The following is a 144179-nucleotide window of genomic DNA, read 5'->3' on the forward strand; positions in this document are numbered from 1 at the left end:
AATGATGGTTATCTATACTGGAGTAATTGTTTTTCAGATGACTTTTGACTTCTATTTCATACATTTTCACACAATTATATGTACTTTCTACTCCTTATATTTTAAAAATAGCTTCGCTACTCCTATTTAATTTCAGATTGTTTTCATTTCGGCTTCTCATCTTTCAAAAAAACCCTATCCAGATCAATTGCTCCATCCAGATAGCGTACATTTAATTGTTGTTGGATAAGAAGTATAAATATACATTACGACAGCCTGTTGGTTTATATGCGCCATATCTTTTGCACCTGCACACGACACGCCCACACTCCAGCAAGACCATACCAGATGTATGTAGCCTAGTATAAAGATGTCAGAGGCAGAGACTCCAGAGAACTCAAAATGTTTCAACTAAGCTTTTTTAATATATTTGCATTGTACTAAAATACCGGAAACCGAAAAAATAAGATACCACCATTTCCAGGAACCTATAGAGTGACCCACTTACTTTTGCACGTTTGCACACCTCACAAAAACAGATGTTAGAGGTTAGAGGTTGTTTCACATGACCTTTTAATTTGAAAAAAAGATTAAATGTTTTTTCAAATGTTTTTCAATTAAATGTACGTACATATCTTTTGCACCTGCACATGACACGCCCACACTCCAGCAAGACCATACCAGATGTATGTAGCCTAGTATAAAGATGTCAGAGGCAGAGACTCCAGAGAACTCAAAATGTTTCAACTAAGCTTTTTTAATATATTTGCATTGTACTAAAATACCGGAAACCGAAAAAATAAGAGACCACTTCAGTTTCTGAATTAGTTTATATGATTTTGCTATTTATAGGAATCTGTTTGAGTAAAATTAACATTGTTATTTTATTCTATAAACTAAGGACAACATTTCTCCCAAATTCCAAATAAAAATATTGTAATTTAGAGCATTTATTTGCAGAAAATGAAAAATGACTGATATAACAAAAAAGATGCAGTTCTTTCAGACTTTAAATAATGCAAAGAAAACATATTCATATTTATAAAGTTTTAAAAGTTCAGAAATCCATATGTAAGCAGTACAGTCTGTTTCTTAAATGCACTGAACTAAAATATTACATCACAATTTTATACAACAGTTAGTTTCGACCTCACAATCTGATTGGTTAAGAAGGTTGGTTAAGAACGGCCTTCTCGCACTAAATCTGTACAGCAGATTTTGTATTGCCGAGTAATGGCATATACACACAGGACAGTTTTAAATAATTGCCTCCACCAGCAGCAGCAGCATTAGCTTAGCACAGGCTAGTGCTCAGCCAAAGCACGCTCGCCTGTAGCCGACTGTGCTGGCTTGTTTTTTGTGGAAAAAAGAGAAAGAAAATACATCAGTTACCTCGGCCGCAGTCTGATAGCCGGAACGGTAACCAGCCAGGCTAGGTAAGCTAATGCTAAGCTAAAGCATGCTATGCCAATCTAACCACAGTCCAGCCGGCTAGCTAACCAACACCACCCAGCAAAACAGGCAGAAATGCTCACAAACTCGCAGCTTTCACATGAAAAACGACTCCATGGAACAGGAGATTAGAGTTTCAGCCTTATTTCACAGCTCTAACTTTTACCAACCCCCTTAATCCCCAATTTTGATTTTAAGCTAACGTATAAACCATACACTGTTTTGTATTTACAGTTCTTTTACAGTTAACTTGCTGTGGAACTACTTTTTGGCACAGTCCGTATTAAAGCATATTCATTATACGGTTGTATAAAACCAATAGAACACTCGAGGTTGCGTGTTATCATGAATAACATACTCCCTCTTGTGTTCTATTGCTCAATTAAATGCTTCCAAAAGACTCCAAATTCTTAGAATTCTGAAAAGTTGCTGTTTTGGAAAAACAGTAAGGGTAAATGTTGTGGTAAATTAATTTAAATCAGTACAGTAGAATTATTTACCAGGGCCATTTCCTTTACAGTAACTTATGTCACACTGAAGTGTATTTTCGACCACAGTCATGTGGTTAGAATATTTTCCTTATAATCTCACCCACAACCACAGAAATTAAGAAGTGAGACCCATGAACCGTGATTACAAGCGGAAGGATGTTCGGTTTGGGATATTTATAACTTATTTAAAATAATGATAATGATGATAATAATAAAATTAAATAATAAAGTTGAGGTGCATCAATAGGGTATGAGCTTTTATAATATGTATACTATGTGTGAAATTAATGCAGTGATGGATAAAATTCCTCTGTTAAAATAAGCAGACAGGTAAGTCAATAGGAAGCCCAGTCTCAAATCAGATCTTACACAGGGTGAGGGGAGGAGACTGAGGTCCATGTGTGATTTCAAAGAAACGGAACGTCTTTGTTGTAACTGAAAGTAAGGGTGGAGCGCTGGTGTAGAAGTGATGGGGCCCACTTATGTTCAATCACTGACATTTTAAAAAATATGAATCCTGTCATTAGTCATGTTTACTTAGAATGCAGCTGCTATCAGTCAGAGCCTAACTGATATAAATTACACTTTATACTACATTCAGAAAACATATAATTAAATTAAATAACTGCTCAGGTAAAGGAGAACAATATAATAACGCTTTGCAATGTTTTAAAGTTTAGAGTTTAGAGTTTAGCAAAAAACAGTAAGTAATTCAGCCTATAATTTTCTCAGAGGACGTCTAAGAAAAACACGTACATGGTCATTCTAGACAGAAATAAAATCACAGAGGACCCCCCTATAAAAGAGAAAATTACCCCAGGACCCCCTGAGAAAATAATACCGTTGGGATAGGGCTGTGTGGTAAAAATAAAATGAAGAGATATGTAATATGCTATAACTCATAGGTTATACATGATCACAGCAGTTATTGAGGTAGAGAATATACAGTACTTAGTGGAATATAAATAAATCCTACATAATTTTATACCCTATAAGTCCTCATTGGCCCTCACTGGTACAGTGTGTTTGCTGGGACATTATTACATTTAAATGCTGTATGTGTTATTTTTAGAAGTGTAATACTACTTCTTTCTATTTTCTTGAAGATAAAAGATACAATCTCTAAGTAAACATCAAGAGCTGCTGGTGTTTTTAAATAGTGGCAAAATAGAAAATAGAAACCGAAATGTTTTTCAGTTTTCCCTTAACAGTGATGATAAGCTAGTTTCACTCTGTTGTGTCTTAATGCTAGTTTTACTGGTTTTACTTTATAATCTTTATTGTTTAAATGTCAATGTCATGAAAACTTTTATCAGAAAACTATTCTTGGAGAAAAGCTTCTGTAGCTTGTTTCTTTAAAATACTAGAGTGCTAACTTTGAGGGGGAGTCAATTCTACTCTTGTTAATAAGTATTCTTCTGCATGGTCTGGGAAAAATAGATTTTATTGCCTGTAACTTCACAACTATATACTGAATATGCACAATTTCGACAGAGCTAACACTGATTTAGAACCTGCACTGGGTCTTGGCCTTTTGGGGAAATGGGAGAGGATTCAGAATAGAATGAGGATGTAAAAACAGAGGTTTCAGAAGCCGAATCCCAATTTTTTTACCAGCACCTGCCCTTGGCCTTTAGATCATGTGCAAAAAGTAATGCAGAGAATTTGCTGGATTCAAATGAGTTCGGTCACAAAACGAAAGGGGACTACATAGTCCTCGGTTTCGACAGGTCTTGGGGAAGCTTTTACCCTTTTACTGGTATTTAACCACTGATTGACGTAAAGCTTTTTAAAAACTGTGGATCAAACTTCCCATTTCATTTTTAAAAAGTACAGTAAAAATATGTGTAATAATTATTGAAGGATAAAACATTAAAACACACACCAACAGTTTTTTTTTATTTTGCTTTTACATGTTGTTTTAAAATGACTAAATTGCTTATGTAGTGTCATTTTACAAATACCATCTCCAATTCATCAAACGGTACTGCATCAAGAATAGTCATTCAACAATCGCTGATAGAACCAAATAGACAAGGGATTACTTTGGCAAACCTTTTGAAATGCATTCTTATGTATCCAAAAATTTGAAAAAATATTTTTTTGTGTATTTATCTTGAGATTTATTTGCTCTATTCTATTTTTATTGTGTTACTTTTATTTTTATTTTTTTTATTCTATCTATGTTTATCTATTATAACAATTGCTCTACATTCACATCTCACACAGCTCTGGAACAAAATAAGAGACCCCTTAAAATGATTAGTTTCTTTGATTTTACCAAATTTAAACCTCTGGAATATAATCAAGAGGAAGATGGATGATCACAAGCCATCAAACAAAACTGAACTGCTTCAATTTCTTCACCAGGAGTTGCATAACGTTATCCAAAAGCAGTGTGTGAGTCTGGTGGAGGAGAACATGCCAAGATGCATGAAAACTGTGATTAAAAATGAGGGTCATTCCACCAAATATCTCCTAAAACTTTATGAACATTAACTTGTTTTATTTTCATTATTTGAGGTCTGAAAGCTCTGCATCTTTTTTGTTATTTCAGCCATTTTTCATTTTCTGCAATTAAATGCTCTAAATGACAATATTTTTATTTGGAGTTTAGGAGAAATGTTGTCTGTAGTTTATAGAATAAAACAACAATGTTCATTTTACTCAAACATATACCTATAAATAGCAAAATCAGAGATCATTTTTTTTACAGAGCTGTATATATGTACAAATGTATATATATAAAAATATATTACTTTTTAAAATCAATTTATTAATGTGACCAAGTTTTACAGAGCCTGACGCGTTCCCTACCCCTCTCTCACTTCCAATATTCATAAAAATAAATAAATGCATATAGTATGCAGTCAGTAATTATAATTATAGCTAATAACTACAAAGTGCTCCTATCTGCTTAGTGGAGCTACAAAAAAAAGGGTAATGGGTATTGAAACAAACAAGGAGGTGGTCATAATGTTATGCTTGATCTGTGTATGTTTTCATATGTCAATAATGTGCACATATTTGCAGTAAATTCAAGTCAATTCAGTAGTGAAAGATAACAAGTTATGGAATCTGTCAGTTCTCACTTTCCAAGCTGTAGTCTGTAGCTTCTTTCTTCTGATAATAATGACTTGTGAGCAGCTAGACTTTACTATTTTGAAACTGCAGTCAGTTCATCTCGGAGTTATCATGAAAGTCCCCTCCCCTGCATGTTTTGTGGTCTGTGGTCATGTAGCCTAGCTGTCTGTACGCAAAAGAAAACTACAACATGCTGACGCGAGTCCCTCTGGGTTTCAGTTTGAGACAAAAGGACAGCTAGATGCCACCTTTCTCTAAAGCCTCCTCCTTCTGCTCGCAATGGCAGGTAGAGGCTTCGGGCCCACTGTCAGTAGAGCTTGAGGTGTGTCTCGTCAGAACCTGTCTGAGTGCCGGAGGCCATGGAGGCTGTAGGGATTTTACTGCTCGTTGCTGCTGTTGTGTTCAGTGCTGAAGGTATGTCTGTCTGTCTGTCTGTCTGCCAGTTACTACTTACACTGACTGTAGACACCAATACTAATCATTATCATGACCACAAAAGGGAGATGTTGCTGATAGGTTGCGACGGAAGTAGAGATAAGGAGTCGCTTCATTTTCACTTGTACAGATGTTATCTGTGATCTGAGACACCACAGAGGTGTACTACAGTAGTTTTACTATACTACTGGTTTTGACATGAATGTGTGAATGATATTTGTCCATTTAAAAAAATTGACATGTAAAAAAAATCATCTTTGCTGGTCAGTAGGTAAACCTGTGTCATTTTTGTACAACACTATTTGTTATGGCCTCTCTGCACTGGAAATAATTCTCTATGCGCTAGGAATTGACAGAGGTAATCTGAAAGAAGACAACTGTGTAAAACGTGTTGTTGTAACAAGTTTTAATCAAATAAATCACATAGATTTATTATCACATCATTTAAGTACATGTTTACAGATGAGTAAAAAATATGGGTGCATATTATTTTGCACTTAGTATAAAGAAAACACAATATATAAAACATAAAATAAAAATAGAAATTATACGCTTAACTTAAACTACACACATTAACTTACACTGTCAATACAATAGTTCATCAGAGTTTTTTTTCTGACTTTGCTATTTATAGGTATATGTTTAAGTAAAATGAACAATGTTGTTTTATTCAATAAACTACAGACAACATTTTCACCCTAATTTGCAAATAAAAAATATTGTCGTTTAGAGCATTTATTTGCAGAAAATGAGAAATGGCTGAAATAACAAAAAAGATGCAGAGCTTTCAGACCTCAAATAATGCAAAGAAAACAAGTTCATATTCATAAATATGCATTCAGAAATAAATATTTTAATCACAATTTTCATGCATCTTGGCATGTTCTCCTCCACCTGTCTTACACTAGGCTTTTGGATAACTTTAAGTCACTCCTGATGCAAAAACAAAATTCAAGCAGTTCAGCTTGGTTTAATGGCTTGTTGTGATCATCCATCTTCTCCTTGATTATATTCCAGAGGTTTTCAATTCGGTAAAAACAAAGAAACTTATTTTTCATTTTAAGTGGTCCCATATTTTTTCCAGAGCTGTGTATAACTGTTCAGGTATAATATAAAGATGTTATATTGATGTTTGCAGGTGCTTATAGGACAGTTCAGTAGGTGCAGTATAGCTATGAATAAAGTGCAGGGTGCAGAATGGGTGCAGTGTGACTGTGGTTAAAGTGCAAGCTAATTATGTTCAATTGTGTGTTCAACTGACACATTTGAATCAAGTCAATATAGTTTTTTTTTTAAGTGTTATAAATGAGGAAGAAGCATAAATAAGTATACACCTACCTTGTTTGGTCCAAACCAAAACAGCAGATGTGAAATGCACAAATCATAGTCTGAAACAAAGGACCAATATTCAACCTATATAAGAATATTGCATTACTGCTTTTCTGTGCCATTAAAACAAGCTGGCGGGAATCCCAGTCCATAGTTTCTACAGCCAGTCCAGACAGAAACATGGGCCAGGTCAAAATTCTTATCAAATTGTATGTTTGAAACTAGTTTAGAAATTTTGCTTTTGCAAATAGCAAGGAGAATATTTGAAAAAACAATTTTCTGTACAAAGAAAAAGGTTAGTTTTCTTTAAAAATGCACACCAAGCAAACGTCCGAGCTGGTCTCTGTTATCTGTGTAAAAATTGAACCAAATGCATTAGGGCTGCAGCTATCGATTATTTTAGTAACCGAGTACTCTACTGAAAATTCGATTAATCGAGAAATCGGATAAAACATAAAATTTCATAAAATAAGAAGTTTTACTTAATAATAATTGACCAATTGGTTTAATTTTTAAACTCACAACATACATTTCCACATTGCAAACACAAATAGAAATAAATAAAACACAAAATAGACATACCACAAGTAATAAATACATTTAATTATTTCAACTTAGGATTTCTTGTAAGTATTAAATATAGGGCATTTATCAATAATAAAGGCATAAACATTGGCATAAATGTTGTGAATCTTAGCTAAATGACAATACATTAAGTTCATGGCCCGCTAACTTTAACATGTATTTATTTATAAACTCCACAGCACTGTGTTTACTGATTACATAAAGACTGTATTAAGTGGAGAACTTAACACACATATTAGACAATATTTCTAATAATAAGCACTCCACAGCTCTGTCTTTATGTTATTAAGGTCAGGGATGTGCACAGGAATCTTGAAGGGCAGTTGCTCTAACCTGACGAAAGGGAGAGTCTCTCTCTCTCCTGTATTCGTCTCTTTTCCGTGGGCATTTCGAATTTTCTGCATTAACAAAAAGTGCATGTGAATAATTAGAATAGTGCTTTATGTCCGTCATTCATCTTGCTTGATAAAATGAAATGTTATCAGCTGCATGTAACTTAGTTTGGTTAGCCTCTCACAAAACAACCTGAGCCATGTAAAACGTTGACTGCAAGCTATACCTCCCTTTCTCCCCATCTCTCGAGGTGTCTGAATCTGAATGATTGACTCTGAAAACTTTGTTTTACGAAACTTCAATCAAAATTACGAATTATAAAGAAAATCTTGTTGAAATATGAAATCATATTTGCCTATATTATTTTTTCCCCTCCCCTCGGAAGGGCAATATCAGCCAAGGACGGCAAAAGGGCAGTTGCCCAAGCGCATTGGGCCATAGCGTCTGCACGTCACTGATTAAGGTACATTAATGTTAATCTCATTGATTTTTTATAAATTAAATGTATCTGCTCACCGCTTCGAAAACCTCTCTCTGTCTTCTCCACCGCGTGGGTGACGTAACACTAAGCGCGCTATTTCACATTAAAAGTTCGCACTAATTTCCGTGCTCTGCGTTTTAAGATTAATTAAACGATTACTCGAGGCACAGAAAATTAATCGATCAATTTTTAAAATCGATTAACGAATCGAATTACTTGAGCAATCGTTTCACCCCTAAAATGCATACAATGTAACAAATACAGGTAGGTACCTTGGTTCAGACTCTAATATGGACTGTTGGGTGTGAAAACACCCTAAAAGATAGAAAATAGATTATAATCTACACTTCTAATATGTAAAACCTCAAAACATTTCCCTAATTCCTGAGTTGCAGGCAAATGTATTACTTCTGTAAATTACTAATCTATAGTTGTAAATGCAGAAGGGGATACAGTCACTGATCTTTAAACTCCAACAGGTGCAGCATGTCCAGTCTCAATTCCATACTGTTACAGGAAAAGCACTTTAAAGGAAGAAGATTTCACTTGTGAACTGGAGGATAGAGAATCTACTCATGGCGTCAAATATATTCTTTTTATAGAGTAAGTACAATTCTATAATTTTGTCTTTGTCTATAATGATAATGAAACCACATCACACTTGGATCTATTAGAGAATAAAGAGTTCATATCTATATGCTTAAGATAAATGACAGTAAATATACAGTACAATATGATGAAAACATTTGCTGAGTATAATTTTCACGGCAACAAAACAACATGCAGATAACTGTAAATATCAATCTATGGATCTAACTAATATTTAAATATTTGCTAATAAACAAAATTTTTACAGTATTTTTTACAATATTGTACCCTATTAAGTGTCATCCGTGCAGACACCAAACCATCTCACTAACAAAGAAGACAGACAACACATGCTTTTTTAAACCACACATAGATAGCAACCTGTGTAGCAGACCTGATATTACATTAAGGTGATTTTTTATGTGGTTTGCACTGGAAAAGATGATGTCTTGAAGGCAGCATATGTTGGTCTAAGTTCAAACTTTTTTTGTGCATAATTTTAAATATTAAATATAGTGAAATTTAGGATAAATTGTCCAGCCAGCGTAAAATGGGGAAAAATACCCCTAAAATATTATCAACACATTGCAAAATTAACAGTTTACAATATACTAAAAAAAGATGTCATATACCTAGTAACTGTCAATCACATGGCTGTGTGTTATAATGATATTATTTGCTTTGTTTGTACCCTTTTTTCAATTTCAATCTGTCTTAAATCAAATATTATTTAGAAGGTGTATAAATAGGTGTAAAACTAGATACTGGGCTAATATCTTTAGTATAAATATTAGCCCAGTCTCTTGAGTTCCATCTCCAGTTCTAACTGTACACTCTAAAGTGGGCCATGGTTTGATTTAGGGCTGCAACTAATGACTATTTAGACATTTGATTAATCGATTATTAATCTTTTTAATAAAATGAAAATGTAATTAATATATTATTTGACCAGGAACACACAACCTACCATTATTTAAAATATTAGTGTGTACATGAAGAAGTTACATTCATTTTATTATCATTATTTAACACAGTAACAGTGTATGTAATGTTAATATACACTTGGCTGTGACACTTACACACAATGTCAGAATCAGAAAAGACCTTGAAAAAGGCTTTACATTTATTATTTAAAATGTTTTGATTTTCTTTTACTCTGAATGTATATGTCACTGCATTTAAGGTGGAATGGAAATCTGGCTGAATGTGAGTGAGATATAAATGTACAAAAAATCAGGCATCTTGTTTAATCTACTCTAGCAGGCTCTAGTAACACTGAGTGAGAGAAAAAATAGTTGCTAACATTAGCTTCACTAAAACTATGGTTTGTTTTTAAAATGCTGGTCAAGCTGCCATTAAATTAAGGTGGAATTTAAGGTGGAAATGGTAAGGCTAACTTCTTCCCTAAATGTGAGAGCGATGTAAATTTACTAGGAATGAGAAATCTTGTTCAACTATTCTAGCAGTAACAAGAGTGAAAAGAGAATTACTTACTATGAACTCCATGCCACAGGTACCTCCAGCTACTTGTGTATAATTACATAGAAACAACTTAATAATCGATTAGTTGTTGTGGCCCTAGTTTGCTTACATTAAGTATGCAGGATAAGGGGAATTACTAAGAGGTTTTAGTAAACTTATTAAAAAATGGCGTTCAGACCTTAATAATTATCTTTTCTCTAAATAATTCTTTTTTTTCTCTTCAGGTCCAGATCATTTGCTAATGCTCCTCCTGAACGTGTTAAATTCGAAAGCAGAGAGCTGATTGTACACGTACCTTTGGAATACGTACTTACTGGAACTCAGTCAGATATATGGGTAGAAAGGCAAAAAGACAATATAAATTGTTCCTCCAACAAGACCACTGTCATCCTTAAACATTTAGGTAAGACACATTCAATCTAACCAATAGAAATGATCCTTCTTGAGTTACTTTGATAGAATGCAGCAAATGTTGGGTACAAATATGGAAAAGTATCTGGATTTTTTACGTTTATATACTGCTACTGATGCATTTTGTCTACATGTAAAAAGATTGCAATAAATATGTATGTATTAACCTTAGAGAGTCAGAGAGAGAGAGAGAGAGAGAGAGAGAGAGTCAGAGAGAGAGAGAGTCAGAGAGAGAGAGAGAGAGTCAGAGAGAGAGTCAGAGAGAGAGAGAGAGAGTCAGAGAGAGAGAGAGAGAGAGAGAGAGAGTCAGAGAGAGAGAAAGAAAGAGAGAGAGAGATGGATAGAAACTGTTTAAATTTATAACGGGTTTGGGCTTTGTTCATTGTTTTGACTATAGGTGGCTTAACCGCATGCATTTTAGTCTGTCTAGCACTTCCTATGAGTTATTTAGATTCTATGTGAGTTCTTTTTATGCTACTAAAGATACCAATGCACATGTGAATAAAATAATACAGATGTAAATGGTGTCCCAGCAATGTCAACATATCAAAACTAATACTTTTAAGGTAAAAAACTGGGGGTACAGGGTCAATTTTATTGTATATTTCACAAATACCATTGGTATGGGAAAGAAACTTTGCAAATACATTAAAAGTCACTGATAGATTTTTACTTAGTAGTGTCTACCTCACTTCTACTGCCTCCAGTGCACTAAGGTACCATTTATCAGGATTATTTTTATACCTTTATAAACTATACTTTACTGTAATACTATAATGTAATAATTACAGCCTTATTTGGTGAAATAAATAAAACAAGGTCACAACATTCTGAAGCTTTTAAAGCTCGTAATATGATTACAGCTTATTATTTTACATTTCAGTCAAATATAGTTCCCCTGACATACAGAAAAAGGTAAGGTCAGCTGGAAATCTGATGCTAAGCTGGCCCAAAACAGAAGATAACAAAGGTGCGATTCATGAGATCAGATGGAAGACGATTAATGCTTCATGGCAGAATGTAAGTGCTTCTCTTTCTATTTTACACCATAAAATATTAGCTCTCTAAGGAGTGAGGATATTTATTAATTTGATTTATTATCAAATCACAGGACACTTTTGAGACTGAGGACAATAAAACAGGTTTGTTTCTCTTCTTACTCTCATTGCAACAAAATAATGTGTATAATATGCAAGCCAGTTTAATATCTGTTCACAGGTGGAACATGCTCTCCAAAGGTTCTGGAAATGAATGGTTTAGTATTGGTATTGTAAAATGTTAATCACTGATTCACCATCACTAATGGACTGGGCCAGTCTTGATCATTTTTTCCAATGAGAACTACAGCCAGAGGAGCAATTTGTCAATTTTTTGCGAATTTGGAGGGCACTTTAGCAAATGTTTTTAAAAATGGGAACACTGGGAAGGGACGGTTGCCCTCCCCTCTACTCCCCTGACTTCACCAGAGTTCACCATTAATATTTTGGTGTTCTTTGTAAGGTCTTTAAACTTTTTCACACGTTACAGACCCATGGGACTCCTACCGTCTGCCGTTGCAGATCCACTCAGTGTACCAGGTCCAGATTAGACGCAAGACCAAGCAATACCACATCTGGAGTGAGTGGAGCAACACTGTTGAAGTTCCTGTCGGTGAGTGCAGGGCTGGAAAATTTTACTAATTTTTCAACATATATTTAAATATATTAAATTTATAACCATAGCATCCTAGTCAGTCTTAGCCTTCTAAAAGCCACAACTAAAGGTGCAACCAACCAATTAAATCACTGAAATGTAAAATTTGCCCACGTTTATTTTAAAACAGTGCTGACTATGAAAACTGGAGGCCTTTTTTACATCATGCAAAAGTAAAGCATTGGGAAAGAAAGAACAGGCTAATGCTGTAAATACAAAGAAAAGGGAACATGCTAAATAAAGTTCACGGGTGCAATGATAAGACTATACATACTGAACAAGACTGATATGGATCAAATTTAGGTTAGTCTTAATGCCGTCTCACACTGAACGCGCCATACCGCATGAGCTTTCAAAGGCTCCGAACACTGTTCAACTCCTCAATATCTCAGCCTGCCACACAGTAAATAAAAGTACATAAAAATAACACTACAAAATCAATAATATATGACTTATAATATATATATATATATGTTTTAAAGTTATCGTTATTTCAGTTGGAGTCAGGTGGCTCTGAACAAGTTACTGACGTCAGGTCTCGCTCTCAAGAAACTCCCTTGTGGGTGATGGATGAGGAGAAACTGATCAACGAAGCAGGGAAATACCCAGAACTGTGCGCCACAAATCGAACATTTTTGAAGATAAAGAGAACCACAAACTGACTTTTATCACAGTACACTTAATACTTGAGGTTAACACATGAGATTCTCTTCTATGAGTCAGCAACAGCTGTCTGTGATCAGAGAAGGATGCTTACAGCATGAACTGGTGAGACCCAGTGACTCTGCCATAGTACCCAATGATAATTACTTTAAAATAACATGATATAATTTTTTTATATAAAATAATGGGTAATTATAAATAAAGTTTTCCTAATATTTATTTAAAAGCCAATAGGAAACTTGCCACACTCTTAATGACATAATAGACTGTGAGCAAGAATTATTGGGGCACATGTTACCCCCCTCCAAACCAACAATTCATAAAGTTATTACTAGTAACAGGATTTAATAAATGGATGTGTCTGTTTTTCAGAAATTAAAGCACCCGTTGTCCACTGGAGACAAGAAAAGAAAAATGGCAGGAGGAAAGTTACTCTCAAATGGGATGTAAGTTACTGATCAAGTGTATAAAAACCTGTATCAAATTCACTCATTGTTTACAAATGAATATAAAACAAATTGTATTCATGTACATAAATATACATTTTTGTAAGCATGTGTTTATTTAGTTACAATAACTATGTTATTTGAGTATACAGTCATGTAAAAAAGTTAGAACACCCAGTGATGCATATTTGCACAAACAGACATTGGATATTTGTTTAAACAATATTGAGATATGGAGGTAATATGACTCTATCTAAAAAACCCTATCTTGGGTTGGGTTTTCCCCGTTTGCATGAAATCAACTCAATTAGATGTTTCCTATAAATGCCTACCAGTCTTGATGGGGAGAATTTGGGGAGAATCTTGAGAGATTTTTCTACTCCTCCATGCAGATTTCTTTCAACTGTTTAATTCTTATGTTTAAATGCACAAAACGCTGTGTCATCCTGACCTGGCCATGATGACAGTGAATTAACTATTTTGTGGGTGAACCGCTAAGTCTGTCAAGATTGCTATTTTTTTGCTTGGACAGTTTATTATCCCAGAAAAAAATTGAGATACATGCTATTATTTTCTTTTTAAAAGTATTTTATGTCACTGAAATGGTAATAATGTACCAGAATATGAATTCTTTAATAATTAAGAGATAAAAAAAATAATCAAATAAGAGATAAAAATATGTTGTATTTTATTACAAAAATACCTAATTGCCTCATATATCATTGTTATGTAAACATTCAAATAAATATAACAGGCAATATCGAGATCAGCAAAAAGATTTAGGTCATGTCTATGTATTGTACGATAAGCTGATACTGTAATTATTGTGTACTTTTTTATTTACTGTTGTAATTAGTCCCAAATTTATTCACGTCTACAACCTTCTTTCTAGAGACCTTAATATCTTTTTGAAGCTCACCAGTGTGATCCGTTTACTTCAACAATCAAGAGAAAACCAAGTCAATGTCTGATTGGTTCAAATATGACAGGCTCCTCCAAAAACCTCTCTAACTGTGTTCTGCAACTGATTCTTATTTTAGATCATGGGTTAATTTCAATTCTTTACATGACTGTAAATGAATATGTTCTTCTTACATGGAAGTGATGTTGCATCTGTTTCCCTGAAAAAGAACTGTCTGAATTTTACACTTCTAATATTATTGTATTTTTTTTCTTAAATTTAGGTTCCACCTCCTGAAGCCAGTTCCAGTGGTGTCACATATAACCTGACTTTAAATTTTCCTTGTAAAACTAAAAATAAAACCACAAAAGAGACGTCTTACAGCTTGACAGCAGCTGATTCTGAACTTAGGGTGTCTATCATTGCTATCAACGACGTATCCACATCACAGTTTCAAGAGATTATCATACCACCTGTCCAGCATTTAAAACGTAAGTATTGTTGGAAATGTGTGTATGCGTGTGTGTGTGTGTGTGTGTGTTTGTGTGTGTGTGCAACTGACAGTCGAGTAAAACTCTGATTCACAACAATAGCTGCCAGCATATGTTACTATCACACAAAATGTACATGAGTAAAATTCCTGTTAGTAAAATTCCTGTAATTTCGTGAAATGGATTTGTTTAATAAACATGTTTTCAAGCATGTTTGGTCACACAGGCAAAGCATGGTGCACATCCTCTATGTCCATTTAGCTGTTTAACCAATATATATTTATATATATATATACAGTGCCTTGCAAAAGTATTCACCCCCTTGGATTATTTCCCTATTTTACTACATTACAACCTGTATGTATTTTTTTTTATCTGAATTGAATGAGATGCATCTGCACAAAATAGTCTACGTTTTAGAAGTGAAATGAGAAAAAATATATATGTATATAAAGAAAATATGAAAATAAAAAACTGAAAATTGGCATGTGCATATGTATTCACCTCCTTTGTTATGAAGCCCCTAAAAAGTTCTGGTGCAACCAATTACCTTCAGAAGTCACATGCTTAGTGAAATGAAGGCCACCTGTGTGCAATCTAAGTGTCACATGATGTGTCAGTATATACAAACCTTTTCTGAAAGGCCCCAGAGGCTGCAACACCATTAAGCTAACCAAACAACACCATGAAGACCAAGGAGCTCTCCAAGCAAGTCAGGGATAAAGTTGTAGAGAAGTATAAGTCAGGGTTGGGTTATAAAAAATATCCAAATCTCTGATGATCCCCAGGAGCACCATCAAATCCATCATCATCAAATGGAAAGAACATGGTACCACAACAAACCTGCCAAGAGAGGGCCGCCCACCAAAACTCTCAGCCCGGTCAAGGAGGGCATTAATCAGAGAGGCAGCACAGAGACCAAAGGTAACCCTGAAGGAGCTGCAGAGTTCCCAAGCAGAGACTGGAGTATCTGTTCATATGACCACAATAAGCCGTACACTCCATAGATTTGGGCTTTATGGAAGAGTGGCCAGAAAAAAAACTTTACTTACAGGCAAAAATAGGAAGGCTCGTTTCGAGTTTGCAAAAAGGCATGTGGGAGACTCCCAAACTGTATGGAGGAAGGTACTGTGGTCAGATGAGACCAAAATTGAACTTTTTGGCCACCAAGGAAAACACTATGTCTGGCGCAAACCCAACACATCTTATCACCCCAAGAACACCAAACATGGTGGTGGAAGCATCATGCTGTGGGGATGTTTTTCAGCAGCAGGGACTGGAAAACTGGTCTGAGTCGAGGGGAAGATGGATGGTGCTAAAAACAGGGATATTCTTGAGCAAAACCTGTTTACGTCTGTCAGTGATTTGAGACTAGGGCGGAGATTTACCTTCCAACAGGACAATGACCCAAAGCATACTGCTAAAGCAACACTTGAGTGGTTCAAGAGGAAATGTGTAAACATATTGGAATGGCCTAGTCAAAGCCCAGACCTTAATCCAATTGAGAATCTGTGGTCAGACTTGAAGATTGCTGTTCACCAACGGAAACCATCTAACTTGAAGGAGCTGGAGCAGTTTTGCCATGAGGAATGGGCAAAAATTCCAGTGGCAAGATGTGGCAAGCTCATAGAGACTTATCCAAAGCGACTTGCAGCTGTAATTGTTGCAAAAGGTGGCTCTACAAAGTACTGACTTACGGGGGTGAATAGTTATGCCCACTGATGTTTTCAGTTATTTTGTCCTATTTGTTGTTTGCTTCACAATAAAAAAAAATGTTAAATGTTGAAAGTTGTATGCTATGCATGGTCTGTAAATTAAATGATGCAGACCCTCAAATATTCCCTTTGAATTCCAGGTTGTGAGGTAACAAAATGTGAAAAATGTAAAGGGGGTGAATACTTTCTCAAGGCACTGTATATATATATATATATATATATATATATATATATATAATTTAATTATATTTAATTCTTATATTCTGGCCAATTTACATGGCCAATTACCCAACGCACTCATTAGGACTCATCACTATCACTAGTGATGCCCCAACACCAGGTGGGTGAAGACTTGCACATGCCTCCTCCAACACATGTGAAGTCAGCCACCTTCTCTAGTCTTTTCAAACTGCTGCTGATGCAGCATTGCTAAGTAGCATCACAGTGCAATCGGAGGAAAGCACACTCGGTTCGGATACATCAGCTCACAGATGCCACAGACATCACCACTTGGAGTGATGTGGGGACAGTGCGCCATCTACCCACCCAGAGAGAGCAAAGCCAATGGTGCTCTCTCAGGGCTCCGGTAGCCGATGGCAAGATACATGAACAGGATATGAACCGGCGATCTCCTGATTATGCTGGACCACACAGAACCCGATTAACCAGCGTATTCAATGGGCTACTTTAAGTATGCTTTGCTTAAGCATCATAGCAAAAACTATAAAACAGACTACACATGAATCTGACCTGTTTGAGAAGTATTTTCGACCAGTGTCAACTATCAAAAATAGTTTCGTTATTGTTTGTACACATTAATATGCATGAGCTTACATTAGTTTAGTTTTGGGTCTCTGTTACTAAGATCATGTATAGCAAACATAGTGATGGTAAGACAAAAAGCAATGATCCAAGAAATGCTACGGTCACTTTATGAATCGGATCTCATATTTCAGCTGTGCTTTCTGTTTGTGTATCTTTAAGATTGCCACACAAGTTTACAAAAAATGCCAAAAAAGCACTGCTTGGAGTGGTACAAGCTCGTAGATGGAGAAACCCGAACATCACACGTGAACACTTCCACCCGTGCTACAGTTAAAAGCATTAAGAATGGTAAGAATTTGTTAGCTATTGTATTAATAATTTATATTTAGTTCTAGACATTACTTAAAGGAGAAATGCAGTGGGAAATAAATGCAGTGTAAAATGGACTTTGGGAGTGGTGAAACCCAATAACAAGTATGAACTGTTGTCAGTTCATGAACAGTGCTAGTGATAAGGGCATGTTACCCAATGCAAGAAGTCACTATTATTACACCAGTAACAAGCTCAAAGTAGCTCCACACTTCATTGGTAGAATTATGAGGGCCCTCGCAATTTTAAAGAAGGCACTGAGAACTTTGAAAGTGCACAAATAGTTTATTAAAAAAGACTGTTTATACACACAGTATCTTTTGGTAGTTCTCAGGGCATGGCCATCTAAAAATGAAGGCATATATATTATAGAGATATTTTCAGCAACAGATGGAACAGTTGGGGGCATCGACTTAAAGCTTCACTAGGTAGGATTGAGATTTTGTGCTCGCGGGCTCCCCCCTACAGTTGTAGAGTGTAATAAATGTTTTAGGCGGATTAGTAGTATTCTCTTTGTCATTTTTTGGCTTTCACAGACATATTCGGTCTCTTTCCAGCTTCTGCCAGAGTGTCTGTATGTTAGTTTGTAAAGAATGAACCAGTAGTCCTTGTAGATCTGTTAGAACTAAAGGTCGGAAAGCAGGTCGCAGTTCTTGCGAGCGTTGGTCGCGGCCGCCTCTGAAAACTTACAGAGTCTGGTTTGAGCTCAGAGGAGCCCGGCACAGACACGAGAGCACCGCTATTCCTCCTATTACACCTCAATGCAGCGCTGCAGTAAGTTTCAAGCTGTAATTTTACTTCTTTAAAAAGATCAAAAATCAAGAAAATCCTACCTAGGACTGCTTTAAAGCACTGTACTTTGGACTGCGAAGGGGGAATGGAGGTGGATTATTCAACAAAGTTTGTACTCAGTATAGTGTTTCACTACATCCAAAGTCCAATTTACACCTTCACACCAAATCACCTTTAACCATTTAACAATGTTTTAAACTATCCTGTTGTACTGTTATTTGTGACCCTTATTGTAATACCTTACAACAATTTTGCATCTGTGTCACACGTGTACTGAAAATACATGTCATAGAAAGCATTTCCACACACAGTGGACAGTACAGTAGGTGGAAATGATTGTGACCAGCAACGAATGGCTAGAATCCAAGCAAACAAACAGATAATCACATCCACATCGGGCATGATTCCAGTCCCTCTCCCATGAATTCTGCAATGTCAGTGCAAAGAGCAGCTGATGTTTTAAAAAGTAAAAACTCTGAGATCCAGAAGAAAGATTGAACTTTTATCTGAATACAACAAAGTTGATGTATAGTACAATTTTCTTTACTTTATCTAGCTTTTAATCTATCACTGTGATTTCAGGTATGGAGAAATTTGTGCGTTATTACTACTTTATTCACACCGGACAGAACAGACATCGAACAACCATAAGCATGTGCCCTATTTATTCTGAGGAAGGAGGTGAGATCAGAAAATATAAACAGATATTTATTAATTGTTTTGCAACTGATTAACTGAATTATTTCAAAGTGATTTCAATATTTTAATAATAGGTACATAATAGAAATTCATTCTCTAATCATTGTTTATTATTTTTGGCAGCACCTGTTGCAGAGCCTCATGTCACAGTTGTAAATGTGACTGAGAATTCGGCTGTGTTGACGTGGGTTCCGATTCCAGTCCAGGACCAGCATGGGTTCCTGCTGCATTATGCTATCTGGATCTCGAAAGGCAGCTCTCACATGGGTAAAGCATTGCACTATGGACATTATGCTGGACAAGTCAAGTCAAGAGGCTTTTATTGTCATTACATCTGAGTACAGGTACACAGTGTAACGAAATTACGTTCTTCCAGAACGATGGTGCAACATGGAACAACAATACAATAGACAAACATAAAGTGCAAAAGTGTGACGAAAGTGCAACATAAAACTGTAACACTACAATAAATACAATAAATATAGCAGATGAGACCATTTAACAGATAGCACAGTGCAGTACCGATACGTTCTAGTGAGGATAAGGTGCAGAGATATGGGTAACGCTTTATAATACAGCCCAGGTTTTAGAGGGTAAATACTGTGTATATATTAAGTAAGAACAGTGAAACACCGTACACTACATAATACAGCCCACTCCCTGTTTTTTTCTGAGTATGTACTAAGTAAGTACTTTGTGCTTATAGAGTAATAACAATAAAAATCAGGCGAGGTGTGGGTTTATTAACCATTAATGTAAAACCTTGTGGTTTCGGTGTATTAATGAATACATTTTCTTTAAAATCTCAGCATTCCTGATTGTGCTATTGAAGATATATCAATATTATTGTATTTTAGTCTTGACATTACCAACTATTTTCTTCCTACTCGCGTGCGCTCTCTCTCTCTCGCGCTCTTCCTCTCTTTCTCTCTCACCCTCTCTCTCTCTCTCCCTCACTCTCACGTGCGCCCTCTCTCTCGTGCTCGCTGCGCCCTCTTCCCCTCGCGTGCTTGCCCTCTCTCTCTCTCTGTCTAGCGCCCGCTGCTATACAGAATGCCCAGCCTCTTTATTTTTGGTTTGAGGTGTGAACCGAACCTTGAATTTTCTGTACCGTTACACCACTATATTCTAATAATTCTACAGTAAAGAATATTCTAACTCTTTAATATAACTTTTTTTATGTTTCTTACAGCTTATTTTGAAGTGGCGGAAAATCAAACCAGGTTCCTTCTTAGTAACCTCAGTAAAGATTCCTCGTACACTGTCTACATTGCTGGCCGGACAAAAGCTGGAGCTGGGCCTAACGCCACTGAATACTTCTCAACACTCACAGGCCCATTCTTCATTCCCAACAGTGGTACACGTCTCTTACTCCTCCATCTGTTACTAATGTTCTTCTATTGGTTTGATTAGTAAATCAATCTGTGCAGATGTCATGACGTAACAGAGTGTCTTCTCTTTCATCAGGCTTTTCAAAGATAATCCTGACTGTCTTTGTTTCTGGAGTTCTGCTTCTGTTCTCCATTTGCTTCTCTTTTGCTCTCAAAAGGTAAAGAGCTGTTGTTACAGTAAATGTGCAGTATTTGCCTCTGTTATTGTAAATACTAGCTTTTTTTTCTTTTGGTGTAATGCATTTCTAGGTTAAGGAGGAAGCTCCTACCAGTGATCCCGAGACCTGTGATTCCTGACACGGACCCCCATCTAGATCACCAGGTTAGAACCACCAGGTTGAACTTGAATTAACTAAAACAATGAAGGTCTTAATGTGGGTCCACATTTCAACTAGCAGCACATACACCTCTGAAAAAAATTATGAGACCACTTCAGTTTCTGAATCAGTTTCTCTGATTTTGCTATTTATAGGTATATGTTTGAGTGAAATGAACATTCTGATTTTATTCTATAAACTACAGACAACATTTCTCCCAAATTCCAAGTAAAAATACTGTCATTTAGAGCATTTATTTGCAGAAAATGTGAAATGGCTGAAATAAAAAAAAAGATGCAGAGCTTTCAGACCTCAAATAATGCAAAGAAAAGAAGTTCATATTCATAAAGTTTTAAGAGATAAGAAATCAATATTTGGTGGAAAAACCCTGTTTTATCACAGTTTTCATGCATCTTGGCTTGTTCTTCTCCACCAGTCTTACACACTGCTTTTGGATAACTTTATGCCACTCCTTGTGCAAAAAATTCAAGCAGTTCAGCTTGGTTTGATGGCTTGTGATCATCCATATTCCTCTTGATTATATTCCAGAGGTTTTCAATTCGGTAAAATGAAAGAAACACATCATTTTTAAGTGGTCTTTTATTGTTTCCAAAGCTGTATAAGAGTCTAATAGGTTACTGAATAAGTCATAGTAGACAGAGAATGATAGTTAACAGGTTCATTAGTAAAGCCAATGGTTTTATAAATAACTGTGGTAACTCAAAAAAACTTTAAATATATTTCGAATTCTTTCCCTGGTGAAATCTTTTTTTAATATACCAAACAAAACCAAAAATATATATATAAAATACTCACAGTGGTCCAGTCGACTATGGTGCTGCAATTATGATCCGAGGATCTTACTGTCAACAAAGGCATCAGAGCTGGGTTGCTGTGCCTCCCTTCCAAGCCTTTCAAATTGGGGAGAAAATGGGATAAAATTTGAAATAAATTTATAAAAAAGCCTTCTATGTAATGTCAGTCTTTCATTAGTGAAACCACTTAAAGAACTAGAGTGTAGTTAATGGATAATTTAAAATAGTTTAAAAATGATTTAATAGTAGCTTGGAGATTACTCAATAGTGGTTATTTACAGCAGTTACCGAAAAAATGAAACATTTTAATTTTTAATTATTTATATTATTGGATAATTATTTACAATAGTTACTAATGAATATCTTATAATTGTTATGTAATTCATAATAGATACTGAACAATTAAAAGGAGTTACAGAGTAAATCATATGTTTTTTTTATTCAAAGAAGATATTCAAGTCATTATCAACCGCTTTATCCATTAAGGGTCGCGGGGGGGTGCTGGAGCCTATCCCAGCCAGCATCGGGCAGAAGGCAGGATACACCCTGGACAGGCCGCCAGTCCATCGCAGGGCATCAAAGAAGATATTGATTAACTGAATAATTATTAATAGCTATAATGTTTCTCTTGCTTCTGATTAGAAATTATTTTAGTAGTAACTGAACACCATTTGGTAGTTAATGGAAAATTAATGGAACTTACAAAACAATTCAGAATTATTTAATTACTTATTTATAATTCAGATATTATTTACTAAACAATTTATAGTGGATACTGAATAGTTAATAGAAATCACTGCATAATTCAGAGCAGCTTTTAATTATGATAGTATACTATAGCATATACTGTGTATGTATTTATGAAAGCTACTAAATATAATTTCATAGTTCTAATATTCACTATTTATTTTAGTAATTAGTTTAGTTACTAATTTAGTTAGAAGTTACTAAATATATATCTTTGGAATGGAAATGGAATTAGAAATAATTTACAATTATTTATAGCACTTGTCTAATATTAAGTGTATTTATTAAAAGTTATTAAATGTCCTGTAGCTACAAAAAAATAATAGCAGTTTATAATAACTTTATTTTTAGTAGTTTTTATACATTTTTTGCTGTTATTAATTTATTTACAATAATTGATAAGTCATAGAGGGTATTATTTTTTGTGGTAGATTTTAATAATACATGATATTTAACATGATATAAAAAAATATTTAATAATACACTTTTTAATTACTAAACAATATGATTAGAGATGATGAACTGGATAATATGTACGGCTGTAGTTGAAAGGGTTAAATTGCCTGGGGTCTGGGGTTTACACCGGCAGGAAGTGTTACGTCCTGTTTATTAATGGCTGTATAGCGTGACCTACATAAGGGTTTCCCCTTGTGGTCAATCAAAAAAACAAAAATCATCTTTTGTCAGCAAGCTGCACACCTGCAGAGCACAGCATGAAGTTTGTGCAAACGTTCAGCTTGAGAAAACTGCATGCATGCATGCGTGTGTGTGTGTGTGGGTGTCTGCATGTGTGTTTGCTGGTTTTTGGGCGTAAGGTGTTGGATGCTGGGTAGGGGAGGTGGGTTTACATCAGTGCATAGCCAATCTAATGACTGATCACTCCTGCAGGACTTAAAGGAAGTGACGGAGGAGGTGCACAATGTTACTCTTCTGTATCGTGATGATGTGGACAAACCCAGCAGATGCCTCAACCTGGAGCAAAGCACTATGCTGCATGACTGCCGACATACCAGTGATGAAGAGGAGGAGGACGAAGAGGATGAAGAGATGGTGGCTCATTTTATCAATTCCTTTCCCAATCCCAACTACAAAGGGCAGATGCTGAGGCTTTCTGAGCCGCTGGAGGTAGCAGAGAAAAGCCAAACGGAAAGTAACTGTGACATTAGCACACCTTCATACAGACCTGGATCTGTACTTTAACCTCATAAAGGAATTAATACACTTGAATTCCCATTCTAAGACATGTTGTACTACATGCAAAACAATGCAAATATAACTGTAATAATTGTACAGTTATAGGATTGAGGGATGTGAGGCTGGGCCTGCAGGTGGGCTTGTGAATGGCAACTGCGAGATGTGCCTTTAGGCTGTGTTCAGACTGTAGGTGAATCAGATTTGTTTCTCAAATCAGATCTTTTGAGATGACTGTCCGGTTCAGATTTGCCTGTCTGGACATCACAAATGTATCTGCATGGTTAGCTGTGTCGTTGTTAATCAACCACCGTACAACCGTCACTCTGGATTTGGCGAGCTTGTTGTTTCTTGCATTGCTCAAAAGTGAGGACAAAATTTATTGAAATCTGATTTGATCATGCAGAGCATGACGCAAGACAATTCGCTATGATTTTTCACAGCATCTGTGTTTCTGAAGAGGATGAAAAAACTCCTAAATAAGTAAATACCAGAAATTATGGAATAATAGATTTATTAATGTCAGTTTCAAAGAATTTGATAGCCAATATTCTTTACAGAAGGTTTACCCTATTCATATAATTAGCACCACAACGTGGAGTAATGAAGCAGTAACTTTAGTTAATAAAGCCCTACTAATCCGGATAGGATTATTTCTCAGTGGGACGTCTGTTAAAAATATTTCACACTTCTACGCAGTGATAAAACTCTTGCACCCAGACTGCAATTGAAAAAAACAGGAGGATCAGTGAGTTTTTTGTCTTTCTCTGTTACATGACATCACGTTCAGTAGCTCCTCCATTTCCACTCGCTGTTGTGTTTATGTAGCTCTCCATGGAAACTCAAGCCCACGTGTAGTTGCGTTGCATGGCAGTGGACAAATAGCTATTTTATTAAACGCGAAACGCGATTAATGAAAGAAAATCAGAAATGTGCATCCAGATGGGACTAAAATTACTGGTTCAGCGAAAAACAGTAGGTAATTCAGCCTGTCATTTTCTCAGAGGACGTCTGAGAAAAACACATACATGGTCATTCCAGACGGGAATAAAATCACAGAGGACCCCCCATAAATGAAAAAATTACCTTAATTACTAATCCTGTCCGGATAGGGCTTGAGTCAGATTTTGGGGATAAGTCTCACTGAGTTAAGAGCACATATGTTTCAAAGAAAATGTAGATATATGATGTCACATATTGATAAAGCATCACAAGTGGAAATGATACAATATACTGCATCACAGTATCAATATTTTGTCCCACTCCCAGTACAAACTGAGATGCTTCCAATTGTACAATCACATTTCTAACTACCTCCAATTGTACTTTATAATGAGATTTAATAAGATTTGGACTTGCAGTCTGAGTCTGAGTCTTTAGTCTTCGATACATTGCCAGATCTGCACCTATGAAGTACAAGCATATCAATTGTCACATGGTCAAACATGCACGTATAATTCTAGGTCATGACACAATAAAACACTGCAGTGTTGCTGAAATGATTTGTAAAAACTGCAATTTTAGATTTCACAACATTGTTTACTTAATGTGAAACCGGAAATAACTCAGGTTCTAAGAAGTGACCTGAAAACTTCTTAGCAAACGGGCTGAGGTGGCAGAGATTAGTCACTCTCAAACGCCCAGTTGTGGTCACATGTATGAGCACAAGAGCTCGGTTTCACGAACAAAACTTCAGAACATGCCGTTGTTTAAGAGCTTTTTTAGTGTACATTACACTGGTGAGAAGCATTAGTGTTTTCCAACATATGTAGGAGTTTGAATCTAAATATAGAACATATTGTAGTAGGTTACTGTTAGGCATGGAACTAATCCTTTTTCTGGACGATATTATCCTACAAATAATTGCAATAAATGATTATTAAAACCATGATAATATAATTACAATGTTTTATAGAACATTATATTTAATGAATTAATTACATTATTAAGAACATTCAGAATTTGAATTTGTAATATAAAATGTTTAAAACTACTTCTAAATCCTAAATAAATACAAATATAAATAAAATAAAACTTCTATGTAAACTGGACTTTTAGGCTCTGTGGGTAAATATTGTACGGAATATTTACACTTCAGGTGACTAGCATCTGGATTGTAATTTGGATTTTATTAGTCATAGTAAAATTTTATTTCTGTGTGGGACAGAATATGCAAATTTGGTCTTTGCATGACAATTATTACTGTTTTTTTCAGTTGCACTGAGAGAAGTTTCGGTTCTCAAAAGCATCTTAAATAGACAGATGCATTCACAAAGCTAAAAAGCTTTGTTTCAGGCTACCTCTTGAAGTGTTTTGGGTCTGTATAAGATAGATAAGATAAGATAAGATAAGTTAAGATAAGATGCCTCTACTGTCGTTACACAGTGTACAGTGAAACTGAGCAGTAGTCCAATGGCACTTTAAACGAACAGTAAATAAGTAACAATAATAATAGTACTACTATAAATAATAAATTAGACTATTAGACTATAATAAAAATGAAATATTCTAAGTGAAATTAATTAAGTAACAACAAGTAGAAGGTCAGCTGTATTGCCATTGGCTACGCAACTGGCTAAAATATTGGTTCATTGTTGATTGTCATATGAGTCGATAATGTAAAAATCATGACCGGCCTACTTATTATGCTAACTTTACTAGATGAATCTAACCCTACAACAGACCGTAGGTAGTAGGTTATCATGCTAAATCTAAGATCTGGATCTGACCATAAAACAGGGTGTAGAAGATTACCCTGCAGAGACTGTGAGTTTGTTTATGAGCACCACAGATCTCAAATCTCAGCACAAATCAGACACAGTTTCCACAATATTCAGATAAAAATCAAGCAGAAACAAATGATCAGGGTGTGAGACTTAAGTGTAGTGTTAGAGTGTAGTGGTTTTTGTGTGCAGCTTCATGGTTTAAGTAAAGCAGAAACCAGTAAACAAATCTGAATGAATATGTGTAGGTTTTGCAGCCTGCTTTTTTTTCTTTTTTCCATTGAGCAGAACCAGCTATACCCAGTTCTAAATGTTAAGAGAGAAGGAAGTCTCGACTGACTGCAAAAACATCAGAAAAACATTCATACCAGAACATTTCATGTGTCACACAGTGATCATTTATTACGCTTTATTCAGATTTTGAATTACTTAATTTTGATACTGTGCAACATCACAAGTTTCTGTCTTGACTGGTTAGAAGGAAGTTGTAAAAAGTCATTTATATCTATTTAATAAATAATATATTTTTAAAAGTTACCTTTTAATACATTTAATGTTAATCAATTGTGATCACATCTCTGTGATTTCAAAGTGTGAAAAATATCATAAACTATAAACTAAAATTATCAACAAAATGTGTCTAAAATGTTTGTCAAATAAAAGGAAATGAAGACAAAATAATCCAAAACATTTGAACAGTAGTGAATCTTTTTTGAGGTTTTTATTTATTGTGTATATTCTTGACCAAATATTCAGATTTCTGACATGTTTATATATTATTTATGCAATATTTTGATGTAAATAATATTTTAATATTTCCTTATTAAATTATCTCTCTGATGCAAGTTTATCAGTCTGTGGAATTGTAAATTTATAGCATTCATTCTCTTTAAGGAATGGACATGTACTGTACAAAAGAAAACTCACACTTACATTTGATCACTCTGACTGTGTTTCTCAGTTCATATTAAACATTTCAATGGCTGTAGGATTGGATTTTGTATTCTGTGATTAATTAATAGAATATGAAAGACTCTTAATGTATAAGATCTTTATGAGTCTTCAAAACTGGTGAAAAGTACCCTTTTAAACTTGATAAAACAGCATACAGAAAGATGCACGGCACAGTAATGAAATATGCAGTATATCAATGTTACAATAAACTGCCTCAGTCAGAAATACATTTTTTATGAAAAAGATTTTTGAAACCATAAAATAACTATTTGTTAAGAATTCACAGCTGCACACACATTTAGAATAAAACATGAATGGCTATGCTTAGTACATTGTTGCTGCCACATAAAAAATTACAACCCTAACAACAAGTATATAGATAATAATTTAACAATAAATATGAATGTTAATATAAAGAATCTTATAGACCCATGTTTTTTTTCACAATATAACATATAAGATGTAAGTGAGCCATTTCATAAAAAAAAACATTATAAAAAGATTTAGAAGTTCAACAATCTGCAAAACACTTGGAACTGGGAACAGTTTCAGAAAAATTTTCCTAAAAAAGTAAAATTGCGATTGATATTCTGTGAATAAAATATGGGCCGGGGTCAAGTCAAGTCAGTCAAGAGGCTTTTATTGTCATTACATCTGAGTACAGGTACACAGTGTGATGAAATTACGTTCCTCCGGAACCATGGTGCAACATAGAACAACAAGCAATAGACAACATAAAGTGCAGGAGTGACGACAGTGCAACATAAAATTATAAAATTATAACACTAAATAACAATAAATACAATAAATACAAAAGACGAGACAATTTAAAGACAGGACAGTGCAGTACCGATACGGTATAGTGTATAGTGGGGATAAGGTGCAGAGATGTGTGACATACTGTAACATATATAATCACAGCAGTTACTGAGGTAGAGTTTATAGTTTTTAAGAGTGCAGCAAATAAAGTCATGTCAGCCTCTGTGTGCTGACTGGGTGTGTGTGGGTGAAGTTCAGTTCTTTGTGAGTGTAAAGGGGGGGGTGTACAGTTTAGTTTTGTGCGAGTGTGTTGGGTGAGTGGTGGGTGGGGTGGGAGTTCAGTTCTGTCTCTGTGCGTTGAGAAGTCTGACTGCCTGGTGGATGAAGCTGTTGCAGAGTCTAGTAGTGGAGGCTCGGATGTTCCTGTATCTTCTGCCGGACGGCATCAGAGTGAAGAGTCCGTGTGAGGGATGGGTGGGGTCGTCCACAATGCTGGTGGCTTTGCGGGTGCAGCGTGTGGTGTAGATCTCGGTGATGGAGGGAAGAGAGACTCCGATGATTTTCTCAGCTGTCCGCACTATCCGCTGTAGGGTCTCGCGGTCTGAGGTGTTGCAATTCCCAAACCAGACGGTAATGCAGGTGCTCAGGATGCTTTCTACAGTCTAAATGATTTGCAAATCATTGCACCCTGTTTTTATTTCTATTTAATACAGTGTCCCAACTTTTTGGAACTGGGGTTGTATATTTTTCTTCTTAACTTTCAGTGTATCCAGTGTAAAAAGATATAAAGAGTATTTTTACTCGTCCAATTCTGATACAATATATTGGACACCTTCCCCATCCACATTTTCCTAAAAGAAAAAAGTCAAACAAATTGAAACATTAATATGTTTTCACATTTACATTGGTGTGAGACTTCCTCAGACTGCTCTTTATATGTACCCTGTTATATGTATCCTGGTCTTATCTTTTCTCTGTGTGTCTGTGCATCTGTTCTGCAGTATTTGTTCAGCCTGTCTGCTAACTGTGCAGCTTGGGTGGGGTGGGTGGGATACCATGTGTGCTTAGTGCTGATTTTTTTTCCTTTCATTTCTTTTTCTCTGTCCTGAATTTTGGGTGATATATTGATTATGAGTGTACAACATACACTATATAGACAAACGTATTAGGACACCTGGTAATTCAGTATTTCTTTCAAAATCAGTGGTGTTAATTTGAGTTTTCTCTGCTTTGGTTGGGGTAACTGACTGGACTTTAGTGTGGTCAGGATTTTGGATGATCACCACCTCAACACACTTTCATAATTCATTTATTCATCCTAAAATAACTTGATGGAACACCATCATTCCAGAAAACACAGTTTCACTGCTCCACAGCTCAATCCTTGCACCTTTATATATTTCTAGCAGAAGCCTGGTAGTAGGCATAGTGCCAGTAGATTTGTGTTTATCTGCAGGCACCGCCGCCACCATGCTTAACAGTTGGTACAAATGTACTTTGGGTAAATGAAATGGGTAATTTCACTCTGTGGCCAGACAACTCAATCTTTGTCTTATCTGATCACTATGCATTTCTCCTTCAGACTTTTGTCAAGATTAAAGTGGCAATTTCTGTGGTGTCTTTGTTGAAAATCAGCCTCTAAGTACATTAACATGTAAAACTTTGTTGACAAACAGTTTTATTTTTTATTTTTTTTACATCTAATTTTGATCATAATTAAACTAAACTAATCAGTTTCCAAAAAACAAGGAAAATACAAGACAGCTATAACTTATTTACAACAAGCGAAAGAGGAAAACGGTGGTACTGTATTAGGATAGTCTATCAAACGGGAACATGGCAGAAGAATACTTAAAATACTTACAAACTGTCGCAGCACAGACCTTTAGAACGAGGCACACACAACAGAGAATTAACCCATAAGAGACAACATCCAGTTTTAAATATTGACACAAATCCTAAAGATAAATCTGTCAATGAATGAATAAACAGCTCATTCTTTTTTTTTCTTACTGCAATAAAGATGGAATATGACGTAATATTATAGGGTTTAAAACCTGATGTAGCATAAACAGTGCAACAACAATCTTATAACTTGTATTTTAATTTTTTGTTCAAGCACTAACCGAGCCCTACTACATTCTGTAAGCAAGGTCAGATGAAGAAAACAAACCTTTACACACTGTCCTGTGATGCTCAGGATGTTCTGTATATGTAATTTATGGACTCCATGAGTTAAAGTGAAGGACAAATTGCTGTTACACAGCTTTTAAAGGGTTGTTTGAGGGTTTTAAAGACAGCATTTAAAGGTATTGTCTAATTTATCTTTTTTTAATATCTTTTTTAATATATTATTTTAATATCTTTTTTTTAATCATATGATGTGTTCCCTGAGAATGTCCACAAGGTGGGGCCTTTGCACTTTAGTGGCTTTTCTGTGTGCATTGCTAAATGGGAGGCCAGATACAGTTCTGAAGAATATAAAAGAAAATAATGCACGAAAAAAAAGGTTTATGATGTTTTATTTGTAGTTAGATAATGCATAATGCATCATCCCAGTTTGTAGTAAAACATTAAGATTGCATTATCTGAGCATAATATAAAATGTGTTTTTTAAAATAACGATTGAACAGAATGGTTATCTGAGTAACTGTTTATGTAAACAGTATGTTTGTATGTTTGGCCCCAACAGTCTGACACATGATTGTCTGATTATTAGATAACTGCGTGAATTTAAACCACATATGAAGCATTATTGATTAGTGTATGTCATGTCACATTGAATCGTTTTTAATCACATTTAGATTTAATATCACATAATACCTTGTTTGTTCAGTTCATTTAATTAACATTGTCTATTCAAGCACTAAAAGAAAGTCTTCAGAAAGGGTACTTAGTTCAATGATAGATACATTGTCGTGAAAAAGTATTTACAGATTTACTTGGATTTTGCTTCGTCTTACTTACATTTTTCAGATTATGCAAACAAAATTGACATATTGAATATCAGACAAATCTAACATAAGTACATGCGAAAGCTGTTTTTAAATAATAATTTCATTTACTAAGGGATAAAATATATTAAAACTAACATGGACCTGTGTGAAAAAAATTATTGTTCCCCATGAATGAACTGTGATTGAAAAAGAAAGAGACTGGACGAACATGGTATCCATCAGACTGTTGATTGAAAAGAACATTAAGGCCCATCTCACATTTGCCATCAAACATCTTGATGATCCCCAGAACTTTGGGTAAAATGTTCTGCGGGCTGACGTATAATTAACACAGCATTTTAGAAAAAAAAAACATCATAGTGAAAGTCAAACATGGTGGTGGTAGTGCGATGGTATTGGGCTGCTTTGCTGCATCAGGACCTGGACAACTTGCTCAAATTGATGTGACCATGAATTCTGCCCTCATTCAGAAAATACTAAAGGAGAATGTCTGGCCATCTGGTTTGATTAGTTTTTTCCTCTGAATAATAAATTAAATCATCATTTAATGTGTTATCTTTGTCTGATAATAAAATGTGTTTGTTAATCTGAAAAATGTAAGTATGATAAAAAAAAGGCACAACCAAAGAAGTATGGGGGGAGGGGTGGGGGGAGGGCACTTCTTCACAGCACTGTATAAATATTCCTGTTATTGCTTATTTCTATAGTTTAGGCCAAAAAGAGAAGTGTAGCTGATTTTAATACCTGTGCTAATGTTAAATAATTATAAACACGTGGACTTTTAGACTTTGATTAATTTAAAGCATGTTTCTGTTTGACTATGATTCATTATGAAGTCTTTCCATTATGACTTTTTCCTTTAATTAGGTTTATTACTCACAAAACAACGATAGTTTGGCCTGTTTCTGCACTTAAACTCAGTTTTTAAGCCTTTAGCTTAAGAGCTTTTGGCCCACAGCTGTCTGTCGGGCTGTGCTGTAATTGTTCGCCGCGGCCGGCAGGCGGCGGCGGAGCTCGCGCACAAGTTGCCAGAATCTAAGCGGCGCGAGCCAACTGTGAGTGGACGCCGCTTGAGCGGAGCGGACTAGTTTTAGGAGATTTTCAGACCGAGACTTCTGCGGAATTTAACCGAAACCACTGCGTTTCCCTCTTTTTAAGAGCCTGACACTGTCACAGCGTTCACTGAGGGCTGGAGAGCTGGAATATGGGTGAGGGAAAGCGAGAGTCAGCGGAGAGAGAGGACTACAAACAAAGGAGAGACCCGCTGCCCTCAAAGAAAACCTAACGGACAAAAAACACTGAGGAGAAAAAACAGCGACCGCGTTTAACAGCAGATATCTCACATATCTCACCAGCTTTAAGAAGAAGAACGGGCTGGAAAAGCAGTTTAATGACTGACTGGCTGGACTAGAAGGAGACTTCGGAGGTTAAACCTTGTGAGGAACACTTTCCAACACAGTCAGGGGGGCTGAATACTACAGTAACGCTAGTTAACTATCGTTAACTGGCTTCAGTGGTGTGGAAAATGGGGTGAGTTTCTAGCTAACGTTAGTTCATCAAATTTATATTTTAATGCTGCTTTCCGTGTCCTCCGTGTTTCTTTTAACCGTTAACCAAACCCGTCCACAGTAGTTTTACTAGCTAACGCTATCTAGTTATATAGCTAGTCTTGTCCTCTTAATCTAAGCTAGGTAAACTTCTGTGTTTTGTCTCTTTATTTATTTCTTATTTGTGTGTTTTTTAAACAAGCTTTTCATTCTCTGGCAGGATAGTCTGACTCCCGTGTGAATAGCGCAGTGACCCGTCTTATCCCGTCTGTTTGCCTTTAAAACGTGGCAGTCTCGGTTTTCACCTCAGTTCTGCAGAAATCCGCTGTGTAATGTGAGTAATGTGAGTAATGTGAGCTTGTTTATCGCTTAGTGGAGCTATTTTAAGCAGCTCTATAGTTGAGTCCATCAATGCGTTTCCTTTATTGAGAGAAAAATGTGTTAGTGGAAGCTAAGTTGTGAGTAATACGGCTTTTCTAACCTTGAAAACTCTGGAGGGGAGCATGTATTCGTGTATGCATGCGTACATTATCTATTTATACATTTCTGAAGTTTATATAAAACTGTCCACATTTAAAATTGATTTTCATTAGGATAGAGCCCTATCCGGGATTAGTTTCTCAGGGGGTCCTGGGGTAATTTTCTATTTTATGGGGGGGTCCTTTGTGATTTTATTCCAGTCCAGAACGACCATGTAAGTTCTGTGTTTTCCTCAGACGTCCTCTGAGAAAATTAAAGGCTGTGAATTACCTACTGTTTTTTTGCTGTGATCCTTTTGTAATTTGAGTCCCATCCGGGACTGAGTTTCGTCACCTTGTGTTAAATAAAATAGCTAATTTTCCACTGCCAGCGCCCTGTTTACACTTTGGGTAAACACAACAGCCAATTGGAATGGAGGAGCTACTGAATGTGATGTCATGTGACCGAGAAAGCCAAAAAACTAACTGGTCCTTCCCCTTTTTTTAATTGTAGTCCGGATGCAAGAGATTTATCACTGAGTAGAACTGTGAAATACTATACTAAATACTAATAGTCACTGTTTCTCTACACTGGTCCTGGAGGCCCACTGCCCTGTACTTTTTAGTGTTTCCCTGCACCCAACACACCTAATCCTACTAGTCAGCAAATTTTCAACCCATTATCGGTCCTTTGACAGTCACGTGTGTTCACTACACGTAACGGTATTAAAGCGCCATGTTTAATGTAGTGTTAGGATGTGCAGTAAAGTGAAAGTACTGTAGTAGAAACAAACTTACTTTAAAGCAAAAAAGAAAATGGTGCCTCCGAACAAGCGCTATATGATTCCAAAGACTTGACTATAATTAATTATCATATTTCTGATTAATTATCATCTGTTAACAACACTGATGCAAATGACATGAATGCAACAAGCTGACATGCTATTTCTACTGCATCCAGACACGTAAATTTACCTGGATATTTGGATCTAAATATATATGGATGGTGTGTTTAGAACTGCAGACTTTCCTTTTTTTATATATAAAATATTTGAATGTGTGCACAGACTTTGGTCTGGTTTTCAGTCATGTTACGACCAAACTGAAAACCAGACCAAAGTCCGGACCAAACAAGGTGTGGAAGCATCCCAAGACTTTGAGTGTTGGCAGATAGAGTAACTGATGAGTTCTTAAATGAGAGAGAATGTTTTTGCCAAAGACCTGTAGTTTGAAGGATGTACAGCAGCTTAGACTTGCTGGAGTTGAGTTTTAGGTGGTGGGAAGCCATCTATGATTAGAGGTCAGCGAGACCTTTTGAGATGCAATTTGAAAACTAGGTGTCAGGAGGAGGGAAAGAAAACAATGAGTTGAAATTCATCAGCATAGAATTGTTAAAAGAACCAAGAGAATAAATGTACAGTGAGATGAAATAATGAGTTAAACAGTATTAGATAAAACGTTCAGTGTTCAGTGGACTCAATGTTCAACAGATTCAGTACATTTAAAGCCCCTTGGCTCTTTTTTCTCTTCTTTTTTGGCAACATTGGCATGAATTCACATCCTCATTTACAGTAGCCTATAAGCGAGCAAAGGGAGCTGAGATAGACTGTTCTCAAACAAACCCTCTCCTGAAGCCAACTTACAGAATAGCTGCCAGCAGAGCTGCTGTGACAGTTGGGTCTCATGATTAGGCAATCAGATGGTGGGATTTCTTGCTGGGGCCCCATGAAAGCCACTTGGAAAGACCCTGTGATCCAATAGAATGGTTCTGGAATGGAGAAGAGTGTGATTATGTGGTCAATTGTTTTTGCATTTTCACTGGCTGCTGTTCTTGGGGGTGACTTTGATTATTCCTATGCTTTGGCTGTATAGTGCGAAATGTAGGGACCATCTTTTGTTATGTTTTTTTGTTAAAATAACAATTTAGTAAACTGTTTTCAACCAAAAATGACAAATATGTCAGTGCTACAGTTAAGTGCTACAGTTAAGTACACCCAACATTTTCCTTTATTAAAGTTTCCTTTTTCACTTTCTGATTTTCTGCACAAAGGTGCTTTCACACCTTCCTTGTTTGTTCCAGACATTCAGACCTTTTTTAGTTTTGTCTGAACCAAAATAGCAGATGTAAAATATGCCCTAATCTAAGTTCTGGACTAACTAGGTGTAAACATTGTTTTGATCATCTTTGACAATGATATAAAAAATATATTAATCTAGGCAGTATTGTTTTATATATTGTAGTCTATATGCATTTGCTCAGTGTAATATTTAAAACTTGAAGGGCCTACATTTAGTCAGACCTAGTTTTTTAGGTCTTTCTTGATGTTCAGAGCTGCAGCCAGGAGAACAAACTTTCTCCATCTTTCTGAAGTCCTGTACTTTTATAAAATAGGACAGTGCAGTTTCACAGCAGCGTCTCACTGCAGCAGCCATCCAGGCAAGTTAGCTTTAGTGTCTCAATCTACTTCATGGTAGATTCTCCTCTGTCTCCTTCCACATCTGCCTAAAGTAGACTGTTTGGGTGATAAAACTAGTTTTCAGTCTTCCCACTGATAATGTTTAAAAAGGAAGTATTGTATTACACATGACTTAAAAAACAAAACCCTTTAGGGGCCATGATAAGATCTTTTGAGTGAGATAACAGTGCATTTGTGAAGCTTTTGGTAATGAACATTTTTTTTATCAACGTCTTCAATATATTTATATTTATATTTATATTTATATTGGATTCCTAAATTAGAGAGAATTAGGACAGTTTGCAAAATGCAAATAAGATAAATATTTATTCTTACATTTAATTTTAGATTAATTTCACTGCGGATTGTATGAACCCATACTTATTAATGTTTTGCTCGGTCAACTTTCATTTCATTTAATCTTTTGAATATACAACCATTCCTGCAACACATTCCAAAAGTGTGGGAAAACCACTTAATTTTGGCATCCATCTCACAGCACTTTAGACATTTCAGCACAGAGTATAGCAAGCATTAAAGTGTTTCAGGTGTACTTTTGTCCCATTTTTCCTACAAACCATGTTTCATTATTTTGCTTAAACTTCTCCACACATTCTCTATTGGGGATGGGTAAGAAAGACAGGCAGGGCAGCCCAGTACCTTTACCCTTTCCTTCTGCTGTCATGCCTTTGTAATGTATGCTCCTTTTTGAAATATCAAGCATGTCCCTTGTCTGGAAGGCAGTATATGTTGCTGTAATGTCTTAAAGTACATTTATGTATTGTAAAAGTGTATTTTCAAAACCCCATACCAATCAGTGACAGACCCTGGCTTTTGGGCTCATTGCTGAGAACCGTTTGGATGGTCCATGGTCTGGAGCACAAGGGTGAACAAAATGGAATACTAGTTTGTTTGACCACAATATATGTTTCAACAGTGGTCCCTTCAAAGTCTACAGAGCCTAGAGAAGTATGTGCTGCCTCTGGACATAGTTCACTAAGTTTTACTCAGTTTAAGTGCCATTTGTTAATGTGTTTATATCACAGTGCTGCTGACAAAATTTTGTTAAGGTAATTCTTGGCCAATGTGGTTTTATCATTATTATTGTTAATTTGCCTGTTCTTGATACACTGCTGTCTGAGAAATTGGAGATCACTGAAATGCAGGAATGGGTGTGAATTACCAAATATCAATATACTATTATCAATACATTGGGTTCATACTGTCTGCAGTGAAAAAAGTCAATAAAAACAAACACTTTTTAGAGTTTGGCCCAAACCCATTTCACCCCTTGGCCCTACTACTTAGCCCTATCCCTCTGTTTTGCACAAACATGCCTAGAGGTAGGGTGTCCCAATTCTTGTTAGGCTGGAGAGGGAAGTGTTAGGGATACATGGCCCTTCAAACTGAGATTTGTCAGAGGCACACTCCAAGCGGAGGACTATAAGAATCACTGGTAAAATGGCAGCACAAGTGATGAAAGAAACCCACAACTTTTAATAAGTAATATTTTTTTCTTGTTAAAAAATTATGAGGGTAAATATCACTATAGTTCAATGTGTAGGTTCATTGTCATCTACTTCATAACAAGCATTAAAAAATCGCTAGTAGTTTGTCTTAGTAGCTAGCTAGCTAGCTAACTTTACCGTTCCACCTTAAATGGTGCAACAAATGGCAGAGGCTGCAGCATTTAAGGGTGAACAGAAGAATAGAAGCTAAAAAAAAAGCTAATTTTAGCTCCACATCACAGGGAAATTAAGGACAATAATCAAATTAAATGGACAATAATCATTAATTGCTGCACCACCTTCCCCTTTTTCCCCATACCATGCCATAAAGTTTATTAGTTAACCAGCAGGTGTAAATAATTAATTAATTACATTTAATAAACAGTCTTCATAATTTCATACATTTACATTTAAAACATGTAAATGGTTTCCTGATTTTGTAGTTCCTTAAAATCAATATTAGTATCAGTTTCAGGCCCAAACTCTTAGTTGTCTTAGTTAAGTCATATATTTTGGCCTTTTTAATTAAATTATTAGTATCATTTTTTGTAATTTGAATATTGTTGTCTACCACAGGGAGCAGCCACTCTTCAGCGCAAAGGCACATGTGTTCCAGATTGATCCAGCCACTAAGAGAAACTGGATTCCTGCCAGCAAGCATGCAGTCACTGTCTCATTCTTCTATGATGCCAGCAGGAGTGTATATCGCATCATCAGTGTAGGAGGTACCAAGGTGAGAGATCTAGACAATTAGATTTATGATGCTTCATAATATTGTGTGGTATCATTTTCTCTCTGTCTCTGTTCGTATCTCTCTCGTTCACTTATTAAAAATTACAATTATCTTTGCCTTAATTAAAGCTGTCTCTTTTGCTGCCTTTTGAACTTTTACACAGGCAATTATAAACAGCACTATTACACCCAACATGACCTTCACTAAGACGTCACAGAAATTCGGCCAGTGGGCGGACAGCCGGGCCAACACAGTCTATGGTTTAGGCTTCGCCACAGAGCAGCAGCTTCAACAGGTAAACAAATTTTTATGCAGTTTAGTATCTATTCAGTGGCGCTTGTCTACACATGATTGTGAAACCATGCTCTCTTTTTTATCCTGTTTGTTCTGTACAGTTCTCAGATCAGTTCAAAGAACTTAAGGAAGCTGCGCGACTCGTCCGGGAGAAGTCCCAAGAAAAGTTTGAGTTGATAAACACTGGTCTAAACATCGCTGCCCCACAGGTTAAAACACAGACTTTTTAATAATGAATTACTTGCTTTTTCTGATCTGTTTCGTTTATTGAACATTTTTGGCAAGAATGTTGTGATGTAATACACATCATCATGATAAAGGGGTTATGATTCAGTGTATTGTAACGCTGATCAGGAGAATGTTTTGGGATTTTCTTTAAGCAAATTTCTTAAAAACTGTAAAAGAAAAGGTTTGTTTTTGAGTGATCAAAACAGTGTGATCTGATGCATGAAACATATGCACAACAATGTTTTTGAGAATCAATACAGTATTGCAAAACATGATACCGCAGTTAGCCCAGCTGTAATCTCTCTGATTGCAATTTAGAACACTGATGAATTGGAAAGTAATGAATGAAAGTAGGCCCATCATTTACACATTAATATAAGAAATGCTATCAACACAATCGTTTTTCTTTTAGTTTTATTAGTTATAACAGTAACTGTGTTTGTGATGCGTATATTCATAAAAGCTTATTTTCCTGCCGCACCTCTATTCTTTTCCAGTGTTGTAACAGACTTTGAAAAGGAAAGCATATTAACTATTTTTAGCTGAAATTGTGTACACTGCATGCTTGCATACGCAGATTCACTAAACACAGCCTCATATGGCAGCAGACCAGTGAGAGTCGCTGATTTTAGCCCCTGTGGAATTGAACTGCTCCATGGACTCAGCAGGGCGATTCAATGCCACAGTGCCTTTTACTTTGCAGCTGACTGACCTTTTTCCTTCTCCATCTGGACAACGCTTGTCCTTAATTTCCATTTCATGCCCGATACAGAGATGCCAGTGCATAGACACCTTTCACTTCACCTTGTGGAGATTAATACAATAGAAAGACTATGAACATAAATATGATTTAGTATGTTATTAATATAAAATGATTATTAAACTAAGGTACTTGTATTTAATCCTGTTTTGTATTTTGTTTTGCAGTTTGAAAGTAATATGATGAGATTATAGCCAAAAGCATATTATCCAGCTGCTGCACTGTAGATGCACGTCTGTGCTCTCTGAGGAAGTTTGTAGTGCACCCACTTTGCTTCTCTTAAGCCATATGGAAGGGCCATATGCGTCTGCCACTGAATGAGAGTTATTCATTTTTAATCTGACCTGAGTGTTATGAATGCTCCAAGGCAACAATGTGTGTCTGAGATGGCTGGTGTAAATGCTCCTCTTATCCATTAATAAAAGAGCCACGTGCAGCCAAGAGTGCACAAAAACATGAAAGCAAAGAAACATGGAAAAACATATGAATAAGTAATTAGCTGAGATGTTCTTTGCCCACCATGTTGTAGCTGTAATGCAGGACTTTCAAAAGCTTTATATCTACTGTCTACTTCTACTATTATCTACACTATCTGGGCGTGAGCTTATTCTTCCTACGAAGCCTATAAACTTTTCTCACAGTCTCGCAGTGTGGCACCCCTGCTATCTGCAGTGTTAAACTATTTACAGAGCTTTGTCAAGCTTGCACCACTTTTTTCATGTAATGTTCCTCCGCAGTGTCAATATTGTAGTTCGCCTGATTTTGCCCCGAGTTTTACTGAGTGTATTTAAAATCATTCGATTGTAAGATAAGTGTAAGTGAAGTGTGAATCCTTCTTTTCTCTTTCTCTTTTGGGATTCATCTCTTTTCTGGATGTGGAAAACATCTTTTCAAGTTGTCACAGGTGAGTCAAACTGACATTTGCTTACACCCAAGGAACTAAAAAAAAAAAGTAAGTAAGAAATATATATATATATATATATATTTTCAATATTGGTAAATTTTATTGAGTATTATTGAGAATTTTTGAGTATCTGCAGATACAAGGTGCCGATCCAATATTTTGGAATGCAGTAAAAAAAATATATATATATATATCCAAGTTCTTGGTTAAGGTTATTTTAAATTGACTTTGAATTATTACTGAAACAGTATCCAAACATACAATTTTATCAGCATTTCTTATATTGTTCTAGCCTTGGCTTCTTAAAGGAACAATAATTGCTTGCTAATTTTAGTAATTGAAACAATGTTTTCCACAGTGTTTAATAGTGGTGTAAAGTTCAGCATTTATTAGTACAACTCTAATTTAATACAGTAAATACAAAACTACAGTCTCATCCAGTTGTTTGCCTGTGGTTGTGCAGGATACTGTGTAGTTTTCAGGCTCTTTATTGCTGGTCTAAATCGGTCATCATAAATTAAACATGCAGGTGTTCAGTCATGATATTCCCAGAAAAGCATGTGTTATACAGTATTTATCATGTTAACAGTTTTATATCATATTGCCCATTCCAGACTTCAAAGCTTTTCTGCTGACAGAGCTGCTTTCAAATCCCTGTGCAGCCTTGAGTTATGAAGTCCAAGGTCTGTGAGCATATCTGATACTGAATGATATTTTTCGAATATATACTTAAAAAAAATAATAATGAGGGTTCCATTAATGATTTAAGATCACCGAACCATCTGTACTTAATATTAAATATAGTTTAACTAATCTAGTTTAATTGCATAAACAGATGACAATCATGAGCGCAATCATATGTATTGAGAAACATTGTGTATTGTGAAAATTATTTTAAATATCATGCTGTAATATTTTTTTATCAGGTTGCGCAGGGCTAGTCCATCCCACATTGGCAATAGTTAAATTGGTCAACATCTGGAATTACTAGGATTATTTATTTTTTGTTTGTTTTTTATTTTTTAGGTCACTGTATATAAAAGAACATGGATATATGTTACCAATTAGTTTTAACAATATGTAATAGGTGACATATTTGAAATGAAATACATTGTTATGCATGTTTCTATAGATTAAGGTATCTTATGGAAAAAATTCAACAAACAAAATCTTGCCTGTTTTGATGATGGTTAACTGTGTGTACATATCACAATAGGTACTTGTAATAAAACATAAAAAAATCATGATTATGACATTTTAAGGGTGTTAAACTGCTAGCCCTCCTATTAGCATTCTAAAAACTAGCTTTGCTTTGGTAATAAAGAGGGAAGAAATATGTTGGGAATGCGTGATCCCTCATTACTTTTGCATGACCTTCTGGATGTATAATTAATCAATCCCTTCTTTAGCCAGCACTGTCTTATCTTCTCTTTGATTATCAGCTCTTTCTCTTAAAAAATATTCACCATACAGTGAGACCAGGCCTCTAGAGCTCTGCTCTATTCCTTGGTCCTGCTGTAGAGAAGGAACACTAGTTGTTGGTGGAGTGCCTTAGAAACAGAACAAGTTCCGTTGGGGGAGGCAGAGTTTGAGATGGATTAATAATACAAGCTTTTTCTGAGTGCAAGGACACAGGGCTCCAGAGCTGCCATACAACACATGTGCTTGGAAGATAAGCTTGTGTGTTCTGTGGTGAAGCATACAGGCCAGCTTTGGGAGACCATCTCCTGTTTCCTGTTGTCCAAAGCATAAGTAGCTTCAACCAGTTATGCACATGTTTTTTTTTTCTGTGGCTCCTTTTCTGTACACAGAGTAATGAAAAATATTTTTTGTTTAATGAGGGCCTCTGGGTTTCTGCTGATAAATAGGAAAAGGGTATTGATGTACTGTGTTGTATGTCAAATTATATTTTCATTTAAATGAACAAATGTTTAGTTCATATCAGAGAGTATTTCAAAGATTAACCAGAATTTCCATGATGATGAAATGCATTCTTTTACATACCTATCCTTGAGAGTCTTGAGGCTGAGGGTTTAGCATAACTAGGGAAATGCTAACCAAGATCAGTATAGAAGCCTGAACTAAAAGTCACTAAAGCTGAAAACAACCCTATAACTGATCTATTAACCAAAATAAATGTAGGAGCCGGAAAAAAAGCTATCAAATGTAAGAGAAAATACCAGCATGTATATAAATACAATTGAAGTAGATTTTATTTTATGACCATGATCTTGATGAGTGGTTCTTTCTGTCTAACTTCTTACGTTTGGCCGGCACAGTGGCTTAGTGGTTAGCATGTTCACCTCCAAGCCTCGAGATCCTGGGTTCAAGTCCCAGTCTAGGTGAAGGTTTCATGTACTGCGGCTGTGTGTAATTGGCTGCTACTTCTCACCCATGTGTAGAAGTGCTTGTGTGTATCAGTTAAGTGCTCAGTGTGAAATGATTGCATGTGGACATGAATGAAGAGCATTCTTGAGTTTGTAGAAAGTCACTATATAAGTGTAACTTCATCCATTTCTTCATCCATGGAACAAAAAACTTTTTGGGCGATAGTTTGAGAAATGGCTTTTAGATTGTCATTTTGAAATAACACAATGTCTCGTATTTTGGAATATGGGAAAGTGAGCGGAAGCATGTTTTAATGTGTTTGTTAACTTTATAAATATGGATATCACGATCCAAGTACCTTAATACAGCCTCACAACTGGAGATTTAGATTTAAGTCTGTGACACAGTAGACAGTGAACTTTGCAGTTATCTGAAAGTTCAAAACCAATGTTTTTAATGACACTTTTTTTTTATATACATACGTATATATATATATATATATATATATATATATATATATATATATATATATATATATATATATATATATATATATATATATATATATACAATAAATTTAAACCAAAACGATGCCACCAAAATATTGACTTGAATGTTTGGGTGAAGGGAAAAATGTGTGCAAACTATTTTTTTTATGTTTGCTGTTCCTTAACTTGCACAATGCTGTATTTAATTTAATAAATTTACTATAATCCACAATCCCCACTTTTTCCCCACTTTCAATACAGGGTCTCTCTGAAGACCGCCACTCTCCACCACCGCTTCTGTGTGTGAATGGCCCTGGGGAGGACAAGCTGTTCCGCAGCAAGAGTGCGGACATTGAACTGGCCTCAGAGAAGGAGCATGTGAAGAAGATGCTTTCTGAAGGGTAATACATCCTCATTCCATGCAGTTCTCATGATATACATTATTTATGCACTTCACATCCCCTTTCACCGCATTTATGCACAAATAAAGAAAATCACGCTCCTTTGATGCTGCCTAATTTGCAAAATTAAATCAATAACCCCAAAATACTAGAACCTTTTAACTTTATTATTTAGTCTGGTTAGCACTGTGACCAGGGTTGTTAATAAGCATCTGTATTCAGGTTCAGGTACAGTATTTTGAATAGGCAGTATTCAGAATGGAGTAGTTAATGCTTTTGAGAAAAATAAAGCAATAAAATGTACAGTGGCACAAACACCCACATCTCACAGAACAAAAAAATTAGGCAATTAAAATATATATATATAAATAAATAAAGAAACTGTAACATTTTTTTGACATTTGAAAAGCATTAACAGAAACCGTAATAAACAACATTTTTTAACAACCAAAGTATTTAAAAAAAGTATGACCAGAATAAAAAACTGTAGTAACCTAGGTAAGAAAAAAGGTGTTAATAAAATCTAAAAAAACATTAAAGAGTAATAACTAAATGTTTTAATAGTCTCAACAGAAATTATTTTTTATATAATATATTTGTTATATAATATATATTATGTTTTGCCTGTTGGGGCTTTTGTACTGCACCGTTCTCAGTTTGTACAGTTTGGACGAGGCCGAGAAAAACAAACAAAACCCATTTTGTGTTAAATTTGATGTTGACGTTTCATTGCCTGTTTGTTGGATTAGTGCAGTCCTGAGGATGCTCGTTTGTATAAAATCATCTGTAACTGGCAGACATCTTCCTCATCAGTAGTTTTCTGGGGCAGCGGACGGGGAGCTAAATGTCAATAACGTTCCGGGCTTAAGACCATTACACACACTGCGATGCACGTTGTCAGTGCCTGCTGTTCAGTCTTTTTTTAGAAGGTTGTATTAGTTGAGGCCTAAAGCAAGCAGTGCTCATTTAACTGTCTGATGTGATGTGATAATGCGTGATTGCTTTACTTCAATAGAAGACATTCAAACTGATTAGAATTTACTGAGGAATGCATAGATTCTGCATCATCAAAGAGTGTGAAAGTGGTGGATACAGTATTTTATTTGTTGTACAATTACAATCAGTGGAAGTGAAAATTGCAAGGCAAAACTAACACTATTTTGATAATCAATTAATTGTTTGAGTTAATTATGTTTCGATTATTAAAAGATTCTTGATATAATAGAATAACTTATACAATACATATTTAAAATACTTGACCGGATTTTGTTCAGATATTCACTGTAGACTCAACTAATCGATTAGAAATCAGTTGCCAACTATTTTAATAATCGATTTTATTTTATTTTATTATTTGTTGCAGCCCTTGTGTGAGCTAAGCATTGTGTTAGAATTTCGTGATTAATGAATAAAAGAACTGTTCCAAAATGATCTTGAATGAAGTCATTTTACTTTGGATTCTATTCACAGTAAAAACTTTCTTTCTCCTTTACAGTTGACACTTTGGAGATACAAGGACAGATAGACAGCGAAAGTAAAAAAAACAGCAGGATTCATTGTTTTTAGGATTAACATTAGTCTTAAACCAGGCATTTTTACAGCTTATTACATTTATTTACATGTGCCTACAATGTTTCTGTTTTTTTTTTTTTTGCCATATGTGAGCATTCTGTTTGTTTTCTGTAGATCAGTATGTGAAGTAAATATGGAAACCGAGCTGTTAAATCTACAAGAAAGCAACGCTAAACTGGTTGCGGCGCTCCATGAAGCCAACAGCAGCATTGATCAGTGGAAGAAACAGCTGGCTGAGTACCAGGAAGAGACGGACAGGCTGCGAGAGCAGGTACGGTACATCATACTGCCTACCTGCTGTGTTCTCTTATGTCTTCTTGCTTGGGATTTTTGCTGAGGCTGAAGGTCATATTATTTTTGGCCAAAAGGAGAGAAAGCATAATTATGAATAATGTCTAGAACTGAATCAAAAAATGCTGGATATGTTTTTTTAGTATGTGGGTATTTTTTGCATTCTTAAAAATGCTTGAGTACTGTGTTTTAACTTAAAGTTTATGGTGCCTTTACTGACAATACATAATAAATGTGTCTGTAATAGTGTGTGATTTAGGGTCTGACTGCAGTACAAGAGGCTGCAGATTCAGGATTGCAGTTCTAGGATGCTAAGTTTTCAAAAGACTGCCACCTAATGGCACTAGAGATGTGAGGCTAATGTAGCTAACTATTAATGGAAGCTCATACCCCACAAATTAGCACTAGAGCTCAGAGGCTAATAGAGCTCTCCCAGCTAACAAGAAATGGAAGCTTATACTTCACACTTTAGTGCTGAAGAGATGAGTCTCGGGTACCTAACAAGTAGTAGAACCTGGAATCTCATTAATTAGCCTCTAGAGCTATTTGGCTACTGTATCTAACAAGCAGTGGAAGCTTATACCCCACCAATTAGCACTGGGACTATTAGGCTATGTATCTAACCATTAGTGGAAGCTTATACTTATACACTGGTGTCTTTATTAGAGGGCTGGGTGTTTTAAGTAGTCAAGACTCATATCACAGTTTTGGAGTTTTTACTAGTGGTGTCCATCAATTAAAAAAAATGAATGAATCACACTTTTTCTCCCTTAAGACAATAATGAATATTTATGTGAATAAAAGAATCAGTATTAGATACACTCAGATTTGTCTTATTAGTGCCAATCCCTTAAAACGTAACTATATTAATCACAACAATATTCTGTGTGAAATTGTGATTGCATTTTTTTTAATGCTGGTACTTAACTGTATTTTTGGACAGTAATAATGGTGTAGTTGGATTTACGCCTGGCAGATTAGATCCTTTTTTAACTTATCATTTCTCAGGGTAATTTTGATGCTTCTTTAGCTAGAATATTGGTAGGTGCTGAGTTACGGAGTTTAACTGAGAGTTTTAATGGAGAAAATAAACGATACTCTAGCTCCATGTTCTAATTTCAACATCTTGATAAGAGGGAAATATGCATCACCAGGCTCTGTAAAATTTTCACGTAATTAAATTGTGCTAAAGTTTCCAGATTAACTGCATACATTAACACTTTAATGTTGACAACCCCAGTTTTTACACTTCATAGTTTGTGTTCCATAGTTGTGCTTTCTTTTTTTTGCTACCTCACTAAGATAGAACCTGATGTTCTATCCAGAAATGTTAGCTAGCACCTTTGGAGCCCTGCGTGAAGACTGGGATGTTATTGTAAGTTATAGCTTAGACAGTCTGTATGTAGGACATTAATATATATATATATATATATATATATATATATATATATATATATATATATATATATATATATATATATACTGTTTTAGATTAGATTAATGCTAAATGTAGAGCTGAGTCAGGGGTCAGATTAGCTTTATTCAGTAAGATAAAATAGTCATTTGTCAATCAGTCAGCCACTCTTCCACTTGGAGCATATGAAAATAATATTTTAATAATAATTTATATTTAAAAAAATTCACAGTATCAGGTTTTCAAAATTTGGTCCACACTCAAGCCCATTTGCTTTATATACATTAACACTCATCAGTGTATCCCCTTGTGTATGAAGTTCTGCATATAATTATTTGATAGCTGGTTTCAAGTGTTTTGGGTGCTGGGGATAGCATGTGTAAATTGTTTTTGCATGGAACCGTGTTTTGGGAACATTCAAAATGGCACAACAAAAAAAGAAGCCCTGTAAAGTTAATATTGTCTACAAGAAGGGGGAAACAACAAGGTGCAGGAAAGTAGTTCAAGTCTCATGGGAGCATGGGCAGAATGGTATTTTTAGCGTAGAATAACGTATGGCCGTGGCCCTAATATGCAGAAGACAAACGATCAAGAGTATATTTCTGTGGATAATTTATTTCAACGCAAACAGAAATATGAGTGCCATTCTAAATTCTGAGTTTTCGAAAAAGCGCAGTGTCATGGCCCCCCTTTCACCTTGCCTCAAGGGTAAACAAATTTTTGCAGCGGAGTGATTTGTTGCCTCTGAATCACGGCATATTCTTACCATGTGCTTTTTAAAAATGTGTCTACAAGTCACTGCAAGATTGCTGCATCTGTCGTCTAGAAGGACAGACACATTAGAGAGAACAGCTGTAGTCGGGCAGGCAAGTGTGCTGTCTTTCAGAGCTGTGATATCTCTGACTGTTCCCAAAGGCCTAACTGACTGTCAGAGAAAGGGTGATCCATCTCCTGCCACTTTGACAAATAATGTCCTACAGAATGGGGGGAGGGGGGAGGGGGCTGCAGGAGGGCTTAATATTCCACACCAGTGAATTATTTGAGTCATCATAAGAGTCAATCTCACAGAGTATTAGTGACGATGCACTTGTAGCAAAAAAAAAAAGGTCCTTCTGACCTTGCACCCTTAAAGCAACACTATGGAGGATTGGTATTTCTTGCCCACGTGCTCCCCTTACAGTTGGAATGAGGATTTTGCGTTTTAAGTCGCCACTGAAGAGTATGCTTTTCTGCACAAGCTGAGGGATACAGAGCTGTAACTGAATGTAAAAGTAGCATGTGGACAGAGGTGGAAAAGGAATATTTCACAAATCGCGACATGGCTTGCGCAACTTATCCATGTATAATATTAAGCTTATATAATCTGCTTCTGCAAGATATACCAGGGAAATTGAAAGCAGTGTGAGTTTTAGGATGTCTGCAATGTAATTGTTGTGCATGTGCACATTGCAGTAATCATGCTAAATCGATAGCTAGTGCAGCCCTACTTTAGCCTTTCACAATAATTACCTTTCGACCTTTCATACAATATATAGACATATAGGCAATAATTTTTGTGCTGATATATATTTATTTAAACATTGTGTATGCTTCAGTTCTTAATATTCTTAATAGCTAAAATGTTATTGCTTTTAAAATGTACTTCTAATTGCTTTATGCTATTGTACTATTATTATATCAGTGGCATAAGTATTATGCCAATATCTTAATATGACAGTAATTTTGTTTATTGCAATTATTTCTGGATCAATATATTATCCAAAAAAAAAACAGGAGTTTGTGACAGGCCAATCTCTTCTACATGATTTTGTGCCATAATCAATTATAGAAGAGGAACACGAAGGTTGCTAAACAGCAATGTTTCTTCATTCCTGGTCCTGGCTCCACCCTGCCCTGCACATTTTAGAGGATTCTCTGCTTTAACCAATTTATCTTTCTTTTAAAAACAGTTATTTTCACAGGCCTAAACAGTAGGGAAAGAGAAAGTACTGTGATATGGATAATCTAATCTTTTTTACTTTCAGGTGGTAGAGTTGGAGGCTCAGAGTGGTCATCCTGCTTCTTCTGAGAAGCGGAAAGAAGAGATCTCCCGCTCTGTTGAAGAGATGGAGGCACTTATAAAGGCTAAAGATGAAGTAAGACCCTTTTCATACTATCTTGGGAAGCTTGCATTTCATGTATGTGATGATGTACTAATTATGTTGATGATGCTGATGTAGTTTTGATTATTACTCTAAAAACTCTACAAACTTATGTATTTAAAAAGTCAACTTAAAAAGATAAGATATCTTAAAAAGATAACACATGCACATGTGTTTAAAATAATAACGAGAGAGAGAGAGAGACAGAGAGATGGAGAGAGAGAGATCCCCATTACCTTACACCTCTGACATCATTAGCATGATGCATTCATTTAGACCACTTAGCTCCAGGCATGTAGAATGCCTCTGACCTATTAAAGCAGTTCAGATGGGACATTTAGTGTATTAAGTATATTCCTGGCTCTAAGGATAGAACCTGTGATTACTTTATTATTAATGTTATTACATTAATATGATTGCAGGAAATTAACACTCTGCAGAGTAAGAAATCTGATTTTGGGGAGATGGAGAAAGAAAGGGAGGAGGTTTATAAAAGAATGCAGGTAAGTTTGAGATGCTTTCTTGAAAACATTTTCATACGTTTTTTGTAAAGTACAAATGTTTAAATATCCTAGATAAATAAACCAAATAAAAATATAACCACAATTCTTTGTACAAGTTTAAAATGCAGGCTTATTTGTGTTAATAGACATTATTTAGTAAGTAAACACAATGGGCATTGACTAATTGTACAATGAGTCAATAATGTAATTATTGTGACAGGCCTAATTAGGCTCTATCTCCTCCTACAATACAGATGAATGGGAAAAATGCAAAAACTGGGATTCACAGAGTGTTTTTTTTAGTAATGTAGTCTGAAGTACTGTAGTCTTCTTATTGTTCAGCCAGCACTTTAACACTTTTTGCTCTGTCTTCAGGAGCTGGAGGAGAAGAACGCTGACCTGGAACAGCAGGTCCAGAAAGCAGAGCAGACTTTGGTGTCCTCCCTTGATGCTCGACAGCAAACCGAAAGTGAAGTGCGGAAAGTCATTGAAGTGCTGGACGTCAAGATTGTTGACCTAAATGACTTGCGACAGAGCCTGGCCAAACTTGTAGATAAATAGCATCCACACCAGAGTGATGGGTAAAAAGAATAAAACAGCTAAAACACCTTAGCAAAGACCGTACAGAGCACAATTCCTCCTCCCAAGGGCATCATCTGTAGTGGGGAATGGCTGTTTGTGTAACTTGTTTGGCAAGAATTTTAGTCTTGTGAGAAAAAGTTATGAAGAATTTAACTCTTAATTCTTATTGTATGTACGTGAGGCCTGTGGAATCTGCATTACCACATGTTACACCTTATGCAGCTCAGAACAAGGGCTGAGGTTTTTCCACCTTTCTTCATCTTTGCTTGTGTCTTTTTGCTGTGTCTACAGTCGTCAGCCTGCTGATGGATCAGCAGTGAGCTATTTGTTAGAACTGCGCCTGAGCACATCAAAACTGCACTGAAGATTGAAGTGAGAGAAAGGGCAGGAACAGATCAGTGTTCAGAAAGCATTCTTGACGGGTACGAGAGATGAGAGTGTAGCCTTGAATTACTTTAATACTTTGATCAGATTGTGGTTGTTGTGAACTAATGTTTTACTTTGTTTGTAATGTGTGGCTTGTTTGTATGTCCACTTGGGTCATTTTTCTCTAAAAGCACAGTGTAATTAAATATTAGATTAGAAAAGGAGAGAAAAAGGATTGCATTGACTGGTAAAATACATCAAATACATCACTAGCATTAAATACCATAATAAATACTTATAAACCTAGCTGACACTAGCATGATTCTGGTGGTAGATAAAAATAAAATGATGTATTTACCATTTAGTGATTCAAAAATGAAGTATATCTACATAAGTACTTTAGGCTCTTTGTGGAATTTAGGGTAATTCATTTAAGCAGTAACGATTAAGGAAATTGCAGTGGGTAGCAGTATCGAAACTACACTAACTCTAAATCACTCTGAAAACACTAAGTCACTTGTGGACAGTATTATTTTTACCATCACTAATAGTTAATATAATCATAATTGTGACGCTATCATTACCTTAGAAGCTGCTATGATGTATGTGGAAGTTTTTTATTAGGATATGAATTTCAATGGAAATAATAACAGGAAGGAGTCCAGTAATAAGTGAACAATTTAGAGTGGAGGTGTTCCTGTAAACTGGACTGGCTAGTGTCTGTTATTTTCTAGCCACTTTGCATTGGTACTGCTAATCACCCTTTAGGTACAGCACTATAGAGTGTATTATGCTAGCTTGCAACAGTCACGTTATGCTATACCTCACTAACCACTACACTTAAGAAGTAGGCATTTTAATATTATATGTAATGCCAATTTAGCACAAGTATTCAATTTAAAGCTGCAAAAATTGGAGCTTTTGTTCAACAGGGTATAAAGGTGCTAAATAAAATGCCATTAATGGCGTCTCAATCTAAGCAGAGCAATTTAAACATTAATATTGTCCAGTTCTTTCTGCAGGACAAACCTCTGCTAGATAAGTATTAATAATACAGGCTTATATTCCTACATAAACAGGATGTTTCTTTCCCTCTTCAAAGCTTTTGCATAAATGCTATTTTTCTAACATGCAGGTTATTGACATTTTTGTACTATTTCACAATAAAAAAAGCAACTGCTTTACCTTGTTCTGTCCACTTTTAATTTAAAGTTTAGAGTTTGTATGTATATTCACTCCACAGCAGGGTATTTAATTAAAATTTCAGTTAGAAAGTTCTGTCTTTTAAAAAGGAAGGTCTTAAGCCAGGGTCTGGAACATCATCATATCAGACTTGCATTAATTCAGTCTCATATTTTGTACATTGGCGTAGTTTAATAGTTTTTCACCTTTTTATTTAGCCAACAATCGACTGTCAGTTACAATTACAATTCAGTATTGTATTGTAATTGTTTATACTGAGCTAGGTAAAATAATACATTAATATAATGATTCTAAATAAAATAAAGTAACATTTTAAAATAAGAAAAATAAAGTGCCTCAGTTGAGTGGAGTTTTGGAGTTCAAATATTTTAAAATTTTGGCATGAAGGAAAAAAAGTAAAACAAATTAAATTCCATATTGGAAAAACCTTTTTGCAATTTAGATTACCAAAATATTATTAAATAAATATTCTGCACTGCTCTGTACCAGAACTGTCTGGTGTGTTTTCACTCCCAGATGTTTGGTGGATACTATCGGGATGGCACAAAGATTTCAACCCTCCTTCGGAGGCAACTGTTTATCCTGCTTGGTATCTAAGAAATGGCTTTACAGATTATTCTTCTTAATTCAAAGAGTTAAATGTTTGTGAAACACTTGAATGGAAACCACTCAGCCACTGAACAAATATTTATTCATTTTTATTCATTTATTAATTTTATAACCTGCACACGGATGGCCTGATGAATCCATTGAAGGCTCAGCTACTTTTACATTGAATAATTGTTAGCATGTATGTTGAGCTTCACAGCCCAAGGCAGAAAAGGTTTCTCTACATTTACATTTATCATACGTCTGTGGCAAAACTTATGTCTTGCGTTCTTGCATTGTAGCACGTAGCCTTAACAGAAACAGGTTGGGTTACTCAGTGCTGGAGATTTCTTCACTATTTTTTCAGCCAGCTGTCTGAGAGATGGATGGATGGGTGGGATATGATGATGTGTTTTAAATAAAAGTCAGAATGCAATATGTCATGCAGTTTTAACATTCAATGTGGTCCATCAACAGCAGACACCAGCGAAGATTTTACTTACAGTGCATCCGGAAAGTATTCACAGCACTTCACTTTTTCCACAATTTGTTACATTACAGCCTTATTCCAAATTGTATTAAATTCAAATCTTTTCTCAATATTCTATACAAAATACCCCATTATGACCATGTGAAAAAAGTTTTCTTGAGAGTTTTGAAAATTTATTAAAACAAAAAAACAAAGAAATCATATTTACATCCAGGCACCATTGATGCAGGCTCTTCAGGCTCAGCTGCCAACTACACTTCTGTCTGCTAAAAAACAATGAAAAATGACAAACCAATAATATTTTGACTTCCAACAAAATTAGCTCTTCAAATATGACTAAGACAGCACTGAGACATGATAAATTGATGCAATCCTCTAACTGTTTATCGTGGAAAATTCTGGTCAGAAGTGATTAAGAAGAGTAAGGAGAGATTGTGTTATGGTTGTCTGGGGAAACCATTAATAATTAAATTCCCCCAACAACAAACTGCATGTCAGTGTGTGTGTTTGGCAGGACAGTTGGAGCTTTGGATGGACTTGCTGGAAGGTAAACATTTTCAGTGTTTTATTTTCAGTCTGTGTTTAATGATGATGATCATAAAAATAATAATTAGGAATGCACAGAATTGAACATATATGGCTAAATATAGAATAAACTTTTATTAATTTTGCTGTTTCTTGTTGTTCAAGAAATGTAGGAAGAGCAGTAACATAAGTGCTTCACAACATAAGATAAACACTGAGTGTCCTTGCCTGCCCGTAATAATCCAATCATAATCAGATATAATCTGCATTTATCTTGCCAAGTAAAGAGCATAGACCAGTTTCTCATTGGATTAATGTCTAGAAATCTGATAAGGAGAGCTAGTTTTAGCCCAGCAATCAGATTACTCAGTGCATGTGTACACTTACTCCGTCTGAACATGCATGCAAAAGTAATTAGATTACACAGAAGCTACTTTTTGTCTTTAGGGTGATACAAAAATGCAACATTGCGTACTATTATACTCATAAAAAATAAGTAGTTTTTTACACTTTTAATTATGGAATTATTAAATGCATGTAAACACGCTCAATGAAACAAAAAAACAGAGCACCCCATTCAACTAAAGAGTCAAACTAAGCATGTGCAGAGTAGACTTGGCCTCCAGTAGGGTTCACCTACAATTTGTAAATTTTGCCAAGACTGATAATTTGATTAGATCAACTTTTATCAAGAAACTTGATGCTAGTTGAGGTGATTAGTTTGCTAAAGTTTACTGTGCCATCCACCATGTTTGCTTTAACTTAAAAATCACATTAAATAGGACAATTTTAAGTTTTGTTTCTTTTCAGTGAAACATTTTACATTTGGCCCTGTGGTGGTAAAGTGGCTTTAGAGTCAGAGCTACTAGGAAACTAAAGACGCAAACAGTCAAGCACTGAAGCATGTCTTTATCAGCAATGTATCATCAGAACTCTATTCCTCAGAGTGAACCCCATTGTGATCTCATTGTGCTCCTGGGCTGTAAAGTGTTTGTTCAATCAAGTGTTCTGTCTCACTGCAGCAATTCTTTCAGAGCAGAGGGGAATCGTCTTCAAACAAAAACCCGACAGATTCAACATTAATCAAAAGGTGCAATAGGCAGAATTTCCTCCAGGCCTTTTCTTTCAAATAGAGATCACTATGAATGCGGGTGCATTACTTCAGCCTGCCTCAGGAGGGAATCTCTCGAGATTATCCAACCTCCCATTTTGGGAGAGACGCTGGAAAGATGGGCCTGAGAAGACCTACGAAACTACATCCCAGAAAAGCTTCAGACCACTTCCCTCCATTACCAAAACAGCTGCTGTTACCAAACCTCTACCAGCACAAGTGGTGCACAGGGATCTTCAGCATATCAAGGAGTACGAGTCAGAGTCAGCCAAGGCCTTCTCTTCCCACAATCCTGTGCCAATCACTCGAGTACCAGGATGGACCAAGTATGGCACGAACTGGACGATGCACTCAGATGATCGATGCACAAACTTCCACAGCACTCAGTCTGAGAGCTTCCAAAGTCTGAACACAGCATCCTCAACACACAGGGCTGTTCCTCCTGTTGATTCTGTGCAGCTGAGCTATGCACAGTACAAGCTTCCTGACAGCACTCAGAAAGAAACTTACATCCCACAGACAGTTTCACCGATCATCAGGGCAAAGGTGAAGCACCTGGGTAAGTGAAGTCCTTTCATATTCATTTTGTTATATCCAAGTGAGTGTGCGTTCGGTGTTTTACATCTTACTGTTTTGTTGGTTGTAAAAAAGGTGGACCACCAACAATTAAAGGGGATGAGAAGTGTTCTTCCCAAAACTCACATTATAATGAACACTTCCAGTACAGATGGTGCTCTCCTCCTCAGTCCGTTGAGAAGGTAAGAGTGTCCACACAGTGTTCTGCTGTAGATGTATCTTCTGTTTACACCTATTGCTTGAAAATAGTCTACCAACCAGAATTAAAGAATTGGAAGAAAGTGGACTAAGGCAGTAGAGTTTTGCAGTGTTACATAGTTACATAGTGCTGACCCTGCCTGCTTCATCAAAGTTACACAGTACGGTGAAGCTTGAGATGCCATTCTCCATATTAGAGTCAGTGGAGCATCACATTAATTTTGAAGCTGTTATTTTAAGGTACATAATGGTCCATGCACACCTAATCACTTTATCTGATCTGGATTGTACACTTATAGTCAAGAGTCTTTGGTTAGTCAGACTGAAAGCTGTCAGCAGAGGGAAGCATGAAGTGCTGTAAAACTTTCTGGGAAAACACTGCACTGAGTTTGGATTTGATTTAACACGGTGGAGCAACACCAGCAGGTGACATGACTCTCCAAACCATCACTGATTGTGGAAACTTCACACTAGACCTCAAGCAGCTCAGACTATGTCTCTCCACTCTTCCTCCAGGTTCTGGTCCCTTGATTTCCAAATGAAATGCAAAATTTACTGGAACTAACGGTCAGTGATGGTTTGGAGAGTCATGTCATCTGCTGGTGTTGGTCCACTGTGTTATATCAAGTCCAAAGTCAGTGCAGTGTTTTCCCAGAAAGTTTTACAGCACTTCATGCTTCCCTCTGCTATAATTGACAACTTTTATGGAGATGCAGATTTCATTTTCCAGCAGAACTTGGCACACTTCCCACACTGCCAAAAGTACCAATTGGTCTTATATTAATATACAAATTTTTGGAGTTTACTTATTTATTTTATTTTCATTGGCTGTAAGCCAAAAATAAAATAAATAAACTCTTAAAATAGATCACTCTGTGTGTAATACATCACATTTCCTTTGTACATTCTATGTGGTTTGGCCTTATCCAGATTATTCTAATCTATCTATCTATTAATCTAATCTAATCTATTCTAATACATACTCAAAGCACATGAAGTGACCAGGTGTAAAACCTGGTATATCTAATAAATTGCCATTAAGCCAACTGTAGCTACACACAATTAGCTTTATAGTAATTAGCAAACAGTGTGCAGTTCTTACTTAATAAATCTACATTTTAAGGTGTACAAGGTAATTTTTGTATTTTTGTTATATAAAAGTATTATAATATTTCATGATATTATAGTACTATGCCATAACCCTGTACATATTTTATATATTTGCTTTGGTGCAGCAATACCATTCATCCTTGGTAATGGGGGATAAAGAGAAAATAGCAGAAACTGAGACAACGCACTCAACCTCATTCTGCAACAGACGGGCCTGCAGGTATGAGTATGTTTTACTCTGTATTAGCAGGAGTGTTGCTTTTCATTTATGATGCTTTGGTTAACAGTAATAATGTTTCTAGCCAAGAAGAACATTTTGTTTGGGTTTAAAATGCAATTTAAAAAATGCGATTTATTACACATTTCAGGAGTAATAAAGTAATCAAAGATCTTTTTTTCATACTTTTTAGATGTATTATTTTACTATCATTATTATTAATTATTAAAATATTATTTACATTATTAAATTAGATATATAATTTTCTGTACATTGAATAACTTCACAATGCAGACCTCTTTAAGGTCTCCTCTATAATTTATTTCTTATCTTTTCTGAAGGGTCAGTCAGTTCATTTCTGTTTTACAGATGATTGAAAGGAACAGGATCCATCTTAACATGGTGTCAGTCAGTCTGATATGAAAGAATAATTATGTTTAATTATAAATGACTCAGGCCTGTCTTCTTATCACAGCCCTGTGACGCTGAAGGAACGTCTAGGAATCAACCTTCAATACGATCGAGGCGGACTACCCAACTGGACCACAACTTCATCTGACACTTTTACTGAGATCAAGTCTCGAGCGTGTAATACCCATTACAGCATTATTTCACACATATCATACATGTTACAACTATACAGCAAGCTGCTATCTTATCTTATCTTATCTTATCTAATTGTCTTATGGCAAAGTGTTTGATCTGTTTGATATGGCCCTAAAATAATGTCACAATATTTTAGGAAATTTTGCAATAACGATTTTATTAGCGATATTATAAAACACAGATTTTTTTTCCATGAATCTACTACTGCCACAAGAAAAAATAACATTTTATTTTGTAAAACAGTTTAACTTTTATTTATAAATCTGTTAACATGGCATATACACTACCAGTCACCCAAATTTCCCTTTATTTTTGCCATCTAAGCTCTTCAGGTTCTCTTCAATTGTACAAAGTTTTGGAGTTTTTACCAGGTTTTTGCCAGGGCCTTTAAAGAAAACAAATGAACTAAAAACATTATTTTAGTATATTGTAAATTAGTATATTGTTAAAGTATAAATCCTTTTTTTAAGATGGGAAATTTTAATTGGTTAACAGCTTACAGCTGGTGTGTAGCTTTGGTGTAACTGAACTCTGGAAACTGGATTTAAAAAAAGGTCAATTTGCAAAGCTACTGTATGTAGTAAAGCAGTATTGAAACAGATTGTGTTACTGCACTCTCTACTGCAGAATGAACACACTTACACACAGCACATTCACACTTTCATTATAATAACTAGTAAAATAAGAAACACAGAGTACTCTGTAACTGTTAAATAAATAAGTATTTTCTTTAGAGAAATTACAGATGAAGCCAGAGAGTGGTGAGTACTGTTTTCTAAACATTCAAAAGAATTCAAAAAACTGCTACAGAAGGACGTCTGGCTGACCCACATGGCAACAACACCTTTAGCTCAGCTTAACACAGTTAGAGGTCTGACAGGTGAAGTGCATTAATAAAGTTATTGCTAAGATGAGAAAATATAAAAGCAGCTTGTCTGGGACATACAGCACCGCTACTGGACTACTGAAAAAATAGATGTGTTCTAAAACTTTGACTGGTAGTGTAATAAGAGACCACTTAAAAATGATAAGTTTCTTTGATTTTACCACATTGAAAACTCTGGAATATAATCAACACTCATGCTTGTGAAAGTAGCAGGAATTGTCCAGCAGATGGAGGCATTTCAGTAATATAGCAGTTCTAGTTTTATAAATGTTCTGCTCCAAATCCTGTCACAACACTTTCCTGTAACCCATATTTATAATCAGTACTCATGTGGGAGTCTGTGTGCATTGTCAATAAATCACAGATTACATGTCATTCATGTCACTACATAGCAACAACATTGAAGTAAAGGTTTTAATTTCTCCTTTATTTGCTCTCCAATAGGCCAAGCTCAGCTAGTCCGGAGAAACAGAAATGTCAGCTCCTTGCCTCCAGGAGATACGGACAAGATACGCCACCAAAAGAGGATGACGGACACCACTAACAGCTTCTTCTTTCCAGAGGTGGATTGGGGGTTTTTATTCTATCATTGGTCACCAATCCTGGACCCCTAAATCCGATTCACTAGATACATTCAGTCCTGTTACAAGACCATGTTCAAATAGCAAAAATTATCTGTTAGATTTTGTAAGAACACAAAGTTAGACCTCCATGGTAACCAAGAGGAAGATGACTGGTGACCAGTCTGGCCATTTATTTGCAAAGCCCAATGATGGACTTCGCGTGATATCTGGCTGTCCACACTCTCAAAATTTAATCTGGATTAATAAACATATTTTAAACTAACATATTTCAGATCAACAAGCACAATTTAATATCAGACAAAGATAACCTGAGTATCGTATTTTATGGACAATAAGTTGCTCCGGACTATAAAGCTCACTATCAATGAATGTCTATTTTCTGGTCTATTTTCAAGAGGCATTTAGTAAGGAACAAGGGTGTTGCCATGTTTCCCTTCTAATGGGGAAGCGCCTAGGTAAACAAAACTGTAATTCTTTAAAAAAAAAAAACACTTTTTCTTCTCTTCCACTCTTGAATTTCTTCAGATCGGGGCACAATGTGTTGCTTTTTGAGATCTTTTATCCTGTTTCATGTTGTCAAACAGGTTATATTTAACTAATTCCTTGGTTCTTCAGTTCAGTTTACCAAAAAATATAGTACATTATGGTTAATTTAGGGTGGGCAACTACTCTTACACATAGGCCCAGGTTGTTTGGACAGATTGTTTCCCTTAATAAATAAAATCATAATTTAAATACAGATTTTTTTTTCTTAGGTTATATTTGTCCAATATCAATGTTTGTTTGATAATCTAAAAATGTAAGTATGGCAAAAATCAGAAACAAAAGAAATCTGTAAGGGGGAAATACTTTTTTCACAGCACTGTATATAACTATCAAAGCTGTTTGATTAATGTCTAATTCTTTTTCTGTCACAGGAACACACTTCCCAGTTCCCAGTTCATGTAAATGGTGCGAATATCAGAACCAAAAGCAATGTCCAGTTTGGACGCCCCGAAATGGCTGGGATATTTTACAGCACAACAAATCTTGAAAACTATTTGCAGAAACAGCTGACTCCAGTCCAGCGGCATCACTGCCCTCCCTCCCAAATACTGCAATATGAAGGTGAAACTGAAAGAGCTAATGTTTATTTAGTTTAGCTCAAATTGATTAAGCACAGAACTGACTGAAAAGTGTGTATGTATACAGTGGGGACCATTATTATTTGGTCCACTGCTGATTTTGTTACAAAGACATGAACAGTCTGGAGCCTCGTGGCCTCAGCTAGAACACTGTAATTGTGTTGTGGATGGGTCTTACAGCATGACAATGACCCAAAACATATGGATAGGGCAACAAAGGAGTGGTTTAGGATGAAGCACATTAAGATCCTGGAGTGACCTAGCCTGTCTACAGACATAATCCCAAAGAAAAGCTTTGAAGGAAGTTTAAACTTCAAGTGACATCCTTTAAACTTTTAAGATTAGGAGATTTTCTTTAAAAAGAAATGAACCAAAATCTCTCCTGAGATGTGCGCAAACCTAGTGTCCAACTACATACAAGTCAGGTTTGGCTTAGATACTGAATCAGTTACTTATTTCACCTAATCAAATACAAATTGATTTTTTACTTTTATTTTATGTTTTTGTTCTGCAATGTTTGCTGATATTGTGTCTCTCTTGGTTACAATAAACATGCCATAAAAAGTGTAGACGGATCATATTTACAAAATCAGCAGGGAAACAAACGTCCCCACTGTATGTAACGAATACTCAGAAAAGAAATACTACAAAATTGTCACTGGGGTATCTCGAAATGTTTTTAAGCAGGATTCTAAGCATTCTGGGCATTTTCATGTTATTATGTTACTGTGATAATTCAGTATGGGTTGCTTGACTACACAGTATCAAAATATAGGCATTTATAAAGGCTTGAAAGATTACTAAATCCAACAGTTTTTGCTGTAGTATTTGTAAAACATGTATAAATCTGTCTTTCTTTTCTCTATATTATCTTTAGATGCTGTTCCAGCTGTAAGTACAATGCATAGTGATTACACTCTACTAAACGGCAGAAAACATGACCTAAGTCCTGAGCAGCTTTATCAGGTAAACATTTTTTCTTGAGCTTTTGTTTGGTTCATTATTTATTTGATTGTTGAATAGATGGCCACACATAATTTATTTTATTTTTATTACATTGTGGAATAGGGATTTGTTAATATATAGCTTCTAGTTGTTAATACGTTTTTACCAATTACCAATTTTCTTTTTTTATGGAATTTTTTACGCCTGTAGTTTATTTGTTCTGGTTTAGGTTTGTACATGGGACTAGCCAGATTTTCTTTATTTTTGCTTTTTTCATCATATTTACATTTTTTCAGATTATCAAACAAACTTTAAAGCTGATGTATATAGGACCCTCTCTAGTGAGAATGAGTAATTGCACAGAGCATGCAAAAGAATCATTTTAAACTAGGTGGGTGTGATGCGGTCTCCTTTTAGAGCTGATGAATCATGAATCTGATTCCAGGTTATGTTCAGTCAGAGAGGTCATTGTGGTCATTTGTTACCCTTGTTAACTTTACCAGGTGTTCCTGGTTTTCTTGTGTATATAGAGCCAAAGAACACTGGTTTCAGAGCTGTGAGGGTCCTTGCCTGGTCTTGTTTTTTTCTGTTGTTTCTTGTTAAGCCGGTCTAGTTTTCATCTTTAGTCTTTTCTTTGTGGTTTTGTTTAGTTTGCTTAGTCTTGTTTTTTAAGGTTTTGCACTATCCTACCTGTGTTTACTTTCTGTTCTACTTTTGGTTTACTCTTGTTTGTTAAATAAATCGTCCATCCTCTCGTCCCTCACAAGCATTATGTTTTTTTTCTCAGATAAAAGACAGTCACATCAGGCTTCCCCAAAATGGAATTTACTTCACAACGACCCACAAAGAAGCTTTTGAGCCTAAGCCTATCTCCAAGACATCTTTGGACAACCCACCCCTGCAGAATATCAGCCACATGCCTTTTGGACCAGGGCAACATGCTGCTAAGTGATGCCCAAAGCTTAAAAGCTACCCCTACCTAAAATGTAAAAAGTAAATGTAAAATGTGAGTTGTCTTCTCAAATAAACTTTATTAAAGCCCCTTTTGCTCTGCCAATGCTTTTGTATTTACACAGGCAAATATCTTATCAGAGCAAAAATACTGTTTGCGGCCTGCTGTGAAAATGCCACGTGTTCGGCATGAAGCTGCGCATGTGAGAGAAGTTGGGGTTAAATGATAACAGGACTGGTGCAAGTAACAACAGTCAACAGTAACTGGATGCCTGTTAATATGGGTTTCTGGGTTAATACATTCAGCAGAATTAGACTAATATATTCTTCATGAACTAGGCATGTTGAGTATGCTATGTGTGAAATATGACAGTAGAGTGTTAAAATGTAGCTTGTTTAAACCTGTAGCTCGACGTACAGCTTTACAGTGCCTACAGGAAGTTCTGTGCAGTGACGGGAATATATTAGATAGAGTATATTTTCTTCCGTAACTCTTGTGACAAAGATAGAGTGCTATAGTGCTATTAACACTTTGCCTTTCTTGTTGATTTTTCTCTAAACAAACAGCAGTGCTTGCTGCTGTGACAGCTGTGTAACCTTGAACTTGAATGCCGTTTGCTTTGGAGTCCTTCTTTGTTGACTAAAATGGTATTAGCAGGATTTAGCCTACCTTAGCCTCTGTAGTGAAATGGGATTGATTTTTACTTTGCTTGATGTCTGCAAGATATAACGATACACATTTTTACCAACTCTTACTACAACAAAATCACCTGACTAGGCTTAAGGAGCCTTTCATTGTTGGCCGTACACTCCCTGCTGTAAGAGAGAGCTAGGTAAATACTGAGTGTATATTAGCACTACAAACAATCAGTGCTGAAATACAGTAAATACTTAAGAATGTAGGTTATAATTATACATTTTATTTAATCATAATTAGGAACATTTGTACTTTATTTTGCGTTGTACTCATACTTAACTGTCCATCAGAATAGACCATAAACCAGCCAATTAACAAGTTTATATAAAAACAGCAGTACAAGAGCCATTGAGACAAAGTAACAGCAATTTTTTATTACTAATAATCATGTTTTATTTTTTTACTGGGTTTTGGGTTATGAAAGTAAATGGTCAGTATGAAATATCAAATATTACACAGGCTTCCAATGCAATAGAAATTTAAAAAGCCTTTAAAATATTTTAGTTAGTTGGATTTATTTACTATATAATACTTAATAGAAAATTAGAGTATTCTTTTCTGTGCATTACAGAAGGAAAACAGCATTCTTATTTTTTATGTTTTCATATGAACAAAACACATCATTAAGTCATTATAGAAATATTATTTAATGTAAGAAGAACAGTAACACCAGACATTTTATACAAAACAATAGAGTACACTACACTACAATATGTGCACAGAGAGAAAGCTTCAAGTGCTGGGGGTGTGTGTGGAATATAAGAGTACAGCTGCGGGAGGGCGTGACCTCATGTGTCTTATCTTATTGGAGCGTTTAGTAGAGGGCGTGGCCCGAACAGGCAGTGGATTTAAATTTCACTGGCTCTGTTATTGTGTGTGATGTGGACACTGTACTGCCAGCAGCCTGTGAGGTACGTGACAGATATTTTCTTTTGCTTAACATTTAAAAGCCTCAGAAAAGACTATAAATGTTGAATTATTAAATTGTTAAAGAGTATAGCTACAACCTGCTTGCAACGTGTTAACACTGTAAAAGTGATAATATAAAAAAAGATTAAGATATACAATAATAAAAGTGCATTACACATTTAAACTTTTTTAACAAGTGCAATGTGTTTATTATAAGATATTTTAAATAAATATAGTATCAATTAATATAACCTAGGTTTATTTTATTATAAAATTAGTAGTTATAATCTCATTCTAATGATTAAAAACAGTGGGTAATTTGATTTGCTAAGCTAGCCATGTTTATTTAACGTATCACGTTATACGTATACCGTTTTTTTTACTCTGCAGTGTTTTCTTCCATAGCCATGGCTTTTAAGAATATCGAGCGCTTTGCTCTGGAGCTGGACGGCCCGGAGGACGCGGTGTACGGCAGCGGGGAGCCGGTGAGCGGGCGGGTGGTGCTGGAGCTCCGGCGGGAGGTGAGGGTGGCGGCGCTGGAGGTGTTTGGCCGGGGAGCCGCTACAGCTCACTGGCTGGAGAACCGCAGCGCCGGGGTGAACACAGCCTACAGCGACTACACCTCCAAAATAACCTACTTCCGCAAGAGACAGAGGCTCATTCGAGGTGTGTAATAAATACTGTTATAAATACCCTTGTGTAATAAATACCCCCCCCCCCCCCCCCACCCCAAAAAAAAAATTAGAGCACTTATTTTGAGAAAATGAGAAATGGCTAAATTAACAAAAAAGATGCAGAGCTTTCAGACCTCAAATAATGCAAAGAAAACAGGTTTATATTCATAAAGTTTTAAGAATTCAGAAATCAATATTTGGTGGAATAATAACCCTGTTTTTTAATCACAGTATCTTGGCATGTTCTCCACCAGTCTTACACACTGCTTTTGGATAATTTTATGCCACTCTGGGTACAAAAATTCAAACAGTTCAGCTTGGTTTGATGGCTTGTTATCACCTATCTTCCTCTTGGTTGTATTCCAGAGGTTTTCAATTTAGTAAAATCAAAGAAACTCATGATTTTTGAATGGTCTTTTATTGTTTTTTCAGAGCTGTATTTCAGAGCATTAGTGTTCATCTATAATTGTTAACCTACTTATACCCTCAATAGCATGGTGTTTCCCTCAGGCAACAAAACTATAACTAGTTTTTTGGTTACTACACTCTTCATTTAATGTTTGTTTAATATAATGCCACAAAATACGTGGCCCTTTCAAATAAAATTCGGAATATATGTGTGTTTGAGATTTGATCTGTGGGCTAAGCCATCCTCCAAAGCCACATTGGATGCAATGCCAGCAATTGGTAACATAGGGGTGATTTTTTTTAATGTTTAATTTGAACATTTAAACTTTTACCAATAAAAAAACATGTATATGTACTTGAATATGTAAATAAGTATCATATTTTAGTTTAGGTCAGTGTAATATTTATCAATTAAATTTTCTGACTATTTGGTGCTAAAGTTAAATAAAATAAAAAATTGGATGTAAAAATGTGTTTCGTAAAAAAGTTTTTTTTTTATCGATATAAAAAAATAACTTTTGGTCCACACAGAAAGGTCAGTGAGACATTACATAGTAACATTTTTTCACTATTGGGGAGCTAAATTTGAAAATTTGTACCTCACTTAATTTTATTTCAGATTGTGATGTGAAGAAATGAAAAACTTAAAAAATTGAAAAATAGATGAAAACTTGTGTCATCTCTTCTACATCAAATGAGAAAGATAAATGATTTTACATGATGTTTTACATAGAGTTTTCTATTTTCAAACACCAAATATTCAAAAAGACTGAAGTGTTTAACATTACTTCACTAAAAGTCATTATCTTCCCTTGTAAAGTTTCTATTTGCAGCAATTTGTGTGACAACAATGATGAGTGTGTATTCAGAATAGAGATTATTTTTATGGCCTTTTATTGCCAGGTTTATAGTTTTTTCCTTTATCACTAAAATAAAAAAAGTGCATATACTCTCTAATGCACCATCTCAACCTGCATCACAGTGTAATTTTCCATAACATTCACAATGAAGCAGGCAAGCAAGTATAAAACAGTGAGCCATGTGCTTTTTAGATGGTTGGGGTGTTTGTAGAAGCACTTGTGTTTACACTGTCGAGGTCCAGAAGAACTGTGCCCAGACACTCGTCTGGCTGATCATTAATCTGCTGGTCAAAAGCAGCAACAAACAACTCTGTATGTTATTAGGACCCTGCAGTGTGCTGCCCTTTAACCTGCCTGAACTGGTACAGAGGCAGGAGTGTGATTGGTAGCAGCAATATATGCACATGTGGGGATAACAAATTCTCTTCTTCCTTATCTCAGTTTCATGAAATCTGATGGCAGCATCGTGCAAAATGGAGTGCACTGTCGTAAAATTGTGTAACTGTTTACACATGCGTGATAAAGACTTGAACCGGTCCTGTGTAATACGTAATGCACGATGGTTCAAAGACTTATATGTACTCAGATCGTTTATTAATCAATTTATTGTTGCTTACTTGCATTCATACATGCGTAAGCAAATTGGATCTATTGATTTAGGTTGAATTAGGCCATTGCTTCATTCTTTGTGTGGCATTGTTGGGTAAGCCAGAAAACTTCTTTGAAATGTCAAGACATTCTGCAATACAGCAAACAGTTTTGCACCATATAAAATATTGCTGACATAATGGGAGGTCTGTTGGTGTTGTAAAGAATATTTAGTACATTTTCTGCCTATAGAAAGGAAAGGCTATGAAGTTTAACAATGGAAAACTATACTATACAATTGATCAGGTACAGTGCAAAACTTTTCTACACTATATACATGATATGTCACACTATATGACACAGATGTGCAAACATACACTCACACACAGCTTGTCTGGTCTCCATAGAGAAGCCTATTTGTGCCACACTTAATTCCAGGGGTGGGCTGAAAAGATGTAGGTGCTCCATCCAACACTTCCCAATGCTACACAATTTACCATAACTCTCTCTAGACAATTGAGGCCATTACTTTAACCAAAAGAGGATAAACTTATTTTTAATACTCTTGATTTTGGAAAAAAGTATCCTAGTTGGTAATGATGAAAGGCTCATAGTAATAATACATGTTCCAGTGCCATTCTACATACATTTTCATTTGTTTTAAAGCATTGTTTTCTCTGTTATATTAGTGTACGAAGTAATTTGTAGTATTAATAAGATTCCTAAGGAATACTTTTTTAACTCTTTTAGCCAGTGAGAGCTACCAGTCATTGAGAGTTTTTTCATAATTTACATTTTGTATTGTAGATTAACACTAAAGCCATCCAAACTATGAAGAAAAACACAGGCAATTATTTAGTGAACTAAAAAGGTATCAAACAAACCAGAATGTTTTATATTTTAATTATTCAATGTAAGCACATTTTGCTTACATGACAGCTTTTCACAGCTTGGCATTTTCTCTTGTCAAAAGTCATGCCCTCTTAATGTGTTTGAGAGCATCATTTGTGTTGTGAAGAGGTAGAGTTGGTATACAGTGAATAGCCCTATTTGAGTAATGTTCTAATTCATATTATGGCAAGAACTGACCCAAGTAAAGAAAAAAATATTTGAAAAATTGCAAGAACTTTTAAAGAAAGGATCCTTAAGTGCAGTCACCAATAAAAACCTTATGAAGAAACATGCTCTCATCAGGACAGCCCCAGGGAAGAAAGAACAAGAGTTACCCTGGTTGCACAGGATAAGTTCATCAGAGTTACCAGCTTCAGAAACAAGAAACTCAGAACTCAGAAAGTTCACAGCAACCAAAATAAGAGCCACCTAAATGCTTTAGAGTATTTTGAGTTGTTTGACACTTTTAAATCAGGTTTAATCAGTTAATCTTTTTTGATGTTAATAAATTAAATAAGGAAATAAAGAAAAGCATTGAATGAGAAGGTGTGTCCACACTTGTGTCTCGTACTGTATGTATTGGTGTGGCCTTACCAACATCTGATCCAAGTAAGGTTCTGTGAGAGTAGGGCTTCTGCTTTCTGCAGCTTGGGTAGAAGAGCTCTAGAGGGAGCCAGAGTTAAAGGGAAAGTTCACTAGTCCAGAAGTTGTTCTGCACACTTTTAGGGACTTAGAAGTGTGACTCGGTGTTTTAAGTTTCCACAGGGTGGTGCTATACTTTCTTTTTGTTGAAACTCTTCCTTTCTTTGTCTTTTTTTTTTCTCGTGGTGCTTATGGTGTGTTCTGCTTGTTTTGTTGCATGACTGTATAGTTCATTTGCTTGGCTAGTTATATATTTGGGTGCTTTGGGCATAATATAACTTAAACAAAATGTATATCTTGTGCTCAGTTTATACTAGGCTTTTCTTTACTTCTCCACGTTTGCTTATAAATGAACTTTTATTGAATTTTATTTTATATGCATGCTTATAATAATGCATTAAAATGTGGTAACGTTTTTTTCTTTTAGTTTTTAGTTGGTGTAAAAAAGTGATTTTGTTTTGCCTTCGTTTAAACCGAGCTTATCTGGGCTAAACAAGCCTAAAAAGGCAGGACCTGTATCTCTGAGCAGTGTTTTGTTTTGAAGCTGTGTTCTCTCTCTCGCTCTCGGTGGGTTTGAGCATGCTCAGTCAGCTTGTTTTCGACTAAGAACCTGGAGCCATCAATCATCACCCGAAGCCCCGCCCACCGCTCCACTTCTTCCACACCCAGCCCGAGCCGCTGATTAGCTCGCTGCTCTTGGTTGCCTGGTTTCTTACATAATTACCCTGCAGGCCCCGCCCCTTATTTGCTCAGTTAAAGGTAGTGTGGAGCCATGAAGCCCTTCAGTTTTGTTTTGAAGCTCAGGCGGAGTTCAGACCCCTCCCCAGCACTTTAAAACTTTTACAACCCCCAAGTTTACGCCTCGTTTAGAGAGCCGAGATGATTTTCGACAAGCTGAAAAAGTTCCTCATCGTGTTCGACTCGCCGGAGGTGGACTCGCCCCCGGTGTTCAGCAGCGGGGACGTGGTGTCCGGCAGAGTGGTGCTCGAGCTGTCCGCAGAAAGCAGCGTGGAGTCGCTGAAGCTGCACGCGGAGGGTTTTGCAAAAGTTCACTGGACGGAGTCTCGCAGTGCGGGCTCCAGCACAGCCTACACCCAGAACTACAGCGACGAAGTGGAGTATCTGAACCGCAGAGAGGTGCTGCTGCAGGCAGGTCAGTCATTCAGGCTGAATCGGGGCTCGAGCTTCTTGTTGTTGTCTTGAATGAGAGAAAGGAGGAGGAGGAGGAGGAGGGGAGGGGGGGGGGGGGGGGTCTCTATCACTTTAAGTCAGCACTCAGTTCCTTCAGGTTAACCTACCTAAAGCTAACTTCTTGTCTGAACATGTCTGAGCAAAATCTGATTTAGCTGATCTATAGGTTTGTAAACAGCATTTGAGCATTTACATCCTGAGGCATGAAGTCTTTTGTTCACCAGACTGCTTGTTTTTAACAAAAGAAAAACGCCAGAAATGAAAGGAAAGTGAAGAATCATGAAATAATGTCATATCACGGCTGTCACACAACTGTTTTCGTAATGTTTTCAGTTTCTTTAGTATTACATCGTGTCAGAATTTCTAATTTTGTGAACACACCTGTAGAAATGCACCAAAGTTACTATAAACAACATATTTACATCGACTTTTTACATTCAAATTTATTTTTTATATATTGATTTCTTCCTCTGTAAAACTACTATTTTGAAGATTCAAGTTGTTGCCTGACTGCTTGTTTTTAACTAAAGAAAAAAAAAAAGTCAGAAACAAAAGAAAAGTGAGGGATCAGGAAATAATGTCCTCTCATGTCTGTGACAAGTTTGGTGCTGCTTGTTTTTGTTGAAAACAAAATAGTGAGGAATAATATATTTTATATCATTTAATATCATAACATCACACAATGTTTCTGAAAAGTTGTTCTGTAGCCATTCAATTTCTTTAGTATTGCATTGTGTCAGAACAAAAAAAAGATAAACAGACCAGTACATGCTCCAAAAGTACTTTGAAATAATATAATATTTTACCTTGACTTCCATTTAAATATATTTATTTTCTCTATTTTGAAGATGTTTTTTGTTAACTTTGTTTTTGCCTGACACAAAACATACGTGTAGTAGATCAATAATATTGCCTTGTAATATTTTTCTCCATTGTTAGTACAATTTGTCACTTAATTCTGCAAATCTAATAATATCAGTGCATTTGTGTCAAAAAGCTTGGCTTTGTGCAACCTACTACCCATGGCCTAAATCGTATGCAGTATTTGCTATCCTTTGTTTATCCTCAGTTGCTGCTGAATTAACCTCTTACAGATGTGCACTATTTGTTGATTTTAAGTTAATGTCGAAATCAGCACTGAGTATGAAAGTATAAAAGTGTTTATAGTCTTATATCTACATAGTATTATAGTATGTTGTTTTGTTCAGGCCTTTAGTGATTTATTGTGTTGCAGAGCATCTGCTGATGCCAGTTCTTCTTGTTGTTTTTGAGGACTGTCCTACTTCAGCACACAAACACTGTTTTCAGGATGTATTGGAGGTTTTAACTGTAGTGTGCTAATCTGTTTCCCACAGATAATGGGGAACTGACCACCCTTCCTGCTGGAAGACATGAATACCCCTTCAGTTTCCAGCTGCCCGAGGAGTGAGTTTGCTTTTTATTCTGATTAGTCTCGCCCCAAGGGACTGCTTTTTTTTTTGTGTAGTTTATTTTTTTTAAGCCAGTGTAAATGTGGAAAATAACCAATGTGTGTTTACTCCTTCAGGACACTGGTCACCTCCTTTGAGGGCAAGCATGGCAGCATTCGCTACTGGGTCAAGGTGAAGCTGCATCGACCCTGGTGCACAGTGAAGAAGATCAAGAAGGAGTTTACAGTTATTGAGCCCATTGATATCAACACACCATCCCTTCTTGTAAGCTTGACTTGCTAATGATCTTTTTGATTATGCAGGATGTTTTTTTTTGTGATTTCTGGTTTTGAAGACAAGCAAAGCTCCAAACATGCTAAATTTTAACTCTTAATTTGCAGGCACCTCAGGCTGGAACCAAAGAGAAGATGGCCCGCGCCTGGTACCGTAACTTCGGGCAGGTTTCAATCACTGCAAAAATCGACCGTAAAGGCTACACACCAGGTGAGGGCAACATACCTTACGCATATATTTGTAGAGATCAGATGTATTAAGAAAAAAAATAAATAAAACCAACACACTAATGCATTATTCTTCCTTTTTTTTTTATTATAGGTGAAGTGATCCCAGTCTTTGCAGAATTCGATAACTCAACTTCACGATCAGTGGTGCCCAAGGCTTATATCACTCAGACGCAGACGTTTATCGCAAGGGGTACCATGAAGCAAAAGCGCTCTGTCGTTGCCACACTGTGTGGAGATGCAGTGGGAGCGCGGCGTAGAGAGACCTGGCACGGCCGAGCCATCAAAATCCCTCCTGTTGGGCCGTCCATCCTCCAGTGTCGCATCATCAAAGTGGAATACATGCTCAGGGTGAGTGCTGATGTTTCTGCATCCGTCTGCAACTGCTCTTTAGGTTTCACTGGTTTGAACTACGAAGTTTAATTGTCGTCTTCATATGTGTAATGTAATGTCTTTTTATTTCTCAATCCATTAGGTTTGTGTGGATGTTCCTGGTACCTCCAAGCTGTGTCTGGAGCTTCCACTGGTCATGGGGACCATCCCTCTCCATCCTTTCGGCAGCCGCACCTCCAGCGTCAGCAGCCAGTACAGTCTGAACCTGGAGTGGCTCCGCATGGCCATCCCCGAGCAGCCTGAGCGTGAGTATCTTAACCATAGTCTTGTGTTTTTCTTCTATACCTCATGTTAGCATTCTTTCAAGCACACATTTGACACGTTTGTTTCTTACCTTTCTTCTTTTTTATTTTTTTTTAAACAGCTCCTCCTGAGTACAGCTCCGTCGTGACTGAGGAAGAGTCCGTGCAGAATTCTGCAGCTCGACAAGAGGAGGACCTCAGTGGGGTGCTGGAGCGGCCTTTCATGGCCTATGTGCAGGAATTCCGATTCAGGCCACCTCCTGTGTACAGTGAGGTAAGCAAGCACATCAAACGGTGATTATTTGGAACGTGTTGACGTTCCAAAGCCGTAAACAATTCCTCAACTTCTACAACTTTTACAACTTCTGAAGTGTCTCAATTACTAAAAACCTCATTCATTCCCCTTCCATCCTCAGGTGGACCCCAATCCTCAGCCCTTCAACATGAGACCCCGTTGCATGACCTGTTGAACGCCATTGCATCTGAGCATCATGTGGTGATGTGCTGATTGAAACGAAGCAAAGATTTGCTTTCTTCCTGGATGCCCTGGATCGCTGAGACTGGTACTCATCTCTTGGGACTTGCCTCATCGCCCAAGGGTCTGCAGTGCCAATCGAGTGGAGGGGCCGAGAAGGAGGAATCGGTTGCTTGATTGACTGATTGGACTATCTGGCCGGATAATATTCTTTCACATCCTTTCAAGTCCCTGCAAGAGAGGGAAAAGGTGCGAGTTGGATGGATTTGTCTGGTCATTTCAGAGTCCTCAGACCTCAGTCTGCTGTGGTCAGTGCCCGCTAACGATCGACTGTCAACCTACCAAGTTTGCAACTGGTGGAAATCTGTGGACTGTTTGTGTTCTGGGGAAGGAGATTAAACCAAGAAGAAGAAGCCGCTTATAAATGGTGCCTAACCGTGAAGGTTCCTGTATTTATTTCAAGTGAACATTTTGGTTTATCCTGTATTAATATCATCACCTAATAGTTGACGCAATAATGTCGCAATAATGAACTGTCGACCCTGATCTGTGGTAGCCAAAATGCTTCCTTCCAAAGTGCCTTCCCTTGCTTTCCCTATTACAGTCCTACCATCAAGAAATAATGTTAATCTTATGATTTTAAGCTCGTATGTTGTGCTGTGTATGCAGGTGACATAAGATCTAGTGTAAAGGTAGTGCAGGTTCAGACCTGCTGCGATATGCACGGGTGATACTGGGCATGAAAGTTAAGCTGTGTGCCAATGAGATTTGTCAGATATTGCATTAGAATCGTGGAGGCAGCAAAGTTTGTGTGGGTTTTATTCTTGAAGAGAAAAAAACAAACAAACCCACCATCGTACTTCTGAAGTTTGGTAGACTTGAACTTGTCAGGCTTGAGTGCGAGAAAGAAAGAGAGAGAGAGAGAGAGAAACAGAGAGGATGCGCTGATGGCATGTAGCTGCTCATCAGTGTTCGTGTCTTAATTCGCAAAGAAAGAAAGCGAATGCAAAGCTACATATATACATATTCATATACCAATGTTACTGGGAATGATTACTGCTCAGTTCTGCTGATTGGCTGTTGTGGTGTTTTCTGCCAGTGGATGTACAAAAAATATATGATCATTACTCAACATAAAACAACAGCACAGTTCAGTACAAAGCTGCAGCAGGCACAAACTATTAGAGCTCTAGTAACGTCAGGAGGAGGATGATTACGAGCCATGTTTGTTCAAGGTGCCTTATTTTTTCTTTTTTTTGTCTTGTTTTGTTGTTTTTAACAGCAATCAATATCGAGTACAGGGATTATGCACAATGTTGCAGTAAGCTTTGAACTTGTTATGCCACTCTGAAGTGTACTTAACATTCCAAAAAATGGGAAGGATTTTCCTCATTTCCAAATGACTTCAGGTTGGAACACACTGAATGTAAAGTTCATGGCACTCATGTAAACATGAATGTATTTTCTAGTCTTTTTTCCATGTCAAATATATTTTTTGCATATCATTTTATAATAAAAACAAAAGAAAAAGTAAACGTACAATCTTGGTTGGTTTTACTTTATCTAACTGAATACAACCAGAGGTGTCAAGTAATGAAATACAAATACTAAATGTATCTTGAGTAGAAATTTTGGTAATTTGGTAATTCCTTTTTTAGGCAACTTTTTTACTTTTACTCTTTACAATTATATGAAATTTCTACTCCTGGTAGAAATTAGCATTTAATTTCAGCCTTTTAATTTTATCGTAAGATAAAAAAGAAAACCTATCCAGCTAAATCTCTCCGTCCAGAGTGAATTTGGTTGTGGTTTGATGAGAAGTATAAACATATACCATTCTGACACCCTATTGGTTGATACGCGACCCACTATTGAATCATGAGCGAAATGTCCCAAATAAGCTTCTTTAATATATTTGTATTATACAAAATACATTTACACAATACATTTTCAATAAGCAAATATGCGGCTGAAAACAGTTAGACTAGTTCATCCCAAAATATTCACCATCATTACCGTTTTAATATAACATTTATAGTCATTATGGCTTTTAGAAAAATATTTTTTATTTCTTGTTATTTATGTTTAAGTAGTTTTAAAACGAGTACTTAAACTTAAATAAAAAAGCTTGAGTTGATACTTAAATTTCTACTTTAGGTATTTTAAAGTCTAGTATCCATATTTCTGCCTTTTTTCACACCTTTATATACAACCGCTTGTGAATGGCAGCACAACGTATTCACCAGTCATGAAACATGACAGCATGCATGACCATAATAAGATGGATTTGTGGGCTACTCCACCACTTTGTTATGGCGTCCAAGTCTGCTGTGAAGTCCAGGGAAATCTAGGTTTACTCCTGCTGTCAGCATGACTGCGGCTGACCGCTTAAAACCCATTCCAAAGAACACAGAGCTTTTTTTTTCTTCTTCTTCCTTTCTGGCTGTGTGTTTCTGGAAGTATGGTTTAACACCAAGCAAGCTTTGAAGTGTTTTAGAATATTTGAAGACTTTCCTACAACTTAAAACACAGATGTTTGGAAACTCTGGCTGATCTTCAAGCTGTAAAGTGTCGCCATTTTTTATGGCACATACTGTAAATCTGTCTGGCTCGTGGAAGATAAAGATGAACCTTTAATCACATAGAAACCATGAGCCGGCAGGTACAGCCACACACCTTGAATCATCTGACTTGCCTTTAAGTGTGCTTATTATGGGCAGAACAGCTGTAAATTACTAAGAAATACTATGAAGAGCAGGAACCTCAACTAAAGCACCATAGGTTCTAATGTTTTTGTAAACCCTTTGGACCCTGTATGTAATCCCCCATTTTTAACCCCCATATCTATATTAAGGTCACAGTTAAGTGAAGGATAATGGAATAGTATGGTAAATCTTGGTGTCAAGTGGTTAATGATCCAATAAGTGACATCAAAGATAATACTCGGTACAAATACAATACTTTTTACAATGTTTTCTGACAATTAAAAAGCTTAATTTGATGTTTAACTATCGGTAAACCTATTCCTAGCTAAAAGCTGTTAAGATTTTAGCTTTTAGCTTGGAGTACTGGTGTTTGGTTTGTGGCTTTGTGGAAGAAGATGAAGAAAATTCACTGTTAATTCAGCACAAAAAAGTTAAAATGTTAATATGCTCAAATATTCCCCAATTATAAAAAGTATCGTACACTTGAAAGTCTGATTAAAAGGCCTAAAAAAGGCAAATTTTCCTTGTTGTTCTCTGTAGGCCCCACATTTAAGAAGTGATCTTGTAGATTAATCTCAAAAATGGAAGTTGGAGGAGCTCAGTAGACTTTAGTGACCAAAGAAATTACATAATCTCCAATTTGCCATGAACCCATCCATTATAAGTGCGTACAAGCTTTAGATCTCACAGTCAGCTTTTTTTTAATGTCAGATGTGCCTCACAGCGTTTCACAGTGTTGCACTTTAAAGAACTGAAAACGAAAGGAAAACAAAGAGGGGAACTTTTTGTTCCCTCGTGACGCGTCATTTATCATGCAGTGGTTTTGGTCTTGGCGTGCCAAACTGTTGCAACACAGGTGTTTGGAAGACTGGGACTATTTTGACCAGCGAGGCACAGGCTGTTACTGATGCTGATTTCGTACAGCTCAGTAAAAATGTTTGCGCTTTTCTTTGTCAGTGGATGTGAATATTTTCTGATTCTGAGCAAAACTATGATATTTGTCAGTTAATCAATCAAGTAGAAAACAAAAAGTCACAAGATTTACTTGGTGCATCAAGAGTATGAGGATGTTTTGAGATGGACAGGCATTTATTGACTTATTTATTTATAATTTGTTTCGCATTTTCTTTCACGATTTTTTGGCTGCTAGTCACCTGTAGATCACACTATGATAGAAGGGGGAAAACTAGCACATGCCTCCTCTGATACATGTGAAGAAAGAATGCTACATCTAACTGCTGATGAGGTAGCATTACCATTACATTGAGTAGCATCCCAGTGAGCTCGGAGGAAAGCACAGCGACTCCTATTCCGATTGCTAGGAGTGATGAGGGGAAAGAGCACCATGTATACACCCAGAGATATCAAGGCCAATTGTGCTCTCTCAGGGCTCTGGCAGCTGATGGCAAGCTGCATAACCGGGATTTAAACCAGCGATCTCCTGATTATAGTGGCAACGCTTTAGACCGCTGGACCACTCAGAATCCCATGGACAGGCATTTTATTTGGCACTTAGAAGTAGCTAAAGATATTAAGATAAGATAAAATATTATTATTATTATTATTATTCAACAGAATCGTTTGTAAAAAAAAAAAAAAAAATAGACTAAATTTTCTTATGAATTTGAATGTTAGATCAAAGTAAGGATACAGGGGGGTGAGTTGGAGCTAGTGAACTGGCTCATGTGCTGAGGCCTAAGCTTCTGTCCTTAATGTTTTTTCAACCCTTACATTACTTTTACTTTTATATGTTTTAGTAGTTGTGAAATGAGGACTTTTACCTTTTTACTTGAGTAAAAAGCTCAAGTTGATACTTCAACTTCTACAGAAGTATTTTAAAGCCTAGTATCTGTACTTCTACCATTTTTCCACAGCTTTGTATACAATCAATTTTGAATGCCAGCACATCATATTGAATCATTAACAAAAACATTAGAACCAATGGTATAGTGAAATGTTTAATTTTGGAACCTTTCTGTCTGTCTACTCATTATAAAATTCTGAAACTATATAAAGTGGCAGATTTACATTACATCATTATGTGAAAAACTGAGATGCAGAAAACATCATATTAACCTTTTTATTTAGAGAGATAAAATACATTTAAAGAGTATTGTTACTGGAATATTAGCCTTGGAGGTGTTACTTATTGATAAAGAATGCATCGACACCTAGGTTTTTTTTTTTTTTTTTCATTGTAATGCAGCGAATGCTTTACCATATGTGAAGAACAAGATCACATGAAGGTTCTTTAGACTTTCAAAAGAGTGTTCACACTCCTATATATCTGATTCCTTGCTGATCTAAAAGTGCAAAAAACATTTAAAAAAAAAAGAAGAAGAAACCCTTGCATGCCTACTTGATCTATTTTCAGCATGCAGTGTGTGTGTGAGTGTGTACACTTTACACTGAAGGAAGTGGTTCATGTTGTTCTAACAATTTAAATGTAGAACCACATGGGACGCACCGATGCAAAACAGGACAAACCACTCTTTCTTCTTCTTCACCCAGACACTGCCACTGACAGAGAGCACAAACATCACGCTACTGAAGCACTAACAGTCTCTTCACACAGTCCAGACATTTCCTTTCATTAACAACCTGCAACACTAAAAACCCATATAAAAAGAAATAAACAGTATTATCAATGTGTACTGGACTTAATACATGTTTAAATATATATGTATATTTTAACAGTACATTACTAGGACATATAAAAAAATTATATCATTGAAACTAGGGGTAGGCGATATGGCCCTAAGATACTGTAATATCACAATATTTCATGGTATTTTTGCGATAACAATACTCTTAGCAATATGACAAAACACTAAATAAAAAAATAAATATATATATATATATATATATATATATATATATATTTCAAGAATACACTACTGTAACAAAATTAAAATTAAATTTTAATATTGCATATAATATGATATGGACTCCATGTATCTCCATATAGCCAGGATTAAAGTTAGATAAATGATATTAGACAGATATAATCTGTATCTAGTATATATATATATATATATATATATATAATGAGAACAGTGTGAGTGATATTTCACGATATTTGAGGGTATAATATCGTTCATGATATTGAAAAATGTTGGCGATATTATTGCGTACGATACGATATGGCACACCCCTAATTGAAAATTTACTTTATTTCAGCGATTCAGTAAAAAATATAAAATTCATATTTTTTTAAATGTATTACACACAGAGTGATCTATTTTAAGTGTTTATATCTTTTTTATTGATGATTATGGTATACAGCTAATGAAAACCCAAAAATCAGTGTCTCAGAAAATGTGAATATTATATAAGATCAATTGGTACTTTTGGCAGTGTGCCAAGTCCTGCTGGAAAATGAAATCTGCATCTCCATTAAAGTTGTTAGCAGTGGATCAACACCAGCAGATGACATGTCTCTCCAAACCATCACTGATTGTGGAAACTTCACACTAAACATCAGGCAGCTTGGACTGTGTGTCTCTCCACTCTTCCTCCAGACTCTGGTCCCTTTATTTCTAAATGAAATTATGAAGGTCAGTGATGGTTTGGAGAGACATGTCATCTGCTGGTGTTGATCCTCTGTGTTTTATCAAGGCTAAAGTCAGTGCAGAGTTTTCCTGGAAAATCCTACAGCACTTATTGCAGTTTAATTCTATTTATTTTATCTGCCTACAGAAGAAAAAGATAAGCATTTGATTTACTGATTTAGCAGTGCATGGTGGGAGTGTGGAGGATGGAGGCCTCCTGTCAGATGAATGAATTATTTCGGCCCAAAGCAAGAGAACTGCTTTAAGTCAGAGGGCTAATTTGAAGGTATTTGTGCAGGCCGAGGTATTGTAAAGCTGTGCTGCTGTACAGTACAGTAGACCTGCAGGCCGGTTCTGCCTGATTTGCTTTCAGGAGTGTCTATTTGCAGTCTGGTTTATGGGTCAACAACAGTTCCTGAATCAGTTGAATCAGTTCCTCTGATTTTGCTATTTATAGGTATATGTTTGAGTAAAATGAACATTGTTGTTTTATTGTATAAACTACAGACATCATTTCTCCCAAATTCTAAAAAAATATTGTCATTTAGAGCATTTATTTACAGAAAATGAGAAATGGCTGAAATAACAAAAAAGATGCAGAACTTTCAGACCTAGAATAATGCAGAGTAAACAAGTTCATATTCATATTCAAGTTTTAAGAGTTTAGAAATCAATATTTAGTGGAATAACCCTGGTTTTTAATCAGTTTTCATGCATCTTGGCATGTTCTCCTCCACCAGTCTTACACACTGCTTTTGGATAACTTTATGCCTTTACTCCTGGTGCAAATATTCAAGCAGTTTAGCTTAATTTGATGGCTTGTGATCATCCATCTTCCTCTTGATTATATTCCAGAGGTTTTCAATTTGGTAAAATCAAAGAAACACATCATTTTAAGTGGCCTCTTATTTTTTTTCAGAGCGGTACAGAACAAAGGGGTGCTATTTAAAACCACATACCACCATGCTAAAAATAGACCATTCATAATATAGGATTGCATAGTGTAGTACAGTCAGGATGGGTTTAAAATACTCGAATAATTGTACTTTGTTACAGCATGCAGGTATCATTTTTGAATAAGTTGTACTTAATTTGAGCATTATTAAAATACACAACTTTTGGAGTACTTTTACTTAATTACTTTTAATTTCCAAGGGGAAAATATACAAAACATACTGTATGTAATTGTTGTTAGGTCTTTCACATGACTATTTATTAAGATTTAGACCATATTTTGTCCCAGACCCAATTTTGATATAACAATATTACATTCATTGATGATAACTGTAGTATAATATAATAGCAAAATAATGCAGTTATTACATTTTAAAGAGCATTTACATTCAGGGTATTTAGTAGACACCTTTATCCTGAGCGACTTACAAAAGTGCTTTGTTGATGTCACACCTTAGCCAGTGTCTGTCTTGTGTTTTTTTTTTCCTTTTTTGGTAATTTCTGCTCCTGTCCTCTGTTCTCTTGTTTTGTTTTCTTGTTTCCTGTCCATGTGGTCCGTGAGCACGTGGCTCTGTTTTGTTTTTGGTCTTGTCTTTGCCTTAGCCCCGCCCCGTCATCTGTAACTCCTCCTGTCTCATTTCTAACACTGCCCCTTTGATTCCTGCTCCACGTGTTCCTTACCATCGTTGTGTTCCTTACGCCCCTTTGTTTGAGTGTTCCTGGTTGAGTCTTTTGTGTGATAGGTTTGCTGTGTGTGCTTCAATTTCCTTGTATGCTCTGTGTTTCATGTATTTAGGTCTGTTGTTTTTTTGTGCTACTTGTCAGTTCTTAAATATCTAATTCCTGTTTTCTTAGCCCTGTCCTTCTACTCATCAGAATTATTACACAACCTTTCTAACTCCTGCTTTTTTTGTCTCTTTCTTTCCTTTCTGTTTTCTCTATCTATTCTCTATCTATCTCTACATGTATGGAGATGCCCTGTTCCTGTTGTTCCCATCCTGGCTTTCCACTGCCTGCTGTGTTTTACTCCAGCTCTGCAACCCTGCACTGATTAACATTAACACACTCAGTATCTGTTTCTGTATTAGCCATAGCTCTATAATTTGTGCCCATCACATTTTTATATTCATAAATTAGTACCTGTTATATTAGCCATAGTTCACATTAATTCTCTGTACTGTTGTTTTGTTCTGTTATTTGTTTGTTGTTTGTTATTTGTTTGTACTGAGCGGGTCAACCCGAGTAGGATAGGTTCCTCTGACTGAGTCTTGGTTCCTTCCAAGGTTTCTTCCTCTTAAAGGGAGTTTTTCCTTGCCACTGTGTCACCATAAAATTGGCATCTCTGTGGTGCTGCTCATAAGAGGCGTGGACCTGTTTTTCCTGTAAAGCAGCTTTGTGACAACCTTTGTTGTAAAAAGCGCTATATAAATAAAATTGAATTGAATTTAATCTTAGTTAAGTTTATTGTTTTGCATATACCTGTTTTTGGCAGTTTTTTTTTTGTTTTGTTTTTTTGCTTTAGTTAATCTTTTATGTTCGGTTAAAGTTATATCTGCATTTATGTCCATCTACCACAGTCTACAGTTAATTACTTAAAAAGTGTTAGTTTAGGAACTCTTTAAAAAGTCTCAGAGTCTTTAGTTACATAATTTGATACATTGTGCAAAATACTGTGGAATCCATGCTGACTTTAAGGCCTCAGGCATAAATGTCTTTCTGCAAATTCAGAAGAAGTTACTGTACCATGTACAGAAGCTAATGATCAGCGATTCACGCTAAGCTTCTACCTTGAGAGCCAGGATTCCTTGTATGCACAGTGCATGTGGCTGCAGGCTGTTGACTGCAGTGCTGGGGAAGGATTAGCTTGCGGCACGTTTAGCTTCAGTAACCGATTCATGGAAACCGAGGGAGCAGCAAGGGCAACGTGAGGCTCCAGTAACAGCCATGGTATGTCCTAGAACTTCCCACAGCACCCACCCCCCCACCCCCCCAGAATAAAAAGAACACTCTGGAATGTCTTCATTAGGTTAATACCAGGGTGATGTCTGATGCTTAAGCTGTTTTGATGGGAGTCATAAGCTGAACTGAAGACTTTATGGGTCACAGTGTTTTATTGCCTGCTTTGTTTTCAGAGGACAGCTCTGCTCTTTGTTCCCCTGACAAAAAAAAATGGGATCTGAAGGCTTCACTTATTGCCAAATGGATTATGTCAGATATTTACCACAGATGTGCTACAGGCAGGCATTATGCCCCTCGCCAACGCATGCCAAGGCAAATTTCACATTATCCAATTACCTATGTAGGCTAATTGAATTCATTAGCCTGTTAAACCAACTGAATGCAGAGACACATAGCTGTGATGTTCTGAATTAGGCCAGAATATTTCATCTCGTCCAAAAGAAAAGTAGCTATTGGCTTCTGTTCAAGTGATAGAAAGATCTGCGTCAGAAAGTTACATCAGAGGTTTTATGAACTTGGCACCGATTGGTCAGAGCTGTCTGGTGTGGGAGCAAGAAAGTAAATATTGCGATTAGATTCTGGTTATTAGTGCGTATATCTGTGCAGTGTAAAGCTGCTTTAACACAAAACGCTGACAATTTGAGGCTACGCTTTAAAATAAAAACACAAGTTGTTGCACAGACCACGCGTGTAAACAGCATGGAACAGAGACAGCGTTTGTTTATAGCTGTGGTAATTAGCTAGGGTGACCAAACGTCCGTATTTCATAACCTGTCCCGGGCGTCCCGGGTTTTTTTTTCAGAAAGTGAGGAAACGTCCTTGTTTTTAAATTACCTTCATTGGACCAGAGAGCAGTAGACAGCGTGACTTGTCAGCGTGGTGCTCCAAATAGTGCTTGTGTCAAAACGTTCTTGCTAGTAGTTTAAACACACAGTGCTAATGCTAACATGTTTTGGACAAGCATGTAAGGCACTGTTACCAAATATTTATATTAATAACATTCACTCCTCAATACATTGTCAGTCCATATATAAAGATATATATATATACCAAGTATGGTGCAAAAATTTACAAATTAAAATAATATAAATATTTTTTGTTCTGTTACAAAAACTAATGAATATACATATCCAGATATCTTAAGCTCAGCAGTTTAGTGTTTAGCGTGGTTCTTGTTGTCAATCAACATTTTTTGTTGACTGATATTTGAATGAGAAAAAACATACAAAAGCCTTTTTTGCAGAATAGAATGATGCTTGAATTTAAACTGAATATAACAGCTCAAGTTTGTTTCACAACAGCAGTATTAGCATTAACCGCTAACTGCAGGGCTAACTCTTTTGGACCGTAGTCTGCCTCTTTACCGTGTTAAAACAAGCTATGTGGGCCGAACCGCTAGTTGATAGCCCCATGACTTGCCGGAACACTCAGGGTTCCTCGGCGTAGTGCTGTTGGGTGGCATTTGTTAGCGCTAAGTGCTGCTGCTAAACACAGCTAGCGCTGCTGTTAATCGCGCTAAAGTACTGGAAATCTAATCTAATCTTTTATTATAAGAATTACAGTTCTGTTTACTTAGCTTAGCATCACCTACTGAATAAGAAGGGAAACATGGCAACAGCCTTATTCCTTACTACTGTCGCTTAAAATGTGACTTATAATCTGGTATATTGTATGAAAATAGACCAGAAAATAGAAGTTAATTGATAGTATGACTTATAATGCAATGTGCCTTATAATCTGTATAATACGGTAAATGATATGAAACATTTGGTAAGGACTTGACTAACATGAAAGAGCATAACTTTGTTTGGGAGTTGACTAAAAATGTAACAAATTAATAAACGTAATGGATTGGAAATAGTTTTGTAAAAAAAAAAAAAGGGGGGTTACTCTAGAAAATCTGAACCTCAAGATTCTCATATGGGATGGCTAGCAGAAACTAGCATTACTTTTTTGACATGTTTTTACTGTGACATCTATGGTCTAAATCGTTGTCCTGAGTCCATTATTAATGATTCACTATTGATACAGACGGGTCAACAGAAGTTCTGACGTGTTGTTGTTGTTGTTGTGTCTGTCGTCAGTTGGGAGTTTGTAAGTATCGACCCCTAAAGAGCAAGATAGCTAATCAGCTACAGTTACAAGATCATGACATTCCTATCCCACACGAGTTCGTCTTTTTTCAAGAGCTCCACCCAACTTTGCGTACAATGTTTGTCTAAGCCCTGCCCACCCGCCCAATCTCAACACAGCACGTGGTTGGTTATTTTGCTTGTCTTGGCAGATGGCCAGCAGAAGTCTAAATATTGTGGCAAAAGGGTGAAGGGCCTGCCGAGGAATGTGTTTACCTCAGAGGAGTGGGAGATTAGCGCGTAGCACCCAATAGTGCAGGGCTGGTTGGAGATAGAGTTGCACAATTGCTCTAACAGCAAAAGGAAGGACAGAATGTACCTCAAGGAACCAAAAAAAAAAAAAAGAAAGAAAGATGATGATGATGTTTTTCATTGGTTTCGAGACTCCCGCCCACTCTTGCCCTCTAGGAAACTCTGCTTTTCCAGACATTGTCAACATTGTGAATGAAGCCTCGAGGCTAATGTAGCTACTAAAACAAAGCGGTACACATAAATCATAAATTCAGTACATTCCTGCCTATTCTGGTTCACTCAGGATTTCCAGATTCATGTGTGCACTCAATGTTCCTCATTCAGTCTATTTTCGGTGGCCTGACTGCATCACGTACTAGATGTTTGAAAGCAGAAAGCATTATAATAATAAATACAAAAATGCTTCAAAAAACGTTCTGTTCCAATTCTAACATGTTTCTGCCTCCTTAGCTATACTGGGATTAGTGTGTTAGATATTGTCTGGAATAGAAACATAGCTTTGAGCTCACTGCAAATTAATATGATCAATTAAATGTACCAGACTTGCTTACCTGCAATCTCATACAAATATATCTTTCATCTTTGGTTGTTAATAAAGGGGTGTGATTTTCGAATGACTTTAAGAAACGCCTGTTTCTCAAAAGCCTTTTTAGTTTCCAAAGATTCAAATCAGTGCTAAAGACTTTCTACAGTGGTGTAAAAAGGTGTTTTCCCCTTTATGATTTTTTTTATTTGGAATTTTTTGCATGTCTGTCACTTTTAAATGTTTCAGGTCATCAAATAAATTTTTTTTTAATTATTAATTTTTTTTTATTTCATTATACTATTTCAATATTAGTCAAAGACAGCACAAGTAAACACAAAATGCAGTTTTTAAATGTTTTAAAGGTTTTTACTATTAACGAAGAAAAAAATCCAATCAAGCTGTTTTTGCCCAGTCTCTTTCTTATGGTGGGGTCATGAACGCTGACCTTAACTGAGGTAAGTGAGGCCTGCAGTTCTTTGGATGTTGTTGATGAGTCTCTTATGACCTCTTGGATGAGTCATTGCTGCGCTCATGGAGTAATTTTGGTTGTGAGGTCACTCCTGGGAAGGTTTACCACTTATTCAAGTTATCGCCATTTCTGGATAATGGCTTTCACTATGGTTCTTCGTAGTCCCAAAAACATATTTGACTAATATTCAAATTTGTTTGATGATCTAAAACATTAGGAGTGACAAACTTGCAAAAAAAAGAAGAAATCATATAGGGGGCAAACATTTTTCCACACCACTATTTATTATATAAAGTATCATTACACAGATAAGTTGATACATTTGGACATCAATTAATTTTACATGAACACCATTATTATCAAGCCAATTTAATGCATTCTTCTTTTTCTTGGTCTGTGTTAACTCATATTTGAATCATATCCATAACTTTCCAGATAATAACCTTCCCCCAGATTGCTGTTTGCTTCCTTTGTGGCACACTGCACTGAAATTGCATAACTGACCCAGTGAGAAAGAGAACAAAATAGCAAGAAAAGAAGACAGAGGGGTGCTGGGAATGTTTCCCTCCTGCTCTTTTATCATTTCATGATGCCCTCGGGGGATCAAACGCTCTCTGACCTTCTGACGTCAGACTGTATGTACAAGTAAACAAAGACAAACAGAGAGATGCAGCAGATGTAAACAATCATGTAGCGACTGTCAATAAGATTAAGAATGTTGATGAGAGAGTGCAGGAGGAGAGAAAGGAAGGAGAACTGGACGGGAAGGAGAAAGAACGAGACCATCGCCCTGGATATTCTAACACAGTGTACCACAGCAGGAGGTTTAATTGTTGTGTTTATTATGGTATTCACAGTGCATGAAGTGAGCTATTATGCACTGGTAGACAGTATTGCACTTTTGCTGTATTCAATTTGTAGTTTCAGGTATTAGGGATAAAGAATATGGCCCTAAAATAATATCAATAATTTATTTCACGGTACTGTTGGATAATACTATTCTTGGCAAAACACTGAAAAATATGGTATTAAATAAAAATAATACTATTGCAAATTTTTTTTTAAATTTTATATAGTTTAATATTTTCTAAAATTCAGTAAAAAATAATCTGTAAACCCTATGCATTCACCTCTAGTGAACATATTTCCAAATTTTTTGGATGTGTAAAATTCTGTGCTTGTAATATCTGTGTATAGTTATTAACTGGTATTGCTACCTACAGTATGCTAACCTGGAACAATAGTACCACCCAGGGGCATAAAAAGTGACAGAGTACCAGTTAAACGTTTGGACACACCTCTTCTTATTCAATGTGTTTTCTTTCTTTTTATGGTTGTAAATTTAGTATGTGGAATTATTTAGTAAACAAAAAGAGTTAGAACAAATCAGAATATGTATTAAACTTTCAATTTTTACTTCAGATTCAGATTTACACACTCTTGGTATTTTAATCTCAGTGTCTTCATGAGGTAGAGTCACCTGGAATAGTTTTCTCAGTGTTTTAAAGGAGTTCCTGGAGGTGCTGAACAATAGTTGCTGCTTGTCCTTTATGCTGTGTAGAAAATAAATTAAAAAGAAATAAAGACAATCCCTGAATGAGAAGGTGAGAAACATTTGACTGGTCCTGAATTTTAATTGCCAGTTGAAGTGCTGATACGTAAAAAAATTATGGGATTAAACTTTAGATGTCTTTTGAAGACTTTTTGATGCTTCATCTCACCACACAGGCTGGAAGAGAGTCAAGCCATAGCCCTACCAAGCTAATTAAGTTCTAAGACGCTGGTAACAGTTATCTGAGTTCAAAGTTTTTGGAGTGACCAAACTTTCGCATGGTACTTCTTTCCTTTTTTAATCTAAAACTATGATTGGAAATAAAATATAATGCACATTTTTTGCTTAAAATGTTACAAAGATTGTTTGACCTTTAACTATATGTAATATTGACTATGAAGAAAACTATGAAGAAACACATACGCAATTTGTACTCTAAATAATCTAAAAAACATTTTCTTCATACAACACATAGGTTGGATCAGATAGTATGTTCTTTGCTACAATTCTGGAGCAAACTCGTATCAGTCTGAAGAGTCTAGTTTTCACCTTTACTGAAAAGGCAGCAAACCATATAGTCACACAGTATTTCATCACATGAAATTCAACAATCATTGAAATATAAGACAACATTAAAATCATATTTTTGCACCATATGATCTCAAACTGCAAAGAAAGTAAATCAATTGCTGTTTTTTTTTTTTACAAACAAAGTCCATATGAAAACTTTATCATAGTGCTGCATCTATATATACCCCCAAATATTTACACGACACAACTTAACAAAACTAATAAAAAACAAATTATTAATTAGCGTTAATGGATATGATTTCTGAGAAAAAGCTTGGCACCTCAAGAACTACTTCCACAAAGTTGAAGAACCATTCCAAGTTTGACCTAATAAAGCCTACAATGTAGAAACTATTACAAATAAAGAAAAAAAGAGCATTAAATAAGTGTTTTTATAATGTGTTCAGGTAGCACGTGGGTGGTCTGGTCATTTAGAAAGATCTGGAGTGTGAGTGTGTGTGTGTGTGTGTGTGTGTGTGTGTGTGTGCGTGTGTATATCTGGGTCAGTCAGTGCAGTGCAGGCGACAGCCAAGACGTAGCTTCAGCTTCCAGCAGCTAATTATTACACTTTAGAAACAAAATGATATATTTAAAAGATTTCAAGCATTTGTAGAACAGCGTCGGTTGCATAAGTGAATGAAAACATGCAGCACCGGCCCACTCAGTTCTGATACTCTGGATTTAAGCTCTGACTTGAGGAAGTGAGGCCAAATGAGGAGACCTGGCTGCACCTAGTCCTGCATGTTTGTACATGGAGAAAATCAGGGCCAGTGTTCTGTAAGTGCAACATCTGTGATATCTAATTAAAACACACTAATACACATGTCTTACAACCATGCAAAACAGAACATCAGTGCCCTCCTGGCCGCACTTTTTACCTCCTGCAGCTCGAAAACAAGCAGCCGTATTCCGTCCAGGCTGTCAACAGAATTTACAGGCCCGTCTGGACCCCTCCTAATGTAGGTCAAAGTGGAAAGACCACAACATGTTCACACTAGCACAGGATACGCACAAACAGGCTGGAGAATTTTATACCTAGTACTAAACTAATGGGGCAACTGAGAGAAGCTGAGACAGTCCTGCAGAACATTGTACTGATGTTTAGGCCCAAAATATCCCAGTGAAAAGAGTTCAGGGACACCTTGTTTTCTGCTGGAATGTGAATTTTGAAATGTACCAACAAACATTGCATGGGTTTTGTTGACATTAGCATCGATTTACAAATACTTTTATAGTTTATTTAAAGTGGGAGTCCACCAGTTATTCTAAATTTCAGCAAATTACAGGAATCACATTGTAAACAAAGCTATTCAGTTTGGTTTCAAGTGCAATGGTTCATTCAAGAGAAACATACAAACACACATACAGGATGCAACTTCTCATTCAATGTTTATATTTATTACATAAGGAATCATGTCATAAACACAGAAATGTAAAACAAACCAAAATGCTACTAGTATCTCCTGTTTTCCTGGTACTGCTGCTAATATGAGTAAGTAGCATTGCTTTCATGAAAAAGTGATCTAATGCGGGCTTTTGAAAGAGGCACATCACATACTTTAACAGGAGGGTGAAGACTTGAACATGAACGCATGTGGAGTTATGTACTTAACAAAAAAAAGGTAAAACAACTATATATATATATATATATATATATATATATATATATATATATATATATATATATATATATATATATATAATCTAGTTTCTTCAAAACAGCCACCCTTTGCTCTGATTACTGCTTTGCACACTCTTGGCATCATTCTCTCAATGAGCTTCAAGAGCTGGTCACCTGGAATGGTTTTTCAACAGTCTTGAAGGATGGAGTTCCCAGAGGTGTTTATCACTTAATGGCCCCTTTGCCTTCACTCCAGCTCACCCCAAACCATCTGGATTGGGTTCAGATCCGGTGACTGTGGAGGCCAGCTCACTTTTTTGTTAAGTACATAAAACTCCACATGTGTTCATTCATAGTTTTGATGCCTTCAGTGAGAATCTACAATGTAAGTAGTCATGAAAATAAAGAAAACATATTAAATGAGAAGGTGTGCCCTGTACTGTACTTACAGGGGGTGTTTATGAGCATTCTTTTAGGAAATTGAAAGAAATGGGGCACCTTGCATCATGTACTGTAAATGTGGGGGTGCAGGAGCGTGTAATATGACAGGGCTATGCTCATTCTGATTAAAACACTGATTGATACATGCTAGTTGTCTAAAATAAAATAAAACCCTGGTATGTAGGTCTGCTAAAAACAGAAAAAAATATTCAAAAAGACTACACCAGCTTTTTTTATTATATCTGTCCTACATTACAAAACATAAGTTGCAGCTATCTCCCTACATAGTCCCCATATTTATAGAGAAAAATGGAAGCTATTGTTTGTTACTGTGGGAAATTTGTAACCGAATAACACCATTTTAGAAGCAGGGAGCTGGGAAAAACCTGCACAGCATGATATGAAAAAGTGTATAAAAATACAGAGCACTTATTATTGTCTGCAGTACAAATATGTACTATGCTTAGAAGAAAGATAAGAAGAATAGTGCTTTATTTATCCTCCTTTTTCCCTCCTTTTTTCTTCTCCTTCAGGACATGGCTACTGAAAGCAGACATCTTTTTTTAAGCAAGGCTTTAGGCCAGCCTCTTTGTTAGCTTTTCTTGGAAAACATAATGTTTGATTGACTCGTCGTGCAGACGAAGATGTTCATTACGCTGCACTCCTTAACCATGCTAAAGAAAATTATGTGCTTAAAAGTGGATGCCCAGTAAAGGAGCATAAAGCAGAACATTGGTCCATTTGTTTTCAGTGAATGGTCATGAGAAGATGAGGAGGAACTGTGGGACAGTGCACAGCTAGAACTTGGCCAGTGGTGTATGGTGAAAAACACTGAGGGGTGAGGGGCCTCCTTTCATTCAGAAGCACTGAGAGGGCCAGCTGCCAGGGCCAGCCTTCACAAAGCACCTCAGAAAAAAGAACAACACTGATTTAGAGCCAGATTTCCCAACTGCATCTGCCAATTACGGTCACAGACACTGATCTCAGGTCAGCGCTCTCTCCTCTGAGACGACTGGTGAAGAAAGCCTCAGGACAGGCCGAGCCAGACACTCACTTTCCCACAATCTCTTAAGGCAAGTTCCTCTGAATCTGCTTTCACAGAGCTGAACAAACACACCCTGACCACGCATTTGTAGACAATGGAAAGTAGTCATTGTCAGTAAATGATAGAGAAATATGGTTTCAGGGAATCATGTGATCTGCAGAACTGATTCATGACATCAATTGTCACAAGTTGCTGACTGTGTGAATATGCTCACTTTTGCTGACTAGCTTAGATTCTGGTGTCCAGAGTCATGTGGAAAAACCTCAACCGAATCTCATTTCCCTTTCTTACTTCTACCTCTTGTTTTCGAGTGTAACCCTTCCTATTAGAACAGAGTTAGAAAGGGAAGAGGTGAAATGCTCCCCCTAAGAACTGGGACAACCCTTAATGCACCCAATATTTATAGCAGTGAAGCGCTATAACCTAGCAACCTAGCTGCTGGTTAACTAGGGCTTAGGGCTTTATCATATATATCTTCATAAAGGGGGCAGGTGGTCCAGCAATCAACCATTATTGTTCATTTTGTATATCCTCTGTGATGGGGAGCTAAAATTAGCTTTTATTTTATTTTATTTTATTTTCTCTTGCACTATAAATGCTACATTTCCAAGAATTTCCCCCCGGGGATCAATAAAGTATCTATCTATCTATCTATCTACAGTCTCTGCCATCTGGTGCACCATCTAAGGTGGAACGGAAACGTTAGCTAGCTACTTTTCTTATGAACAAAATGGCCATAAAACATTAAATTAGGATAATATAGTAGTTATCATAATTTTGAACAAAGAAAATACTCAAATTTCTCGAGTTTCTTTGGTCAATTAAAGCTGCCATCTTGCCAGTGATTCTTATAGCTCTCTGTATGGAGTCTCTGACAAAATCTCTGAAAAAGCCTCAACATTTCCCCATCTATAAAAATAAAAGTTCCTAAATGGTTTTTTGAGTTATATATGGTTATGGTTATACAAAGACCTTTAATTGGTATAAAGCCAGAACCCTTTAACTTCTGCTCAACCTTCTGATAGAGCAAATTTGAACTACTGTATGTCACTGAACTGTGTTGAACTTAACTCACTCTAATTATAGTTTCTGCGGTTTAAAGAAATGGAATTATATCACTTTATACAACATAAACTTTATTATTTTGTATTTTGTAAACATTATTTTAAAAAAGGAAATAGACATAATACATTAACCACTTATGAAATATTGCTTTTTTAATATAGTACCTACATTTTCATTTCCAAATCAATGGATACAATTATGCATGGATGCAAATCCTGTGCTGTTTTCCAATGAGATGCTTTGCCAAGGCTTCCCACCACAATAAACACCAGTGACCCAGTTCCACAGCCAGCTAAACATGCCCGTGCAAAATAACAGTGCCTCCCTGTTTGAAAGTGGTGTGCTATGTCCTACCCTCTTCCTTTTATATATATACAATATAGGTTTTTAAATGTCAGGGCTCTCTGGATTCTACCAATGAGGTGTGGAGCTACTTTGAGCCTGGATAACGGTGTAAAAAGCGATTACTGTATCTGAAGGAGCAAAATATGCCTCATATAATTTATTCTAAAGCATGTTTGGACAAAAGGCATAAAATTACTTGATCTCGGAAAGTTGCGGGAGAATAGAGGGGGGCTATGCAACTTTACCTTAGAGTTTTCCTTTAAATTATATTAAATTGTGCTTGCCTATCCTCTGTGTTGTAGGCTGTAAGAGCAAGTTAACTCTTTCTCTGCTGCTGAGAGTGGCTTTATGTTAGTTGAATGCTACAATAATACAATAATAACATTAATTATGACATCCTCATTTGTGAAGATGGTGATTGATAAATGCTATGTTAAAATTAAGTAAACTTGTGACTACGATATAATCAGAATAAAAAAAATCTATTTCAGTTTAGTTTGATAAACTATTACATCTAATTTAGCATGGTATTTATCAGTATTTATACAACATTTATTTAAAATTATTTAAACTTTAATATTTTTGACTTTTGATGGTTTTGGCAAAATGTTTTTACGTTAAGAAGCATCATTAAGTATCATTTGGCTGCATGGTGGCTTAGTGGTTAGCACGTTCGCCTCCCAGCACTGGGGTCTCGGGTTCAAGTCCCTATCTGTTTGGAATTTCCATGTTCTCCCCGTGTCTGTGTGGGTTTCCTCCGGGGACTCCGGTTTCCGGTTTCCACAGTCCAAAAACATAAAGATCAGGTAAATTGGATACTGGATGGATTGGCACTTTGTCCTGGGTGAATGCTGTAGTGCCCCATGCAGCCCTCCAGGTGGACGGTCGTTTCTGGTTAAGAGTACGCTGTGCGCTATTGGCTGCCGCTTCTCACCAGTGTGTGGATGAGTGTTGATGTGTAAATTGTGTAAATTGTAAAGCGTCCTTGGATTTCTAGAAAGGTGCTATATAAGTTGAACTTCATTCATTCATTAAATTAAGTTAATCTGAAGCACTAATAAAGCATTTGAGTGTAGTACAGAATATGAGCACCGTCCTTAAAGTTAAACATCTGTGCTAATTATTGCACTTGCCGTCAAAATGACCCTCTATTTCCAAATATCAGCACACATCCTGTAAAACGTAACAAGTCTGTGATGCGTCTGCTGAGCTCCTTTGTTTTCCACTGCAGAAGCAGCTCCAGTTTGGTTGGGGGCGGCACAGCTATCACCTCCTTTCAGGCTGAGCTCCTCTGAGGGGAAAAGGTCACGTTTGAAATGAATAACAGAGCCACCCTTTAGCTGTGAGGCAGCAAATGTAGAGCAAGCATGTGATCCCACGCTACTTCCTGGAGCGCTGGACACAGGGCATCGACCCTCGCTAGCTGCTCTCACAGTAAACTGTCACTTCTGCGAAAGCTGCCAGAGGTCAGCTAACAGAAGTTCAGTGTTGTTTCCTTGAGCGCCGGGGCCTGCGCTCTCCACTGCTGCCTGGGCTTGGCTTTGTTTGTCTTTGTTGCCTGTGCTATGAAACTGAAAGCTCGGGTGTTTTTGTGTCTGGAGGGTCCAGAGGAAGGTTTCAGTGGTTTCCACGGTTTGCTAGAGGGTCATGGTTTACAGAACACAACGATAAGTATAGCTGTTAGTGATGGTAAAGTGAAAACTGTAGTAAATCATAGACTTGGTTTACTAATGAGGAGGAACACTATACTGTGAAGCTGTAAACTGTTTTTCTTTACATGATTTGAAAGAAAAGCAGGTCGTTAGGGGTGCAATTTATGGTCATTTATGTAATATTATCTATATTTATCTTTTATTAATTAGATTAATGCTATGGTGTTGCCACATGGAAGGAAGGTGGCTTCTAAATGGTTGCTATGGTGTTAAGAAGTGTTTGCCATGGTATCCTAGGTGTTTGCTATGATGTTGCAAAGCGGTTGCGAGGTGTTTTTTTTAATGGTTGCTGGGGTATCCAAGGTGTTTGCTATGATGTTGCAAAGTTGGTGCAAGAAGGATTCCAAGTGGTTGGTGCAGAGTTGCTAAATAGTGAATACTGTATTCAATGTTGCTGTGGTTTGGCTTGGTAGTTTCTAAGTAGTTGTTGCTATGGTGTTGGTATAGTATCTCAAGGGATTGCCAGGGTGTCTCCACCTACTGCTCAGGTTTTGGCAAGTGGTTGCTGTGGTACCTGACACTAATGGTTGTGTGTTACAGTTATATTTGAAATATTGATCAAATACAAATCCATCCATCCATCCATCCATCCATCCATAAATACTGGCTTTCTTAAGGTTTAAGAAAGGCATTAAAATATCATATAATGTCTCCTTTACTAAAATGTCTTCAGATATAAAAAAAAAAAAAAATCTTGATTCTGGAAAAAACAGAAGCCAAGCACTTAAATGTTCAATTGCAAAAGCCAAACTGAAGTGAATCACAGATTTACGGTTTACCATAATTACATCCAAAATGAGGAACTCGCTGGTTTGAAACGAGCTCATTCCAAACATCACCGCAGTGTGTTGTGAAATTGCGTACAGAATAATTAGTCATTCTCTGTAAAACAACACAGAAAACCACCGGTCATTTTGTGTTTAAAGAAAGAAAAGGGAGGAATCCGCCATGTTTAGTAACTGTGTTGTTGCTGCTGTGTTTGTGTTTTGGCATTGTGATCCACAATGGCCATCATATCTCGGAGCCACATGGCCGGTTCAGATAGGCAGATATATTGGCCTTTGTGTGGAGCATGTGATGTTCCTCCTGGCAACGTGCCTAACTTCAGTGCCGTCAGCGCTCACCATGTTTAGTTGCAGACTTGTTAGGTTACAACAGTATTGCAACATGCCGTATCACCAGTCACACAAGCACACGTGTGCGCATGCACGCACACACACACACACACACACACACACACACACACACACAAACACACACACACACACACACACAAACACACAGGACTTTCCCACAATTTCCCTTCAGCGTCTACGCCCAGCAGACTTGTGATTTCCAGGTAGACTCTGCTCACACTGTGGAGACATTTTTAGATTAGCTTATGGAACTGGCTTACAGTCCTGAGGCCTTTCAGAGGAATTCACAGTTCACATGTGGCATCTGAGTTCACATGTATCGGCAGACTAAATTCACTGTTACAATTAATAGTTATCGTGTATAATGTTAAAATTTTCATTTCATAAATTAGTGTGAAAGAGTCTGGTGACTAGTGTGAACACTCTTTTTTGGAACCCCTGTTCCTACTGTTGTTTTTTTTATAGCCATATAAAACAGAATTTGGGGACCATAATTAGAAATAAATAAAAGTTATAGTAGATGATTTTGTAGAAACATATGGCTAGTGACACAAAAAACACTCTCTTAAAACTACAAAACACACACACACACACACACACACACACAGATACATGCAGCAACACAGCTAGCTAGCTAACATCATAGATTTTTATCACTGTTTCTAGCAATGGGTGTGAAATCTCTTCATCCACACAACATGAAATATGACTTTTAAATGGCTTTACTAACTCTGACACCCTAAAACCCTAACATGAGCAGGCAAGGCAAGGAGGGCAAGCTAATCAAGCTAACCAAGCTAAGCTAATGCCTCACATCTTAATATCAACCACAAAAACAGTCCACAAAGAAGTCAGTAACTTCCAGAACCAGCTAGAAGCCTCTCCAACATACATTTTCTCTGTGTTTACATAGCAGATCCCCATAACTCATTATCACACACACAGACTCAGAACTTGATTTATACCATGTATTTTAAAAATATGTTGGCTAAATATTTCAAGGAAATGACAAATTCCACCATAAACAAGGCTTAATGGCTAAGTTTCAGCTCAACAGCATCACTTTACAGGCTGCAGGTTATTCCACTGAGTTTTCAATCTCTTCTTTCTTTCTATTTTTTTTTTCATTAGTGTGAAAAGCTAGCTTCTAATACACAACTGAGTGTTTATGTTTGAGTCTGTGTAATGGACTGTGTGCATGCACAAAATCTACAGTTTGCATTTGGTAATGTAAGGCTTAGATATAGCTACTCTACCAAGGAAACCCATTCCATGAAGCTTTCTATGCGCTCACCTGTTCTTGCTCTTTAGGCTACAGGTTGAGTCTGAGGTGATTTCTCAGATTTTGAAGTTGTTGCTGTGGTTCCAGATAAGGATGGTTGGTTTGTTTAGTATCACCGTTACATATGAAGGGTGTCAAAACAATTTGTTGACCAAGGAAACCCATTCAATGAAGCTCTCTATGCTCTGCTGTTTTTGCTCTTTAAGCTACACAAAGTTTGGAGATCTGTAGCAAATGATTCTGAGCAGCTCTGTTATTATACCACTGACAGAGGACTGTGGAATATTTAGTTTTTAGTAGTTAGAAAACTCAAGACTGGACTTGTTGCACAGGTACTGCATCCCATTACAATACCACGCTGGTATTCACTGATCTTCTGAGATAATTGACCCATTCTTTCACTAATGTTTGTAGTAGCAGTCTGCCTTGGTTTTACACACCAGTTGCCATGGAAGTTGGAAACTGAGTTTGATGATTTTGATGGGTGAGTGAATTAATAATTTTGGCAATATACTGTATTTAAATACTTGTTAAATAATATTTTGTATTTTTTGTGTGTTAATGGCTATGCTGGCTGAGATGCAAAAATTAATTGTAAGCCCATGTTAAAACAATGCTATTCATGAAATACTAATATATGTTAAAACACTGCACTGGACTGGACTGCATGTGTTCATCATTTCCACATCAAAACATGAACTACAAGCATAGATGCCAGAATCAACATCATGCTGGACTGCAGGGCTGCTGTAGATGGGGTAAGGCTCATGGCGCAGTGTGGTTGGCCCACCGCTGCTCCTCGGCACTTGTGGGTGTGGTGCTGGCCTTTCGCTGCTCTTTGGTACTGGAGGGTGTGACGCTGCCCCCTCTCTGCTGTTTGGCATTCAGAGGCATAGCATCAGCCTGCCAGTACTCGGCCCTGCTAGCTGATCTCATGGCTCTGCTCTCTGGTTGAAGAGTTACACAAGCCCAGTGCAGCTTCTTGGCTTTTAAGGGTGTACTGAAAAAATAGTACAATAGAACAACATTGCTTTCCTGGGGCAGACCAGGGTTAGATTTCCTGGACAGGCAAGCACAATATTATGCACTAATTAAAGTCCTTGGGTGAGACACCCAATGCTACATTATCTTACCAATATTTAAAGTTAATTTAGTGCCATAAAAGTAAACATTCTGTATGGACCCAAAAAGGTTTATTTAATTCATTACAATAGTGGAACTCTTTTTGATGATCTATAGAACCTTCAAGACAATCGTTACACATGTATTTCTGGACAAGCTGAAAAATACAGAACTTGCAGATACATTAGCTAATGTTAAAGAGAAGCGTAGACAATTGCATTAGAGCATAATATTACAGGATCTTACATAAATATGGGATCTGCAGCATTTTTACAAGCTTTGTTGTAAACAGTTCCCTGCACGCTTACATAGTTAGCAGCTAGCAAAGTGCAGTTAGCAAACACACACATCTAAAGATGTTATTTTCAGGTCAATCTGCCACAATAATCTTTTCTTCGCCTGATCAATTAAGAGCAAATTATTAAAACAACAATCAGTGTGTGAAATGGTTACAGCTGTACAATTTACAAACACTGGATAGAGATTTCTGCCTCTCTCCTCCCCAGACGAGAAGCTCAAGCAGGTTGCCATACTGACACACAGTGGCAAGCCACAATGAGTCTTAATCTGTAGCTGATCAGCGAATAAATGCATATGATTGTCCAAAATGCCTGTCTCTACTATGCTAGTGGTGGTAACAAATTACCTAGCTATGGTTAGCAAACCTTACTGAAGCTCAGTGATTACCTGTCATTAGAAAAAATGTCACACTGCACACTGTTTCAATGCTGTTATGTTCTATACCTGGCAACGTGGGTTGTGGAAATAGAGTTGGGGGAACTGCAGTGGTTAGACTGGCTGCGGTGGTTAGATTGGCTGGCTGAAGCTCTGCCAGTGCTTAAACGCAACATTTTTTCTTAATATCTGATAATCCATCCTGGTCATGTTACTACGGAAAATACAATCCTTAATGCTTCTTTAAACTAGAAAAGTACATTTTCTGAAGTAAATTGGGTGTCTCAGTTGGTTTCTTAGGTGTACCATGTGGTTTTTCAGGTGTTGCCAAGTGGTTGCTGTGGATCCTGATGAAGATGTTTGGGTTGTTTAGTATCACTTTTACATAAAAATGATGTCAAAACAAATTGTTGCTATGCAGAAACCTGTGTACCAGCACACATCACACAATCAGACCATACAATCTGGAGTTGTTGATCTCTAAAACTGTGGTATAAATTATAGTGAAAATTCAGCAGAAGCAGAAGAAGAAGAAGAAGAAGAAGAAGAAGAAGAAGAAGAACAAAAAGCATTAATCATTAGATTAAACACCCCATGTACAAATAAAGTTGTTGCCTTTACTAAAAGCTAATTTAAGGCCTAATCATATGAAGTCGACAAACGCTTTCCCATCCAATCAGATCATAGTGTAGTGAACTCTTTCACCCCAAGCACCTTCTCCAAGAGAACTCAACGTCTCTGGAATTTACATAAGAAGTCGCCTTTTGTTATAACTGTGATGTAAACTAAGTAATTGTTGTTCCTTCCTCCCTGCATTGATGTAGTAAAATAGCACAGATTATATACAGTATATACGGCTTTAGAAAGCCACATATAATCAAAATAAAACCAAACAGCAGATTAACCCAAAGTATGTACTTATTTAGGTACTTACTCTGGCTTATTATCTGCAGAACAAAAGAACTTGGAGCAGAACTTCACATTCAGAATCTGCAGCTTACTGTGACTGAGTGCAAACAAACAGGGATTCAGCTCAACAAACGTTGTGGTTTTATGCACTCTTTAGTATATTCTCCTGTGAAATAGTCTCTGCTGAAAGCACTGATCTAGTCTCTCAGTCTAAAGTCTGGAAGAAAATATTATCAAAATATCAACCTGAAATTAGTAGTTTTACCTTAATATTTGTTCCTGGTCTCATAATGCAGCATCATGTCAAGTCAAGTCATGTTTTCCTTCAAGAAAGGTATAGTGACTATAGTGCTAGTTTTTGTAAGTCTTTTAATTAAGAATTTGATTAATTATAATTTTGATTACATCTCCACGCATCAGTGGGTGTGAAAACATAATATTAACCAATATTATATTTTTTACACAGCCCATACCAGTTTTCTTTATTAGAATCAGAATTCCTATCATATTTATTTGTTTTGAATTATTTATTTGGCTATCCTATCCAGTCAGTTGCTTGTCAGCTTTATATCCTCCATCACTGTGATGCCACAACACAAGAAGGTTGAAGACTAGCACATGCCTCCTTCGATACATGTGAAGTCAGCCACCACCTCTTTTCCAACTGCTGCTGATGCATCATTGCAGAGTAGCATCACAGGGCTATTGGAGGAAAAACGCAGCGACTCGGTTCCGATACATCAGCTCACAGACGCCTTGTGCTGATCTACATCACCCTAAAAGTGATGTAGATTCGAATCAGCTGTCTCCCGATCATAGTGGCAGCACTTTAGAACACTGAACTAATTGGTCTCTACAGAAGTGTTGTAAAAGGAGTAACTCTGGCTGGCTCCATAAAGAATATATGTAACAATGACACTAAGAAACCCAACCATCATCATTATTATCAGGTACCACAGCAACCAGTTGGCAACACCTGAGAAGCCCTCTGGGACACCAAGATTACTTCAGAAAATGTCTCTTCTAGTTTAATAATTTGCTCTCAACTGACCAAAGGTGCAAAGTCAAAGGTTTATACTGGTAAAATAAGTATCACCCATTGCAGCCATGCATTTAGCTTTGTCAGTATATAACCCTATATCTCTATTCATGGGTCAGAGCTGCACTTTAATAAATTAAATGTGGTTGCGTACGAAGAACCTGATAAGCATATCTCCCTTATTGTTTAATAGCTTTATGGAAGCATGTAATTAGCTTTTTAAAAAGACAGAATTGAAGGATGTAGCATAAAGCAGTAATTAAAATGAATCATAGAACATTTTATCTGGGAAATCAGAGGACTGTGATATTTGAATAGGCGTAAATGTAACCTTAATTATTATTTCTTGTTTAACTGACTTAAAGGGCCAGAAAAGGAGGCAAAAACACAGAAGCACTTTTCCCTTTCTTTTCTTGCCCTTACTGGCATTCTGTCCAAACCAGTACACAACAAGCTACCTCAAATCTCAGTGATCTTTAAACCTGATGACACATCCTCACAACAGCTTGTAATTTCAGTAGGATATTATCAAACCGGCAGTGCTCGTTTTAATCAGCAATCTACCACAGTCTCCTACACTGGAAAACAGAGAGAACAAAAAGGAACCCAGGCTCTTATCTCAGATGTTGGCAGTGACAGGACTCTGAGAGATCTGATAGACTGGTCTGGCTGCTGAGAGAATGCGGCCAGGTAGAATGCGGCAAGGTCACTGCCTAGAACAGTACCGCTGAAGAATGTAGCACCAAACAGCCAGAAGCCAAGAATGCCCTGGACACAAAGGCCTGATTGTGCCATTTTGTATAAAACATCAGCAGCACAAGAAAGACGGGGGGTCAAATCTCACAGATAGAGGGATAGCAAGCTCATCATTGGATTAACAAAAAGAAAAAGAAAGAAAATCAATAACAGGCTATATCTAATGATCATTCCTAGATTCCTAGACTTAATTCCTAACAATGTATCACTAAAAAAATATTATACATCGCAGTGCAAAAAGTGTTTTCTTTGTCTTTTAAATTCAAAGCAAAATTTAAATTTTAACAACAGAATTTAGCACAGTTCAGCTTTACAGGGATCCAGGTCATCAGATCCAGGTCTGAGCCCGATGTGAGTGAGCCAGTGGAAACAGGAAAAACACTCACTCAGAATGAGAGGAAGAGAACAATTACAATGCAGCAAAAACAATAGAATCCAAACTACTTAGGGATGCATTGAAAATAATCTTCTTGGTCGAAACCAAAACTAAACAAAATGAGACTTTTGGCTGAAGGCCGAACACTGAACACTTTTTTTCCAGGCATTTGGCAGCTTTTACCACTGCACACATTAAATAGTCTAAAAGTCTTTTGTTTTGGCTATTAAAGAAAAAATGCAATTACAAAACTGTCATAAACAATATTTAAAATATTAATTGAATAGTGAACATTTTAACATTCTAGCAGACACAGCAACAAAGTACAAATTAGCAAAAAAATATTTTGCTCTCAGTAAAAGAATAAAATAAAAAAATAAAATAAAATATGTGAATACACAAAGTGTGCCTCATTCACCACTGTTTGCAATTGCAAGGCCATATGTAATGCTTTATCATAGAGTCAACATCAGTGAAGCATTGCCGACTAATGACTGCAGCCTTAATAAACAATCAATAATAAAGTGTCATCTTTATTTAAACCTTTAAAAAAGGAGTGAAAAGTATTCACATTCATTAGTAGTAGTATAGATAGTAGTAGGGTTTAAAATACTTCTGTAGAAGATAACATATCAACTCAATCTTGTGAAAATTCAAAGTGTAAAAGTACTGGATTCAAAAATACGAAAAGTATAAAAGTAAAAGTAATGTAGGAGGGGAAACCATTAAGGACAGAAGTGCACTAGTCCCCTCCCCAAAACATGACTGTAATGTTATATTAATATTTTAATTTTGAAATATTTGGGATGAGCCACGTCATCTGCTGGTGTTGGTCCACTGTATTATATCAAGTCCAAAGTCAGTGCAGTGTTTTCCCAAAAGTGTCAGTGGCATTTAATAGTCTTAAAATTACAAAAATATTGTCTATCACAATAATTTCTGGGACACAAAAAAAAATCTTATCGTGACAGGCCTACACACTGTTAAAAACTACTAAGTACCATGGAGCAATTTATCTGAATAGGTTTCTTTTTATGTAACAATGAAAAGCCACAATGAAAACAGGCTGAAATTAATGAGCAACAAGGCTATTTTTTAAAACATAAGAAGTAAAAGTTCAAATAATTATGTAAAAATGTAAGGAGTAGCAGTAAAAAAGGTGACTGAAAAACAATTACTTCATTACTAAGTATAGATAAGCAACACTCCTACTTAAGTAGGATAAGGAAGTATTTGTACTTGATATATCTGGTATTAAAGCTACTTTAGGGTCAGTATTGGAGGCCTGCTGCAGTTTGTTTGTGTGTGCTGGTGTTTCAGTAAAGGAGCACTGCTGTTTGTTTGTGTGAACTGCTGTGCATTGACTTAACTTGTGGCTCTGCAGGAACATCTGTGGCTGCTCAGGTCAGCCTGCAGTGACCCCCGAGTGTTGAGACTAGCTGACCCACAGGCCGCCTGGACAAGTTTCAAGCTTATAAAGCTCAGTCTGACTCCTGACTTTGGGTTTTGAGCTGAAAAGCACAGTAATAAGAGTGTGCTGTGGGTGCTGCAGGGGGGAGGCTGGAGGGTAAACGCGTCTGTTTCAGGCTCTGCACAAAAGCAGCGTGCAGCTGGGCTCGTGCACAAAAGCACGCCATGTGACTTTCTCACATCCGGACAAACGCTGCGGTTTGCCGGAAACTCAAACCTCCAGGCGAGCGCAGCCCGCTCACAGACTCCGCCCACCGCGCGCTCTGATTGGCTCCCCTGTCTCCGGGCGTGTGTCAGGAGAGGACAAAACATCTGCCAGCCAATCAGGAGGCGGCGTGGAGTTCCCCTCTTTTCGCACATTGTTCTCTCAGGTCTGAAAGTAAACACTGGTGACATCACTGAGCTTTAAACTGCCAACCGCAGGCGTTTAAAGGTCTGTCTGTCTGTCTGCCTGTCTGTCTGTCTGTCTGTCTGACCAACCTTGTTTTTGGGGTTTTAAATTTGTTCATGGCTGAAGCTTCTTGCAGAACCTGCTTGGCGTGTGCTCATTTCTGAGCTAGCTCAACACTTACATCATAAAATGCAAAAACAAAAAAAAAAAACAAAATTCAATCCCATCAATTTAATTCAACACCATAAAATACAAAATAAAAAAAATACATAAATTAATAAATAAAATGATGCCATAGAAGAACCACTTTTTCCTCAGTGTAAGGTGGTCAGGTTTAAAGTTTTAAGTCAGTCTTTTTCTGACTTAAATCAAGTGTTTAATATTATTGTAAGTTTTGAGACTTGGTTCACACAAAGAGTGACGTGAACAATGTCACCAACCAGTGGAGAGCTACGGGAAGCCACAAGGCAAGCATGGGAACGTTTGCATCAACTGGACATGGATGAGACTCCGACGATGGCTCAGAACCCACGGTTCTCCTGGAGTGTAAAAAATGATTAGAAACTGGTGGATCTGTGGAGTGAGCAAGAGTGTCTCTTTGATGTGTCTTCCCATTTACAATAATAATAATAAGAAAATAATCTCAGAGAGAATCTATATACAGTCTTGCAAAGCTGATTCTGCAAAATCCCCAGTCTTTTGCAAATTTTAGCCTGAAATCTAGTGTTAGCATAAAGGACCATTCTTGAGATAATTCTGTAAAAGGGGAATTCCACAGACTCTCCTAAATTCCTGCACAATCTAATTATTAAGATGTAAACAGAAACATTCAGTCAGACAGAGAAGTTTAATGTGAAATGGTCTGGGAAAATACTGGCACAATGGTGGAGCTTAGAACAAGATGTCTAAAGTAGGATATTTAGTGCCTCTAAAATGCGAATAAAAGAAAGTTAATGGCTTATTTCAACCACACATTAGACATTAGATGATACTGAAAATACTTTGAGAGAGCGTCAGATTGTAGTCACATCAAAATGGCATTACTTTGCAACAACCAGTTTTGTAGAGTAATTGTTTGCATTTGACTTCAAGTCTATTTGTTGTGTTGAGCACACACAGAAGAAGTTTTTGGCCACAAGCTGCCCTTGACTAAAGACTTTACTAATGACAAGACAAGATAAATACTCTGTAATCTTCCTGACCTCCTTACTTAAAGATGAGGAACTTTGTCTACAACAGAGAAAGTACTTTGGTGTAAGGTTAGCATGATGGACATGGACAGTACCAGTAAAAAGCTTGGACACGTCCCTTCTTATTAAGTGTTTTTTTATTGTAGATTTATATTTACAACATCAATACTATGAAGGAATGCATATCATGCAATTATGAAGTAAAGTGTTAAACAAAGTTAAAATGTGTTTTATACTTTAGATTCTTCAAAGTTGCACCATTTGCTTGAAATGAACCAGAATAAGCCTCAATTACTTAGAAAAGATGACTGAGGAGATATCTGCCATTTAGAATAGATTAAGTTTTCTCAGCCCTTCCTTTTCTTAATATTATTCTACAGGAACATAAACAATGCTAAGATTCAGAATTCATGCACCTCCATAGCAGAGCAGATATTAGCCAATGCAACATATACAATGGCTCAACTAGATAAGTGATTTTATATTGCATAAACATTTCATGAGGAATTGGTTCCTTGAAATATGGGGCACATTTCCTTGGAACAAAGTCTTTGTGTTGTACATTAATGTACTGTATAGTGCAGATTCTTTTAAGAAAATTCAGAAAGAGGTTGTATATAATGCAAAATAAAGATCAGCAAAGATCATGTTCAACACAACCAAGCTTAAAATATAGATTGGTACAGATGTACAGGGCTGCAGAGATGCGGTTCAGTGATGCTGCTTTGATGCATCGGGCCACAGCAGAAGTACAAAACGTCCTAGTACAAGCAACATGTGGCGGAAATGCTTAATGTCAATTCCCCTCCCACACTGAAGGCAGTTGGTCTGTCCCCACCCCCACTAAAAAGCTGTTACTATGGCAGAAAAGAGACACCTTCACTTCGCACTTGTGTTGTATTGTCTACTACAGTTGGGTAAAACTACTGTATGATCAAAAAATGGCTCAAACTGAACTTAATTTAGTTTTCAGGAAGTGAAAAACAAAGCGTGGAGGCTTATAGGCGTGAGTTTTTTCCCCAGTAGAGCTTTCAGATTGTTTCCTCCACACCTACGCATAAGTCAGGTTTCAGACCATGCAGAAATGTTTGAGTTTATGTAAATTAAATTAAAACCATCTTACCCCCTTACCTCAAAAATGGCCAGTCAACGAAGACACATTTGTTGTCTAAACTTTGCCTCAGTAGTTTTGTACTAAAGCTACATGGCTGAGCTAACATATAATAGGAGTGCTTGTACACAAATAAGCATTTTTTGACCTGCATGCATTAAACCCCCACACACCTGCCCTGCACCACGCTGAAGCTCACTAACCTCAAACAGACTGCTTTTTTGCTAGTGTGTTTTCTGGCACTGTATAGCATTATATTAACTACAAAAAATATGGACACAAATGCAGCAGAAATGTAGGTTTCAAATGAGTGTCAGTACTGTTTATGCTAAGTGCTGTGCCTTTATCTGTTTTGTCTAAAAATGGTATTCATTGTCAGGAACCAAGTAAACTATGTATTGCATGTTGGGTTATTGAATTTACCTGGTTCCCATAATGATTCAGGAACCTCAACAAATGATTCAGTATCTATTATAAATAATTCGTTATCTACTATAAATATTATTGATCTGCTTAAAAGTATTTAATAACTGATGATTCGGTGACTGCTATAAATGATTCACTATCTATTATAAATTATTAAATTCTTTTTTAATCAATTATTTAATAATTGCTACTAATGAGTCAGTAACTTCTGTGAGTGAGTCATTAACTTCTATAGATAAATCAGTAACTGCTGTAAATGCTTTAGTAGCTGATTCAGTATATATTATAAATGATTCAGTAATCACTGTATATAATTCAGTTGCTGCTATAAATTATTCAGTGTTTATTATACGTTTTGAAATGATTCTAGATTATTTTATAGACAATTCAATAACTGCTATAAAGGATTCAGTATCTTTTTGAATGATTTTGTATCTACTGTAAATGATTCATTAATCACTTAAATGATTAAGTAACAGCTATAAATTATTCAGTTATGTTTTATATATTATATTATTGACACAGTAGCCACTATAGATGATTCAATCATCACTATAAATGATTCAGCTGCTATAATGATTAAGTAACAGCTATAAATTATTCAATTATGTTTTATATATTATATTATTGACTCAGTAGCCACTATAGATGATTCAATCATCACTATTAATGATTCAGCTGCTGTTATAAACGATTCAGTAACTATTATAAATGATTCAGTAATCAATCTAAATGATTCAATAGTTGCTATAAGTTATTTACTTTTTTAACTTTTAATATAATGATGTTGTAGATAATGTAATTGGTTTAGTAACTGCTATAAATGATTCAGTAACTACTATTTTTGATGCACAATTTCTGTTTTTCTGCTGAAATGTAACTTACTGGGTATAAACAAACCCTTTGCGACACATTTTATGTTTTATATAAATCAAATGAACAGCAATTCTGAAAGAAATTCTTCGGTGCTCAGTTTGGTGCACACATACTTCAGACACCAAACTCTTTTACACTGCCGCTCTTGGTGTCAGTGTCAGGCAGAGTCAGGCACTCCAGTACAAAGTCTCGCTTGTCTGCTGTCATGCTCCAATGAAATGAGCTCTGAGACAGCAAACAATGCTGATTGGTGTTGGTTTTGATTTCACACTCAGGTTTCACCCAACCCACGCTGGCTCTTTTACAGTCGGATGCATTATAAGTGTTCTAATGGATGATTTAGGAGGGTCATGTTCACATTAACCGCAGTACCTTGAAGATTCTTACCTATGTGCACTATTTTGGGTCCAGTGCAACTGACCCATCCAGTGTCTCTCAGTGGAGGCTGAAAGATAAATGATAAATCAGGGGCCAGTGGGTTTGCTCGTCACAGACAGACACTATTTAAAGCTCCATTAGCATAGCATGATCTGTCTGTGGAACATGAAGGGTGTAGGGTGGGTGGACTGGGCGCTCGTGTCATTTGCCAAAAATAGCTCTTCTAAATGCGTGTTTATACCATCTTTGCTCTTGTATTTTAGTAAACAAGGTGACTAGGTTCCAGGACTCCTGAAAACAGATGTGTGACAGTCCGCTGGATCTAATTCTGAAGCTGGACGGCCGAGTGTATTTGCAGCACTGCTGCCGCTGCATTGACAGCTGGAGCTGCTTTTGAGAAAGGCGTGGAGACTTGAGCCGTATATGTATTTAAGTACATACCGAGCGGTTGTTTTTGTCTTTGGGTTAGCTGTTCCTGTGAAGTGTTGCTCTGCTGTTTTTCTCAGAAAGAACATGGGAGTTGCTTTCCGATCACTTCAGCAGTGGAACTGATTGGAAGCATGTGTGGCAGTCAGTACCATTCAGCACAGCTGAGCCCATTCTTAACAGCCCCGATGATGATGAGAAAAACAGCATGGATTGAAACCAAATGGCTGCTATCAGCTCGCTTTGTTTTGGCTGAATTTGTTCTGGAAGAAGCACAACTACAGGTCTGCAGCCTGAAGACAAAGACCTTCAACACCTTCAAAAGATAGAGGTGTTTGGAAGGATGCATAGAAATACAGTGGCTATAGCCCATAGAATTACTATAGGTCTATATAGTAAACAGGGTGGGTCAAAAGTCGTAGGGCACCCTTTTAGTACAGAAACGAAAGGGAAACTAAGCAAAAAGGAAACTAACATATCTGGATACCCCAGCAAATAATGGGTGAAGGAGGCCTATCTCTTACTTCATCTCTTGCTTCTCGTGAAGGCAACGTTCAGTTAGCTTCGGTAAACAATGTAGTGCAGGGCTATGTCTGCCGTGTCATGCACATAAAAGCTGGGCAAACTCCACGGCTGAAGACACTATGCGAAAACATCTGTGTTTGGCCAAGAGTGTAGGTGACAAGTAAACAAAACCTCAGAAAGTATGCTGGCTATAAATTTCTTAAAGTGCATTTAGCTTCTTGAAACGCTTACAAAAAAAAAACGAGGAGGCCTTTAGGCTATGTCCGGAACATTGCCACCAACTTGAAAGCCGCCATGTTTTGTTTGTTTGTTTGACTCACCTTGTACTGTATTGATCTCACATTTCGATGCCTTGGGGATGTTCTAAAGAACTGTGCTGAAAGGTGCTACTGTATAAGCCTTCGTTTTCGTTGTACAATGTAAAATGCAACAGATTTTAATCATACTAGATTAAAATGCATACTGTGTGGTGTTATCAGTCAAGATCAGCACAGTGGGTGATAATGATTGTGTCCGGCGGTTAGTTGGTTAGTTGGTTAATCAACGATTATTTCTGCCATTTCTCCCATCTCTAAAAACCATAGAAACAGCTGAACATGAGATTTAAAAGGCATTTAAATGTCTAGATGTGGTTTAAATGTGGAAAGTACTGATATATAGTGATTAAACATGTAATCTGTTGTGTTTGGCCACTTTTGGAGACACAGACTAAGTTGAGTGTAACCCGTGTGAGTGAACAATTTACCCATCTACCATTGCGCTTCTACCACAGATCATGGTACGTGGCAAAAGTCATGGGATGTCTCATGACGTACATATACGGCATATTACAATTAGAACAAAGCTCAGTGACAAGTTAAATGAAACACATGTCCTTATGAATTGGTCTGATTGGTTGTCACCTATATTTTCACCTGTGTTTTTTGAATAAGGGTTAGAGTGCAAAGTCAGACATCCTGTGAGAACCCACAACCTCATGATCAGTATACCCTATGACTTTAACTAGTGCGCCACAACTTCCATTGTGTAAGAGACTGCCGCAGCAATGCGGCCCTTATTACAGACCAAACTAATGGTGCTTGGGGCACTTTAAACACTGTTTAAACACTTTTAAGGGAGAAATGATTGTGCCAATTGCGATATCTAGCTCTAGAAAAAAATAAGATACCACTTAAAAATTATGAGTTTTTTTTATTTTACCAAATTGAAAACCTCTGGAATATAATCAAGAGGAAGATGGATGATCACAAGCCATCAAACCAAACTGAACTGCTTGTTTTTTTGCACCAGGAGTGGCATAAAGTTATCCAAAAGCCGTGTGTAAGACTGGTGGAGGAGAACATGCCAAGATGCATGAAAACTGTGATTAAAATCCAGGGTTATTCCACCAAATATTGATTTCTGAACTCTATAACACAATAATTTCTCATTTTCTGCAAATAAATGCTATAGTTGGCTATTTTAATTTGGAATTTGGGAGAAATGTTGTCTGTAGTTTAAAGAATAAAACAATTATGTTAATTTTACTCAAACATACACCTATAATAGCAAAATCAGAGAAACTGATTCAGAAAATAAAGTGGTGTATTATTTTTATTCAGAGCTGTATTTATGCTTGGGCATAAACAGTTAGCATAGATGCTAAAAACAGATCTCTTGGATTGAATGATTTCTTCATAAGTTCATGACACCGGCCGAGTCTGTATGAGAGATAAAAACAGAGAGAGCGAGGGGTTGAAAGTGAGATGGCCTGCATAAGTGAGCGAGTGAGAGAGAGAGAGGGAGGAAGTGGGAGAGCGTGTGGGTGAGTGTGTCAGGGTCTCGTGGGTGGGACTGGCTCGCTCTGGTTTGCGCTGCTTTTCTGCTGGATGGAAGCCAAGGGTGGGCTGAAGGGTCACAGTGGGGATTTGCAGGCTGGACTTGGTTCAGCACGTCTCTGCTCTTTGAGCCGAACCCACGTGTTTGAGGGGGAACAAAACAGCCCCTGCTTCTCTACCTGTCAGATTATGAAACATAAAAAGTAAATAAGTAATAATGAATTTGCACTTTTTTCACTTTTTGTGTGATGTCATTTCTTTTGCTTTAACCTTGCCATTTAGCTTTTGTACCACAACACACATTGAGTTCTTGTACATTGCGACAAAGTACAAAATGACAGACAGATCATATGAACCACTTGGCTTGCGTTTGTTCTTTCGGTACCTCTGAGATCAGTCAAAACATGTAACAAAGTAATACATTTGAGCCATAAGAGCTGGTAAACAGCTTCACAAAGCTGTTTTTGTGGTCTAAAAGGAGACACATAGGTTGTATAACCCAAAGAAAACATTGTTTTCGACGTAATATGGCAACAAACAGAAGAAAATTAGGTGAACACCAGGTCCTGCTGTATTCTGATGAGAATATTGTTTTGCACTTTGTAGTTGAATGCGTCTCCAGTTAGTCTTAGAATCTTTGTCAAACCTTTGTCAGGGACTTTAAGTTACATACCATGCGCAGAAGTGGTGTTGACACCTCTGGGTTTGGAGGCATCCGGATTGGAACAAAAATTTATTTTGTTGTGAGCTATGGACCAATGATGCAAAGCATCCATTCAGACTATTTTCAGAGACAAGTGCAAAAAAAAATCAGTCATAGTACGGGGGGGGTGTCAGTAAGTACACTCCTGTGCTGCTGATTATTTACCATCTCACATAACACCTCAACACATCATTAAAAAAAACATGCCTGTATAATTCAGGGCCACCTGAGGGCCTGAAGATCACCAGCATTCAGTACTAACTGTTGGCATTGGGCCTCGACCCCTGCGCACAGGGACTTCTCCAGATTCTTTAAATATTTTGCTGATATTTTGTACTTCAGGGAGTAGCAATATATTACACCAGGGAACATTTTTATAGAATTGTTCCATTTTTTTATGTATTTTGTGTAGATTGGTAAAAATCAACTTTGCTTCTGAGAGAGACTCTAGTTTTTAAGGGCCAAATACAATAAAAGGGCTTTATGAAATAAAGTTAATCCAAAATCGTAAAAGGCTAAAACAAAACCAAAAAACTAACAAACGAAAGGAAGATAACTTTTCAAAAAAGGTGAGACAGTCCAGGTCGCTAAAAATGTAGGGAGTAACAAGGGGAAGAGAAAATTTTAGTCTAAAATACAAAAATGGCTCAAACATATAATAAACATACATGGGCAACACAAACACTTTGTTGGTGCAGTTGAATGCGTCTTGGCTTAGTCAGAGCCTTTGTCTAACTTTTTTTTAAGCACTTTTTTAATATACAATCACAAATACCACTTAAAACTACTGTGCAAAATACAAGCCTTATATTAACATTTGACAGTAAAGACCCACAAAAAGAAAACATTTTAATATATTGTTAAGCCACCATTTTTGCTCCGAGCGCGCTAGCTGCTCAGGCAGTGATTCATCCGCAGCAGCTCGAAGATGAATCTTCGTGTGCTGACTTCACACGTGTGCTCGTCCGCATCCTCCAAGGGTCACGGGCGTCACCGGTGATGGGGACGCACAAAGGGGTGGGACAATTGGATATCCAAATTGGGAGAAAATGGGGAAAACACTCTATTCAAAGTGTCAAAAATTAGCAGCATATTGGTTGCTCAGGAACACTACTTCTTTTAATTTGAAAGAAAAAAATCTTAAGGACTGCTGCTTTAACATTGGTTTAAATGTGGACATTTTTTATTTTTAACGTTTTTTTTGAGTATTTTTAGCTCCAGACATTTTGACACACTACCCATATTTTCACAAAAACAAACACACAGTTAAAGTGACAATCCATAAATCCCGTTTTGGGGGATTTAGAGACCTATCTGATAAGGACTGTTTTATTGCCCAGAGAGTGTGGAAGAGTACTTTTAAAGCAGGTTCATGAAAATAAATTGTGAAAATGTGAAAAAGATTGTGTTGAGTATATTGTTTTGTTCATTTTTGTTACAATTCAATTTATTAAATGCTGTCAAAATGAACAGTCAAGAACAGTTGCATCCAACAAACCTACCAGACCAGGATATATTTTACAATGTAAGGATGATTATGCCAGGACACTGCTACTGGTAATTAGAACATTTTGTCCATATATAACTCTTATAACTCTTGCTTACTATTGCGTTCAATTTAAAAGAAGAATTTTAACAGACTGCTGCTTTAAAAGATTACTTTAAATTGCTCAACACAGCATTACAGAGCCAGGATAAAAAAACACTCAGCAAGGACACCAGACAGTGTCACCAGGCATCAGGCGGAGGTTTGTCCTTCTGCTGGAAGCCACAAGGACAGTGTTGAAGACCTCTGGCCCTTTTCTGTCCCTTACTGGCTGTCGGTTGCTGTGTTTTGCGGTGGTTTCCAGCGCTCTCACGTCGTGTGCACTGTGTGAGTAGGGGGCTTGTGAAAGAGGGCCCTGGCAGGAAGCCCTGCACAGCTGTTCTGCAGAAATGCTTCCAAGACAAATATTGATGGTCAGTTTGGGGGACTCCCGGGGGCTGAGGTGTTCAACTGCGCAGGACGAAAGGGAAGGAGGTGAACATGGGGAACGTGAGGAACTTTTGTTTTGGTATTGAGAGCAGGTAGGATGTACTGTATGTTATGTTGTGTAAAGGCTTGAGTGGAAAGTGATCCTGGTGTGATCCTGGGCCTGCCCCCTTAATTCAGCCCCACTGAGGCTTTAAGAAAGCTCCAGCCATCTGATGTAAACATTTTGAAGAAAAGTGTGTTTCGTGCCCTCAGTGCTGAAAAAAAAAAACTCAAGCTTGCACAAACATGCCAGAATGAATTCTAGCCTGTGAAGTTCTAGGAATAGTTAATTGCAGCGAGAGTCATGCAATGGAAAACAAAAGAGCCAGGGCCGAAACCCGCCCTGCAGTACGAGCTACTGCCTTTTCTGTGGAGGATTACATACTTTATTACCTTTGGTTGTGTGGATCTTTCTAGCACTTTCTATGCTCGGCTGTAGTAGAGATAGGCTGGCTGTGGTCAGGGGTTAAGAAACATATGATGCAGAGATTTTTCAGGCATCCGAACTTGAACTGCTTGCTCATTGAATGTCATCTCAGAGCTTAGCGGGGTGATGGATGAACCCTGCACCTGGAAATGCTTTATCCAGTCATGGCGAGAGGTCAGAAGTCACGACCTCTGGCCCTAGAGCTGCAGCTCAGCTTCTTAGGGAGCAGCAGTGGAGTTTAGACTCTACAGCACTTCATTTAATACAAATGTACATTGGCGTAGGAACTGGGGGAAAAGCCTTCTAGGTAGATCGTTTCCAAGTAAAGTGAGCTAAAGCAATTTCTAAGTAAAGTTAAGTGCATATGCGCTGCTGAGAGGAGTTGCTTTTCCTGGTGGGGGTGCAGATTTAGGCACTACTATGGTGCTAAATTCAGCACCCCGCCAGGAAAAGCATCCCCTCGAGAGAGAGAGCCTGCAGGTGACGTTTCTTTTTCCTTATTTAAAATGAGTCAGCATAGCTTAGAAAACTATCTTAGGTGTTTCTATTTTCTAAATTAAATTAAAGCCAAGAAGGGTGGCGAGGGGGCTGAATTCGGCACAACACCTGCTTTACCTGCAAGGACCGTGATGTGAGCAATGAATCACAACAATAACAATATGCTGCAATAAAAACAGCTTCTGGATAATGTCTTGTTTTGCTAACAGACTAGAAGGGTTTGGGTTATCCAACGTTTATATTTACAGTTGGTGGAATCACTGTGGTCGCAGACAGTGATTTCAGGAACAAAACCACGCCTGTTTTAATGCGGGTTCACCTGAGGGCCTGAAGATCACCAGCATTCAATATTGGCTCCTAGATTGGGCCTTGACACTTATGTGACTTGAGACTTCTCTAGATTTTTTAAATCTTTTCATATTATGTACTTTAGGGAGCAGCAATAGTATGTTGGGGAACATTTTTATGCAATTGTTTCACATTTTTTAATGCACTTTGTGCAGATTGGTGCTCAACTTTGCTTCTTAAAGACTCTGCCTTTTAAAACAGCAGATACAATATGCAAGCTTTATTAAAGAAAGGTAAGCCAAGATCGTAGTCAAAAACAGGCAACGTCAAAAAACTAGGTAGGCAGTATAGTCAAAAATACAAAAAATATGGGTCACACACAGAATAAACAATATAAGGACAGGAATAACTGCTTTGTCTAGACAGACAGAACCAGATCTAATACTCGGCGGAGAGTGAGTGAAGTGCAGGGGTTTATAGTGTGAGGGGAACAGGTGAAATCAATACTCAGGTGATTGATTCATCATTGTGGTCTGAAAGGTGTTATGTGATTAGTCATGTGAGGGAGAGTGAATGGGTAATGTATGTGTGTAGTGCATTCTGGGCAATGGAGCCTGGCGCTGGGAGATAACTGGTAGACACAGGTGCAGGAGAAAATGGAGCACCTTGGCGCCAGGTGTAACACATCAACACGTCATGTGAGCTAGTTGCAAATTGTTCCTATTGCAGATGTGTTACTGCCATCAAATTCTAGTATGTCTAGTGTCTAACGGGAAAATGTCCCACTTCCAACATCGAATATGTGTTCTATTGTGGATAATATTTGGCCATATGATTTGCAAACCCTTGTGTACTGTTTTTATTTGCATTTATTTATATTTTGCATGTGCAGGTATGTAGCTACTGTACTCAACAGGCAAGGGCAGGCTGTAGAACACACTGAGAGATCAATTTCCATTCCCATTGGCTGCAGGTTTACAGGGTCAACCACCTTGAACCTCCCACACTTCCACGGTTTGTACTTCTTTCACCAGCCCTTTCTGACTCGGCATGACACACACTCCCAGTCAGCATTTCTCGGCTGGTCTGAAATAGATTGTGGCCAATCATGCTGGAGAATTTCTGACTGGGAGCAGGGATTCAACTGAAGACCGGCATGCCTGACCCAGGACCTGGGAGGTGTGTAGCACATTGTGTCACCTCACAAGTCATTCCTGTAATGAACTGCAATAACCCTTAACCGTAATAGGAGCTTACAGTTCAAGTCAATCATCAAGTGTAATGCTAATATATATGTAGTCTAACTATCTACTATTTCTTATTATAGAAATATTATCAGATGTGGATCAGAAACAGACTGTCCCAACTATTTATCACCCACTACTATTAGGCCTTGTTTGAACTTCCATAATACATGTCACCTTCCCTTACCACGAGCATGCTGGCCATGCTGTTTAACCTTACTTACAAGATAACACCTCAGTATACTGTATACAGGTGTGGCTTTCTTAACACTTGACACATGATTATCTTACTACATACTGGTTTACCATGATTCCACTGACATAATGACATATAATAAATAACAGTGATTTAGCCTGCAGTGAATTAGCCTGGGTTGGATAACCAAGTCGAATAATAAGTAATGTAAGATTATATTTTCTATAGTCAACTCATAACATAATCAGAATGAATCACCATCAGATATTAAGGAACCATGCTTTGCATGAGTTCACCACCATTTTCCCCCATTCGTCCCATTTCCACATCCTGGATTGCCAGGTATAGGACACAAACAGTGTGCTGTAGCCATGACAATAGGTGAACTGGCTATTCTTCTGCTGAACAGGTAATCACTAATCTTCAGTAAGGTTGATTATCATCTATCCAGTAGGACTTTTGTAGTCTGTATTTCACACACTTGTTTTGTTCTTTTACTTGATCACTTGATTGTTCTTTTAACTAAAGAAGTTAATTTCAAAATCCATTGTTCTAAACCACAATCCATTTAGGGGGCCTTCATTTAAGGGTGTGTCAATATAGGTTATGCAGATTAAATAGATGGACTTGTTGATTTGTTGACTTGTTGACTGTTGCCCAAACATGTTTTCCACAGAAAACAGATCCCTTCTGGGACTGGGTGTGTTTACGAAAAGTGCCAGCCTACTAAATGATGATGAGACTGATATGACTTATCTCATTGTAGCTAAAAATACTTGTAGGCCATGACAAGACGTCTGCATCCGAACATGGATGTCCTTGTAACAGTGAAACATCTGAGAAGCCTCATGGAGCCCCATCTTAGCTGCAGTTGGCACAAAAGCGCCGAATCTGAATTTCCCCTGGACGTGTCTGCGCACTAGTGGTACACAAGCCAATTGATACGACTGCCAGTCGCCTGAGATTTCTTATGCAACTTGTAAGGGCACCTGTGGCCCCCTGTTGTAAAGCCCCCGGGATGCGAGAGCGGGATCAAGCAGAGGTGTCCTCTTTCGCTTCCCCGGAACGCGTACCCAGAGACCCTTCCAGGAGACGGAATGTGTCAAGGTTCTTGAGGAAAGTTCATGTAGCCCCCAGGCCTGAGTCAGGGTACAGGGAGAGAGAATGTGTGTGTGAGTGAGTGTCTGGAATAGCCCTGCGAGTCGGTATGCACTGGTTCAGACCGGTTCTTCTTCCCCCTAGTGCAGACATGTAAATAGCGGCCTGGAAAGCGGCCAGCATTAGTCACTATTCTGTCTTCAGGGGGAGAAAGAGAGAGAGAGCGAAAGAGAGAGAGAGAGAAGGAAAGGGAGGGAGAGGCAGCCAAAGCTCACACAGATAAACAGCTTCTCAGAGTCTCTCACATCATTAGTCTCGCTCTCCCCGAGCGAGCGTGAAAGAACAGAACAGTGAAGGCACGCCGGCTGTTTAGCGAAGGCTGCCATGTTTGTCGAGAGTGATGAGTACAGACAGTTTCTGTTTGCGGTGTCACGCCAATATCACTTAGCAAGAGGGATTTAGAACCTTGTCGCTGCCGTAACAAAACCTCGTGAAGCGGTAACTTTATACAAGGAGGAAAAATGTTCTTACGTTTTGTGATCTTTTAATGTGATAATGACATGGAAGTACTTAAAAACAGATTCCACTGGACGTCTCAAAAGTTGCGTAATGAAATGGTTAGGATGTGAACACAAGTACACAAGTAGTTTTCGAGAGGTTCTGATATAAAGTTCTTTGTTCTAGAAACACTAAAATGGTAGAACTGAATAGTATATACACAATGAGCTCTAACTAAAACTACCAATCCAAACAACATCATCTACAATTCTAGATTTTATCCACAGGTGTAGGAACCGTTTCTGAACTGTCTTTTGGCATGCCAGTGTTATCTAACATTCCAAACGTTTTTACATACATACACTTTGTAGCATTTCGTCAACCCCAAGAAGTTGAACATTCAGTTCTGCTACGGCCGTAATCGTAATGATTTCCAATGACCCTATTTCAGCGATCTTCACACAACCGCAACCGCATATATATCGTGCAGACTGCTTTAGGGGGTGTCAGTGTATATTTAGGAAACAATCGTAACAATAGGAAAAGTATGCCTTGCATGTAATAAACATGTACTAACTTTCTTAATAAATCATTGTGCACTTTCCATTCCCTTTAAGAGCCCGATGTGCTTTGACTTTGCTACCGTACCTGGACGTGTGAGCGTTTTTGTCAATTCACTGCCAAGATAGCAATGAACGTCTGACTGTTGACATCTGCCTTGGATGTTTTCACAAGTTTTTAGTCAGTGGCGAACCCGTGTTTCCTGTTGCCAAGATCCTCAATCAGTACGCCAGAATTTTTCTGAACACACCTTATTTTGAGACCACCATGCCCAATGCCGTAGATATATTCACTAGCTCCATTGCTATTTAAATGACGCAGGTGGAAGACGGGATAATACATGACTGTTGGCGGGGTGAAAAATATCAATGAGCGTTACAATGCGCTTGCACAGGGTACAAGATATAAGATAGGACCCTGAATGTTGACTATTGGACATTAATGAAAATTCTTCTCTTTATTTTAGTCAGTGCTTACTAGCTATCACTTCAAAAATCTTCTTTACAGAATGCCTCACAAAATGTTTAAGAGAGGTCAGCGATGCCAAACAGACCCTGGTTTATATCACAACCGATTTAAAGAAAATTAGCTAATAAAAGGTTTCTTTACAGTTAATTACTTCACACTTCACACCACTTAATGCTCTGAATGTCTATTCCTTCTTCCTAATCACTGAATTATATAGAATTTTAGACAAATCTAGAATAAAAATAGATGACACACAACTTTTAGATGATTTTAGTTGAAATGCAGCAAAAGTGCAGCACTTCCAGATGGGAGAGAGCCTTAACTGTAGCACTACCTTAAATTTAACCCCCTTTGCTAAACCCTAGTTGTTTTTCACTTCATTTCTCAGCTGTGAAGGAAAGACCCCCCCCCCCCCCCCCTCCAGCCTCACAACCAAATCTAAAACACCCAACCCCCCCACCACCCCTCACCCCCCTTTAACTGCACTGGATCCTAATATAACCCATACGGCACAGTCAGATGTAAACAGCGACCTAATTAGGTGGCTTCCAAATGAAGTCGCACACATCGCTTTACAGTCTGATTTCTTGGCTCTGCTCTCACGCGTGCCCCTCCATCACAGGCGGGCTGACAGTTTGATGACGTTGACTCCGTGCCTGGAATCAGATTCCTGATCGCTATTTTCCACCATATTTTCCACTCTCAAATAAACACTTTGCCCTACTTTCCTGTGGGTTTCTCCACACAATGAGGGTTTAAGGGCCCTTTTGGGTTCTTACGTTTTGGGACCATGAGCTGGGCATGATGGAAATCAGAAGATAACGCATCCCAAGAGGCCAGATCATCAACTACAGTGGCGCAGTGTCGTATGGGAACCCCCTTAGCTTAGCTTCCTTAGCCGACCAGCTATGGGAACCCCCCTCGGCTCATGAGTTAGGAATGATTTCTCGTAATGATGAGCGTGTTTAGAATCTTTCAGCCTTCAAAACAAGTCACATCTTTCTCAAAAACAAGCCCCATTCATTTACACTGAAGGGCATGTCAAGACTTGTGAAGACAAATAAGCAACAAGGCCAATCAAGGTGCCCAAACCAGTTCTGCTGGCGTGCCGTCACTTCACGTTATGTTGTTTCACTTCAAATCCTCTCCCTGTCCACTTATGCTTTGGAGCAATTAGCTCTGGCTAAGGCTGGCTGATAGTGGCATGAACCTGGTACTGTTTATTTTTCACTATAAACAACCAGGAGAAGCTGTTACGCCTTGTCCCGTACAATGCATTAACCCATGCCCCAGTTTGTTCAAGAACAAACTCTTAAATGCTCTCAATGTGTTTACTTTTTGAAGCGATAGCTTGAGGGAAAATCACATGACCACTCTTTTCTATTTTAATGCAAATGTAGTTGAGGTTCAGAGAGGTTCACATGGGTCTTTAACTGGTTAATTAGTCAGAATATTTCATGTAATTAGTCACAGGATTTATACACAATCATTGTTTTAACCCTAAGGCTTGTGGTTCCCTCAGATGCACCAATGTCTCTGATCACAGGGTGCTGGATTCTCACCAGTTCTTTTCTCATACAGCCACCCCCCTCCTCCTTCTCCTCCAATACACTGGAATAACCTTTCAGATAATGTCTGGGAATCAGATGTCTCAATCTCAATAATTGTAAATGTCTATATGTAGCCTCTAAATTGATAACCTGTAAAAATAACATAAACAAAATACACAAAAAATAAGGCATGGGAACAAGATCCCTGTGCATGGTCAAAAACATGTGTTTCATGTATTGACAATATTAATCTTTTGAACATAATTTTCATTCACATTGTGTAAAATATCCTGATGAATGGACCAATAGAATTTTATTGAAAAGTAAAAACTAAATGTAAATTCAAATGTACTGTTTTAGAGATATATGTTCTTCTCTGGGCTGTGTTGACTGGGAAATAAAATGCTATCTATATAATATAGTTTATGTACTGTATTAATTTAGACATTTCAAAAAGTAAACAATTTTTTATAGGCTCCTGGCATCATTTTTTGCATTCTAGGCATTTTATTTTCCAATCCTGGTCAGTGTGTAGTCATTCACATAATCTGTTGTGAAATGTAAAGAGAACTGTTAGGTATATTTTATCTTATTTCTTTGAAGTGTAGGTAATGTTTTCTCAAATTATGAGGTGAACTCTATCTAAACACTACCTAAGTAGAGTAGCACATAACCTGACTGACGTAAGATGTACAACCACAGACGAGGAACACAGGAACAAGGAGAACCATTTATACACACAGAAGGGGATGGGAAATAAGAAACACCTGGGACCAGGTAACAAGGGGGCAGGGATCCAAACGAACAGGTAAGCAACAGAGGCTGAGACATAGGACAAACACAGGGCATGTGCAGGGGCAAATAAACATAGGGACGGACCAGAGAGACGCGAAACTGAACGAGCGTGTGGCAAAAATGGGCTGTATTGACTGGGAAATTAAAAGGCGAGTTATATAATCAATATTTATATACTGTTTCAATTAACGCATTTCAAAAAGTGAAAAAATTATAATTTTTTCCATGTTATAATGACGTTTGTGTTGCTTGTGGACTGAGAAATTATAGTTCTTTATCTACAAAATCCACCACTACTGCTGTTATGTGGCAGAGAGTTCATTAGTTTAAGTAGGGCGAGGTTATGTGATCAGAGCCAGTCCAAAACAGGCCCCAGCCCAGTTTCGCTCTTGTTTATTCAGCTCCCGCTGCGGGAAATGCACAGATATCACTGGTATCTGTTTACTGCATTAAGTACATTGTGCTCTGCGCAGCTGCACACTTAAGCCAGGCTCAGTTGTCTGAGCAGACTGCTTGTAATCTAGGCTGATAAAAATATACTCAGAGTAACAGGGATGGGTTAAATGCACAGAATTAGTGTTTTCCTGCTTCTACAGGGTGCAGTACCATTCAGACCACATACAGAAGTTTCTGTAAAGGGGTAATTATCATCTCTGATGATCAAATTTGTACATTTATCACACATTAAAAACGTTCATTACATCAACTCTGCTTATGTCATTCCATTTGTTACATTACTACTGATGTGTTGCCCATCTGACTCAACTCAATTGAATGTGCTTGTTTTGTGAGTTATGTGTGCACTCTTTCAGTAAGTACACTGTGTAAAGAGACATACTGGACAATAGGGAAATTATAGCCATGTATTACCACATCTTTTGTAAGCATGCTTACTTGCAACCTTAATGCAATAGCACTGCTGTGTTCTTTAGAACACGGTTTTCTGGTTTAACGCAAAATGTATCAACGGTCATTACTCAGGTAGAAGTACAAATACTAAGGTTTAAAATACTTTTTCAGAAGCTGAAGTATCAACTTAGAGTAGAAGCAAAAAGTCGACTGAAACATAATTGCTTCAGTAGAGTAACGATAACCAACATTTCAATCTAAGTAAGGTAACAAAGTATTTGTACTTAGTTACTTAAAACCTCTGTTTGAAAAACTGTGGAAAACAAATTTCTGGTTATGTGTTTTGTTTAGAAAAGCAAAGTACCATATTAAGTCTGTTTCATGTAACATTACAACAGAACATCTACTAAATGTAAGTGATGCAGCAACAGTACATCGACTATATGTACTGTAAGTAGTGCATCACCAGTACATCTACTAAATGTAAGTAATGCATCTACAGCACCACTACAGTCTACTAAATTCACTGTTAGTAATGCATCACAAGTACATCTACTTAATGTAAGTATTGCATCAACAGCACATCTACCATCTACTAAATGTACTATAAGTAATGCATCAACAGTACATCTACTAAATGTAAGTAATGCATCAACAGTACATCTACTAAATGTAAGTATTGCATCAACAGCACATCTACCATCTACTAAATGTACTATAAGTAATGCATCAACAGTACATCTACTGAATGCAAGTAATGCATTAACAGTACATCTACTAAATGTAAGTAGCAACAGTACATATAATAAATTTACTAAATATAAGTAATGCATCAACAGTACATCTACTTAATTTATTAAATGTATGTAATGCATTAAGAGCACATCTACCATCTACTAAATGTACTGTACTGTAATGTACTGTAAAGTAATGCATCAACAGTACATCTACTTAATGTACTAAATGTACTGTAAGTAATGCATCAACAGATATACTAAACATAAGTAATGCATTAACAGTACATCTACTACATGTATGCAATTCATCAACAGTATATATACTAAATATAGGCAATTCATCAACAGGACATCTACTAAATGTCCAAATATAAGTAATCCATCAACAGTACATCTCTTAATGTACTAAATGTACTCTTTAGTAATGCATTAATAGTACATCTTCAAGGCATGTACTACTGTACTACTGTAGGTATAGCTAAGGTGTAACTAATACTCTGTTAAGAGTTTTTTAAACATTTATAAAGGACCACTGAAAATAACATGTTATTATAATTTTCAGTTTCAGTTTTAAGTTGTAATGCTTTTTTTATGCTGCATTTGGTTTTTAGCTGAATCTGTAAAAGAAATGGAGTATTTGCTGGTGTAAGCATTTTATACCCGTCCTTTATCACCATCTACTAAATTTGCACCTGCATCAGCATTTTACACCCACACTGACTTTAGTTTACCCGAAGTACCACCATACTCTCTCAGCTCTCTGACCTCTGTGTGTGTGTGAGTGTGTGAGCGTGGCTGTGTGGTGGGTGGCTGTATGCATGAGTGTGTGTGTGTGTGTGTGTGTCAGCAGTGCAGGCAGTGTCTGTCCTCCTGCATCCTGCATTGCGTGTAGAAAGTAAGGTAGAGAGATTAAGTTGGCTAAGTGATTGCCCTGCTCAGAACCTGCTATGAAAAACACAGCACTCTGTTTTTTTTTGTTTTCCTTTGTTTCTCTCTTTTTTTCCATCACTATGTAGAAAGAAGTGGTTAAACCGGTTTCAGTCACGTCACATAACTTTTGATTTTGATTCAAATGAAATTAAAAAAAAAAACATAAATATAAAACTAAAGCAATAGAATTGATCAGTCCAAGTCTGGAAAACACTTTAAAGACTTCAAACCAGCTTTAAGGATTTGATCTGATTAAGATGCCACTATATGTTTCATCTATAATGTATAATAACACAGTAGTAGATGAATTATTGATGGAGTAAACATGTTTAGAGTGATGCAGTTATTGCTTCACCTCCTGCCACAAGTCTGCAAAGTGTTCTTGTGACGTAAAAATAAAAGGTACAGACTTTTCTTCAGCAAGATGTAAACAGGCTTTGTTTTTTGGTCTGGATCACATATGACCTCCACATGAACTTAAATCCCAACTTTTGGTGTGTCTTCATAGACACAGACTGCCACCATGTGGCCATGAAGTGAAAATAGTGTTCATATATACATCCTTTACAATAAGTGTTCTAACATTATATTAAAGATATAACCCATTGCATACCAATAAGTGTAGTGTAATTATACAGTTTCAAATATTTTAATGCTGTTTGTTCACCTAGAACAGGGGTTCCCAAACTTTTGCAACTTGTGGTCCATTTCATCCACCATAAAACGTTCCTCACACAACTCACACAAATGGAAATGACCATTTATAAATCTATTATCCTGCCAATTAACACTAGAGTTGCACAGTGAAAATGTTTTATGTGGTTTGTACATTTAATATAAGTTAATTTTTGTAACATTTGCACAAAATAAATAACCAAGTAATCAACTGCTCTGAGTAATTTGGATAAAATCTACACTGTTTCCTAAGTTTAAGCAGTTAATAACCCCTTAACAGGCCAGGATTTTTGTCGATTGTCTTTCTGACATTACACCACTAAATCTTAAGGATTTCTATTTAAGTATTACATAAAAAGCTTTCATGTTTTATGAGGAACATTACTGGAAAGTATTATTGTAATTGTAATAGAAAATATTAGAAAAATATTTAAGTAAATAAGCAAAAATCTGCTTATGTCAAAATCTAATTAATAAAATCATACAATTGTCTTTTTCCTAAACTTAAATTTAATACTTTCTTGAATATAAATCAAACAGTTCATGTCCTCCAACCCTTTAGGTTCAATATGTTTGTCTAGTTTTTGTCTATATTCAAACCTACAGAAATTGGGGCTGATTCCTGTTACTGTTCTAAAGTACAGAGTGAACAGCCGAATCTACAAATGTCCTGTAGATTTCAAAGCCCTCAGTTAATTTACTGCAAAAAAAAATGTTTTGTATCAACTACATCTGTATCCTGTATACAGGACAAGGCATTTTAAGGGGTTAAAAGACATATTTCAGAAAAGTATTAAGATTTTACTGAATATGCATTTTACTGAATTTTACTAGGTAGACTTTGGGCACTATTTTAGGTACCTAAAATGTGCAGGAATCCATTGACCTGTAATATCTGAATATTTTTTGCTAAAAGGCCCTGTTTTTAAAAATGTATCCATGCTGGCTAAGTCTTATACCCTAAGAGTGTAATCCTATTGATGTAACTAGCTTGTTAATCCAACCGCTAGGATGGTAAGTCATGCGACTTTACTATGCCAGACCAACCAATAAGCCTTATGTTAACATAATGTTTGATTTTACACATCATTAAACATCTGTCATCACTAAAAATGTGCAAAACAGAAAAGACGATTTTTTGCCCAATGACTCTCTAGTAGTACCATAGTGGCCCACTGGAGGGCCACAGCCTGCAGGTTAAAAACCAATGAGTGATTCAGTTTATCACTAGTCTTTATGTAGAGATCTCAAAATCCCTACAATAGAAGTAAGGGGAAAAATCATTTAAGAATATCAAGCAGACATCTTTTTTGCTCTGTCAAAGTTTATTTAAAACCATTTGAAAATATATATAAAAAAACAGAACAACTATGAAGGAATTAAAAGGAATACTTCATAACAACTGTGAAACATGGAGGTGGTAGTGTGATAGGGCCTTTTTTTCTGCAACAGAACCTGTATATTTTTATGTCATTGAGGGAACTATGAGGTTTACTGCCTATAATTGTTTGAGAGCATGTCAGATCATGTAAGCTAAAGCAGAAGCCAAAGTACAGTTTGGCCATGCAACAGGACAATGACCCTTTAGCACACAACTTAGCACGGGGTTACTTGTCCCGACTATTCATTGCTATATTTTTGGTTTTATATTTTTGGTTAAGGATCATCTTCAAAGTTTGAAATGTGAAAAATGCAGGGAAAAACATTTGATAGACATTTGATGTGATGAGTACAGTGACACATTTGTGTCAGCTCAAACCCTTTCCTCCCCCCCCCCTCCTGCCACCCGCCGGTTCTGTGCCAGACCAGGGAGCCAAAACTCATGACACAGAAGTCATTGGTGGTGTAAAGGCACACCGGTAAACACAGCCAAGTGCCCAGACCGTGGCCCAGAATGCAGCACACAGCGTACACCAAAAATAAAGTCTAGCATATTTATAATTACATAACATCTTATTTATTACACAACTTCTCGCCAGAGAAGTTTCCATGTTGAAAGGCACTATGACTTGTTTACAGCATTATTATTAGCAATATTAGCAGTTTGTTGATAAAAGGCAACAACAACTGAAGGTGATTTTATATTGTTTATGTTTGTATATTGTATTTCCTTTTGAGACCCTACTTCCTTCTAAGTGGACATTAAATTTCTGCTTCTCTGCACCATGATAATAAATTATTATAATTTAAAACGTTTTAAACGTTGACCCTTGGCCTCATATAGAGATACTGCCTATAGCAACTAGTGTTCACATAACAACATTATACTCAACTGATTAAAAAAAAAGATGTCTGGAATCCCAGTCAAAAGTTTTTACAGCCAGTCCAGGCAGATAAATGGTCCAGGTAACAATTCTCATTGAATTCTATGTTTGAAAGTAGTTAATTTTACTTACAGTAGAGTTGGATCCTTCTGATCCCAAATGGCAAGGATAATTTTTAATCGTTTTACAACTGTCACCATATAAGGACATTGGGTTTTTTGCAAAAACGATTTCCTGTACAAAAGCAAAGTTTAATTTTTATACTTGGTAGGTCCTGCTAATCTCAAATAGCTAGGATAAATTTAAAATACACACTAAGCAAAAGTCTGGGTCTCAGGAGGATATATATAAATTTTTTTGTATGAAAAAAATTGCACACTTTGCTATGAATAAGACATGTTAAAGGGGACATATTAATGCCAAACTTACTTATACTGATGCAGGTGGAAAGACACGGAGAGAGGAGGCGAGTGCAAGTAATATTTATTAAAACAGAAAACAAACAAACAATATATTTAAAAAACAGTAACTCAGAGCACAAACAGAACATAAACTCAACCAAACCAGACGATAAACGTACAAGAACCGACAAACTAGCACTGAACACACAGGGGCTTAAATACACACACACAAGACGGGCAAGGAAACAGGTAACACCTGGGGACTGGTAATGAGGGGGCGGAGCTACAAATGAGCACAGGTGAAAACAGTTAAGGAGGAGACAGAGGAACACAGGACCATGTGGAAAATGACAGGCATTAAGGGGGAAAAGGTAACAGAACACAGAGAAACATGAGAACAGAAGGGAAATGACCAAAAAAACACAGGGCAAGTATGTGACACTGCCGCTATAAACAAAATCCATTCATTCATTTTCTGCGGATCAGTTGAAAGAGTTTGGTATCAGGAATTAAATGCTTTTATGAGGTGTCTGGATGGCTTCTTTATTGTGACGTTAAAATAAGGAACCATGCATAGAACCACACGGTTCTATGACACCACCCTTCACCCTTCAACCCCCACTAGAGCCTCATCCACTAGATCACTTGAAGAAATGGCATTTCAGTCTACGGGACTTCGTCTGAAGGAGGAATCTGTACCTACTGTCTGTAGCAAGTCCTCGGATGAGGAAGATTTAAGTACAAAAGTGTTTGAGTGTATTTTTATCAGTCATATTAGCTCTAGCAAAAACTAGCAAAACTTCTGGTTTGCTAAAACTTGACTTAAATCATTGAGTAACACAGGGGTTTGCATGTTTTTTTCACTAGCACTATGAGTTTTTATGGTGGTTCTCAATGCAGACATTGATAATCATAGTTGTTTTTGTGTAATTATTTTAGACACACTATATTTTTTGATACCCTAAAGATCAGATCACATTTTCTAACAGATTAATGAGATAAGATGCAGAACATCATGAAAATTCATAAGATTTACATACTAACAAGCCCTATCCCTTTCCTCTACCCCTCTAACCTAACAAGAATCTGGACTCCCCAACACTGAAAAAAAAGAGTAAAATTTACTTTAAAAAAGTTTTGCTACATTCTGCATTTGCTTTTTTTCAGTAAATTTAATTTCAGATAAATTTAAGTAACTTCATCTTGGTTTCAAGACTTGTTACATAGAGTAAATAAGTGAACTGAACTTCAGTCAATCCTTTATTTCAGTAAACTTTATTTAATTTTGCTGAATCAATTCTTTCTTTTAGTAACCTTTACTTAATTTCGGCAAACAATATAACCTAATTACAATTACTTAATTAATACAATATTACTCAAATAATTTATGATACATAATATATTACAATTCCTGAAATTTAAATAGTTTTAGTTAAAACACACATATTACACTGTCTCAACACATGGATGGCATGTAATACATTGTTTATAGTGAGACTTGGTCTGTTTACAAAATAAATAAATAAATAAAATATTAAAAATAAAATAATTAAAATAAATTATTTGAGTAATATTGTATAAATTAAGTAATTGTAATTAGGTAATATTGTATGCAGAAATTAAGTAAAGGTTAATAAAAGAAAGGACTGATTCAGCAAAAATAAATTAAGTAAAGTTTACTAAAAGAAAGAATTGTATCAGCAAAAATAAATCAAGTAAAGATTAATAAAAAAAGGATTGATTCAGCAAAAATAAATTAAGTAAAGTTTACTAAAAGAAAGGATTGACTGAAGTTCAGTTCACTTATTTACTCTATGTAACATTTAAGTCTTGAAACCAAGATAAAGTTACTTAAATTGATCTGAAATTAAATGTACTTTAAAAAAGCCATTTCAGAAAGTTGCGAAACTTTTTAAAAGTAAATTTTACTCTTTCATTCATCATTTTTTTCAGTGTACCCCTCGGCATGCACGAGCGAAACAGAGGGGTAGGGGTAAGAGGTAGGGCCAAGGGGTGAAATGGGATTGGGCCTAAAAGTGTAACGTAAAAGTTCAGTGTCTTCACAGAAAAAGCACAGCAAGCTGTCAATAATATATTTAATAAAGACTAATGAATATACAGTAACTATAACCACACAGTGCATATAAAACCAATGTGAATTTAAAGTCAATTTATACAATTCTGTGGCTTTAAGTAAAAGTCCAGCCTTTATCACAGATTCATCACAAACTGAAGAACTCTCCACAGAGAGAGTGCCGCACCTCTTTAAAGTAAGTTATTCCTCCTTGCTTCACCTCACACCTGTACACCCCATCACTCTTCCAGTCCTGCAGCGGCGCTGAGTAGAATCCTAAAGCGCTGAACGTGCCGTCAGGCTGTTTAAACACCTCACTGCTGCTGCTCCTCTGTGCCACAGCTGTGTCATTAATCTTCCAAGTGATGGCAGTCAGATTACTGTTTAATCCTCTGATGATACAGGTGAGCATGGCTGTGCTGGAAGTTTCCATCTGAAGTTCAGTAGGAACCAGAATCTGCACTACAGGAGGCTGAAGCTTAGTCCTGATTCTGATTGCTGAAAAAACCCCACAAATCATTAATCATATGGATGATGAAATTGATTATTATTCTTTTACTGGTGTCAATTTGGTGAAAATAAAGAAATATTTTACCTGTAACTTCCAGCTGAACACCTCGACTAAACAAGAACATCTTCGGATCCACCTCTGAACCTCGGCTTACGCTGTTTAAACACACATTCTTACTCTTAATCACTACAGAATAATTGATAACATCTTCTATAACACAACTAGAATCTCAATTCAAAACCTCATTAATAGTGAATTCATTAATAATCTGTAATAATCACATTTGTAAGATATTCACAGCATTGCCAAATAATGTAGGAAAGCTCAGTGACTCGGTTCCGATACATCAGCTCACAGATGCCTTGTGTTCATCAACATCACCCTAGGAATGATGAGAGGAAAAAGCGCCATCTAGCCACCCAGAAAGAGAGCCAGGCCAATTGTGCTTTCTCAGGGCTCTGGCAGCTGATGGCAAGCTGCATAATCGGGACTTGGTTACAGTTTGTTTAAGCATCTCTTTTGAAGCCTTGTGACCCACAGGGCTCCATTATAGGGTCTATGAAGGTGAAATTAATTAAATGAAAGTGTAATTATGACAACATGTAATGTAATTAGGGAAAAGAGAATATATATATATATATATATATATATATATATATATATATATATATATATATATATATATATATATATATATATATATAAAAATCAGTTTATCTGATTTTGCTATTTATATGTATTTGTTTGAGTAAAATGAACATTGTTGTTTTATTCTATAAACTACAAACAATATTTCTCCCAAATTCCAAATAAAAATATTTTTGTTTAGAGCATTTATTTGCAGAAAATGAGAAATGGCTGAAATAAATAAAAAAAGTTCAGAAATCAGTATTTGGTGGAATAACCCTGGTTTTAAATCACAGTTTTTTTCATGCATCTTGGCATGTGCTCCTCCACCAGTCTTACACACTGCTTTTGGATAACTTTATGCCACTCCTGCTGCAAAAATCCAAGCAGTTCAGTTTGGTTTGATGGCTTGTGATCATCCATCTTCCTCTTGATTATATTCCAGAGGTTTTCAATTTGGTCAAATCAAAGAAATAGATCATTTTTAAGTGGTCTCTTATTTTTTTTTAATGCATAGTGAATTTAATGCATCATTTCACATTATTTTACCTTCTAGTTTAAAATCTAACAGAAGATTTGATCTAAAATTTTTTTTTTTTAATGAAGAGTATTTTTATGAGTAAATTCTTTCTTACCTGAGTAAAAGTAAAGCTGTGATCAGCGTCTGTGCTCTCATTCTCTCTCATGCTCAGACTGAGAAAGACGTGAGTGAAGGCGGTTAGAAAGAGTGATCCCAAGTGTTTATGGGGGATCTAATACAACACAACCCCCCACCCTCATCCACCCGCCTCCACCCCCTCACTATCTCCACTCCCACCCTCAACCATGTGGACTTTTGTCTCTTAACACTATATAGCTGAGCTGGTATTATAGAGTTCTTTGTTTTTGAATATTACAATTATAAGGTAAATCACTCAGCCTGTCACAATAATAGTTTTTTTATATGTATGATATATTGTTTTAGGAATACTTGTAATAAATAATATTATTATAATTTTTAAAACCATTTTAAAGAGCAATGAACTTTTTTAAAAGTCATAAGGCTCACAAATAACACTACTTACAACAGTAATAAACACTGTTAAATGTTTATATAATGTTCCAACTAATTATGAATTGCCGCTGTTCATTATTAATCATTACTCATTTTTTTTTACTGATTTTTTAATATTTTAGTGCCAACTGAAAATAAATTCAGCATCAAAAACAGCAATCAACATCAAAAATAAAATAAATAAACGCTTAAAATAGATCACACTGTGTGTAATACATCTATATATTATTTGAGTTTCACATTTTGAACTGAGTTACAAACAAAAACATTTTTAGTTGCACCTGTATAAATAAATAATGTTTTTTTTTTTTTTTAAATTAAATTTCATGTTCTAAAAAAGGTAGCAGAGTCTTTTAGATCTTGCCTCCATCCAACAGAAAAGAAGAGAACAGAAGATCATGATTGGATAAAATCAACATCTCTGTTCAAAACATGCAAAAAAAAAAAAAAACAGTGGAGAATATAATAATAATAATAATAATAATAATAATAATAATAATAATAATAATAATAATAATAAAATGTATTTATATAGCACCTTTCATACATAAAAATGCAGCTCAATGTGCTTCACAGTAAAATTAAATAAAACAATAATAATAATTGTAAAAGTAATATAAAATAAATAAAACAATTAAAAAGTAACAATTTAATAAAATAGTAGTAAAAAGACATTTCTATTAAAGTAAAATATAGAATGAAATAGATAAAAGAAAAGATAAAACAAAAAAGAACAACAAAATCAATCAAATAAAAATATATTAAATATAAGCAGAATAGAAGCTAGTAGAAAGCTAAGCTAAACAGGAAAGTTTTTAAGCTGCTTTTGACAGGCTACACAGCAGGGGTCGCAATTAAGTTTGGCCGCGGGCCAGATGTATTTTCCAAGCCAATATATGGCGGGCCAAAAAAAAAAAGAAATTCTGTTTTGGAAAATGAAGTGTAATGGGATGGAGTGCTACAGACTAGTAGCTCTCTTGCTCAGACGGTTGTTGAACCCAATTACAGAACAGTTGATCTCAAAGCAGGTAAACCCAAGAAGAAAAGAATAAATAAATAAATAAATAAACACAAACCTGTGTTGTCAGGGTCACGGTCCAATACATTGACGCTACCCCGGCTAGTGAATTGGGACACGGCCGGGAAAAAAAGCCCTTATAAGAAGACAGGGAGCCCAAAACAGGGGGGGGGGGAATGAGTGGAAATTAAAGTCACGCCGAGTGCGAGAGAGAGAGACAGGGGAGGAATGTAAACAAAAGCTCGCCAGAGAAGCTTTTTATTTATTTATTTATTTTCATTATCGTTCATTATAGTTCAAACAACCTCACGGGCCAGAAGTTTCATGCTTGTGGGCCACAGTATATTGCATTATTTTCTACATATTTGACATTTAAATACTTGTATTTAGCATTAAATACATGACTTAAAGTATAAATATTTCCTCTTTAATTTCAGGATTGTTCAGCAGATGCACTTTAACTGACTGTAGTTGGTGTTATTTTCCAGAGCTGTATTAGTCAGTCAGGTGGCAACAAAACATGCTTTTCTGACGGTTGTTCAGTTGGGAGCTGTAAAAAAAAAAAAAACAGGAAAGAGCAGTTGGCATTGTATGCGAGACAGATGCAGCCATGGCTGTGCTAAACTGCAGCCACTTCTGCAAAGAGCTTACTGGAACACAGTCTGTGAGCAACACAGCGAAACATCTGCTTATCTGTCTGAAAGTGGTTTTAATTAAAAGAAAAAATAAAAATCTATTAATTATTCAACAAAATCTACATATACTGCAGCTCTGTTTTGTCTTTTAATACACACTAGTCAAGCTCTGCAGCTGCTTTATCCATTGTGATGATCCATAAAATTATACAAAACCGACATATGGTCATTTTTATATGCCTTTACTACTCGTTTCCATTAACTGCAGCTAAATTCTACTATATATACAGGACCAGTCAATAGTTTGGACACACCACTTCTCATTTAATGTTTTTTTCTTTATTCTTATTTTCTACACTGTAGAATAATATTGAAGCTATAAAAAAACTATGAATGAAGTATATGTAATGATGAATTAAACAATTAAGCAAAAAAGTGTTAAACAAGCAAAAATATGTTGTATACTTTTTTTCAAATAATTTTTCAAAGTAGCACCTTTTCCTTTAATGCCAACTTTGTGCACTCTTAGCAGTCCACCGTTCTCTCAGTCGTCTCCATGAGGTATTGTAATTCCCAGCACTCATTCCTGTTACCTAAATTAATTCTTAGATATTATTTGTTTATTTTTAAAATACACATTTTGGAAAAATCACTAGAATGTGTTCAGGGTCCTAATGCTATTAGCATAGCCAACATTTAGCTATTTTTCATGTTTTTGCTCAATTCTATGCTAAAAAAAATCATTCCTGTTACTCAAAACATGAAAAGTAACAGGAGTGAGTTCCAGTAACAGGAGTGAGTTCCAGAAACAGGAATGAGTGCAATCAAAAGGAGTGTTTTTTTTTGTCATAAATATCAATAATTTGAACATGCAGTCAACCATTTCTTTAAAATAAATACGTTTTTGAGAGAAAATCAAAGGCATTCTTGCTTTTAAACATGCTTTTTAAATGTCACATGAGTTTTGTAACCATCTTCAGATTAGATACCATATAGAAAAATAAGTAAAGCTGTCTAAAAAAAACAGTACATGTTTTGTATAGTTAAATACACGTGTTATTAGATTAAGAGTTAAAAAAAGATTTTAAAAAATAAGTTTAATTTGAAAGAGTTACAACAAGCAAATGGCACTCATTCGGTTTAATGGCTCAAACTCAACCGCAGAATTTCACAAACAGCAATTTATTTACATTAACCTGCATTAAAAACACTCTTCCACATTCTCTGTTCAATTACACATTCACCTTAATTTGAACCCTTGTGTGGTGTTCATATTTTTGTTACTCGTTTACTTTGTTACTTGTATTTAATTCAGCAAAATTAAGCAATTTTACATTAAAATGCTTTACACATGCTTGCTTCACCTAAATTGCAAGCAATATAAACAGCTTACATGGTTAATATTTGCCCTTTACCTTTCTTATGTTACATTTCTTTTAAAAAGTGCTACTCTTTTTTTTATATATTTTTTTATAAAATGTAAAAGAAAATGAATTTAACTCAAGATATGAGTAGAAAATTTGTTTAGTTTCAAATTTACAAATGAAGCAATGTTTATTAGCCCTTGGCCAAACATACTGTATGTAATATAAATGTGTGTGTGTGTGTGGGGGGGGGGGGGGGTACAGTGTGTGTTTATCGAAAATTTGTTTTGATATATGTTTTTCACAAAAAATGAGCCAATGCCAATGAATTTGTATCATTTGCCAATATTTTTTGTATCATTTGATGAAAAATGAAAAAGGGTCCCACAGACCCAAACACCACACAAGGGTTAAACCATATTTTTTTAATTAATAGCTGAAATGTGTTTCTTTGAAGTAATGAAACTGCTTACATTTTCATAAACATTTGCTACCAAACATGACTTGATATAAATTTATTTCAGACTCTTCTTCTACATCTTTTCTGCTCAGCTTCTTCAGTCTCTGCTACGACTATGGCTTCAGTTGTCCTTCGCTCTTCTCTGAGTAGCTGCAGTAATACGTAGCCGTGTCGTTTTCCTGAGTGGTGAGGATGCGCAGGCGGGGATGAGCTCTGGACACTCTTCTGGCTAACACCACGTATCTGTGAGGGTTTAGTCCCTCAGCATAGCGCACTGTCCAGGGTGTGGTGATGCTGTAGCTCAGCAGCATGTTGGGACCTTCTCCTGGGTTCTGCTTGTACCAGCTCACAATGCCGATGCTCATGCTGGTCTTCAGAGGGCAGCTCAGAGTGACGTTTTTACCCGGTTTCACTGAGAGGTTAATGGATGTTTGCCATAGGAAGCCTGGAAGAACAACACAGTACAGTAATGTAACCCCTGTTTATCAGTGGATGAAGAGTATAGAACTGAACTTCTATATACAGTAACAACAAAGCACTGTTGTAAGTCGCTCTGGATAAGGGCATAAATAAATGGCTAAATACACAATGTAAATATACAGCTCTGAGGAATCAAGAGGAAGATGGATGATCACAAGCCATCAAACCAAGCTGAACTGCTTGAATTTTTGCATCAGGAGTAAAGGCATAAAGTAATCTAAAAGCAGTGTGTAAGACTGGTGGAGGAGAACATGCCAAGATGCATGAAAACTGTGATTACAAACCAGGGTTATTCCACCAAATATTGATTTCTGAACTCTTAAAACTTTATGAATATAAACTTGTTTTCTTTGCATTATTTGTGGTCTGTAAGCTCTGCATCTTTTTTGTTATATCAGCAATTTCTCATTTTCTGCAAATAAATGCTCTAAATGACAATATTTTTATTTGGAATTTGAGAGAAATGCTGTCCGTAGTTTATAGAATAAAACAACATTGTTACATGTGTTACTATAGTGTTATTCTATTATGTAATTATCATGTTAGTACTATGTGATTACTTTGGTTTTTAGTACAATGGTATTACTAATGGGTTATTAGAATGTTATTACAGTGCTACTACTATTTTACCAATCATTCAGAAGGGCCTTCATAATTGGGGAACAGTTTATTTCAGTCAGTAGATAGAATATAAATGGATTAAAAATAAATATATGAAACTGAAAATATCAGTGCTCACAATCCAAAAAGTAAAAACACAAAAAATATATAATTTAACAGAACAAATTGGAACATTTAATATAAACTGCATAGAGGAAAAGTCAGAAATACAGACAGACAGACAGACAGACAGACAGACAGACAGACAGACAGACAGACAGATAGACAGACAGACAGATAGATAGATAGATAGATAGATAGATAGATAGATAGATAGATAGATAGATAGATAGATAGAAGCTGAGGTGCATAGTGCACAGAGGTCATCAACTTTCACTACAGACCTCCAAACTTCATATGATCTTCAGATTAACTCAAGAACAGTGGGTTTCTATGGCTAAGCAGCACCATCCAAACCGTACATTACCAATTGAAAAGCAGGCAAGTGAATACTTTGGGTTGGAATTGTCCCTCACTGAGTAATACAAAATCTGGTGTGATATGATATGTTTATAGTTCCTTGCTATTAATGAAAAATAAGTGTATGCAGAATAAAAATTGTGGCATAGATGCATCTACTATCTGGCCACTTTATAATGTAAAAAAATATATATATTTAGATCAGTAGCTGATATAAGCACTGCAGTATTTTCAGTATGACATGGTAATGATCTAAATATGAAATAAATAACAGAAAAATAATAAGGATGAGAACAGATACTCACAGTGGAGTGTGAGAGTCAGGAGGAGAAGCGGTGCGGTTCTGGAACTCATTTCAGCAGTAGAGAGTTCAGCTGTGCGAGTGTTAAAGCAGTAACTGTGGTCGGACCCTGTGCGTGATGTCACTGACGGTCTCTCAGATTAATGATAGGCAGTTTTAACAGTGCGTGAGGAAAACACTGAGCAGAGAGAGGAAGTGAAACCGGCACAGTGAGGCCTGCTGTATCAGCTCTGAGCTGGAGATAACATGCTATCTCTTTAATGTGCTGAAGATAGGACTCATGCTTTGTTTAATATGTTTTGCAAATATTATTTTACCTTTAAGGACCATTAAGGATTAGTTTTTTTGTAGTAACTCATAACTTGATCAGGGTATATCATCAGATATTAAGAAAACATGCTCAGTTTAAGCATTGGAAGCTCTTCTCAGCAGAGCTTCAGCCAGTATTTTTTTTACTTAAACTGAGCGGAAAGTCATGGTAATTTGTCTGGGATTCAGCCTCCGAATCTGCCCACTGCCATTCCCCAAAAAAGTCCCATTTCCACACTCAGGTTTGCCAGGTATAGACAACAACATGGTTGTAGCCATGGAAATGGGTTGAACAGGTGAACAGGTAATCACTGAGCTTTAGTCAGGTTTACTAGCCATAGCTGGGTAACTTACTAACACTACCACTAGCATAGTAGAACATATATATTCATTGTGTGTCAATCTGGCAACCTGTGTGAGCTTCAGATCAGTAAAGAAGCAGGTGGGGCAGAAAACTCTATTCAAAGTTTGGAAATCTGTAGCCATTTCAAACACTTGCTCACAATTAATACTGATTGTTCCATTACAACTACTATTACTGATGATACTGATGTCCACTTGCTCAAACCCAACTAGAAACTAAAAGTACTACCATTACTTACTATTAACAACTATTATCATTTTATTACCAGAGATGTCAAGTAACAAGAACAAATAATTTGTTATCTTGCTTAAGTAGACATTTTTGGGTATCTATACTTTAATGGAGTAATAATTTCTACTCCTTATTATATACTTGATTATTGTCATGATCAGGTAGTACTGAGACATGCGCAAATGCAAATTAAAATATACTTTATCAGATATATTATTAGAAACACCGGTAAACAGCAGAAATAGTGAAAAAACGCACCAGAAACAAAATACAGTCTAGAGGTTATACACAGCAAGGCAATGTAGGTATCGGCGGGCCAGCAAAAATTAGGGTGGGTAAACACAAAGCAAGGTCAAAAACGAGAAGGCTAACACAGCCAATAGGATAAAACTTTGTATGAGGATAAATCTGTCAATATTCGGAAAGGAGTGAGTAAATTGGTGGAGCATATATAGGGTGATGAAAAGGTGCAATCAATATTCAGGTGATTGACTTCCTAGAGATGCCGTGTGCAGTGTAATGTAATTTCAGCTTGTTTTCATTCTGGCTCGTCACCATCATTCAAAAAATATAAACCCTGTCAAGATAAATCCACATAGACTATAAACTACTACTACAACTACTAATACCACAACTATTGCTACTACAATTATTATTAATGCTAATACTAATATTATTACCACTCCTACCACCACCACTATTACTGCTTCTACTATTACCTCTTGAGTAATTTACAGCTGATTGTGAAAATAAAGTGAGGTATGAGAGGTATTCGCTGCTCAGTAATATAAGAACACACCCTTTATAATGAAGCTGTTTTCAGACTGAGAGCTGAGAGTTTTGAAAGATGAGTTTATTGGGTTTTGGTGAAACACATTTAGAGTTATGATGCACTCGACAGGTTTTAAAACCTGGCAGTGAGTGTGTGAGCTGACTTTGTATAAAACTCTAAGTGCATTCTAGCTGTAAGCATTCTTTTATGAGAAAGATTAATATTTCTGAAATTGCTTTGGAAAAACTCTGATAATGTCCTTGATAAATTAGACACACTAAAACTAAACAAAAGCCTGGTGAAACCTGTTTATGGTTTATCTGCTGCAGACGATGCTTGTCTTAAATATTAAGGGCACTATATTAGCAATCTAAGCTTGATTTAGGGCATGTCAGTGCAGTCTTTGCTATTATAACGATGGGAAAAGTATGCCTTTGCATGGCTCGAAATGTGCAAAAGGCATGTTATTTATCTATACACTATTGGCAGGGTGTTAGATAGCAATGACCATCACAGTGTGCCTTGTGCAGGCTGTAAGATAGGGCTGCTATGAGCTGCTGGTGTACCTTCACATCAGTTTTCTCTTCTGAGATGTGCAAAAGCTCTGCGCTGTTAAGATATGAACGCGCCAAAGTCAGAGCGCATCTGGCTCTTAAAGGGAATGACAACTGGCTCACTGATTGGTCTATTTCATATTATGCCCAAAATACACCTATGATTAATTAAGAGAATTAGTACACGCCTTTTGAGCTTTTCGAGATGCACAAAGGTCGTATTTTTGGAGACCTTATGATACCAAAGACACACCAACATGCCCTTAATTCAGCTGCACTTTATATTGCTAAAATAGGCCTCTATATAAAAAGCAGAGGTGGAAAGTAATGAATTACATTTACTCACATTACTGTAATTGAGTAGATTTTATGAGTAATTTGTAATTTTTAAAGTAGTCTTTAAAATAGGTAATTTTACTTTTACTCAAATACATTTTGACACAAGTAATTTACTTTGCTACATTGGAAAACTCCCCGATACTGAGTAAAACATTAAATGCTGGTGTAAAAAAAAAATTGATGCCTTTTAACAGTAAAGAGAAAAAATGGATCATAGAAACCTATGCCACAATGTTTTATGGGGTGCTCTGAACAAATACTGCCTGAAAGGTCCAAATTATTATGTGGAATAATAGTTCATTTAAAATGATTTAATTTATAATTTGTTGTAATTTTTTATATCACATAATTAAAAGTAACTTTGTAACTTTTACTCAAAGTACATTTTTAATTGAGTACTTTTTTACTTTTACTCCAGTAGATTTTTAGATGGGTACTTTTACTTTTACTTGAGTAGAATTTTAGCAAAGTAAAGGTACTTTTACTTAATTACAAATTTTCAGTACTTTTTCCACCTCTGATAAAGAGTCATACTGACTGACCAAATTACGATTAAATATACTTTACACAAATTAATAGATTTAAATTAACAAATCAAAAAAGTAAGTGTTCAGCATAAATATATACTTTTTATTACATTTTATTTTATTATGTGCGTCTTTGTCCGCTGTTTTCTGCTCTTTTGTTTTCATAGCCAGTCCAGCCCTGTGTGCATGTTAGTCCCACCCTGTGGAAACACTGACCCTCCCCTAAATTAATGTTTTGTTTTGCCCTCCCCAAGAGACACAGTGACTGCCTACACAGCATTGTGCATGCACCTGACCACGTTCAAAACATTATAACAGCTTTAGTGTACCCATATATTAGTTAACACTGTATAAACAGTATTTTTAATAAACTACTACTTTTAAAATTCTCAGTGACTTGTTTTAACTGTCAGAGCTCTCAGAATTCTACCAAAATGTGTGGAGCTACTTTGGGCTACTTTGTTAATGGTGTAAAAATGGAGATTTCTGTGTATGGGCAACTCTATGCCCCTATCACTATTACTATTGTGAGCCTGTTGGAAGCATAGGCTAAAAATGTTAGGGCTGAACAGAGGTGGGCTATTCAATGTAATTTCATACTATTTATCATGTTTTACTACTACGACTCAAGTCCATTTCACAACAGAATTCTCCTTTAACCCATTCAAGTCTATATTGTAGGACCACTGTCCATCTACACTTATAACTACATTACTGTCATAGTTTAGTGGCAGCACGGTGGCTTAGTGGTTAGCACGTTCGCCTCCCAGCAGTGGGGTCTTGGGTTCAAGTCCCTATCTGGGTGGAGTTTCCATGTTCTCCCTGTGTCTGCGTGGGTTTCCTCCGGGGACTCCGGTTTCCTCCCACCATCCAAAAACATGGAGATCAGGTAAATTGGATACTAATGGTAATTTCTGTAGTGCCCGATGCAGTCCTCCAGGTGGACGGTCGTTTCCGGTTGAGAGTACGCTGTGCGCTATTGGCTGCCGCTTCTCACTGGTGTGTGGATGAGTGTTAATGTGTAATGTGTGTAAAACGTGTTAATTGTAAAAGCATCCTTGGGTTTCTAGAAAGGCGCTATATAAGTTGAACTTTATTCATTCATAGTTCATATAAATTTTATAGGCCCTAAAATATAGATACAATATATGCAAGATATGCTGAACCAAGAAGTTAATAAATAAGGCAAAATAGTTTCTGCATTAAGAATAATACCTGAGTAATAATCCTAGGCTTCACTGGCTTAAGAAAGTAGGTTTCTGTGCTGCTTCATAATCAATCCCATACAGCTGATTCAGTTCTGAAATTCCTAACTGTGGCCAAAATCGCATCAATGTGTTGCAAGACGCTGCCTGCCTCAAAATTCTTAAACTTTAGACCTGGTTCTCTCTGTTTCAGGGTGTAGAGAATCCCAAAACACTGAGCCATCAGGATCCAGTGACTCATACAGTCCAGAAGCTTCTGCATTCCAGCACTTTCACAAAACAGAACAGAACAGAAATATGACTCATTTCAACCAAGAGAGGGTGCTCTATTTCCAGTCTCGGCTTTTAACTAAGAACACATTCTTTCCAATAACGCTAGTTTATGCATACAGCTCTGGAAAAAAATAAGAGACCACTCAAAAATGATGAGTATCTTTGATTTTACCAAACTGAAAACCTCTGGAATAAAATCAAGAGGAAGATGAATGATCACAAGCCGTCAAACCAAACTGAACTGCTTGAATTTTTGCACCAGGAGTAAAGGCATAAAGTTATCCAAAAGCAGTGTGTAAGACCGGTGGAGGAGAACATGCCAAGGTGCATGAAAACTGTAATTAAACATTTAAAACACTGTGAACCCGTACGTTGTTTGAACTCAAATGATTTAAGTCTGTTTTACATAGAATTGGATATTTCTAAACAATACTCAACTATTTTGAGTTAGTTGAACATTTGTGAGCACACATACATTCAAACAGAGGCCTTTGAGTGGAACCAACTTATAATAACTGAGTTTAGTCTGTTGCCTTTTGGCAGCTTCTTTTCCACTGGCTTCTGTCACAATCTATTTGCATACTGGGTGTGTCCAACAGTTTCTGACTAACACTCACCATCAGTGTGTAGTGATTTCCCCTGAGCTAAATAAATCAACTTCCTCAATAGTTGTAATAACTTGATGTTTTAATTCATGCCAATTTAGATTTTCATTCCCATTACTTACAAAATGTAAGCAAACTGACTGCCTTAAAAAAGTAAACTAAACTTATCAGGTCTTACAATATAACAAAAAACAAAAAAGTTTAAATCAACTTCCCCTTTAAGTATTATTAATTGATGGGCTAACTTAAGTTTTCATTACCCATAACTTAACATTTTTAAGGCAACCGATTTCCTCAAATTTTTTAAGAAAATTCAACTTATCCGTGCTTACAGTGCAGTTGTTATGAAAGCAAAGACACACTAAAACATCAAACCAAGCTGAACTGCTTGAATTGTTGCACCAGGAGTGGCATAAAGTTATCCAAAAGCAGTGTGTAAGACTGGTGGAGGAGAACATGCCAAGATGCATGAAAACTGTTATTAAAAACCAGGCTTATTCCATCAAATATTGATTTCTGAACTCTTAAAACTTTATGAATATGAACTTGTTTTCTTTGCATTATTTGAGGTCTGAAAGCTCTGTATCTTTTTTGTTATTTCAGCCATTTCTCATTTTCTGCAAATAAATGCTCTAAATAAAACATTTTTATTTGGAATTTGGGATTAATGTTGTCTGTAGTTTATATAATAAAACAACAATGATTATTTTACTCAAACATATACCTATAAATAGCAAAATCAGAGACACTGATTTAGAAACTGAAGTGGCCTTAATTTATCTGACACTCTTATCCAAAGCGATGTATAAGGTTATTCCTATTACAGCAGTGGGCCAATGTAGTGTTATGGGGTCTTGCCCAGAGACACTTATTGGTGTAGCGCAGCATAGTCACTCAGGACTGGAATCGAACCCTAGTCTCCCACATGATGTGGTAGCTCCACTGCGCACACCAACCACTTATATTTAGTGAGTTTACATCAGTTAGTGTTAGTTAGTTAGTTAATACTACACTTATTGGTGCAGAACAGTGCCCAAACCCTCTGATTCTGAATAAAGCTGAACTATTATCTTGTTTGTACTGAAGATCAGTGAAGATTCCCTCTTCGCCAGGTCAAAAGGTGCTGAATCCGTATACAGGAACAGGGCAAGACAAACAGAGGAAGAGAGAAGCATAATAATAAACAGTGGCTTCCACACAGTAAAAACTAACACAGGTTAGCGTTAAAAGATAAAGATTCTCTTAACTCACAGCATTAACTCTTCAGTTCAGCATCTCAGTTTGTTTAAGAGTACGTTTTTAGCTGAGTCGACTCAAACTAAGTAAGTACGTTAGGAAATGAGGGCGGGGTGTACAAGTGTAAAAGCCAGAACATGCACTCCTCTAAATCATCTGAACACAACAGCTGAGCTTACAAATATAAGACTCATCTATAAGATAATTTTATCTTATCTAACTCTAATTAACTCAGCGTCAGTGGACAGCACAACTCACTTGTCTGTCCGAGCCTGAGTAGGTCTGAGATTGGGAGAACTGAGAACTTTCTTTGGGCAATGTCGGGTTGAGCTCAAGGAAATGGTTATTTTTTATATAAATCATGTTATGGCGTGTTAATCACAATATAGCAAAGTGACAAATTATACTGTGATCGTAGAAAAGGTACCACTTTAAAATAAGACTACCTTTATAAAGAGTTTATAAATGGTTTACAATTGGTTTATTAATGGTTACTAATGAGGTTGTATATGCCTTAAAAATCATCAATAATCAGTTATAACACATACGTAGAAAGGGCAACAATAACCTGTTGTTAAAATAGTGAACTCAGAGCCATCTATATTGTTTCCCTTTATACGAATGTGTTATAACTGATTATTAATGATTTTTAAGGCATTTACAACCTAATTAGTAACCATCAATAAACTACTTGTAAACCATTTATAAAGGTAGTTTTATTTTAAAGTGGTACCAATAATACTTTTCTTAAAGATCTCATTTCATCGTTTTTTCATTCATTTTAAAATGTCTAGTGGTCTCTAGTATGAATGAATGCCAAATATATTGACTCTGATTGGCTGACAGCACTGCAGCAGACACCGCCTACCTGCCTTCCCCCACAATCAATTTTACAGCTCTAAAACTCAAAGAACAAAAGTTTTTTAGAGATACAGCCTAAGTAGTAAAGTCATAACACTGAGTGCTAGTTAAAATTAACCCTTAAACTTCGCTTAACGCCAGACTTTCAGTGTAACTCGTCCGCGACGTCGAGCAAAAGTAACATTATCAATGTAACCTTCACCCACCCCATCCCCATGAGCGGCGCTGCTCTCCCCACAGCATTGATAATGTTTCTGTCAGCTAAACTAACACTACTTAACTCTTACCTCAGACGTGGTGATTTGGGGCTTGGGCAGTTTTACCGCATCAAAGCCCCAGAGTCTGGTTTATATCATAAAATCCGACACAAAAGGCGTCCGTTTTGACTGGTGTTCTGTTGAGTTGTGCTGCCTTGTCAAACCGTGCTTCCCTAGTGTATAGTAAAGGTTTCATTAAAATGCAGAATCAACCGGAGATCCGATTTAAACCTATAGTTACTTACACAAGATGGTGTAATCAGAGCTGTTAGCTCTTTATTAGTTAAAAGTGATGGCTCTGCTGAAGCCAGGCTTCAGCGCTGTCCGTAGGCGAGGCCATAAATTCACATTGTTTTTCTGATCGACTCGTTTTTCGAAATATTTTCTTTTCTTAGCTACAGCAGACAATAAAAGTTTCAGAACAGTTCCATGTGCAGCATGCAAATACAACTCAGAGAGACCTATAGTATTTCATAAACAACAAGAAAGTGGATTCTAGTGGAAGGAGACTTTTAAATAATAGGTCTGTGCTTCTTCCGTGTTACAATGTTTATCATTAACATCATTCTGAGTTAAAAGGGTCAGTTTTAGGTCAGAACATTTTTACACAACTGCATGAGTACAAATTATTACAACCACTTCACCAAGGTCAAATCCAAGAACGGTAAGCTGCTGGAACAGCAGTGTCACTGTCTCCAGTTAAGCTTTTATGATTTACTCTGCCGTGGACTGAGAGGCTCAATAGATTGTTTCCTTAAACTTGTAACTTACTAAATTGTCTTTGGCATTTAAGTTTAAGAACTGTCATAGGCAAGCTTTACAAATGAACAGCAGCAGAATGTTAAAAAAACCTTCATCAACGCTCAATAGAAAAAAATCAGATATTCAAAGAAAAGCTGGTTCTATTTTGTAAGTGTTAATAGATTCCTTTTAAAGTAGCACCTCTTGCTTAGGAGAAAGCTTTGCCCATCTTGGCATTTTTGACCTATCTCAGTCAACTTGGCACATCTAGGTAGAGTCACTTGGAACGGCTTTCAGTTAACAGCTGTGCTGAACTTTTCAACAATTAATTACTTGATTTTCTTGTCTCTTAATGTGTTTGTGATCATCAGTTGTAAAGTTGTGAAGCGGTAGAGTTGGTATACTGTGAAAAGCTCTATTTGAGTCATGTAAAGTAAAGGAAAAAATAAATAAATAAATGAAGTCAATCCGTCAATTTTCAAGTTTTCAAGTAAAGTCGAAAAGATTATCAAAAATATTATGATGAAACTGGCTCTCATCGGGATCGCCCCAGGAAAGGAAGAGCAAGAGTTACCGCTATTATACAAGATAAAGTCCCTCTGAGGGGCTGTGGTGGGGAATGCAGGTTCGGGCCCCCCTTACAGCATGGCAAGGAAAAGGAGAGGCAGGGCTGGGCTGAGCTGAGCCGAGCCAGGCATGGTGAACACTGTGTGTGTGTGTGTGTGTGTGTGTGTGTGTGTGTCCTCTTAAGACCTGGCAAGTGGTCAGGAAACACTGAGTCGCTCCTGCGCGTGAGGCTGCTTGTGAAAGTGCCCTAAACAAGACATAGTTGAAGCAGAAGCAAACAGGGAACTGCTCTCTCTCTCTCTCTCTCTCTCTCTTTCTCTCTTTCCTTCCCTCCAGCAGTTCTTAAGGCCTCTCATCCTCCACAGCAGAGCTGGGAGGCCTGCCAGAGTTCACATACATACACACACACACACACACACACACACACACACTCCCCCACAGAGTAACGTACTACTTCATTTCGAAGAAAGAGAGCTTTTAACTTTCGCTTTCCTGCGAAACGTTTCTTTCTTTCTTTCTGCTGCTGCTCCTTACTAATCTGTATCAGCTTTCAGTTTCAGGAGTGAACAGGTTTCCCCGGGACACATCCCATCTCTGACAGCAGCCACACCCCTTTCCTGCCCAGCGGTGGGCAGAGGTTTAGGAGGAAGTCCAGCCTTTAAAAGCCGCCCTTTTCACTTTCTGGGAGCAGTCAGCCGCCGCCCTCACAGCTACACTCACTCACACTCAGATATACTCAGATATTCACACACCGACCCACCTAACAACACACCCACCCACCCTACACACACTGGGACACCTTCTCTTCTTCAGCCTTCTTCAACTAGCTGCACACTGAAGATGACCAGCTCCAAGTCTTCCCAGACCACCCGCAACATAGTCATCACCTGCCTGGCCCTGTGGTCGGTCATCTCCCTCATCATCATCGTGGTGTGGGCCACCTCGCCGGACCTGAAGGGGGCCAGCCAGTGCCGAGCCGAGCTGCAGGCCCTGCAGAAAACCTTTGACGAGGAAAAGGCAGTGTGGGGTAAAGACCGGGAGGCGCTGGAGAACATGGTGCGGGAGGGCTGGCACAACCAGAGCGTCCTGCAGGAAAATGTTAACCTGCTGATGGAGCAGTTGAAGGAACTCAACCTGACACTGGAGACGTGCTTTCAGAACAATGTAAGTGCTTGTGGCTCCATTCTGCTAAATGTTCTAAACGGGTTAAGTGAAAGAATGAATGAATTCAGCTTGAATACTAAAAATAAAAATATTATTTTTATAATTATTTGCATTACTATAGTGTAGAAAGTAAGATTAAGTAAGATATGAAGTGTGAAGTGTCTATGTTTTAATAATTCTAGCTTTGTGGGTCTTGCAATTGCAGCTTTGTGTAGGTTGTTTTATCTTATATCTTCTTAGAAGTTGTGTTCAATTCAATCAATTACATGTAAATAATGTAAATGACCTAAAAAGTCAAATCAAAAAGTGATTTGACGTGAGTTGAAAACAAAAACCTAGTCAATCTGATTTCCTGATAAACACAGATCGAGAGAGTTTGTTTTAACCGAGGGGTGTGATGTCAGCAATGCAAATTAAATGCAGTTTTATTGTCTACAGAAATGTCTAGTAGCTCATACATATAAGTGCACTCTGTGTGTTTTAATACAATATATCAGTAGTGTATCCACAACTGCTGGTGCAATAGAGTTCTATGGTGTAGTTTT

At 36.7% G+C, this 144179-nt stretch overlaps 7 protein-coding genes across 12 annotated transcripts in view; 5 read left to right on the plus strand and 2 right to left on the minus strand.

Moving 5' to 3' along the window:
• Positions 1-5098: 5098 nt before the first annotated feature.
• il12rb1 (interleukin 12 receptor subunit beta 1) lies at positions 5099-27055 on the plus strand. Its single transcript, XM_049465953.1, has 15 exons — positions 5099-5420; positions 8649-8772; positions 10464-10642; positions 11534-11670; positions 11762-11792; positions 12178-12300; positions 13378-13451; positions 14636-14843; positions 17543-17671; positions 19067-19165; positions 19307-19450; positions 20376-20540; positions 20651-20732; positions 20824-20896; positions 23342-27055. Exons 1-15 carry the CDS (start codon positions 5366-5368, stop codon positions 23651-23653), a joined length of 1935 nt encoding a protein of 644 aa, XP_049321910.1. The 5' UTR covers positions 5099-5365; the 3' UTR covers positions 23654-27055.
• A 4994-nt stretch (positions 27056-32049) lies between these two features.
• homer3b (homer scaffold protein 3b) lies at positions 32050-51200 on the plus strand. Of its 5 annotated transcripts, none has more exons than XM_049465796.1 (11): positions 32050-32567; positions 32805-32918; positions 37583-37739; positions 37903-38034; positions 38135-38242; positions 39917-39925; positions 43003-43142; positions 44829-44985; positions 48444-48554; positions 48983-49063; positions 49439-51200. In XM_049465796.1, coding segments are annotated over exons 2-11 (1083 nt in total). In that variant the 5' UTR covers positions 32050-32567; positions 32805-32916; the 3' UTR covers positions 49625-51200. The 5 variants fall into 5 exon arrangements, with proteins under 5 accessions (XP_049321753.1, XP_049321754.1, XP_049321756.1 ...); XM_049465797.1 differs by having other exon boundaries at positions 32810-32918; XM_007240174.4 differs by lacking the exon at positions 32805-32918 and having other exon boundaries at positions 32051-32567.
• A 421-nt stretch (positions 51201-51621) lies between these two features.
• si:dkey-13m1.5 (uncharacterized) lies at positions 51622-61347 on the plus strand. The gene is made up of 8 exons (XM_022669678.2): positions 51622-54487; positions 54580-54686; positions 55938-56032; positions 56505-56617; positions 57966-58084; positions 59023-59212; positions 60107-60195; positions 60962-61347. Exons 1-8 carry the CDS (start codon positions 53959-53961, stop codon positions 61124-61126), a joined length of 1407 nt encoding a protein of 468 aa, XP_022525399.2. The 5' UTR covers positions 51622-53958; the 3' UTR covers positions 61127-61347.
• Positions 61348-63136: 1789 nt separating this feature from the next.
• Positions 63137-72560, plus strand: arrdc2 (arrestin domain containing 2). 2 transcript variants are annotated; one of them, XM_007240179.4, is made up of 8 exons: positions 63137-63397; positions 69341-69410; positions 69532-69679; positions 69796-69898; positions 70010-70266; positions 70391-70553; positions 70673-70824; positions 70967-72560. In XM_007240179.4, the coding sequence occupies exons 1-8, from the start codon at positions 63139-63141 to the stop codon at positions 71018-71020; spliced, it is 1206 nt and encodes a 401-aa protein (XP_007240241.3). In that variant the 5' UTR covers positions 63137-63138; the 3' UTR covers positions 71021-72560. The 2 variants fall into 2 exon arrangements, with proteins under 2 accessions (XP_007240241.3, XP_007240239.3); XM_007240177.4 differs by lacking the exon at positions 63137-63397 and adding an exon at positions 66739-67947.
• A 53352-nt stretch (positions 72561-125912) lies between these two features.
• Positions 125913-127956, minus strand: si:ch211-1a19.2 (uncharacterized protein LOC100142650 homolog). Its single transcript, XM_049465913.1, has 3 exons — positions 127873-127956; positions 126695-126765; positions 125913-126597 (listed from the first exon to the last, which is right to left on the minus strand). The coding sequence occupies exons 1-3, from the start codon at positions 127911-127913 to the stop codon at positions 126248-126250; spliced, it is 462 nt and encodes a 153-aa protein (XP_049321870.1). The 5' UTR covers positions 127914-127956; the 3' UTR covers positions 125913-126247.
• Positions 127957-131651: 3695 nt separating this feature from the next.
• Positions 131652-133748, minus strand: sid1 (secreted immunoglobulin domain 1). The gene is made up of 2 exons (XM_049465861.1): positions 133634-133748; positions 131652-132213 (listed from the first exon to the last, which is right to left on the minus strand). The coding sequence occupies exons 1-2, from the start codon at positions 133680-133682 to the stop codon at positions 131882-131884; spliced, it is 381 nt and encodes a 126-aa protein (XP_049321818.1). The 5' UTR covers positions 133683-133748; the 3' UTR covers positions 131652-131881.
• Positions 133749-142943: 9195 nt separating this feature from the next.
• The window catches only part of si:ch211-1a19.3 (uncharacterized), a 16170-nt gene continuing 14934 nt past the window's right edge, over positions 142944-144179 (plus strand). Inside the window, exon 1 of the mRNA XM_015603339.3 lies at positions 142944-143634. Coding sequence (XP_015458825.3) covers positions 143311-143634 — 324 coding nt within the window. The 5' untranslated portion in view covers positions 142944-143310. The remainder of the gene's footprint in view (positions 143635-144179) is intronic.

This window comes from Astyanax mexicanus, chromosome 16, assembly GCF_023375975.1.
Source record: "Astyanax mexicanus isolate ESR-SI-001 chromosome 16, AstMex3_surface, whole genome shotgun sequence".
Lineage (NCBI taxonomy): Eukaryota > Metazoa > Chordata > Actinopteri > Characiformes > Acestrorhamphidae > Astyanax > Astyanax mexicanus.

Bases quoted from the DNA above. Each gene is read 5' to 3' on its own strand.
- il12rb1 (XM_049465953.1), top strand. From the start codon at position 5,366: ATGGAGGCTGTAGGGATTTTACTGCTCGTTGCTGCTGTTGTGTTCAGT. The intron at 12,301-13,377 runs GTGAGTGCAGGG...TCTGTTTTTCAG, and splicing joins CACTGTTGAAGTTCCTGTCG to AAATTAAAGCACCCGTTGTC. The intron at 20,897-23,341 runs GTTAGAACCACC...TCACTCCTGCAG, and splicing joins ACCCCCATCTAGATCACCAG to GACTTAAAGGAAGTGACGGA.
- homer3b (XM_007240174.4), top strand. The intron at 37,740-37,902 runs GTGAGAGATCTA...ACTTTTACACAG, and splicing joins TCAGTGTAGGAGGTACCAAG to GCAATTATAAACAGCACTAT. The intron at 49,064-49,438 runs GTAAGTTTGAGA...CTCTGTCTTCAG, and splicing joins AGGTTTATAAAAGAATGCAG to GAGCTGGAGGAGAAGAACGC.
- si:dkey-13m1.5 (XM_022669678.2), top strand. From the start codon at position 53,959: ATGAATGCGGGTGCATTACTTCAGCCTGCCTCAGGAGGGAATCTCTCG. The intron at 58,085-59,022 runs GTGGATTGGGGG...TTTCTGTCACAG, and splicing joins ACAGCTTCTTCTTTCCAGAG to GAACACACTTCCCAGTTCCC. The intron at 60,196-60,961 runs GTAAACATTTTT...TTTTTTTCTCAG, and splicing joins GTCCTGAGCAGCTTTATCAG to ATAAAAGACAGTCACATCAG.
- arrdc2 (XM_007240177.4), top strand. From the start codon at position 67,674: ATGATTTTCGACAAGCTGAAAAAGTTCCTCATCGTGTTCGACTCGCCG. The intron at 69,680-69,795 runs GTAAGCTTGACT...CTTAATTTGCAG, and splicing joins TCAACACACCATCCCTTCTT to GCACCTCAGGCTGGAACCAA. The intron at 70,825-70,966 runs GTAAGCAAGCAC...TTCCATCCTCAG, and splicing joins CACCTCCTGTGTACAGTGAG to GTGGACCCCAATCCTCAGCC.
- si:ch211-1a19.2 (XM_049465913.1), bottom strand. From the start codon at position 127,913: ATGAGAGCACAGACGCTGATCACAGCTTTACTTTTACTCAG. The intron at 126,766-127,872 runs GTAAGAAAGAAT...GTGTTTAAACAG, and splicing joins ACAGCTTTACTTTTACTCAG to CGTAAGCCGAGGTTCAGAGG. The intron at 126,598-126,694 runs GTAAAATATTTC...GGGTTTTTTCAG, and splicing joins TGTTCAGCTGGAAGTTACAG to CAATCAGAATCAGGACTAAG.
- sid1 (XM_049465861.1), bottom strand. From the start codon at position 133,682: ATGAGTTCCAGAACCGCACCGCTTCTCCTCCTGACTCTCACACTCCAC. The intron at 132,214-133,633 runs GTGAGTATCTGT...TTGTTCTTCCAG, and splicing joins CCTGACTCTCACACTCCACT to GCTTCCTATGGCAAACATCC.